The sequence below is a fragment of the Ahaetulla prasina genome, chromosome 2 (genome assembly GCF_028640845.1).
Source record: "Ahaetulla prasina isolate Xishuangbanna chromosome 2, ASM2864084v1, whole genome shotgun sequence".
In the NCBI taxonomy this organism is placed as follows: Eukaryota; Metazoa; Chordata; class Lepidosauria; order Squamata; family Colubridae; genus Ahaetulla; species Ahaetulla prasina.
This window is the reverse complement of record NC_080540.1, coordinates 188,871,932-189,016,110: the sequence shown is the minus strand read 5'-3', so window position 1 is coordinate 189,016,110 and position 144,179 is coordinate 188,871,932. Positions and strand designations below refer to the sequence as shown.

At 41.0% G+C, this 144,179-nt stretch overlaps 1 protein-coding gene across 3 annotated transcripts; it reads left to right on the top strand.

Annotated features, from left to right (window-relative positions):
• The first annotated feature begins 54,945 nt into the window (after positions 1 to 54,945).
• LOC131190259 (calsequestrin-2) lies at positions 54,946 to 143,832 on the top strand. 3 transcript variants are annotated; one of them, XM_058167450.1, is made up of 12 exons: positions 54,946 to 54,990; positions 79,708 to 79,965; positions 102,144 to 102,228; positions 110,268 to 110,368; positions 111,429 to 111,540; positions 114,882 to 114,955; positions 117,931 to 118,061; positions 122,190 to 122,235; positions 129,739 to 129,793; positions 130,943 to 131,043; positions 142,518 to 142,592; positions 143,340 to 143,832. In XM_058167450.1, exons 1-12 carry the CDS (start codon positions 54,961 to 54,963, stop codon positions 143,496 to 143,498), a joined length of 1,227 nt encoding a protein of 408 aa, XP_058023433.1. In that variant the 5' UTR covers positions 54,946 to 54,960; the 3' UTR covers positions 143,499 to 143,832. The 3 variants fall into 3 exon arrangements, with proteins under 3 accessions (XP_058023433.1, XP_058023434.1, XP_058023435.1); XM_058167451.1 differs by lacking the exon at positions 54,946 to 54,990 and adding an exon at positions 55,204 to 55,242; XM_058167452.1 differs by lacking the exon at positions 54,946 to 54,990 and adding an exon at positions 79,382 to 79,510.
• The last annotated feature ends 347 nt before the right edge of the window (positions 143,833 to 144,179 follow it).

Here is a 144,179-nt window from a genome sequence, read left to right as displayed (position 1 = left end):
AAGCCTTTGATCGCCTGCATTGGGAATTTTTATTTAAATTAATATATAAAATGCAATTTGGAGATTGTTTTATGAGATTAATTAGAATGATTTATGGAGAGCAAACAGCACAGATAATAGTTAATGGTAGTTTGACAGAAGTTTTTAAGATTGCGAAAGGAACAAGACAGGGGTGCCCCCTATCACCATTATCATTTATTTTAACTCTGGAGCCACTACTGGATAAAATAAGAGAGGTAAAGGAGATAGAGGGAATTAAAATTAGACAACATGAGTATAAAGTGAGAGCATTTGCTGATGATTTGGTGATTATTTTGTCAAATCCTATAAACTCAAGTGTATGTTTGTTGGAAATAATTGATTAATATGGAAAAGTTTCAGGGTTTAAAGTAAATCAGAATAAAACAAAAGTGATAACAAAAAATATGACTAGACAACAGAAAGAAAAATTAGAGGAAACAACAGGATTTGAAATTGTAAAAAAGGTCAGATACCTAGGAGTTTATATTACTTCTTCAAATGTAAAATTGTATAAGAATAACTTGAGGTATTATAGCAAAAAGTTCAGAAGGAAATGCTCGGTTGGAAAAAATTACAATTATCATTATTGGGGAGAATAGCAGCCATTAAAATGAATGTTTGACCTAGATTTTTATTTTTGTTTCAGATGATACCAATAATTAAGAAAGATAAAAATTTGGAAGAATGGCAGATTGGAATTAATAAATTTATATGGGAAGGTAAAAAAGCGACAGTTAAAATGAAAATAATTCAAGACATATGGGAAAGGGGAGGTTTAAAAATGCCCAATTTTAAATTATATTATGAAGCAGCTGCTCTTTTGGTAATAAGTGATTGGTTTAACGTAATGGAGGAAAGGATTTTGAATATAGAAGGTTATGATTTACTATATGGATGGCATGGATATTTATTGTATGATAAAAAACTGGATAGAGCCTTTAAGAATCATGTCTTAAGAATTGCTCTTTTGCATGTCTGGAAGAAATACTATTACAAGTTGAATTATAAAATTTCTATTTGGGCAAACCCCAGGCATGCAATAGAGAATATAAATATAGAACAGAAAAAGGAAATGATTACTTATAAAGAACTTTTATATTTTGAGAGAGGTAATTTAAAATTAAAATCCTTGCAACAATTAAAAGAAGAAGGGAGAAACTATACTTGGTTCCAATATGGGCAATTACGAGCTAGGTGGAAAGAAGACCAGAAAATTGGTATCATGCAGAATGAAGAAAACTTGGTAAAACAAATTATAAATCAAACTCAGGCGCATATAAAGAGATTGTACAATGTGTTGATAGAAATAGACTCTGAAAGGGATTTAATAAAGGATTGTATGATAAAATGGGCACAAAATATTCAAGAACCAATATTTTTGGAAACTTGGGAGAAAATTTGGGTTAGAAATGTTAAATTTACGCAAGCACAGAATTTGAGGGAAAATTTTTATAAAATGTTTTATAAGTGGCACTTAGACCCTAAGAAATTATCATGTATGTATCCAGATATGCAAGCGAAATGTTGGAGATGTAATTGTGATGATGCTACACATTTTCATATTTGGTGGACTTGTAAGAAGATTAAGGCTTTTTGGATAAGGATCTGGTGGATTATACAAAATTATTTTGTGTTTGTCTGTTTTATTTTTCAGGGTGTGGTTTTTTCTGCAGGGGGGTATGCCTGTCAGCTTTGGAAGCCATATTATTTTATTTATTTATTTATTTTATTTATTTTGTCACAACATCATATAAAAGATTATATAGTATATAAACATATATATGAGTAAAAAAAATTAGGAGGTATAAGGCCGGAAACTTCCATGCTGCCTCCTTCTCATGTGTGGGAAAGTAGGAGGGGGGATTTAGTAGAGGGATTGTCTTTAGACAAAATAGCATTCTTCCTTTCGGTCAAGGTCAGGATGATCCTGCATCTGGAGAAGGAGTGGTTGGAGTGCTGTCTCAAAATGGGACAGATGGTGATTGGAGCATGTGCTTGACTGATGAGTGAGGGGATGGTTTGGGGTTTTTTATTTACTGAGGGGAAAACCCGGAACTCTCAGATTCGGGTTTTCCCAGATTTGCCAGTATATCTACCCTAATAAATAGGACTTTGAGAAAATGCTTGCTTCAGAGTTTTTAATTGGAGTTGAAGGTTTTCTGGAATGGTGACATTGATATTAATACTTGGGAAAATTCTAGAAAAGATAATAAAATGGCAGATTTGTGAGCACCTAGAAATGAACAAGATGATTACTAGAAGGCAGCATGGCTTTGTTAAAAATAGATCATGCCAGATAAATCTTATTGCATTTTTTGAGAAAGTGACTAAATTAGTAGAAATACTAAATTAGGGAAATACTGTGGACATAGTATCTGAGTCCTTCGGGAGAAGGGTGGTATAAAAATCTAAATAAATAAATAAAATAAAAATAAAAATAAATAAATAAATAAATAAATAAAATAAATAAATTGTATACTTGGACTTCAGTAAGACATTTGACAAAGTAGACCACAACCTACTTCCTGATAAGATAGAACAATGTCGTATAGACAGAACCATCACTCAATGAATTGACAGTTGGCTGACCAACTGCACTCAATATGTAGCCCTCACTGGAATTGCATCTAAATGGAAGGAAGCCTGCACTGGGGTACCTCAGTGTTGTGTCTTAGTCCCAGTACTCTTCAACAACTTCATAAATGATTTTGATGTGGAAATAGAAGGGGAACTGATAAAATTTGCAGATGACACCAAGCTGGGGGGAATTGCTAGCACTTTGGAAAACAGACTCGATATTCAGAAAGAACTTCACAGATTGAACATTGGACCCTACCCAGCAAGATACAATTTAGTGGTGGGAAAAAGGCAGGGAAAAAACCAAAAGCATAGATATAGAATAGGTGGTACCTGCCTCAACAGTAGTAACTAGGTGTCCCAGTGGACCACCACTTAAGTATGAGCCAGCAGAGTGCTGAAGCTGCCAAAAAAAGTAAATGCAGTCCTAAGCTACATCAGCAGAGAGATAGCATCAAGACCAAGAGAAATATACCACTTATACCACACTATGCTAAGCAAGCAGAAAATGGACATGGAAGAGTCCATATGGATACAAATGCAAAATCGTGTCAAATGATAAATCATATTCTGCAATTGTACAGTCATCAATCATGAACATAGTGAACATAGACTGTCTAAAGTGAACATAGACTGTCAAAAAGAGTGTATAAAAATGATAAAGACATCATGAAAAACAAAAATAGTGATAAGCTGTTAGAGGAGAAAAGCAATTTTCAAATTAACCTATCAAATTGCTTTGTTCTATTGCAAGATTTGGAAGAGATGAACACTGCGGGCTAAAACAAACAAACAGTTAAAAACATCCTTGAATCTGCTACATCTATAGCACCACTAGAAAACCACTTTGTACAATTAAAAATCTCTGATTAAACTATTGATTTAATGAAAAAATGATGGACAATGAAGAATACTGGAAGTTTCACTAATAAACTGGAGTACGTTGTATTTTCCAAGATTATAAAAAAATGTATCCAAGAAGAAATGCATCAGTTTAACATGAAGCTTGTGAAAAAGGCAATTGAAGAAAACAAAGGATTAATAGAGTAAAATGCAAGCTTAATATGAGAAAGAAGGTTTTTGCATTAAAATGTGAAGATGGTTCTGTTTGTAGAACAAGACAGCAAATGTTAGAACTAATTGGAAAATTATATTCAGAGCTATACAAAGATCAAGATCACTCAAAAATAACAACACCCACAAAAAAAAGGAAATGCCAGATATCCTAGTGGAGGAAGCATCAAATGCCATACAATCAATGAAAAATGGCAAAGTTTCAGGAAATGACTGTGTTACAGTTGAAATGCTGAAAGTTGCTGGTCACAGTTTACATAAGATAGTAACAAAACTATATTTGGATGCCTCAGAGAAAAAAAAATCCTGAAGCATGGAAATATGCTGAAGTGATTCTTATACACAAGAAAGGGGTCCAAGATTATTTAAAGAACTATCACCCAATCACCCTTCTTTCAGTCATCTACAAGTTTTTCATCAACATAATAGCAAAAAGAACATTGAGAACATTAAATGATGTGCAGCCAAGCAGGCAGGGTTCAGAAGTGGCTACAGCACAATGGATCACATCCAGGTTGTTCAGCAAGTCATTGAAAGGTACAATGACTACACCATGCCTCTGTGCATGGCTTTCACTGACTATGAAAAGGTGTTTGACTCAGTATTCCAGTAAGCAATAATTAATGCATTGCTCAACTAAGGTGTAGACACTTCTTACATAAACTTACTACAATCTTCTCTATCTCACTCTCTATATAAAAAAGGATGTATGTATGTATGTATGTTCCAGCATAACTCTGGAACGGCTCAAGCAATTTCAACTAAACTTGGTACACAGATGACTTACCCTCTGGAAACAAATACTGTGGGGTGTACTGTTCACCCCAGTGCAGGGATGAAATGCTACCAGTTGGGACCAGTTCTGCTGTCCAGGTAGGGAAAATTTTGACTGGTTCGGAGAACTGGTAAGGAAAATTTTGATTGGCCCTGCCCACCTGCACACCTGCCCTCCCCCTCCTCTCACCTCTCCTATATTCTGTTGTTTATTAGCCCAGCTGATTTGCATAGCAGAGCAATTGCTGCCTCAGCTGAGCTAAGAAACAGCAAATGAGTCTTAGTCTCATTTGCCCTCAGCTAGAATAATAAAGGGAATTTTTCTGCAGCTTTCCCCCCACCTCACCCCAAGCAGGGAAAAGAATACTAGCTTTAATGAGATGTCTGGGCATTCAGCCAAGAGCAATTATCACCTCCTTACAATGTTGCGAAGCTGCAAACCACTTTGCCTGAATTGAGAAACTGCCTCAAAAGAAACTGCCTTTTGCTTCCTCCGGAGCAAAAACAGAGAGCCTCTTTCAGGGAAGATTTCTCCATCTTCTATTTTTCTTCCACAGCAGAACAAAAAAGCCTCTTCCTGTGAAGGCTTTTCCAGTTCTTTATTCTGATTTTCTTCTGGAGCAAAAGAAAGCCCTTTCTAGTGAAGCAGTTGCACTGGTTAATTGTTCTCACTGTCAGGAAGTTTCTTCTTAGTTTTAGGTTGCTTCTCTGTTTCTTCAGTTTCCATCCATTGCTCGGTGTATGTGTTTGTGTGTGTGTGTGTGTGTATGTGTGTGTTCCAGCATAACTCTGGAATGGCTGGCTCATTAAGGAGAGCAAGTGCAGTGTCCTAGAATGGCAATTGTTTGTGATATCAGTTCCTTTGCAGCTTCCTCTGGAAAGCCAGCAGTGATGTTCGCCCTCCAGTGGACCAATGGGGAAGTGCCTGATGAATTTGGGGCAAAGTGCCAGGATCGTAGCAAGGGCGGGAAAGAGGAGTGCATGGGAGGGAAAAGAAAGGCCCCACACAATGGCTCCCTGTCAGAGGCAGACAGCACCCCCTGGTGGATTTGGGACAAAGCGTCAGGATTGTAGCAAGGGCGGGAAAGACGATTGCATGAGAGGGGGAAGGGAGAGGGGAGGGATGATAGCCATGGAAGTAGGGGGAAGAAAGCCCACTCCCAATGGCTCCCTGTCAGACAAATGCTTCAACGTCTATAATACCCGGGCAAAGATACAGCCTGTTATGCCTTAAAACAGCTTCTACGGGACTGCCTTAAAATGGCTTCTACCAGCATAATTCTGGAATGCCTCGAGAAATTTCAACCAAACTTGGTACACAGATGACTTACTCCCTGGAAGAAAATACTGTGGGGGTAAGACACCCTAACCCTAACACCCCTTGGGATGTGTGTTCTGTCAAGATACAGCCTGTTGTGCCTTAAAATGGCTTCTACTGTGCAGCACAGTGGAGTTGCCATAGTAACGGCACATCCTCCCAGCCCTGCCACAGCCAGCCAGGGGTCATGAGAGGAGAAGGAGGGGCCATCGCATCATAATGGGCTCCAGGAGGAGGAGGGGACCCCATCTCCCCCATTGTGAAGCATGTTAAAGTTCACTGTGCTGTGCAAGATGCTGTGAGAGTGCCTCATGCCTGATATCAGAATCAGAGAAGGAGGGAGAGAGAGACAGAGAGATGGGGGGGCAGAGAGAGAGATACAGGGGGAGATAGGGGGAGAGAGAGAGACACACACACACACAGAGATACAGAGAGGGGGCAGATAGAGACTCAGAGAGGGGAGAGAGAGACACACAAACACAGAGAGAGAGAGATACAGAGAGGAGAGAAGATAGAGCGGGAGAGACAGAGAGATACAAAGAGAGAGGGGGGAGATAGAGTGGGGAGAGAGACAGAGACACAGAGACAGATACAGAGGGGGAAAGAGAGGGGAGAGAGAGAGGCAGAGAGATACAGAGAGGGGGGAGAGAGAGAAGGGGTGAGAGACGGGGGGAGAGGGGGGAGAGAGACACACACATACAGAGAAAGAGATACGGGGGGGGAGATGGGGGGAGAGAAGAGAGAAATACACACAGAGAGAGGGGAGCTGGTGATAAATAAATACCCAGGCAACGCTGGATTATCATCTAGTCAATATATGAAAAAACAATGGTGACAATTTGCCTTAATGATCTTAAAGTGGAAATCAACATTGAACAAAGTGTATGACAAGGCAATACAATATCACCTATCCTTTTCTCACCCTGCCTTGAGGAAGTATTTCCCAAACTAGGTTGGGCAAAAGATGGAATTTGCAGATAATGTTGTCAGATTGGCCACAGCCTGCTCCCTAGGAAAGAATGACCCTTGACTGCATAGGTGTTAAAGAAAAGGTACTTTTACTACAGTGAAAAATGGGGTGATTCATTTCAGATTCTTTGGCAGGTCTAGTTGTACCATGAACTGATTTATAATTTTGCTAATAGGCCTATGTATTTTGAGCTCAATTTTTTTGACTGTTGGGTGGACTGTATGTATTTTGTGGACAGGTATACTCTGTCACCCACTTTAAACTCTTTTGGTTTGGCACATTTTTTTATCAGCCTGCTGTTTGTAATCTTCCCATGCTTCTTCTAATACTTTGCAGGCTACTGGCCATGTATTTTGCAATTGCTGTATTCACTCTAATAAGAGGTTTTGGGGGTTTTGCAGGGATAGCTTGGGGATTGCTATAAAGGCCTGAACTGAAGCTACCTTAAAGAGAGTAAACCCAGTGCTGCTATGCATGGAATTATTATATGCCACCTCTACAAACAGGAGGCGATCAGTCCAATTGTCTTGTTGATAATCGATGTAGTATCTCAGATACTGTTCTAGTACTGAATTATCTATCTTGCATCCCCCATTCGTTTGGGGGTGATTGAAGGAGCTTAAACCCTGAGCGGTTCCCATCAATTTCAAAAATTTGCACCAAAACCATGAAGTGAATTGTATCCACCCACCTACCCTGTCTGAGATGATGCCATCAAGGATGCCATGAAGTTTGCAAATGTGTTACACAAAGAGTTTGGCCAGGTGTGGGTTAATGGGATCTTCGAGCATGGGATGGAATGCATTTGTTTTGAGAACAAGACCGTGGCCATCCAAATCACACTGTTTGCTTCACTCTCGGGTAGTTGCACTGTAAAGTCTATAGAGATCTCTTTTCAAGGTGCATGGAGATTTGCCACTGATTGTAGTAGTCCCATGGTTGTCATTTTGCCATCATAGCTCACGCGGGGGGGGGGGGGCAGAGACATATAATTTCACCCCTACCCAGGCCAATCCATCCCTGAGGATGCATTGTCCTGTGTGGCCATTCATCATCTTTTAAGGCAGTTTTCAGTCTGTCTAGCACTTCCCAGGGAATAACCGGTTCTGCTTTCCCCTGGCCCCTCATGATTATTTTGTTGCCAATTGATTTGATGGAATGACTTGGACAGGTGACTTCAGGTCTGGCACTGTTGTATTGCATAATTGGGACAGGGAATCAGCTAGGCTAGGAAGTCCCCGCCCCCCCTCAGAAAAGACAAGAAAGACCTGTACATTGATTAGAGAACAAATGGAAGTATATCGGGTGAAATGCTCCTGGTTTGGACCAGATCACCCAATCCAGTAGCAATGGTGGCGGGTGGTTCGGAGAACCGGTAGCAAAAATTCCTGACCCCACCCCTCTGCCCCAGCTGAGCTGCATGATCATCAGAGATTGTTTTTCTTCGGCCGAAAAAATGCTTTTAAAAGTAAAAAAAAGCCTTTGATGATCGAGCGGCTCAGCTGGGATCGTCAGAACCCTTTAAAAGGTTTTTTTTAACAACCTCCTTGGCCTAAGAGATTGTAAAAAAAAAGCTTTTAAAGGGTTCCTCTGGCGATCCCAGCTGAGATGCCTGATTGCCAGAACCTTTAAAAAAACATGTTTTCTACAAGCTCTTCAGCCAAAGAGGTTGTTAAAAAAATCCTTTTAAGAGGTTCTGGCGATCAGGCAACTTCAGCTGGGATCTTCAGAGGAGCCTTTTAAAAGCTTTTTTTTCTCTGGCGATCCCAGCTGAGTTGCCTGATCATCACAGGCTTTTAAAATCATTTTTTACAACCTCTTACAACAGCCCCCGCCCATGCCCACGCAATCGCCTGGTCCCCACTTGCCTAATTGCTGCTTCTTTCAGGCTCGCTAAGCCTTGCTTTGGCTGCTGCAAGCAATTGCATCAGCTAGCAACTCAATCTGCCTGCCTCCAATTGGGTAAGTAACTGGGGGGAGAGCTTTAAAAAATAGTTAATTGGGTTTTTTTAAGGGATTTTTTTTAGACAGCAATTTAAAGTTAAGGAGGTTTTAAATTTAGCTGCTTTTATCTAAAAATATAAATAAAATAAAATAATAAAATAAAATATTTGTGCAGGTTTCTGAGATTTGGTGTGTTTCTGTAGTGTTTCACTCTAACTACACAAACACACAAAATCTCACAAAGCTGTATGTGGCATTTTGTGTGTGTGTGAGAGAGAGAGTTAGTTGTGTTGTGTTGTGTGTAAAGTGTGAAAGTTGGTTTTTGAGTTTTTTGTGGCTGTGTGAGGTTCCTGCTTGTTGCAGGGGCCATTTTGGGTGAAGTACAGCTGCTTTTACATTGTGTGTGAGTCAGTTGTATTGTGTTGTGTGTGTGTAAAGTGTGAAAGTTGGTTTTTGAGTTTTTTGTGGCTGTGTGAGGTTCCTGCTTGTTGCAGGGGCCATTTTGGGTGAAGTACAGCTGCTTTTACATTGTGTGTGAGTCAGTTGTATTGTGTTGTGTGTGTGTAAAGTGTGAAAGTTGGTTTTTGAGCTTTTTGTGGCTGTGTGAGATTCCTGCTTGTTGCAGGGGCCATTTTGGGTGAAGTACAGCTGCTTTCACATTGTGTGTGAGTCAGTTGTGTTGTGTTGTGTGTGTGTAAAGTGTGAAAGTTGGTTTTTGGTACCTCATTGTTTTGTGTACTTTGTTTATTATTTTTATTATTTATTGTTATTGGCCACACCCATCCGGTCACCTGACCCCAAGCCACGCCCACCAATTAAGCCACGCCCACAGAACCGGTAGGGAAAATTTTTAGATTTCACCCCTGAAGTATATGATATCATCAAGAGAGTAAAAGAATTGAAATGACAATTGACTGGTCACATAGCAAGAGGAACTGATGGCAGGTTGACCAAGGCAGTCATAGAATGGATCCCACCTGATAAAAAAGTGCCACAAAACAGACTTAAAATAAGATGAATCAATGACATCAGCAAGTATTGAGGGCCCAATTGGCAAAAGAAAGCTCAGGACCATATTGGTTGGAAACATGCGAAAGAGGCCTTCATCCTACAGTGGCTAGACAATGGCTTAAATGATGATAATGCTGCTGCTGCACTATGAGATCTCGCTTGGAATACTGCATCCAGTTCTGATGGCCATGATACAAAAAAGATGTTGAGACCCTAGAAAGTGTGCTGAGAAGAGCAATAAAAATGATAAAGGGTCTGAGGCTAAACTGTAAGATAAATTGTTAAGGGAACTACTGTATGTACAGTATATCTAAGCTATTGAAGAAATGGATTAGGAGTGAAGCTGTCTTCTAGAGCTGCCACAGAAGACAGAGCGAAAATTTCTCTGAAAGCAGGAAAAGAAGCAATGGATGGAAGCGTGTTAAAGAGCGATCCAACCTAGAACAAAGCGGAAATTTTCTGATAGTGAGAACAATTAAACAATGGAACAACAACAGTGGAGTTGTGGGGGCTTAATTGCTGAAGATTTTCAATCATAGATTGGACAAACATTTGTCTGAGATGGTATAAGGTATCCTGCCTTAAGCAGGGGTTGCACTAGGTCCCTCCAAGGTCACTTCCAGCCCTATGATCCTACAAACAGAGACATATAGACACTTCTTAATTTTTGTATTGTGCAGTAGACAAATATGTGTAAATATGACTGGTTTTGCCTAAAACAAAAACCTAGCAAGAGCCAGTTTGGATTAGTGATTAAGGCAGCAGACTAGAAACCATGAGACTGTGAGTTCTGGTCCTGCTTTAGGCATGAAAGCTGGCTAGGTGACTTTAGACCAGTCATTCTCTCTCACTTCAACTAATTTCAGAGTCTTGTTATTGTGAGGGAAAGAGGGAGTTCACCAGCTTGAGTTACTTATAAAAGTAATAAAGGACGGATTTTTAAAATCTAAAAAAAAAAATCTAATCTAAAAATAAAAAACAACTTACCTACCAATACCAAGTCTATGAAATTTCAGCTGACATTTAGTTCCTGAATGTGAGATTAGTGGATATTTATAGCAATGCCTGTTCCTACGATTTGATAGTTTGTGAAAATTAAGATACATTATACAGTATTTACAGTATTTACCCTCAGGAAATTATGCAATAAAAATGAAGTTGATACGGCAGGAAACTCTGATTCTCAGCCCCGCAAAAGTTTATAAACATGGGAGAAGTGTCAAAAATATAAACAATTAAATTGTTACATGGTTATTGACTAAAAAAAAACCTAGAAGAAAGAGATCTCAAATATAAGGTAGATACATTACTGGATGCTATTAGGGAAAACATTCTATTTGTGAGATTTTTTTAATTCTTTGCCATATCTAACTTTGAATCTGTTTGAGAATGTGGGCTGTGAAAAGTCTAATCTCTGTACTGTTACAAAATATATAAAATGGTAGATGGAATTAGATATTCTCCTTTCCCCCATCTTTGAAGATAGGAGGAAACATGGCATAATTTAGATGGAGATATCTTAAGATTAGAGAAGTGACTTCCGTTAGAATATTGTATCCAGTTCCATAAATTGAAAGTTGAGATAGGGAGGGAGAGAGGATGGAAAAGCAGTGATGGGAAGGGAGACAAAGAAAAAACAGAGTGGCAAATTGGCATGTAATCCTGAACATTTTTTGGGCGACAAAACAAAGGAAGTGGTTATCAGTTTTTCTTGAAAAAGCAACTTCTTTTCAGAATTATTTGGCACCAATAAGCTCTATTTACATTAATAAGTGGTGGTTTGGCAGAACAATACCCATTAAATATCATTAAAGATTACTTATTATTTAAATTATTCTCTTCCCACTTTAAGCTTTGGTCATGACCACCAATGATGCACAATCCCTGGAAGATCCAAAAAGCAGACGCAGCTCTTAGTATAGGCTATTATCTAGGAATAACTCCTAATTAATTATAACATTTATTTTAACCAAAAGAAGCTAGATAATTTTGCACTATAAAATTACAGGTAAACCATTATACTAATATCTTCAAGCATCTTTAGAAACATGTACAGCAGTGGTGTGAGGGAAACCAGAAATCAGTTTTGGGGGTCAAATTGTACTTCATAGGTTCTAATCTACATAATCAGTTATGCTATTAAAATCAGCAAGATGGCAGAGCAGTGTTTCTCAATTTTGGCAACTTTAAGATATGATCCAAGATGGCACCGCAAAGGCTGCCTCAGTGAAATGCTCTCTAATGGTTTTTTATTTTTTATTATTCTCTGTGATTCACTACGAATTTCATACTCACAAGGCCATCTGCTAAAAATTAAGCAACATTTCTTTAAGGAGCAGTTTTCTGTGATCTCACCACTCCCCACCCCCCACCCCCATCTTTACAAATGTGGAGGAGATTCTAACACAGGAAGAAGCAATTTCCCCGGAGCCATGGATTACTAAAAAAAACAAACAGAGAAAACAGAGAAGGAGAGGTAAAAGGGTGGGAATTTTAAACAGGTTAAGGAATAGGAGAAATAAAACTCCTCTGCCTTCAGTTTTCCTAACCAACGTACGTTCACTTGCTAATCAGATGGATGAAATACTCCTTTTAAACAGATACTATTCTGATTTTTACAATTCAGCAGCCCTATGCTTCTCTGAAACCTGGTTAAATGAATCAATTGAAAATAGCAGTCTGCATATCCCAGGGTTCCAGATTCAATGATCAGACAGCGTTCCAGAAAACCCCTCCTGCAGAAAAGACTCTGAAGCCAACATCTTTCAAAGTTCTTTTACTAGCATAGGTAAACTGGCACAGTTGGATGAAAACCAAAACTGGGGATTCAGGTTCTTCCCTCAGTAATACAAACTCCAAAATCTCCACCCTCAGGACCCCTCTGCCCATCACATGTTCCAATCCTCAACCGTCCCACGTCGAAGCATCACTCCAGCCACTCCTTCTCCAGATGGGAACCCAGCCTGACCTTGACCAGCAGGAAAAATGTTGTTATGTCTAATAGTCCCTTGTACCCTCACCCCCCCTCCTACTTTCCCACACCAGAGAAAGTGGCAGCGTGTGGAAGCCTTCGGCCTAGTATGGTGTTCTGCTTCCCTCCCCCAATACTCCCAACAAAAAGTCAGTCAAAGGCCTTCTTTTCAAGTTTAATTACATTTGGCTGGATTCCTTCTGGCACAGAGATGTTCTGACCACGTCTACCCACGCTCCTGCCAAGTCTCTTGAGAACTAGGAAATTATAGATAAGGCCAGAGTTACTCACGAATATATTCTTCCCTCCATTGAAACAGTTTGCCCGTACAAATTCACTGCTTTGTCCAAGACAAAAAGCCAGGAAGTTCCGCCTCCTGCTTTATAGTCCCTGTGGATGTCACTCTGTGACTCATCATTCTTTGACTTTGTCCTAATGCCTCCTCTGCTGCACGCGCCGGTCACGTCTGCGCAGTCTTGCATCAAGCCAAGATTGTTCTTGGGGCATTGCCAAATCAGAAGAAGGCCCGAGGGAATCAGGCCTCACCAGCCCCTCCTCCTCCTCCTGGGTGTGTGCCAGGGAGGGAGAGGGCCCAGGGGAAGCAGGCCTTGCCAGTTCCTCCTCCTCACTCTCTGAATCATCCTCCTCCAGGAGTCCAAGTCCGGGAACCTGGGTCACAACATATGGCTTCCAAAGCTGACAGGCATCCCCCCCCCTGCAGAAAAAAAAACACCCTAGAAAAAAAAACAGACAAAAACGATGGGGTTAACGCTCAGTAGACACCTTTTTAACCCCCTCGTCCGCCCCCAGGAGGACTCTTAGGTTTCTCAGGGAATTTATCATGAAATTGCTTGACCAGAGCATCAGCATTTACATCCCAGCTTTTCACCCAAGTAGCTTCAGACAACGGGTACCCTTTCCAGTGGACCAAATATTGTAAGCGACCTCGGTATAGCCTAGAGTCAAGGATTTTCTTAATTTTGTAGTGGGTCTCCCCCTGGATTATCAAAGGAGGGGGGGAGCAGTTGGTAAGGGCCTCAAGCCAGAACCCCTAGCTGTTTTCAATAAGCTACTATGAAACACTGGGTGTACTTTCCCTAATATTCAAGGGAGGCTAAGTTGGGCAGTCACCAGGTTAATTACCTTTACTATGGGGAAAGGCCCTATAAATTTGGGACCAATTTTTTTGCTTGGCAATCTTAATCTTAAGTATTTAGTTGACAAATACACTTTATCTCCACCCAGAAAGGGGGTTGAAGGGATCGGTGTTTGTCTGCTTGGGCTTTATATTTTTCTGCCAATTCAACCAAAGCTTTCTTAGTGTTCTCCCACCCTTTTTTCAATGAATCCACCCATTCCGTCAGGGACATGGAAGTGGGAGGTTCTATAGGGAGCTTGGTTATTTGAAAAGGAGTTAATCCTGTGCTACTGTGTACTGCATTATTATATGCCACTTCTGCAAACAGTAATAACTCCGCCCAGTTCTCTTTTTGGTAGTTTACATAACACTTAATGTACTGTTCTACCATTGCATTCAATTTTTCAGCAGCTCCATTAGTGGGGGGATGGAAGGTGGAGCTAAGTCCCTGGGATCACCCAATGGACCGTAAGAACTCCCTTCAGAACTTAGCAGTAAACTGGACTCCACGATTGGATATTATTCTTTTTGGAACCCATGGAGTCTGTAAATGTGCCTCACAGTTTTGCCAATTTCCTTGCCGACGGTAACCCGCTGCAGGCGGTGAAGTGAGACTGTTTGGAAAATAAATCAACCACTGTCCAAATCACTCTATTCCCTCCACTGACAGGGAGCTTGATGATGAAATCCACAGCAATCTCCTCCCAGGGCCCCGTGGGTTCGGCCACGGTTTGCAGAAGCCCAGGGACCTTTCCTGGTCTGGATTTCATGGTGGCGCAGGTGGCGCAGGTGGCGCAGCTCTTTACATAGTGTTCTACATCTGCTTTCATCTTTGGCCACAGAATTGTCTCCTAGTCCCAAAGTGGCCTCCAAGCCAAGAGTCATGACTTTTCTGTAGTACCCTGAGTTGCATGCTGGCTGGTACATAAATCTTACTCCCCTTCCAAGCCAATCCTTCTCTTAGGGTCAAGTTCATTAGGTTGTCTTTGAGCCAGGCATCTGCTGTGAGGGCTGATTTTAGCTCTGTCAATAATCTGCCCTCTGGGAGGTTGGAACCATGGTGTGGCAGGGCCCAAGCATGAGCTTGGCCTGCTGGTTGGGTTTTGGAGATCATGGCGTGAACTATTTCCTCCCACCGGCTGTCAAATTGAGGCTTTCTCGATAGGATATCCACCAGTAGGTTTTCCCCCCCTGGGATGTATTTGAGGTTGAAGTTAAACCGTTTGAAGTACTGAGGCCATCGAACCTGTCAATGGGAAAGTTTTCGAGGGGTTTTTAGAGCCTCGAGGTTCTTGTGGTCTGTCTACACTTCAAACGGTTCTTTCACTCCCTCCAGGAAGTGTCTCCAGGATAGGAGAGCCTATCGTATGGCAAAAGCTTCTTTTTCCCAGACCGCCCACCTGCGTTTGGCGTCCGTCAATTTCTTTGAGATGTAAGCGCACGGCATTAGTTCGTTTTGGGTATGTTTTTGCATTAGAACAGCCGCTACCGCCACATCACTCACATCTGTCTGGACCACAAACAGTTTATTTGGGTCTGGGTGCTGGAGAATCGGTTCCATTGCAAATAGGCATTTAGCTGTTCAAAGGATTTCTGACAGTTCATTGTCCAAACTGGTGATTTTGCAGGCTCGATGAACCTTCTGGCTAGGTTGTTGTTGATGTACCTCCTTAATTCAGTAATTTCAGCAGGTGTCATTGAATACATTCTGGGTTTTGGTAGTTTAGCCCCAGGTTCTAACTCAATAGCACAGTCACTGGGTCGATGGGGGGGTGGGGGGTGGAAGAAGGTTACATTCCTTTTCGCTAAAGGCTTCTGGCAAATCCACATATGCCTTAGGAATGCGTGGTTCACCTGGAGGTGAGTCTGACCCAGTGGCTGCTGGCTCCCCCTGGTGGTTTTCATGGATTGGTTGTTTCTCTGGAGGGGGGATAGGGACCAAGGGGTTGATATCCAATATAATTTTACAGAACCCATCTTCCCATTTGATTGTTGGGGCCCATTTGTCCAGCCAGGCCAGGCCTAGTATAATGGATTCTGACATTTTTGGAATTACTATGAATCTTATAAGTTCATGATGTTTTTCAATTTCTAGGCCAATCAATTCTGTAATTTGGGTGGCTGGAACTCTGCCAATTAATGTTCCATCCACTTGGTGGAATTTTATTGGGTGTTTTAAGGTTAGTGTTTTGATACCTACAATTGACATTTCAATTAGACATCTGGTACAGCTGGTATCTATAATGGCTGGCACCTCTTTCCTCTCCCCCCTCAGTGGAATTACTAAGTTCACTTTGATAGTAAAGGGGGGAATGGGTGAACTCACCATCAGGTCATGTTCTCTGGTAGGGTCGTCGGAAGAGGTTTCAGCAGACGGAGGTACCTCGCTTTCTTCAGTGGGGAGGAGAACGTCTACGGCTTGCCTTGCAAATCGACTGGTGTCTGGGTTTCTTCTTGGAGGCTTTTTTCCCCGGGCAGCAGTTGCTGGACGCTGTTGTGGGATGGGTGCTGGAGCCAGGCAGTCCATAGCTCGGTGTCCTAAGTTGCAGCACCGGTAGCATTTTATAATTCTTGTTGATTGAGAGGTTGAGAGTGTTGCAGGTCGTGAGAGGGGCTGTCTGGCCAATAGCCCTTAGGGAGGCTTTTCAGTTGGTAGTTGGGGGCAGGGGTTGATTTTTCTGTCCAGGGCTATGGACATGTTGTACTAGTCTTGTAGTCGTTCAGGCACACCCCATATGCCTTAGGCTTTTCTGACTTCTTGATTGATTGCCTCTTTGAAATAGTGGAGAAGTATGCAGTCTGGCCAATGCCTGAGGTTTCCTGCTACTCGTCTAAAGTCCCATACAAAGTCTTTTAAGGGTTTGTTACCTTGTTTCATTGGGTTTTTTTTAAAATAATTTTTTATTTCCATTTTTCAACATCATATTTATGTACAAACTATTATCCATCATTGGGGGGCGTGGCCATGACCGTGGTGGGGTAAGGACCTTTCCTTCACTTCACAGGGCTTATTAATGAAGATTTATGAGGATTTATGCTGTTTGGAACACACCGTTTTGGATGAAAGTTAATAAATCATGAAGTGAAAGTGTTAATAGCCCAGCAGACTGAATTTAAAACTGGTAGGTCATCTGAAACTGCTTGAATTAAGGAGTTTTTACAGCGTGGGGGTGACCGAGCCGACTGGCAGACACGATAAGTTTGGAATATATTGTTGTCTTTTGCTTTTCCTATTATAACTATCGTGTTCTGTGTTAAAAAAAATTTTTTTATTGCTGAGGCTAAGGAGTGAATATTAAAGACTGAATTTGTTGTTCAAAAAGTTTTTATTGGTCAAAAAAGGTTTATACAAATACATATCAGGTATGGTAAATTTTCATTTTTCTTATTCAAAATAAGAATTTTACTCAAATTTTTTAACACATACAACAGCCATATGGCAAGCAGGTGACACGAAGTAGGTAAGTTTACAAATCTTACATACGCAATAAAGAAGGGTCAAGAATAAACAGAATATCGTACAAAAGAGAATAAGGAAAACCAACACAATACCAAATATCTTTATCACTTCCTAGTTTTGGATCTCAGAACTCTGGGTTCAGCCTGACCCAACTCCAGGGCCGCAACAGCGGCAGCCGCCTCCGCCCCATGGTCTATAACCTCCCCTTCTTCAATTCCTGGGTCCTCTGATTCCAGGAGGGCTTTGTGTTCCTCCACGTAGGCCGTAGCCTCCAATTGTACTAATTTTTTCGTAATGCCCTCCCGGAAAATCATCAATCCTCTGGCATCAGCCATCTGAAGCCTACTCCTTCTGGTACAATTTGCTTGACAAAAGTAATATTTCTTTCTCATTTCACGTACCTGTCTGGGAATCTGCCTCAGAATGGCTATCTCCTGCCCCTGTAAGTCAGTGCCCCACTCCTATGTTTTCTAAGAATTTCATCTCGTCTCTCTTCTCACAAATTTGACATGAACCTCTCTGGGAACTGCATGCGTGCGTGCATATTGTGAATTAACTCTATAAACTCGATCCACATCCCAATTCATAAAATCAACACCTCTCCCAAGAAATTCTCCCAACAATTTAGTCACAACATCTCTCAAATCTTCTTGGTCCACTTCTTCCAAATTTTGAAACCTAAGGAAATAAGACATTTTATCCATCTGTAGTCTAAGCACAGCATTGCCTGTCGTCTCCTCTCTTTCTGCACTGCCCGCATCTCACCCTCCAGACCTTCCACTTTCTGTTTGTTTTCTGCTGAGACTTGTTGAGTATCCTTTAAATCCTTTTGGATAGTCACAATTTCTGCTCTTATTTCCGTTTGGCCTCTTTGCAAATCATCCAGTTTCTTGTCCATATTGGATAACTTTTCCAGAATTCTCTCCATCTCTCCAGCAGTTGGTCTCTGACCTTTTGCCATTTAAAAAAAAAAAAAAATTCAAAATCCTCAGGCAAGCACAGTATCCTTGTAATTTCCTCCGGATCCACCAGGGGGCACTCACAGGGGCAACGAGTCCAGAGTACAGTTAGTCAACCAGGAAGTCAAGGAAGTGATGTCATCAAAATTCTCATAGTGAAGGCGGAAGCTGGACGCCACCACTGTTCCCCAGAGGGAGGGGGGGCCACAAACCCTCCCTCCTAAATTTCTCCATCACCTCTTCTCTCCAGAGCTCCACAAAACCGGTAATCTTCTTATTTTAAGTTCTCCTCTCTCCAGAATGACTCGTGCTCCTTCCAGCCGCAGGGGAGAAAAACCCCCCCGCACTCCGGAGCACTCCACTCGCGTTTACCAATATCCCCTTCCCTTCTCCATTCCTCAATTCTTCTCCGTTCCCTGTTCACCACCAGGCTGCTGCAGTTATAAATCCAAAGCCCCGGTGTCACCGGGCACAGCGGCCCAGGCGACGACCAAAGTAATGGCCGTGGCCCGTGGCCTCCAAACCCCGCCGAGCCTAGGACGCGCCAGCATCGGTCCCCCCAGTCCTGTATGTCGGCTGGGAGACCCCTGGCGAGCCGTCCGTGCGGCAGGTGTCCTTTTCGGAACACCTGGCCCCTGGGGGCCTCGGCGGCGGCCGGATTCGGGCGCTGGGGGCAGGAGAAGCCTCCAGACGACCGTTGCCTCTGGACACCGGAAGTCGTCTCAAAGACTGAATTTGTTAATGAGAAGAATTTAACTGAAGAGAAACCGATCTTTTGTGTTGGACTGACTGGCAGCAATAGGATTTCACTGGGCGGATAATTTTTTTTTATTTTTTTTTATTTTGAGAGGAAATTAATAGCTTGTTTATATCACAGAAAACAAAAAAAGGACTTTGTTTTGAAGTTTAAGTTGGTCTTTTTTTTTCTTTCTCCTTTGCTGACGTGGAGAAAAAATGGCGCTGATTATTGTTTAAAAGCTGGGAGGTATCTGTGTTTCTTTGTGGAGTGACTATGAGTCACAAGCTACTGAGAGATAACGAGTGCAAATAAGCCGCTTTGCTTCAATTAAAAGACTGCCGTCCCTTGATCTTCATTAAGACCCTCTGTAAAATTGGTTTGAAATACTAGCTTGGAAAAAAGTTTTTTAAGATTATTTAAAATGACTCAACAACTTTCAGAAATGCAGCAACTTGCTGCAGCTTTAAATAAAATTGGGGAAAAAATAGCAGGACTATCAGAGCGTATGGACAATATGAGACTGGAAATGACATCGGAAATGAAAAATATGAAACAAGAGATGAATGAAAATTTTGCAAAGCAAAGAGAGGAAATGACAATTATTAAAGATGAAATGGAGCAGATCCATGTACATGAGGTAAAAGTAGATCGGCAAATTGGTGAAATATATTATAAAAATGAGCAGCAAGATAAGAGAATTTGTCTCTTGGAAGAAGAGATGAGGAAATATAATTTGGTTATCCGCAGGATTTCAGAAGAAAAGGAGGATAAATTGAAACAGCGGGTTTTGAAATGGATTAATGATTTGGATACGCAACTTACGTTCACAATAGCAGATCTGGCAAGTGTTTTTAGAATTGGATATAGAAGGCAAAATGGTTTTAACAGGAATGTGCTTGTCAGGTTTGCAAATCTTGGTGATAAGCTGGAAGTTATGGCCAAGGTGAGAGATGGAGATGCTTTAAAGTTTGAAGGAAGACTATTCAAGTCTTCCCGGATATATCAAGAGAAGAAAGGGCATGGAGATTTTTTTTAAAACCAATTACAAAAGTTTTGAGAGATAATGGAATTAAATATAATTGGAGGCCACCACAACAATTGAAATTTTTTTATAAAGGAAGGATGCGATAATCACCCCAGATATAGATGCACTATTATATTTACGGAACTTGGACTGATTGAGATGGAGGATTTAATGGAGATAAAAGACAAATGCTTAAGATGGGTGGAACACACGTGGAAACATCAACCCCAGAAGAAGAAAAAGGGGCTATTGGAGGGCAAGACCCCAAAGGGTTAAAGAGGAAAGAAATATCACCTGTGTTGGTTGAACAGAAGAAAAGTCATGAGGATACAGTAGGAGAAGAAGCAGATAAGAGTCTTGGAAAATATGAAGTTGAATGCGGGAGAGAGCCATCATTATCTTTTTTTTGAGTGATGAATTTAAATAGACAGCCCGAAAGAAGTGGCCCGGACATTGGCACGTCCCCTCTCCCCCATTCTCTTTATGGAGGCGAAATCGATGAGGATGTGGGGGAAGAAGATTGTTTGTATTTTGTTGTTTGTCTTGTTTTTTGTTTTTTTTTGTTTTCTTGTTGTTTTTTATATGTTAAATGTTGGTTATGTGGGAGTTTGGTGTTGGGTTTGGGCACAGAAAGGAAGATGCGGGATAGGATTGAAAGTTTTATATTTTGAAGGGGAGTTATAAAGATAATGTCATGGAATGTGAAGGGTACAGGGAATCAGATAAAAAGAAGAAGATTGGAATTTAAGATTAAAAGAGATTTACCAGATATTTTATTTCTACAAGAAACCCATCAGAAATCTGAAGATTCAAATAGAATGTATATAAAAGGTATGCAAATATATGAAAAGCATTTGGAACTTCAAAAGCCAGAGGAGTTGCAACACTGATATCAGATAGGTGTATTTTGAAAACATCAGGTAATTTTGGATGAGGATGGAAGATATGTAATAATTGTTGGAAATCTTAATGAGGAAAAAGTGACACTTGTTAATTTATATTTACCGAATGAAAACAAAGAGAATTTCTTGAAAAATAACAAAATTTTGGAGAAGGAAAGTGTAGGAAAGTAATTGTATGGGATTTTAATTTAATCAGAGATAAAATAGAGTACTAACCCCAACCGCTGTGGAGGAGCAAATAAAATGGGGATTTTAAATATGTGATGCTTCAAACGGCGTGGTGGATGTGGAGAGAGGTCAAAGGAATTGAAAGAGTATATACTTTTTCTCTAAGATATATAATACATATTTTAGAATTGATTATATTTTTCTTTCTAAAGATTTGTTGAATAATGTGACAAGGTAGATGTGGGAATTTTTAAAGATTCTGATCATGTGAAGTTATGGTGGATTTAGATTTTAATTTTGAGAAAAAGAAGCTATTGGAGATATGAGGAGAAATTGTATAAAAATGAAAAGGATAAAAATGGATACTTAAAAATTGGAGGAAAGTTGAGATTAAATGATAACGGGAGGTTAAATTTGAAATTGTTTGGGACGCGATGAAAGGTGTTTAGAGAGAGTATTAATTTATCAAGTAGGAAATATAAAAATTATAAAATTAAAATGGAAAGAGATATTAGTTAAATAAGGAATTCAGATCTTATTCTTTATATTTATAGAAGGAGATGGTTTAGAATTGGTACAGATGTGAATTTGATTCCATCATGAGAATTTGTTGTGATTAGAGAGAGTCTGAGCTGAGGGAGACCACTGTACCTCAGATTGCCGGGTGAATTTTGTGAAGTATAGATGTCAGATGGGCTTGCTGGGCACTGGCTCCTTACGTGACAGCTGCCCTGCCCGAGCTCCTGGAGGTGCTTGCTGGGTGAGTTGAGACCCCAGACTTAGTCATGGGGACTTTAACTGATCTTCCGATCAACAGCAGTAGTTCACGGATGACGGCCTTGGACCTGACTCAAGTAGTTGATAGCTACAGGGGGTGGTACCGATCTGATTTTTGTCTCTGGTCAGTGGTGAGATCTGGACTTAAAGGAAATAGTCATCGAACCTTTGTCATGGTCAGATATTCTCCTTCGCCTGGACTTTCTGACCGCCATACCGCAAGATGGAGAATTGGTTCCATCCCAGGCGCCTGATGGAAGAGAGGTTCGACGGAGCTCCATTTCCTGAGGGTCTGGCTCACGGCATGTCTGAGGAACTTGTTATGCCTAACAAATTAGATCATGTCGTGCCTTGCTCTGAAGGTCCCAATGCTCCTTGGTTCTCCGAGGAGCTGAGGGGATGAAGCGCCGGAGAAGACGCCTAGAGAGCTCCTGGAGGTCTGTTCAGAGGCTGATCGACACTAGAAGTATACTAGACATAGTGGCATTGAAAGCGATTACGCCTCCTCATTGTCAGAAATGTTTGGGTGATGCCTCCTTCACCAGGGGAGCGGGATGACCCGCTGCAGGACGCTGAGGAGTTTAATTTATCTATACGATAAAATCGCTCAGCTTCGGACGGTTGGACCAAAATTACTCAGGTGAGGCGCGAGGTGGTCTTGGTGACATTGTCTGGGATGAGTTTGACCCTGTGGCTGAGGACATGGACAGGTTGGGGTAGGCTGAATGCCACATGTATGGATGCCTCCTGGCTGGTGCTGGCCACTCAGGAGGTGACACGAGGCTGGCTCCATTAAATCGCTTTGGTGGAGGGTGTCTTCCGCCGCCTTGAAAGAGGCGGTGAGACCTAAGCCTTCCTGACCCGGCTGTTTTAGGTAATTATCGTTAGTCTCCAACCTGCTTGCAAGGTTGTAGAGAGTATGGTGGCATATCAGTTTACACCTGGATGAAGCATCTAGAGCTCCAGTCCGGTTTTGCCCGTAAGGAGACGGCTTTGGTCGCAGGATGATCTCTGGAGGCCAGGATATTGTTCCTCTGCCCTGGTCCTATTAGACCTCTCAGCGCTTTGATACCATCGACCATGGTATCCTGCTGCCGGCTGGAGGGATTGGGAGTGAGGCACCGTATCGGTGGTTCTCCTCCTATCTGACCGAGTCGGTGTGACAGGGGGCAGAGGTGAGGCGCCTCACTTGTGGGTGCCGCAGGTCGATCCTCGCCTTCTGTTCAACATCTACATGAAGCCGCTGGTGAGATCATCAGTGGTTTGAGGTACCAGCTGTATGCTGATGACACCCAGCTGTATTTTGACCACCCCAACGGCTATCAAGTGCTGTCTGGGTAGGGTCTGGATGGGGAGAAACAGGCTCAAGCTCAATTCCAAGACAGAGTGGCTGTGATGCCATCCCGCACAGTCAGCTAATGCTGACCATCGGTGGCGAGTCATTGAGTGCGCAAATTTAGCGCCTCCTGACGAACGGCTGTCTAGAAGATCATTTGACTCCAGGAGATTAAGGTTCGCCTGGTGCGCCAGTTTTTTTGGACCGGGATGTATGCACAGTCACGCACTTGGGCTCGCCTGGATTACTGCAATGTCTACATGGTTGAAGGGCATCCGAGGCTACAGTTAGTCCAGAATGTTGCTTGGTAAAGAGGGAGTCGTGTTGATAACAATCCTCGCAGACTGCACTGGCTAAGGTTTGCGCTTCATTTGTGACCACTAAAGCGCCCATGGCATAGAATTATCTACGGAGATTGCTAGAATATTAAAATTACAGAGAGGGATTCAGTGAAGGCAATGTGTGGCACCAGGAAGTCTTCTGTCATGGAATAATAGGACTGTGGTTGATTACCTTATGAGCTTAAAACATATTATTTAATTGGAGGACTGAGCTAGATTTTAATTTACGGGTTTTAAATTGGGTTTTATTCTTATATTTTTAATTATTAGGCTTTTAGAATAAGTTTTTTAATTGTTTTTAGACTGTATTTATCTGTTTTTAAATACCTGTAAACCGCCCTGAGTCCTTTGGGAGATAGGGCGGTATATAAATATGAATAATAAATAAATAAATAAAAATAAAAACCAGATTAAAGAATTGGAAAATCAATTTTTGCTTACTAAAGAAAAAAAAATTCTTCAGGAGCTTAATATGTTAAGAAATAAAATGATAGAAGAGGATACAGAGTTGGTAAAAAGAAATTTGAGATATTTAAATAGGAATTTTTTTGAATTTAGTAACAGAAATTCTAAGTTATTGGCAAAGATGGCGAAAAATAAAAGAGAGAAGAGAGAAATTGGAGTTTTGATAGATGACAGAGGTATAAGATGTTATAAAAATTAGAGAAATGTGAAGTGGTTAGAAATTTTTCAGAATCTATATTCAAAGAAACAGTTAATCGGGAAAATTGCAAAGCTATTTAGAAAAATATGTGAAAATTGATCAAACATATAAGGAATTGATGGAAGAAGATATAACACAAGATGAGATTAATGGATTATACAAAAATAAAATTAGGAAAGCTCCAGGTGAAATGGATTACCTGTTGAGTTCTATAAAGAATTTAAAGAATTAATAATACCAAGATTGCAAAAATTATTTAATGGAATATTACATGGTGGAGAAGTACTTCATGGAATAGAACGGTGATATCCCTAATTCCTAAGCCAGATAAAGATTTAGAAAGGATTGAGTCCTATCGCCCATTTCTTTAATTAATCAGGATGCAAAGATATTTACTGCTATTATAAGTAATAGATTAAATAGATTTATAGATAGATATAAGTTACAACCAAGTATTTGTGAAGGGTAGATATATGAGTGATATTGTTAGAAGAGTATTAAATATTATAGATGTAGCTGAACATAATGGTGATAAAATTGGTATAGTATCATTGGATATTTTTAAAGCTTTTGATTCTGTAATGGGAAACTATTAAAGTAATTGTGGAGGCTTTAGGCTTGTAATAAGTTTATACATGTTATTTCAAAATTGTATCAAAAAGCAGTGCAAGAGTGAAGGTGAATGGAATATTAACTGAAGAGATAAAATTAGAAGAGGTACGAGACAAGGATGTCCTGTCCCCAACATTATTTTTATTATTATGGAAATTTTGACAAAATGATAGAAAAGATGAAGAATTAGAAGGATATAAGGGTATAAGATAAATACGCGGATGATACTTTAATTATTTTGAAAATGTAGAGAAAGACCTGAAAAGATATATAAGCATTTGAAAGAATTTGAGGAAATGACAGGTCTGAAAGTAAATTGGTCAAAGTCAGAATTATTGATGGATAGTAATGGAAAATGAGTGTGAGAATATGCAAGAGCAATTTGGGATAAGGATTAAAATACATTGAAATATTTGGGTATAGTGCTTTCACCAAGGTTAAAGAATTGAAAAACTTAATTATGATGTGGTGATTAATGAAATTGAGAAGAAGATAGACAAATATAAAATGTTAAAGTTGTCTTGGTTTGGTAGAATTGCAATGTAAGATGATGTTGCTGCCCAAGTTTAACTTTTATTCGAGATGCTTCCTAAATTTGACAGAGAAAGATATTGAAGGATATCAGAAAAACTGGATAAATAATGGTGAAAGACCTAGATTAGTGAAGAAAATGTGGTATCAAAATCAAAAGGAAGGTGGATTGGGAATCCCCAAATTATTTAATTATTACTGTGCGTATGGTATCCCGATAGTGGTAAAAATATTTAAAGGTGAAGAGAACTATTGGAGACTTAGAGTTAAGGATATAGAGAAATTTGGATCAAGGTGGTTTTAGATAAAGCAAATTCAAAATGTGTAATTAGAAGTTATTGGTTAAAGGATTAAGTAAAATGTGGAATAAATTTGTTAAAATTTTAATTCGGATATAATCTTTTGGGGAGACAATTGAATTGGCATTAAAAATAATATAAACGAATGAAGTGATTAAAGAGGAAAATATAGAAATTATTAGAGATTGGATAAAAGTTATGGAAAATGAAAGGAGGAATAAAGAAATTATTGAAAAGTTAGGGTTAAGTTGGTTTGAAAAAATACAGATAGAAAAATGGATAAAAAAATTAAGGGAAAATTATTTGATAAATAGATGTGAAACTGAATTTGAATATTTAGTATCTCGGATTATGAAAGATGAAATTGGGCTAAAGGGACTCGTTAGTAAGATTTATAAGATTATAAATTTGATGAAAAATTACAAAGAGTGATGAGGGCAAATTGGGAAAAAGATCTTAATATTGAAATACCAGAGTCAGATTGGAATGTGAATTGAATAGTAGAATTATGAGAACTTTATCTATAAGGATTAAAGAGCATAATTATAAAGTTGTTTGAAATGGTATTTGACTCCAGTAAGATTGTCACAAATGGATAAAAAAATTAGTAAAAAATGTTGGAGATGTGAGATGGAATTGGGGACTTATGAACATATGTGGTATAAATGTGATAAGGTTAAAAGTTTTTGGCAACAGTTGGAGAAAAGGATATTTGAAACGATGGGGAAAGTAACAATATTAAATCCAGAAACTATATTATTATTGATAATTAAGGAAACCGAATTAACAAAATATGAAAAGGAATTGATTAGAATTATGATTATAATAGGTAGAATTATAATAGCTAGATATTGGAAATTAGATGTGATTTTTAGAATAGAAGAGTGGAATTCTGAAATGTGGAAATTAGCCTTAAATGATAAACTGACATGTGATATTAAAATTAGAAGTGGTGTGTATAAAGAAGATATTTTCTGGAAGACTTGGAAACCATTTGTGGACTATGCGCTTGGAAAATTGGACGCTTCAGTACCTGTACCTCGAGAACGTGGATTTTGGCAATCATGAGGATATATCCAAAGACCCAAATCTTCCTTTTATGTATAGCACAAGGGTGTAATAATGTATTTTCTTTTTTGTTTGTTGAAAAAAATTTAAAAATAAAAATAATAATAAAAAAACAAACTATTATCCATCATTAATCATTAATTTTTATTTATTACTGATTCAGGCCTGCCCGACTGCCACTTCCTTACTACACAACCTCCCTCTCTACCCTCTACTACTTTCCCATCCTTCATCTCCTTCACTTTACTACTTCCTCTCCTCCTTCTCCACTCCTCCCTTCTTCCACTATCTAACCTCTTATTCCCTCCTCCTTCTCTACACTTTCCTACCTACTTTCTTCCTCCTTCTACTCTCTCCTTTTCTTCCTGAAATGGCAGTTGAGCATCCCAATATCATTTTAAATTTTAATTCATATCTTCAAAATTACTGTACATTAATAATCAATCCATGTATCACTTGTTGATTCATTTCTTCCTCCTTTCCCCCAGACTTCCCAGAGCAAATACCGGGTATTATGACCAACAATCACAAGCTAAAGTATACAAAATATACATAACCTCCCACCTTAAAACTATAGATCCCCTCACAATAAAAATAAAAAGATAGGAAAGAATAATAAAAGAAAAGAAAAGAAAAGAAACAATACCAACTTCACATATTACTCCTTCTTACAGTCCATTTTTAAAATTAATCCATCTTCTCAAATTCAATTTTTTCCCCCACTTGTATATTCCTTCAAATTTCATAAGTCCATTTCTCAAATTACAGTCCATCTTCTCGAACTCAAATTTTTATCACTTATATATTTCTTCAATTGCCATAACATTTAATGTCCATTCTTCTTACAGTCCATTTTAAAAATTAGTCCATCTTCTAAAGTTCAAATTTTTTTTTCTGCCCACTTGTATATCCCTTCAAATTTCATAAGTCCATTTCTTAAATTACAATCCAGCTTCTCAAATTCAAATTTTCATCACTTATATATTTCTTCAATTGTCATAAGATTTAATATTCAGTCTTCCAATACTACTCCATCAATCAAATATCAAGCAAATAATCATTTAGACTACATCCACATTATAACAGTAAACAGTTAAAATCATTACATCCACATTATCTAAATTCATAAATTTCACTTTCCATCCTTCACAATTGAGTAATATCATCCCATAGATTTATACCATACAAATAGCAAATATCAAAAATCCTATAATTTATATCCTAAACAAATCAATTCCAAAAATTAATCATAATCATCCTATTCACATCTTAAACATTCCTCCCCTCTCCCATTCTATTTTCCATCATTTCCAAACCAATTAACTTAGCATCTAACAACAAAGGATTCCCACTCTTTAAAACATTAATATAAAAATGTCTCGCTTTCATAACTGAATTAAGAAAATACTTTCTACCTCTAAAATTCACTGACAAACCCATTGGGACTTCCCATCTAAAATATATCTGATATTTCTTAAACTCATCCACCAAAAAAACAAATTCTCTTCTGTTTCTTAACATTTTAGGAGGAATTTCCTTCATCATTTTTATATCTTGTCCCAATATCTGAAATTTATTTTTATAAAAGGCTTGCAAAATTTCATACCTAACCTTTTTAGTTGTAAAATAAATAACCACATCCCTAGGTACTCTATTTTGTCTTGCCCCCCAAGAATTAACACGATAAATTCTTTCAATATTAGTCTCAAAATCTTCTGGCTCCACACCTTTTATCAGAGCAAAGGCTTGCGTAAAAATCTCCTTTAAATTTTCCTTCCTATTTTGTTTCAACCCCCTCACCCTTATAGCATATTCCATTAATCTATATTGTAATATTACTCTTTCTTCATCTGCCCTATCTACCTTTGCCTTTATATCTTCCATCTTATTATCTAAGTTCCAATTGTTTTGATTTTTTTGAATTTCTTCTATTTTCCTTTGCAACTCTAAATTAGCTTTATTAATTTCTGCAAGATCATCCTCCATCTGAATACAAGAGCTTAATATTTGCGCAATTACCATTTTCATTTCCCTCTTCTGCTCTTCCACCACTTCCTTGAAATCCAACATCTCTTTCTCTATTTCGTCAAATTTTTGATTTATTTCTAAAAAGTGACTCTCCAAAAACTCCTGTAAAGAATTTCTTACTTCCTTTTTGATTTCTTCTTTTAATTTTTGAATCTGAGCTGAAGAAATTTCAAAGTTTTTAATGACTTTTGGCACTATTTGCTTAAAAGCCATTAAAAAAAAAAAAAAGGATAGCTTAATAATAGACCAAGAAAAAGAAAGAAAAAAAAATTAGAAAAGAAAGTTTCAAAAAAACTTATCTTCTAAATCCCAAAGAAGAAGAAAAAATATAAATCATAAGATTCTCATTTCTTCCATTTAGTCAGTATCTTTCTATGTATCTTCTATTTCGACACACTTTTGGCACTATTTGCTTAAAAGCCATTTTTTAAAAAAAATATAATTTAATAACAGACTAAGAGAAAAAAAAATATTTAGAAAAAAAAATTCAAAAAACTTTTCTTCTAAATCACTATAATCCCAAAGAAAAAGAAAAGATATAAATCATAAAATTCTCATGTCTTCCGTTTAGTCAGTATGTTTCTATGTATCTTCTTTCTTCTATTTCAACACTAGCCGTTAGTAAACATTTCTACTTTCGTTTATTTATTTACTTATTTATTTATTTATTTATTTATTTATTTGATTTCTATACCGCCCTTCTCCCGAAGGACTCAGGGCGGTGTACAGGCAAGAATAAAACAGACGGTACAATATACAAATTTAAAATGCAGTTAAAAACTTATTTTAAAATTGGCCTGAGAAGTAAAATATATAATAAGCTAAAACCCATTTAAAATTAATTTCTAAGAATTTAAAATTTGTTAAAATCAATTTAAGCCAGCCCCGCGAATAAAAGATGTGTCTTCAGTTCGCGACGGAATGTCCGAAGGTCAGGTATTTGGCGTAAACCCGGGGGAAGTTCATTCCAGAGGGTGGGAGCCCCCACAGAGAAGGACCTTCCCCTGGGGGCCCCCAGCCGACATTGCTTGGCGGACGGCACCCTGAGAAGTCCCTCTCTGTGAGAGCGTACGGGTCGGTGGGAGGCATGTGGTAACAGCAGGCGGTCCCGTAAGTACCCAGGCCCTAAGCCATGGAGCGCTTTAAAGGTAGTAACCAACACCTTAAAGTGCACTCGAAAGGCCACAGGTAGCCAGTGCAGTCTGTGCAGGAGCGGTGTTATATGGGAGCTACGCGGAGCTCCTTCTATCACCCGCGCAGCTGCATTCTGGACTAACTGAAGCCTCCGAGTGCACTTCAAGGGGAGCCCCATGTAGAGAGCATTACAATAATCCAAGCGAGAGGTAACGAACGCATGAGTGACCGTGCACAAGGCATCCCGATCAAGGAAGGGGCGCAACTGCCGAACCAGGCGAACCTGGTGGAAGGCCCCCCTGGAGACGGCCGTCAAATGATCTTCAAACGACAGCCGTTCATCCAGGAGGACACCTAAGTTGTGCACCCTATCCTTTGGGGCCAATAACTCGCCTCCAACAGTCAGCCGCGGCTGCAGCTGACTGAATCGGGTGCCGCATCCACAGCCACTCCATCTTGGAGGATTAAGCTTGAGCCTGTTTCTCCCCATCCAGACCCGTCGGCTTCCACACACCGGACAGCACTTCAACAGCTTCATTGGGGTGGCCTGGGTGGAGAAGCAGCTGGGTGTCATCAGCGTACAGCTGGTATCTCACCCAAAGCCACTGATGATCTCACCCAACGGTTTAATATAGATGTTGAACAGAAGGGCGAGAGAATCGACCCCGCGGCACCCCACAAGTGAGGTCCTCGCACCTCTGCCCCCTGTCAACACCGCCTGCAACCGGTCAGAGAGATAGGAGGAGAACCACCGATACACGGTGCCTCCCACTCCCAATCCCCCAACGGCGCAGCAGGATACCATGGTCGATGGTATCAAAAGCCGCTGAGAGATCTAATAGGACCAGGGCAGAGGAATAGCCCCTGTCCCTGGCCTCCAGAGATCATCCACCAATGCGACCAAAGCTGTCTCCGTGCTGTACCGGTCGGAAGCCGGACTGGAACGGGTCTAGATAGACGGCTTCATCCAGGTATTGGGGTAGCTGTCGCCACAGCACTCTACAACCTTCAACAAAGCGAAGGTTGAGACTGGACGATAATTACCCAAAATAGCTGGGTCCAGGGAGGGCTTCTTGAGGAGGGGTCTCACCACCGCCTCTTTCAAGGTGGCAGGGAAAACCCCTTCCAACAAAGAAGCGTTGATGATCCCCTGGAGCCAGCCTCGTGTCACTTCCTGAGTGGCCAGAACCAGCCAGGGAGGACATGGGTCCAGTAAACATGTAGTGGCGTGAAGTCTCCCAACAACCTGTCCACGCCCCTCGGAGCCACAGGTTCAAACTCATCCCAAATGGACTCAACAAGACGAGGCTCCTCTCCCTCGCTTGGATCATCCCAATTTCGGTCCAGACCATCCCGGAGCTGAGCGATTTTATCGTATAGATAACCACTAAACTCCTCAGCATGTCCCTGCAACGGGTCATCCCGCACCTCCTGATGAAGGAGGGAGCGGGTCACCCGAAACAGGGTGGCCGGGCGGTTATCTGCCGACGCAATGAGGGTGGAGGCATATGAGCGCCTCACCTCCCTCATTGCCACTAGGTAGGTCCTAGAATAGGACCTAACTAGTGTCCGATCAGCTTCGGAACGGCTGGACCTCCAGGTGCTCTCTAGACGTCTTCTCTGGCGTTTCATCTCCCTCAGCCCCTCGGAGAACCAAGGGGCCAAACGAGATCTGCGCCGGGTCAGAGGTCGCAAAGGCACGACACGGTCCAAGGCCCCAGCCGCGGCCGCTCCCAGGCCGCAACTAGTTCCTCAGTCGTGCCGTGGGCCAGATCCTCAGGGAATGGCCCAAGCTCCGTCCGGAACCTCTCAGGGTCCATCAGGTGCCTGGGACGGAACCACCGTATAGGTTCCGTCTCCCTGCGATGGTGGATGGCGGTTCGGAAGTCTAGTCAAGGAGAAATGATCGACCATGACATCGGTTCTGTTACTAAATCATCTAATTCCAGATCATTTAACCACTGACCAGAGATATAAATCAGGTCCAGTGTGCCTCCATGTGCGTAAATAATCATTTACCCGAATCAGGTCCAAGGCCGTCATGGAAGTTTGAACTCCCGAGCTGCAGTCGATAGCAAGCCAGCCGATGGCAGTTGAAACTCCCCATGACTATAAGTCTGGGGGTCTCAACCGCCACAGAGGCAAGTACCTCCAACAGCTCGGGCAGGGCTGTGGTCACGCAGCAAGGAGCCAGGTACGCGATCAACAAGCCCAACTGATTCCTATGGCCCCACCTCACATAGAGGGATTCACAACCGGCAATCTGAGGAACAATGGCCTCCCTCGGTTCTAGATCTTCCTTCAGTACACACATTCCACAAAACCGCCATTTGCTTTCTTCTCTCCTATCTTCGCAGCAAATAAATCCTCAGGGGCTTACAGTCTTCTTACAAACAAGTGCTAGAACTCCAGTTTCTGCTCCGTCCACGTTACAATCCATCATAAATCAATTCCTGCCGTGGAAATTGACGCCGCTTGTTTGCCATAAAGGCAAATGCCTCACCCAGCCAGGAGCTTATCAGGTTATAGAAGGAGAACTTCCCGCAAGCTTTAAAAGCTTATTAGGGCATCTCAACCTCAACCTAATTGCTCATCTTTCCTTCTTTGCCCGAAGGAAAGCATTCCAAGCTGTCGGACCCAGATTTATGATGTCCTGACAGCTTTACAGACTAGGGAGTTAGCAGCTAAATCATAGCTGCTTCTGCACGAAGCGGAGCCAAACTGGAAGTCATCCTTGTTTCATTGTTTTTATGGTGGCTTCACTGTTTGCGATACGATCTTCATCTTCAAATCTGGCTCTGAGCAGTGCAACGAACCTGCAATGTCATTCAATTCTGCAACATGTTCATTGTGGAGCTGGGCAATCCACTCAGAGGTTTCTCCTTCATTCATTCCATCAGAGATAGCTGTTATTAAGTCAAGTTCCAATTAGTATTGGTCTCCAAATTGATCTACATGAGCCCAGATTCTGCTGAGAAAGTAAGCTAGTTTGTGTGGAGTGCCATCAAAAGTTGTTCTGAAGTGAGGGTGGGTGGGTCAGGGGTGGCGGCTCGGCTGCCGGCAGTTGGGGAGGAATTTGAGGCACAGCCACTGCGGGTTGCTGGAAAGGCCCCTGTTGAGGGGGAAGGGCTGTTGACGCCGGAGTTGCTTGCTGGGCTGTAGAAGGGTGGAATTCTGGCCAGCTGCTGGATCAAACCCCTTTGTGCTGCTTGGATAGATGGACCATACAGGGCCCAGGGAGATCCATGGAAGAATGGAGCAGAAGAAGCTGGCTGCCACTGGCATTGGATCCATCCTTGTCCGAGTAGAATGCCCAGCCTGGGGGGATGGAAGCAGCAAGGGGGAGCTCAGGGCCTGGCAGGGGGAAGGGTTCCTTAAGGGGGGGTTGCCTTCCCCAAGCCATTTGCGTTGGATGCATTCCAGCCATGTAAATTCCCTGCTGCGCCTGGGAGGTGATCGGATTGTCTCTGGACTCATCGGAATGGGCTTGAGCCCCCCAATTCCCCCCTCCTTCCAAGGGGGAAAGGTGAATCTAGGCTGGGCTAAGTTCCATTTCTCTTGAGGGAGGTGGGAGGGGGTACAAAGCTCCCCATTTCCAAGCGTTCAAACCTTTCCAGGAGCCCGGTAAGGGATTGTGATCTTATGGGGGTTGGCAAACTCCATTCCCTTGAATCCCCAGATCTCCCAGGTTTTCCGTCTCTCCACTCTGCCCGGAAGGTAGGAAGGGGAGACTTCGCTTGGCTGGGAATGCCACGCTCCTCTGGAGATCTCACCTATGGTCCCCTTTCAGGAGTCGGGTCAGACTGGCAACTTCTCCAGGAATCAGATCTCTTGGATCGCGATCCTAGGTCTTGAGCAGTTTCTGCAGCCTCGAGGCCCCACACCACCTCTTCCAATGGGGAGAATCCAGTATCAATAAGTTCTTGAGACTCTGGGCCCACTGCCCCCTCCAGGACTTCTTCTTTTCTTTCCATTTTCACTGGGTCTTTGCACCACCAAAAGGTTTTGGTGGATGCTGGGGCACACATCCCTGACGGCCCCACGGGGGTGGGTAGGGTGTGCCGCTATGCTAAAAAGGAGTTTCAGTTTAATGTCAGCATTCCAAAAACGTACGTTCACTTGCTAATCAGATGGATGAAATACTCCTTTTAAACAGATACTATTCTGATTTTTACAATTCAGCAGCCCTATGCTTCTCTGAAACCTGGTTAAATGAATCAATTGAAAATAGCAGTCTGCATATCCCAGGGTTCCAGATTCAATGATCAGACAGCGTTCCAGAAAACCCCTCCTGCAGAAAAGACTCTGAAGCCAACATCTTTCAAAGTTCTTTTACTAGCATAGGTAAACTGGCATAGTTGGATGAAAACCAAAACTGGGGATTCAGGTTCTTGCCTCAGTAATACAAACTCCAAAATCTCCACCCTCAGGACCCCTCTGCCAGTCACATGCTCCAATCCTCAACCGTCCCATGTCGAAGCATCACTCCGGCCACTCCTTCTCCAGATGGGAACCCAGCCTGACCTTGACCGGCAGGAAAAATGTTGTTATGTCTAATTGCCCCTTGTACCCTCACCCCCCCTACTTTCCCACATTGGAGAAAGTGGCAGCGTGTGGAAGCCTTCGGCCTAATATGGCTTCCAAAGCTGACAATTGCAGAAACATCTGGTAAAAAGAAGGGAGGAAGCTTATGCTTATATATCAACAGCTGGTCTCAGGATATAACTATAATATATAAATTCTATGACAAAAACTTGGAGACATTAATTATCAACTGCAAACCATACTATTCACCTCATGAATTTTCCTCATTTTTTCTAATTCCTGTTTATGTCCCACCACAAGCCTGTGTAAACAAGGCATTATGAACTCTAGCTGCCCAAATTATGGAGACTGAAGCCAAATACCCCGATTCACTGGCCATTATTTTGGGAGATCTAAGCAAGGCAAACTTAAGGAAAGAGCTACCAAAATACTTTCAGCATGTCAATTGTCCCACTAGAGGCAAGAATACTTTAGACCATTGCTATACAACACTAAAAGATGTTTATTGGTCTTTACCATGAGCAGCTGTAGGACACTCTGATCATGATTCACCTTGTACTTGTTTACGAGCAAAGACTTAAAACCACAAAACCAACAATTAAATCAGTGAAGACTTGGACTGAGGAGGCAAAGTTAAAGTACAGGCTTGCTTTGACTGCACTGAATGGAATATTTTTGAAGATACCTCTGTAGACCTGAATGAATTCACAGATACTGTAACATCATATGTCAGCTTCTGTGAAGACCTATGTGTACCAACCAGGAACTTGCAAATATACAGTAACAACACACCTTGCTTCACAGCTAAATGTAAGCAGCTACTTCATTCCAAAGAGGAAGCCTACAGAAAAGGTGATAAAATGCTGTACAATCAGGCCAGAAATGTATTAACAAGGGAGATCAGAGCAGCAAAAAGCAGCTACTCTGACAAGCTAAAGAATCAGTTCTCAACAAATGAGGCAGCAAACATGTGGAAAACTCTTAAAAATATCATCAGCTACAGCAAACCTCCTTCCCAGGCTGAAGGAAATCAGCAACTGGCAGATGACCTGAACGTGTTTTACTGCAGGTTTGAAAGGAAACTACAGCCACCTATCTCCACAACCCCCATCTCAGACACACCAACAACAGCTAAGCCTCCTACAACTGACCCCATCCCATTGGGTTCACAACCCCTAGTGATCACAGAAAAGGAAGTGCAAGACCTATTTCACAGACAAAAGCCAGGAAAAGCTCCAGGCACAGACAAGATAACTCCTTCTTGCTTAAAAGTTTGTGCTGACCAATTGGCCCCCATCTTCACCCAAATCTTCAATAAATCGCTAGAGATGTGCTATGTTCCTTCTTGCTTCAAACACTCTACTATCATTCCAGTACCAAAGAAGCTCATCATCAAGGAACTGAATGACTACAGACCAGTTGCTCTACACTTGTAGTCATGAAAACCTTTGAAAGGCTAGTGCTTTCCTACTTGAAAACCATCACGGATCCGCTGTTAAACCCCTTGCAATTTGCATACTGAGCAAATAGATCAACAGATGATGCTGTTAATATGGCTCTGCGCTACATCCCACAACATCTTGAATCTCCAAAGACCTACGCAAGGTCCTCTTTGTAGACTTTAGTTCAGCATTCAATACCATCATTCCACACACTCTTCTAACTAAGCTAAACCAGCTACAGGTACCTGAACACACTTGTAAATGGATCATAAGTTTCCTAACAAACAGGAAGCAGCAAGTGAAGCTAAGCAGAATCACATCAGATACCTGTATAATTAGCACAGGGGGCCCCCAAGACTGTGTGCTCTCACCACTTCTCTTCTCTCTGTATAGCAATGTCTGCATCTCTAACAATCCATCTGTTAAACTACTGAAGTTCGTAGATGACACAACAGTGATCGGTTTCATTCAAGACAATGATGAATCCGCATACAGACAGATGGTTGAACAACTAGCCTCATGGTGCGACTGAAACAATCTGGAACTGAACACACTCAAAACCATAGAAATGGTGGTAAACTTTAGGAGAAACCCTTCCATACCTCTCACAATACTAGACAACGCAGTATCAACAGTCAAGACCTTCAAATTTCTAGGTTCTACTATATCGCAAGATCTAAAATGGATAGCTAACATCAAAAACATCATCAAAAAAGCACAACAAAGAATATTCTATCTGTGCCAACTCAGAAAGCTCAAACTGCCCAAGGAGCTGCTGATCCAATTCTACAGAGGAATTTTTGAGTCTGTCATCTGCACTTCTATAACTGTCTGGTTTGGTTCTGCAACCCAACAAGACAGACACAGACTTCAGAGAATAATTAGAACTTCAGGAAAAACAATTGCTACCAATCTGCCTTCCATTGACGACCTATATACTGCACGAATCAAAAAGAGGGCTGTGAAAATATTTACAGACCCCTCACATCCTGGACATAAACTGTTTCAACTCCTACCCCCAAAACAACACTATAGAACACTGCATACCAGAACAACTAGACACAAGAAGTTTTTTCCCAAACGCCATCACTCTGCTAAACAAATAATTCCCTCAACACTGTCAAACTATTTACTAAGTCTGCACTACTATGAATCTTCTCATCATTCCCATCACCCATCTCCTTCCACTTAGGACTGTACGACTGCAACTTTGTTGCTTGTATCCTTACGATTTATATTGATATTGTTTCCTGATTGCTTATTTGTACCTTATGACTATCATTAAGTGTTGTACCTTATGATTCTTGATGAACGTATCTTTTCTTTTTTGTACATTGAGATCATATGCACCAAGACAAATTCCTTGTGTGGCCAATCACATTTGGGCAATAAAAAATTCTATTCTATTCTATTCTATATGTGGACTTCAATTCCCAGACTTCCCCAGTTTGTAATGATAAGAGACTTTGCAAGTTTATTCCTTGCAAAGGAATAAAAAAAAATCCTTGTAGATATTTGAGACTACAGTATTTTTTAATTCCACATTGTATACATTCTTACTATTCCTTTAATATATTTTACATATCTTTGGTCTTTTTCTTACTGTTTCTCTATTCATATAATTCTGGTACCCAATCATATGGACCGTTTATTACATAATTTGTTTTTTAGCCTTCCTTCCTTCCTTCCTTCCCTCCCTTCCTCCCTCCCTAGAAAAATCTCTCTGTAACCTCTCACTGGGTTTCAGATTTGTCTTTGGCTCTTCCTTAGCTTGGGATGAACCCCTCTGCTTCCCTTGGGATGGAGGCAGGTGTTGCTTCAGTCGAGCGCATGCAACCAAATTACAGGACCGTCTGTCATCTCTTATGGGAAATGAAGAAGAGAGGGAGGCGAGAGGGGGGAGGAGGAGGGAGGCTGGAAGCCACTTCTTCAGAAAGAAAAGCAGATTGGTACTGATAGCAGAATGAAAACACAAATCTCTTTAGTCCACAATCAGCTCCACCCCAAAATATTTCCTGAAATAGAAACATCATTGATCGACAGATGAAAACTGAGAAGAGGAATTGACTCAAGGAAAACATAGCTGGTGTTAGAGACTGTATCCTGCGTTCCTTTCCATATATGTGTGAAAGCAAAGCCTGACCTTTGTCATCATTCTTTTATGCTCTCTCATAGGCTTAAAATATCAAAAGAAAACCAATTTCAATCTATGCTTCTGTAAGAGCAATATTATTAACATATTATGCACCTAGATTTGGTCTGATAATTCAGAGAAAAGTTCCCTTTTTGTGTGTGTGGATTTCTTCATAAACATTAGCCAATCCCTTCTTAATAAAATATGTCTTCAATTTCAAACTCAGCCTATCTTCTAATAAAAAAAAATCCATTTTTCCCAAGTCCAACCTTACCAGTGAAAAAGGGTAAAAATGAGTGCAAATATAATGAGTAGACTAGTGCTTGATCACTTTATTCTCAATAAACTTGGGAAAATGTGCAAACAACCTTATTACTCTTGGTAGGAGTTGATTTTACAGATCACACATACAGGTGCAAAGTACTGCCAGACTCACGTTAGTAGGGAAAAAAGAAAGGGAGGAATAGCATTTCCACATTGCTTTCCTTCTTGGTTGTTATTCATTTATTTCATATTGCTCAAAGCAATGAGGAGGAAGTAATCCATTCTAGCCTATACTGGTAACTGTTTTGTGATTGTGATGAAGGACCAAGAAATCTGTAGCTCATATTAGGGTTTTCCCAGCAACTCAGAACCCAGCCCAACACACTTTGTGTTCATTTGAGATGTACCCCAAATCCATAGTCTGAATGGGTTAAAAAAAGGCACCCACTAATTATTTAGTATAGGAAAGACATATACAAATTGCCACATTATTTTTATTTTCATCAGGATGAGATTAATGTTTTATGACAATTTAGAACTATCATAACTTCTCAAATACAGAGGATTACTAGATGACAAAAAAGCTAAGAATTTTTTGCATGGCTATGCAATTACCATCAACATCAGAAAAAATCCAACATCAGGAATTTTGCAGCTGATATGTCAGAATATTTTAAGTAAAGGGACTATATTGAATGTTATGCAATTCATATAGCTTTGTAATATTATGAATGTATATATCAGGAGGAAATATCACAAATCTTGAAAATAAAATTACAGCACAAAAAAATGGAAACGCAGCTGATCAAAATCTATTCCCAATCCAACAAACATTGCCTTTTACACAAACTAAACCACAAACATCTGCCAATCATCCAAACAATGTAGCAATATTAGTAAAAGATACCATTGAGAGAGAACAAAAATGCCAAAATGCTATATTATTTGGATTAGAAAATACAAATGAGCTAGATATCGACAAAATACGTAACATCATTTTAAATTACAATCCATCCTCCACCTTCAACCCTAATGAAATAACTGAAGTCTCCAGAGATGGACCTGAATTCAAAAACAGCGATGGCTTGGTGGCACCTAAATTCTGTAGAGTCATCTGCATAAATGAGTCCAGCAAACGTAATTTCATTCATATTATAAACACAATTGCCAGAACCAACCTCAGCCTCAACAAACTAAGAGCAAGACCTGACCTATCATTTATGCAACAAATTCGATCCCGTGAACTTCGCACAGAACTCAAAAGATGGCAAGAAGAAGGTGAAACCAACCTTTACATTGACTACCATGCTGACTGCATAAAAAGAAAAAACTATAATCATTTAGCCAACACCCAACCCCACTTCAATCAAAGCATCCAAACATCCGTCAATCAAAACATCCAACCATCCTTCTCATTAAACTTCAAAACATCCGTTGTACAGAACCCTCAACCAACCAATGTTCAACCATCCAACCTCCAAACACCCGTCTTACAGAATCACCAACCATCCACTGTGCAACCAACCTTTGTTCAACCAACCAATTTTCAACCAACCTTTGTTCAACCAACCGATATTCAACCAACCAACCTCCAACCACCTGTGCAAAATCTCCAACCATCCATTGTTCTACCAAATATTGAACAACCATCCAACCTCCAACCACCCGTCGTACATAACCCTCAACCAACTATCATTCAAAACTAGGTACGCACGCCCCTTACTTCTTCTACACCAAACACTGCAGATCTTAAATGCAAATTGATAAATGCAAGAAGCATTGTAAATAAATTGCCTGAATTTATCCTCTTGTTAAACATTGGTACATTTGATACTATATTTGTTTGCGAAACATGGCTGAACTCATCACTCCCTGACTCCATTATTTCAAACAAAGAGGATCATGTTTTTCAGTCAGATCGCGAAACCCGCAGAGGAGGTGGAGTGGCTATCTTTTACAAAAAGTCACTGAATCTAAAAAATATTCAAGTTACACATAAACTTTCTCTTCCTGAGACTATTGTATGCGACCTGTCCCTTAACATCACACTTCGATTCTTACTATGGTACAGAGCCCCTGACTATGACATCGCTCATGCAAAAAGTTAATCACACTGCTACTGCTAACATGGGCTACCTCTTGCCCATATCCTCTCATCTTCCTGGGTGAGCTTAATCTACCTTCTATTAACTGGATAACAAATGAATGTACAACTGAACCGATCCATACTACCCTATACAATGCTGTTACAAACCTTGGTCTAGAACAACTAGTAACTAACAATATAAGACTCAACAATTGTCTTGACCTCATCTTCTGCAACAACACAAACTCAATAAAGACTACAAATAAAAGAACCCTTTTCCAACAGCGACCACAGCATGATAGACTTTTGTCTCAATATACGCCCTTACATAAATCGTCATAATAATGGTATTCCAAACTAGAACTTCAAAAAAGCCAACTATGACCTTATAAACTACGACCTCTCATTTCTTGACTGGCAAAATCTGTTCTCAACCTGTATCACTGCAGAAGACCACTATAAAGTTTTCCTACTTGAAGCCAATAGAGTCATTAATCTTTACATACTACAAACCACCACCAAAACCAGAAAAAACAAATTACCCATATCAATAAAAAAGCTTCAATCCAAAAAAAAATCCCTCTGGAGAAGAAACAAAAAGGGCTATGTAGCAAATTTCAAAAACTGCTACAGACATATATGCAATCAAATAAAAACTGAATGCACCAATTACCACACCAAGCAAGAAGGCACAAATTCCAATCGTGCTTTTTATAATTTTATGAACAACAAACTTAAAGACTCAAGATCCATCCCACCACTAAAAGATTCTAACAACAAAAAATATAATGATGAAACAGTTAAAGCAAACCTATTCAACACATTCTTTAGGTGAATTAGGTGCATATATACCAATCAAGAGTGTCTTTTTTCCTTCTAACACAAGTTCAATAGTGATATATCTCCCTTGGATATCTGCTTCAATTAATTTTTTTTAATTTGCATTTATATCCCGCCCTTCTCCGAAGACTCAGGGCGGCTTACACTATATCAAGCAATAGTCTTCATCCATTTGTATATTATATACAAAGTCAAAGTTATTGTCCCCAAAAATCTGGGTCCTCATTTTACCTACCTTATAAAGGATGGAAGGCTGAGTCAGCCTTGGGCCTGGTGGGACTTGAACCTGCAGTAATTGCAAGCAGCTGCTGTTAATAACAGACTGTCTTAGCAGTCTGAGCCACCAGAGGCCCTGGTATATCTTTTCTCAAATATACCACTATACCATTTTTCTTATCCAAAGCTGAAGCAACAAAGTGTTTACCTAATTTTGAGTTTATTAGGTATTTTTGATCTGATAGTAATATGTGTCTCTTGTAAACAAATTATATCATTTTTAAATTGTCTCAAATAATGAAATATTTTTCTTCTTTTCTGCGCTGAATTCAAACCATTAACATTCCAAGTCAAGAATTTATTTGCCATCTGTGGCCTCGCAAAGGTTTTGAGCAATCAGCTGAAGATCCTCACTCCCCTTTGTCTTCGGCCTTGCTCCTCCCACTGCTTCTGCTTCTGTAGTGGAATCTTGACTTTTACTTTGAAGTTGATCCTCCTTTTCTTTACGCTTAGTAGCCGCCCTTGTCATCCTTTGTTCTTGTGGCTGTTCTTGGGATAATAACATCAAAGGGGCCACGTCAGCTTCCATACTCATTTGCCTCTTTTGTGGGCTTTTATCTGTTGCTTTGGGATCAACTTTCAGCACACTAAAAAGGAAATCTTTCACTTTCAATACAGTTTCAATACGATATCTCCTTCCCTGAAAAAACACTGTGAGACCAGCTGGAACCTCCCATCTAAATTGAATCTGACGATTCTTGAGCTCTTGTGTAAAAAATATAAACTCTTTTCTGTCTTTTAACATCTTAAGGGGAATCTCTTTCAGAACCATCACCTCTTGTTCTGCTATTTGCAACTTTTTCTGATACGTGGCTTGCAGAATTTGATTTCCCATTGTTCTTGTCAAGAAATAAACCACAATGTCTCTTGGCAATTTTTTTTGTCTAGCAATCCATGAGTTAACCCTATATACTTTGTCAATTTGAAAAGCAACCTCTTGTGGATCAAGTCCTAACCTTTCAGTCAAAGCCTCTGAAAAAATTTTTTTAAGGTCCTCATCTTTTTCCTCCTGCAAACCTCTGATTCTCAAAGCCCCTTCCATCGCCCTGTATTGTAACACCACCACCTGATCTTCATTTTTGTCGACTTTTATTTGCAATTGTTCTGTTTTATTTTCCAAATACTGATTAGATTGATTAATTTCTTCCACTTTCTCTTCCAAAACCTCCAAATTTTTTTCCAAACCTTGAAAAGCCATCAAAATATCTTCTCTTATTTTTTTTATTATTTTCTTTCATTTCCTCTCTAGTCATTTCAATATGATTCATAACTTCTTTAAACCTTTCTTCAAATATTTTTGTCTGTTCTTTAAACATATCTTCCATACCCACTTCAGATCCCCTTCTTATTGTAGGTTTAGGTGGTTTAGAAGCCATTTCAAATTCCAAATTAAAGTTCAGTTATAAAGTCAGAATCAAGGATGTAAAATAAAAAAAAACTTTTTCTATCTTCTATCTTCCTTTCAGTATAGGAGAGCTACCACTTTAACAGTTCACAAATACACTCTCCACTTGATTACACAAACAATTTCCAACTTTCACTTTCTCTCAGATGCCATTTTCAGCAATCTTAATTGAAACAATAGAAAATTTATTTTCTTAAAGGATAGAAGTCAGGTTCATTACTTGCAATCCCAATGATCGATCATTTGTGTTTGTTCTGTCTGCATCCAGAAATCCAAAGAAAAATCACTTGAGCAGAGGTGGACACTTTCTTCTTTTCCTGCTACTGCAGGAGCATGCTTGATTTGGAGCTCAGCGGAATTATGCAGGACTCGACCCTCTGAGGTTTCACTTTGACAAAGCAAAACCTCTGGGGAGTTCTACTGCTTTTCCGCTGCTCTTTCCCTTCCTTTTCTCCCAGGGAGGGTACTTCAAGGCGGCGAGCACTGATTTTAACTGTTTTCGCCGGCTTTTACGATACCTCAGCATGGAGCGCATTTACAGGCGTCCAGCAAAGAGAGCAGCGCCACCGGAAGTCCCACAGAAGATAATGTTGAAAAAGTTCTTTGCAAACTTAAACCATCCCTATCTATTGGACCTGATGGACTATGTGCATACTTCTTAAAAAAGATTTCCACTAATGTAGCAGAACCCCTAAGCATAATTTTTGAAAAAGCTTTCACGACCAGTTCCCTTCCCAAACTTTGGTCACTTGCCACAGTCATCCCTATCTTCAAAAAAGGAGACCCCAGCCTAGTTGAAAATTACAGATCTATCTCTCTTTTCTGTGTCACCTGCAAAGTAATGGAATCTATCATCAACCAATCCATTACCCTCCATCTAGAAACAAACAACCTACTCTCTAATAAACAATTTGGTTTCAGAAAAAAATTATCATGTAACTTACAACTTCTTCACTGCAGAAACATATGGACTACAAATCTTGATCAGGGCAAAGCAATAGATGCAATCTACATAGACTTCTGTAAAGCTTTCGACTCAGTAGTACATGATAAACTTCTCCTAAAACTAAAATCCTACAGCATCTCAGGACCCCTCCATAATTGGATAACAGCTTTTCTATCAAACAGACAACAAGTGGTCAAAATTGGCAATGCTCTATCAAATCCTGTTCCTGTTAAAAGTGGCGTTCCCCAAGGCAGTGTTCTTGGACCAACACTCTTCATATTATACATTAATGATCTCTTGCTTTCTTCCTCAATATTGTAAAGTCAGATATAAAAAGATTTATTTTATCAGAAATCATTATATTGTCCAAACTATTGACCTCTGATTAAAAACAAAATGATAAATCTTATCCATTCTATGTTGGTAAGAACACACTTAAAGTACAGTATTGCGTCCTGCATCAGGGACATAGAGAACTAACAAAAATAAAAACTGTATAATGCAGATATACTGTATTTTTCAGAGTATAAGGCGCACCTTTTTTCCCACTAAAAGGGGGTGAAAATTTGGGTGCGTCTTATAAACCGAATATAGCCCTGCCCACACACTGGCCCCCACCCTATGGCTTCTACCTCCCAGCAATTTACCTCCTTGCAGGAAGCAGAATCAGCCCATTTCAGCTTCAGCACAGCCTAATTAACACAAGTTGATTGTCTGTTGGATCGGCCTCCTGACTCTCAGCTATTTCAGGCTGCAGGAATTCCCATTGCCTATTGCTGCACGGGCCTCTGCTGCTTGCTGCAAGGAGGTAAATTGCTGGGAGCAGATTTTTTTTCTTGTGCTAATCAAGCTGAAAACGAAAATGAAAGTAAAGCAGGCTGTTTGCTGTAACGAGGCAAAATTGCTGGGAGGCAGAGGCAGATTTCTTTTTCTCGTTTTCCTCACCAAAAACTTTATAGTGTCTTATAGTCCAGAGTGTCTTATACTCCAAAAAATACAGTAGATTACTTTGCATAGATTTCAAAAATTCCTTACTATTTTCCAAATTTTCTAGCTTTCTTATTTAAATCTTTTTTTCATGAATGGTAATTGGTAATATAGCTACAAATATGTCTTAAAAGCACCCAAACATTAAATTCACCAAGCAATGAATAAGTTAGGCTGGGATCAAATGAAACAAAGAAGTAGAAATCTTTTTAATTATATTTAATATTTAAATATTTTTAGGGCGATAGCATGGGGGAAATTTCTTTATTATAACTTTAATATGTCCCTTGTCAGCTTTGGAAGCCATACTAGGCCCTTTGGAACCCTGACATCCCTTTTCTATCCTTATGATCCATCCTTCCTTCCTTCCTTCCTTCCTTCCTTCCTTCCTTCCTTCCTTCCTTCCTTCCGTCGCATTTGTACTTTCTTTTCTTCAAATTCTTTATTTTTAATAATATCCTTTCTTCTTTTTGTATTCATGCTTATGTTTTTACAATTTGTTTTTTAATTTTATCCCGTTAATGTAACATTTTCATTCAAATTCAGGTGCTGGCTGGGGTGGCAGTTGAGACCCCCAGACTTTTAGTCATGGGGGACTTTAACTTGCCATCTTCCGGCTCGTCATCGACGGCAGCTCGGGAGTTCATGGCTTCCATGACGGCCTTGGACCTGACCCAAGTAGTTGATGGCCCTACTCACATTGGGGGTGGCACTCTGGACTTGATTTTCGTCTCTGGTCAGTGGTTGAGAGATCTGGACTTGAAGGAAATAGTCACTGAACCTCTGTCATGGTCAGATCACTCTCTTCTTCGCCTGGACTTTCTGACCGCTATTCACCACCGCAGGGAGACGGAGCCGATACGTTGGTTCCGTCCCAGGCGCCTGATGGACCCGGATGGGTTTCGGACGGAGCTTGGGCCATTTCCTGAGGGTCTGGCTCGCGGCTCGGCTGAGGAACTTGTTGCGGCCTGGGAACGGGCCGCGGCGGGGGCCTTAGACCGAGTCGTGCCTTTGCGGCCTCTGACCCAGCACAGGTCCCAACCGGCTCCTTGGTTCTCTGAGGAGCTGAGAGGGATGAAGCGCCAGAGAAGACGCCTAGAGAGTTCTTGGAGGTCTAGCCGTTCGGAAGCTGATCGGACACTAGTGAAGTCCTATACTAGGACTTACCTAGTGGCATTGAGGGAAGCGAGGCGTAGCTATGCCTCCTCCCTCATTGCATCGGCAGATAACCGCCCGGCCGCCCTGTTTCGGGTGACTCGCTCCCTCCTTCATCAGGGGGAGTGGGACGACCCGTTGCAGGGACGTGCTGAGGAGTTTAACGGTTATCTATACGATAAAATCGTTCAGCTTCGGGATGGTCTGGACCAAAATTGTGGTGACGCGGGTGAGACGGCGGAGGGTGGTCTTGGTGACATTTTATGGGATGAGTTTGACCCTGTGGCTCCCGAGGACATGGACAGGTTGTTGGGTAGGTTGAATGCCACCACGTGTTTACTGGACCCGTGCCCCTCCTGGTTGGTGCTGGCCACTCAGGAGGTGACACGAGGCTGGCTCCAGGCAATTACGAGTGCTTCCTTGGTGGAGGGAGTCTTCCCGGCCGCCTTGAAAGAGGCGGTGGTGAGACCCCTCCTCAAGAAGCCTTCCCTGGACCCGGCTGTTTTAGGTAATTATCGTCCGGTCTCCAACCTTCGCTTTGCGGCGAAGGTTGTAGAGAGTATGGTGGCATATCAGTTTCCCTTACACCTGGATGAAACTGTCTATCTAGACCCGTTCCAGTCCGGCTTCTGGCCCGGTTACAGCACTGAGACGGCTTTGGTCGCGTTGGTGGATGATCTCTGGAGGGCCAGGGATAGGGGATGTTCCTCTGCCCTGGTCCTATTAGACCTCTCAGCGGCTTTCGATACCATCGACCATGGTATCCTGCTGCGCCGGTTGGGGAGATTGGGAGTGGGAGGCACCGTTTATCGGTGGTTCTCCTCCTATGATCGGTCACAGACGGTGTTGACAGGGGGGCAGAGGTCGGCTCCGAGGCGCCTCACTTGTGGGGTGCCGCAGGGGTCGATCCTCTCGCCCCTTTTCTTCAACATCTATATGAAGCCGCTGGGTGAGATCATCAGTGGCTTCGGTGTGAGGTACCAGCTGTACGCTGATGACACCCAGCTGTACTTTTCCACACCGGGCCACCCCAACGAAGCTATCGAAGTGTTGTCCCGGTGCTTGGAGGCCGTACGGGTCTGGATGGGGAGAAACAGGCTCAAGCTCAATCCCTCCAAGACAGAGTGGCTGTGGATGCCGGCATCCCGGTACAGTCAGCTGAGTCCTCAGCTGACTGTTGGGGGCGAGTCATTGGCCCCGATGGAAAGGGTGCGCAACTTGGGCGTTCTCCTGGATGAACGGCTGTCTTTTGAAGATCATTTGACGGCCGTCTCCAGGAGAGCTTTTTACCAGGTTCGCCTGGTGCGCCAGTTGCGCCCCTTCCTAGACCGGGATGCCCTATGCACGGTCACTCACGCCCTCGTGACATCTCACCTGGATTACTGCAATGCTCTCTACATGGGGCTCCCCTTGAAGGGCATCCGGAGGCTACAGTTAGTTCAGAATGCGGCTGCGCGGGTTATAGAGGGAGCCCCGCGTGGCTCCCGTATGACACCTATCCTGCGCAGACTGCACTGGCTACCTGTGGCCTTCCGGGTGCGCTTCAAGGTGTTGGTAACCACCTTTAAAGCGCTCCATGGCATAGGGCCGGGTTATCTACGGGACCGCCTACTGCTACCAAATACCTCTCACCGACCCGTGCGCTCTCACAGAGAGGGACTCCTCAGGGTGCCGTCAGCGAGGCAGTGTCGTCTGGCGACGCCCAGGAGAAGGGCCTTCTCTGTGGGGGCTCCCACCCTCTGGAACGAACTCCCCCCAGGACTCCGTCAACTTCCGGACCTCCGAACCTTCCGTCGCGAGCTCAAGACATATTTATTCATCTGCGCAGGACTGGCTTAGATTTTAAATTTATAGGGGTTTTAAATTGGTTTTAAGATTTGTATTTATAATTTTAACAATTTGGCATTAGAATAAGTTTTTTAATAGCTATTTTAATTGTATATATAATGTTTTTATGTGCCTGTGAACCGCCCTGAGTCCTTCGGGAGATAGGGCGGTATACAAATTTGAATAATAAATAAATAAATAAATAAATAAATAAATAAATTGTCTTTAGTTGCAACCTGGACAGTAAAAGGTCGCAGTTATTCTTATTGTACAGGTATTGATTAAACTGAAGCATTTCAAATTGGAACTTTTTATAATGAACTCATTATTCTAGATAGGAAGGATATTTTATGTAGAAGATGGGTAGGTCATATGTATATTACGGATACTTCAAAATTTACTAGAGGCATTTTAACTTTGACTAATAAGTCTTAAAAACTGTTGTAGAACAAATACTTCTAAAATATTCATGATAAAATGTACTGGTAATTGCATGGCACTAATTAATTAATATGGCATTACTAAGGATTAGCCAGATGTTATATACAGGTGTTTTGAGTATCTTTCTAGTATAGCAAGCAGATCAGATAAATGTCACTAGAGATTTTAATCAAGTTTTGGATGCTTTGTTAGATCATAATTTTGTTCCAGCTGATTTAATTCTTTTAAATCAAAAACTTTACAAGCTTATTTGCAGGACTTTAATTTAATGGATACATAGGAACATCTTAGTTTTTCTCAGCAAGAATATTTTTTTCTCTCATTTTCACATTAGGCTTGCACTTGGTTTGTTTATTTTTTAGTGTCTCAATCATGTTGTAATATTGATAGTGTTTCAATAGCCAATCATAGCAACATTATAAATTGCTAAATCTTCAGTTTTAAAAAAATGAAACAAGACCTTGGATTCTTCATCTCAGCAACATGAATGTAAAATCCTTCAATCTTGAATGGCAGAAAATATGGCAACATCAGTTACACTGTCCCAATGGTTGAGACTTATTTTGCCTCACTGACAAGCTTACGAATAGCACTGAGCATTGAATTTTAATGCAGGAAAGTACAAGGATGGATCTCCTGTCTGCATTTTTCCTACTACACATTATCATGTCCCAGCTGCAAAAACATCAGTTGCTATCCTTTTAACATTTGGTGGGATGGACTTAGGTGACTATAGGCTGGTGCCTGGGGTGATAGGTTTAGCTACCTTTCAAGCTGCCCAAATGACAGATAAATAATCTGGATGTTTCCCACAGTGCTAACCCATTACTCAGGTTATTTCTGAATTTGTGATGAGAAGTGTGTCTGTTTAAACACATGTCCAAAATGTAGCCAGATTTAATGCCACTGTGTTTACTGTGGTATCAGCAGCATTCCTTTCAACAACTAAAGTCCATAATCTGAAGGGCTTTTCCCTCACCACAATGCTCAGGTAGTAATGTCATCCATCCATTATGAAAGTAAATCAGAAATAGAAGAATACATAAGTAAATTACAGGTTATACAATTGTTTATACGTCAAAAATGAGTTTGAGCTTTAAGTACAGGCAGACATGTCTGATTTAATTGGTATTATGGAAACTTGAGAGCATGATTACCCCAAAGTAATTCCACAAACAGGAGAGAAACAACAGAAAAGTAGAATGAGCTACATTTCATGTTAATGGTAGTATACTTAGGAATCTAAAGGAATGAAAGTAATACAATTATAAAGAGCATCTGGATTAAAATTTATAAAAGCATCTATCTAGTCAAGAAGACAAGGGTAGTTAATTTCCAAAAAGTAAACTCTCAGTTTGCGGAAGCATTACTGTCCTTAAGCTTTGTTGTTCTTGATTTGTCTCAAACTCTCTCTTTCATGGTGTAGATATTATATCTTGTTTTTATCAAAGTGTTTGTCAAAATATCTAAACAATATTCTGATTAGCAAGTTTGTTAAATGTGAGCTGGAAGGTATGGTAATTAAGTGGATACACAGCTGGCTTAAAGAATGATGTGTCAAGTAAGATGCCCCAAGTCTTAGGCCTGTAGTACTTCCACTCGGATTTTGATAACGAGCAGCACAGATCTTTTTATCCGTTAAAAACAAACCCTATCACCAGGGATGAAATGCTACCGGATCAGACTGGATCACGTGATCCAGTAGCGGTCACGGCCGGTAGTTCGGCGATCCGGTAGCAATGGAGGAGCAAAGTTCTGCCTACCGCCCGGGTTTTAACCAGGAAGTAATGAGTTTTTTACCTTCTGTGCATGCACAGGTTTTGCACATGCGCAGGTCTGTGTGCATACGGTCTGTGCGCACATGTGACACACACGTTACACACGGCACATGTACTTCCGAGCTGGTAAGGAAGATAAGTAGATTTCACCCCTGCCTATCACCCTTCGCGTATTTAACTGGAGTGGATGGGGGATGATTTTCATGGGGGCAGACGAGGGACTTGGCACTGAAGGCTCCACTCTTGAGATGCCCCCACCTTCCTACCTATTGCCATAGGCATTGAAAGCCTGGCTTTCTCACAGCAAAGCTGATAGAGACGCAACACTTCAGTCCTCCTGGATGCTGCCATCTCGTAAACACGGTTCTGGGCTTCCCAGCAAGCCCCCTGTACCTTTGTTGTCTCAGTCAGAGCCTGATTCCTGAAGTGGCCAAGGGAAGTGTGGAGGTCGGGAATCGGTTGGCAAAGCGGGTGCTCTGCAGGGGGCGTAAGGCAAGGTTCTGCCACCTGAAAACTGTTGCCGCAATCTCTGCCGCCTGGAACTGCCTGAAAATGCGATGTTCTTTTTTTTTTTGTCTCCGCACGCCTCATTTTTGGAATCAGGGAGGAAAAAGAGCATCACGGTTTCGGGCGCTGCGCAGGAGGTGTAAGGCAAGGTGCTGCCACCCGAAAACACTGTTGCTGTGATTTCCACCTTGCTTTACGCCCCCTGCACTGCTGTGCGAAAACACTTTCCTCCCTGATTCCAAAAACGGGGTGTTTGGAGGCAAAAAAAGAGCATCGTGTTTCAGGCGGCGGGCGGTTCCCAATGGTGCTGCTGCCTAAAAACACTTTCCTCCCCATTCCAAAAACAGGGTGAGCAGAGGCAAAAAAAGAGCATCATGTTTTTGGGCGGTTCCAGGCAGCGGAGATCGCAGTCTGTCTCCTTCCTTTCCAGCTTTGTGCACATTATAAAGGCAGAAAGAGATGACATATTGGCTAAGTCTGATGCATCTTTTTATTTTTAATTTTTGGAAGGTGCTTTATAGAGCAGTTGTTCTTTCTCTTGCCTGAATAAAAGCCTTAGAGGAGTATGAAAGGGTTGCATGTGTTGCAATGTAGCCCAAGGATATGTGTTATTATTCTTCGCCTCTTGACCAGCAGGGTCTCAGATCTCTCTTCCTCTCAGGCTTTTGTTTGAACAGATGGGATTGGGGAACAGAAAGAAAGAATAGCAGTCTCTTCTCATTAACTCTCCCAGTACACAAATACAGGGCTTAGCACTGGGGACACAGAAAACAGGCCAGCTTTCACTCCATACCAATTGAGGCCAGATGCACGGGTGCACAAAAGAATGGAACATGATGCAGAAAAACATGGACATTTACCTAAGAGGGTTTCTCTATTTTGATATCAAGTGGTAACCATTAATTTATTTCATTTTAGTCAGTCATCTAGCTCTGAAATCAAAATAAGTTCCATGTATAAGACCATCTAACTGATTATTCCTGGGCTGAATGAGGCGGCCAACCTTGGGCTTGAAGGATTTCTGCATGGGTAATTTGCATATTTAAAGCCAAGAGTTGTACCAGGATAATGTACCCTTATGAATGAACAGTTGGAAGGGACCTTTGAGGTCATCTAGTCCAATCCCCTGCTCACGCAGGAGATCTGTACTAGGGATTTGAACTGCCGACCTTTCTGATTGACAAGCTCAGTGTCTTAGCCACTGAGCCACCTAGGATGGATCATCTAGTCAGCAGGCCATTTGTCTATGTGAGATAATGGATTTCCATATAGATGCTGGAATTCATGAAATAATGGAGGCCTGTTCTAGGGCCTTTGTATCGTCTCATGATTGCATTTGTTTATTGTTTGATCTTTGAGCAACATGTGAATGTGAGAAAGGATTTTTATTTGTTAATTTTGAGAAAATATCTTTTAATATATTCACTCTAGTAAATAGGTTTGAATTATTTTTATCCCATCTGTATTATTTTCATAAATTAACTATAGGTGGAGAACATACCTAATACTCCTACCTCCTCCAAAAACCCTGTGAGGTGGGTTGGGTGAGTGAATGATTGGCCTAAAGCAGTGGTTCTCAACCTTTATAGTGCTGCGACCCCTTTAATACAATTCCCCACGATGTGGTGACCCCTTTAATACAATTCCCCACAATGTGGAGACCCCAACCATAAAATTATTTTCGTTTTGAATTTATCATGCCTGAAGCCGTATTGGCTAGCGATCTGAACTGCTTGCGATTGCCTTGAGGACGGAGGCATTAAAGCGGAGACTCCTCCCCTATTAAGTTTATCGCGCCTGAAGCCATATTAGGCTAGCGATTGGGAGTGATTGCAGCTGGCTTGAGAGGGAGACATCAGAGCAAAGATTTCTCTCTTTTTCAATTCATCACGCCTGAAGCCGAATTTGGCTAGCGATTTGAAAAGCCTGCAGCTGGCTTGTGGAGTCAACCATTGGAGTGCGATTCTTTGACTCGCAAGTATACTTCCCATATTTCCGATTGTCTTAGGCAACCCCTGGCAAATCGTCATTCGACCCCCAACGGGGTCCCGACCCACAGGTTGAGAACCGCTGGCCTAAAGTCACCCAGCCAGCTTTCATAATAATAAAATGTTAACTGAAACTGGAAATCAAGAATAAAACATAATCTCTGAAGCAGGGCTGGACCTATCTATATAGATCTGTTACAACAGAATAAAAATACAATATAAATGCAATACAAAGTAAGTTATCTATAAACATTAAAATAGAATGTAAATAAACCAGCAGGTATTGCAAAGGCAGTAATTATGACTAAAACTACTTAAAACATTTCAGAAAAGAAAAAAAAATCTTTGCTGACAATTTATGTATCAAGAAACTCGGGTGAAGGATGTTCCATAAATTGGATGTCATTACTAAAAGCTTTCTCACCTGATCTCACTATATATTGGAACCTGGAAAATGGCCTCTCACGAAGGCCTCAGTAAAGGCAATTCAGATAACCTGAATTTCAGTTAAATACTTAACAGAATAGTAAAGGTAAGTTAAATAGCAAAAACTGAGCCTGAAACTTTTTCCAATGATTGAGAGGTTTATGCAATGACAGCTTATTTTGCTAAATTGTCCACTATGTCAGTTGGAAGGAGACTGATGTAACCAACTGAAATTCAGGACTAATGTGAGGCTGAAGTGGCTGCAATCCTCTGGACACCCTCTAGGGGCAAAGTTAGAATGATGTGGTATATATGTGGGAAATTAATAGTCTAAATCAGGGATGTCCAAACTTGGCCCCTTGAAGAGTGGTGGACTTCAACTCCCAGAATTCCCCAGCCAGCATGAGCTATAAATATGTGCAAGTTCCTGGTTGGGGAATTCTGGGAGTTGAAGTCCACCACTCTTCAAGGGGCCAAGTTTGGACACCCCTAGTCTAAATGAAAGGAATTAGAGCAGTTTTTCAGCTTTGGCAAATTTCAGATATATAGACTTCAAATTCCAGATTTCCCCAGTCAGCATCCATACAGTTCATACATCTTAAAGGTTGAGAAACCCTAAATTAGAATATGCATGATGGGATTAAAGGGAAAATATATGCAGGAGTGTTGGGATGGATGGGATATGGAAGTGCAAATGAAGGAGGGATTCTAAAGTTGCTTAACACAGTGTAAGCCGCCCTGAGTCTTCGGAGAGGGGCGGGATATAAATTCAAATTTAAAAAAAGCAGTGCAATAAATGTCTCTTAATTTGTGGAAATTGCATGTATCATCTGCAAGAGTGGCTTTCTATCTGGGGATATGTGGGTGGATGTAAACCATAATTTTTTTTAAAAAAAACTGTTCACAAGGTATTGATTATCATTAGGTGCCATGATCTTGCTTTTCTCCACTACCCTTCCACCCCCATTGGCTTACTGTGAAGCAAAGAAATACAGATTCAACATTGCAATCATTTGTTAAAGAACCATCTTTTGTTTGCCCAGATGATCCTTCAATTAATTTGTGCGCCAAACATATTTGCAGTATACCTCTTGTGCACCAGTTGGATTTCTGCTGGATTGGAAGAAATATTAGCCCAGCATCACTAAGTATCAACTGTCATTGGAAACCATTGTTTACAGCATGCCCTTAATAAAGAAATACCTACAACCGTTCCTTTCACTGAAATTGCAGATGTATAATATGCAAAGGACATTAAATGGCCTTTTGCTAGCTATATCTTCTAAATAGGTGAGGAAAATACAGTAGGGAAAGACTTTCCCATACAAGCTAAAGCATTTAAATCAATGGCAACATTGTACCACTGCACTTCAATGTTCCCAAAAGATCGCCTGGGCGATGAACTCGGCTGGGCTGCTACCTTAATAAGGAGAAAGTATCCAGGTGACATGGCGGTTTAGCAAACTGCTCCTGACCGGACTTTTTGCCATTAAAAAGAGATGCGGCTCCCGTTTGAATTAGGGTTATAATGCTGCGAAGCGTTAGCTTTCAGGTTTTTAAAAATCAGATCTCACCCAAATTGCTAGTGATCACAGGAAATTAAAAAATAAAAAACAAAGATCGGAGTGAGACTTCAGTTTTTCTGTTCTTTAGCTTTTGATATAGGGGATGGGATGGGATGAGATGTTAGAAATTGCGAAAGAAAGCATTTCTGAAAGCAGGAATCTGATGTCGGCAAATAAATAGCAAAGCAGGGTTTATGTCAGAAAAGAGATTTAAAGAACATTAACCACAGAGACCAACAAACCCTCTACCTCCGTTCAAAGACCACGTGCTCTATGCACGTGCCCAAGAAGAAAGGAAGAAGGAAGTGACCTCTGATTAGGAATTTCATAGAGAAAGAGCGCACAGAGAGATTGACGAAGAAGGGACACAAAGTACTGTAAATCCTTAGCTCTCTATCTACACCCTACTGCCCTCTTGTGGTCAGGGAATCTGACCGCCAAAAGTTTGAAGAGAACATTTGGAAGAACAGTACCTCTAAAAATCTAATCCAAATCTCTCCGCATTCCCATGGAAAATAATATCAAATCCTCCTTTGAGGTAAAACGATTTTCTCTTACAGTTTTGTACACTATTCAGAGAAACAAGAGCCTAACGTGGGGAAAAGGGTAAGAGGAGAACAACATATGGATTTGTCCCACAGGCACCCAAAGTTAACAGGGAGTTGCTGCACAGAATTAACAATTGCACAACCAAGGAACTACTTTGATATAAGCTTCCTGGAAGCATCTGCCTGGGTACTTTGGAAAGGCATACTGGATTCCACAGATGTTTGGACTGATCCAGCTAAAGGTGAATTATTGAAAAGTGTTTATGTGTACAACTTGTTCCCAGAGTCTAACCTCAACTCTATAAATTCAAGCAGTTTCTGGCCCATTTCAAGGTCCATTCAACATGATAGTCCTCATCTAAAAACTTCTTCATGAATCTGTAGAATCATTTCTAATTGTGTGTGCTTGTTCTATTAGATTTAGTCAAGTGGGTATGCTGTAGGTTGGATAAAAATTCAAACATACTGTAGGTCTACAAAGCTCTGTCTTATCTGGGGCTGCCTTTGCCCTGTGATATAGTATTCCCCTCCACTGAAATCACATGACCCAAGCTTAGATGTCATTTAGTAAGAGAGAGAGAAAGAGATTGTTTATTAAAATAAAATTCATTTGTGAGCACCCAGAAATGAGCAAGATGTTTACTAGAAGTCAGACCTATTGCCTTTGTAGGAAGAGAAATCCATCTGGTTTAGTTCCGAGCTGGGAAAAGGGTGCTGGAAATAAAATGGAGGCTGCTTGGAAAGAAGGATTATGTTTATTGATGAGCAGAACCAGCATGTGGTTCTGGGACAGCTGACAAATTAGTTTGATGAGTGGAAGGATTTTTATAGTCTTGAAATGCTACAGGGGTTGTGCAATGTAGTGAGCCCTGAGATGGGATTCACTTACCTTCCCTACTGGTTCACAAATGTGAGCACGCACACGCTCACTTCACTTGCATGCACCACCTCTGCACATGGGCATGGCCTTCTGCGCATGCGCAGTAGTCCCACATTGCATCCAGGCAGGTGGGGGGAGCCTCCCACAGTTGCTGCTACCAGTTCACGCGATTTGCACAGAACTAGCTGAATCTCACCACTGAGTGAGCCTGGTAACTTTTGCTATTCTAATGGTGGTGAGTTAATCTTATTATGTCCTAAAGGTCATGTCCTGTTCTTAAAATTCGGGTGGAGGGGGATATAAGTTTAAATCCCATCACTGGAGGTGAAGGTGTTTTGTTTGTGAATAGGCTGGCCTGATCTTTTTTAATGGGCACAAAACATCCATCTCTAAAGACTTCAGGCATCTGCTGGAGACTATTAAGAAAGACTGGAGCTGCTTTCTGCCTTTAAGAATATGTTTCTTCATTTCTCCTTTGGGGAAATATAATATTTTGCTTCTTAATATTCCCCAAAATATTTGATTTTTCGGGGGGGGGGGGGCTTCCCACACCTTCTTTGACAAAGTGACTAAATGAGTGGACCATTGAAATTCTGTGATATAGTATACTTGGACTTCAGTAAGACATTGGACAAAGTAAACCACACCCTACTTCTTGGTAAGACTGAAAAATGTGGAATAGACAACATCACCACCAAATGTTAAATTTATATTTACCGACAAAGAAATAAAGGGAGACTAGTATAGATCTATTTCAAGCTGTTCAACTCTCATCTCATCAGGATTTGTACCTGGGCTACTTGCGTAGACCACGATGCCCTGATAGACTGGTCTCATCGGAAAACACTTAATCTCTCTTCTGGTACAGCCAACAAAATGAGGAGAGCCCATGGCTTAGAGGTTAATACATCTACCTAATATGTAAGTAGGAACGCGGTGGCTCAGGGGCTAGGACGTTGAGCTTGTCGATCGGCAGTTCGGCGGTTCGAATCCCTAGTGCTACCATGTAATGGGGTGAGCTCCTGTTACTTGACCCAGCTTCTGCCAACCTAGCAGTTTCTAAAGCACGTAAAAATGCAAGTAGAAAAAATAGGGACCACCTTTGGTGGGAAGGTAACAGCGTTCCGTGTGCCTTTGGCATTGAATCATGCTGGCCACATGACCACGGAGATGTCTTCGGACAGCGCTGGCTCTTCAGCTTTGAAACGGAGATGAGGACCGCTCCCTAGAGTCGGCAACGACTAGCACGTATGTGCGAGGGGAACCTTTACCTTTAATATGTAAGTAGCCCAGGTTTGAATCCCAGAAGGGTTAGAGTAGAGTTTTTAAATCTTCCTATCATGTTACTGCAGGTTTGCTGTCAGCATTGTTGAATAGATAGGATGTGCATCAACAACAGCAAAGTAAAAGTTTTGTATAATAATGGTCATTCATTTCAGTCTTCTAACTTAGTTCTGTTGATAAAAATGTATCTTGTTATGCTCAAATGGATAACAGCAATGCTGAATATGGCCACTAGATGGGAGCTTAATTTCTGGAAACAAGAAAAAGAGTTCTGTGTCAAGAAATAACATGCTTGGATATGAAAAGGTGGAAAATGCAGCAGATACATTTAATGCATGTATTGAATATATTAAGACCTACGTCCCCCATATCCTCCCATTATATATTGTTCTATAAAGTCAGTAACTTTTAGGAATATACTGCAACTAGTATCCTATTTCAAGGAGAGCAAGTATAAGCCACGCTTGAAAGTTCTTTCTAGAGGTGCTGCTGCTGCAGTTTTTCTAAACATGCTTAAGTAATATTGAGAGGAAGACATATAATTAAAATAGATGCAATAAAGAGTATTATAGCATCTTGAAAATGAACACATCTTATTATTGCTTTGGCTGGCTCCTCAGTCTCTGACCTTGATGACTTTTCTCACTCCAGAATGTTTAACTGAACTTACATTTTCTGTGGCAATATTCTGTCTTTATAACAGAATAATATTTGCTGCTTTACTATCTAGATAACCACACAAGAAGGCAAAAAATATTTTGAGAGTATTAACTGGCAGATATGGTGAGTGAAAGTCCTTTCACACTGAAGGCCCCCTGCAGCAGCACAGTGCAGTCTGCGCAGGAGTGGTGTCACATGGGAGCCACGAGGGGCTCCCTCTATCACCCGCGCAGCTGCATTCTGAACCAACTGAAGCCTCCGGATGCTCTTCAAGGGGAGCCATATGTAGAGAGCATTGCAGTAATCCAAGCGAGATGTCACGAGCGCATGAGTGACCGTGCATAGGGCATCCCGGTCTAGGAAGGGGCACAACTGGCGGACCAGGCGAACCTGGTAAAAAGCTCTCCTGGAGACGGCCGTCAAATGATCTTCAAAAGACAGCCGTCCATCCAGGAGAACGCCCAAGTTGCACACCCTTTCCATCGGGGCCAATAACTCGCCCCCAACAGTCAGCCACAACTGCAACTGACTGTACCGGGGTGCCGGCATCCACAGTCACTCCATCTTGGAGGGATTGAGCTTGAGCTTGTTTCTCCCCATCCAGACCCGTACGGCTTCCAGACACCGGGACAGCACTTCGATAGCTTCGTTGGTGTGGCCCGGGGTGGAAAAGTACAGCTGAGTGTCATTGGCCCCAATGGAAAGGGTGCGCAACTTGGGTGTCCTCCTGGATGGGCGGCTGTCGTTCGATGATCATCTGGCGGCCATCTCCAGGAGGGCCTTTTACCAAGTACATTGGTCCACCAGTTGCGCCCCGTCCTTGACCGGGATGCCTTATGCACGGTCACTCATGCTCTGGTTACATCTCATTTGGACTATTGCAATGCTCTCTACATGGGGCTGCCCTTGAAGTGCACCCAGAGGCTGCAGCTAGTCCAGAATGCAGCTGCGCGAGTAGTAATGGGAGCCACTCGTTGCTCCCATGTAACACCACATCTAGGCAGTCTGCACTGGCTTCCTGTGGTCTTTCGGGTGCGCTTTAAGATTTTGGTTACCACCTTTAAAACGCTCCATGGCTTAGGGCCCGGGTACTTACGGGACCGCCTGCTGTTACCTCATGCCTCCCACCGACCCGTACGCTCACACAGAGAGGGTCTTCTCAGGGTGCCGTCCGCCAAACAATGTTGGCTGGCGGCCCCCAGGGGTAGGGCTTTCTCTGTGGGAGCTCCTACGCTTTGGAACGAACTTCCCCCTGGTTTACGCCAAGTGCCTGATCTTCGGACTTTTCGCCGTGAGCTGAAAACGCATTTATTTATCCAAGCAGGACTGGATTAAAAGTTTTACTTAATTTTAACTGGGGTTAGTTGTTAATTTTTAGGTAATGGGGTTTTATCATTTTAATTGTAATTTTAAATTTTGGCCTATTTAAATAAGTTTTTTAATTAGTTTTTATTGTGTATGATTTCTGTATTTTTATCTGGCTGAGTCCTTCGGGAGATAGGGCGGTATAAAAATTTGATTAAATAAATAAATAAATAAATAAATCAGCATACAGATGGTACCTTACCCCAAAGCCACTGATGATCTCACCCAGTGGCTTCATATAGATGTTGAACAGGAGGGGCGAGAGAATCAACCCTTGCGGCACCCCACAAGTGAGGTGCCTCGGGGCCGACCTCTGCCCCCCTGCCAACACCGTCTGCGACCAATCAGAGAGATAGGAGGAGAACCACCGATAAACGGTGCCTCCCACTCCCAATCCCTCCAATCGGTGCAGCAGGATACCATGGTCGATGGTATCAAAAGCCACTGAGAGGTCTAATAGGACCAGGGCAGAGGAATAACCCCTATCCCTGGCCCTCCAGAGATCATCAGCCAACGCGACCAAAGCCGTCTCCATGCTATATCCGGGCCGAAAGCCGGACTGGAATGGGTCTAGATAGACAGTTTCCTCCAGGTACCAGGGTAATTGACATGCCACCACACTCTCTACAACCTTCGCCACAAAGCAAAGGTTGGAGACCGGATGATAATTTCCTAAAACAGTCAGATCCAGGGAAGGCTTCTTGAGAAGGGGTCTCACTACCGCCTCTTTCAAGGTGGCAGGGCGACCCCCTCCAATGAAGCATTTATAATCCCCCGGAGCCAGCCTCGTGTCACCTCCTGTGTGGCCAGCACCAACCAGGAGGGACACGGGTCCAGTAAACATGTGGTGGCATTCAACCTCCCCAGCAACCTGTCCATGTCCTCGGGAGCCACAGGATCAAATCCTTCCCAAACAGACTCAACAAGACGGGTCTCCGACATTTCACCTGGATCCACCCAATTTTGATCCAAACCATCCCAAGGCTGAGCGATTTTATCGTATAGATAACCACTAAACTCCTCGGCACGCCCTTGTAACGGGTCATCCCGCACCCCCTGTTGAAGAAGGGAGCGGGTCACCCGAAACAGGGCGGCCGGGTGGTTATCTGCCGATGCAATGAGGGAGGAGACGTAAAAACGCCTCGCTTCCCTCAGTGCCACTAGGTAGGTCCTACTAAAAGACCTAACTAGTGTCCGATCAGCTTCCGAACGGCTGGATCTCCAGACACTCTCTAGGCGTCTTCTCCGGCGTTTCATCTCCCTCAGCTCCTCAGAAAACCAAGGAGCTGGTTGAGACCTACGCCGGGTCAGAGGCCTCAAAGGCACAACACGGTCCAGAGCCCCAGCCGCGGCCAGTTCCCAAACCGCGACTAGTTCTTCAGCCATGCCGTGGGCAAGATCATCAGGGAATGGCCCAAGCTCCGTCAGGAACCTCTCTGGGTCCATCAGCCGCCTGGGACGGAACCACTACATCTCCCAAAACCAGATCACTCATCCACTGTCCAGAGATGAAAATCAAATCCAGTGTGCCTCCCCCGATGTGGGTAGGGCCATCCACTACTTGCGTCAGGTCCAAGGCCGTCATGGAGGCCATGAACTCCCGAGCCGACGTTGATGACATGCCGGTAGATGGCAGGTTAAAGTCCCCCATGACCATAAGTCTAGGGGTCTCAACCGCCACCCCAGCAAGTACCTCCAGCAACTCGGGCAGGGCTGTTGTCACGCAGCAAGGAGTCAGGTACGTGACCAACAAGCCCAACTGACCCCTATGGCCCCACTTCACAAGGAGGGATTCACAACCGGCAATCTGAGGAACAGTGGTCTCCCTCGGCTCTAGACTCTCTTTTATAACAACCGCCACCCCCCCACCTTGGGCCCTCAGTTGATGGAATGCTCGGAAACCCGGTGGGCACATTTCCCCAAGGGGCACCCCCCCTTCTGTGCCCAACCAGGTTTCTGTAATGCCCATAAGGTTCACGGAGCCCCCCTGTATAAGATCACAGACGAGGGGGGCTTTGTTCACCACGGACCATGCATTGCACAGCATCAGCCGAAGGCCCAAGCTCTGAGGATCCTGACCATCCGGGGAACAGGAGAAGTCTGAGGGGTCGGAGCGTGTGATCGCTTTCAAACTTCGAGCACGTGCTCCCGAAAATCGATATGACCCCTCATTTCCGCCATACCTGCCCCTCCCACTTACCGTATCAATAAAACCACCCTCACAAATAGGAACATCATCCTCCCCCGTAACCTCCGAACCTAATAAAGAACTGTCGTGAGCACATGTAGGGACTGGCCCCCCACCCGACGGGTTACCCCCATTACCCGACCTTACCCTCCCTTCCCTTAAAAATTCCCTCTCTAAAAAACCCCACAAGTTCTTTTTTTTCACATGCCACCTCTGTGGGTCCCAAAACCCATCATTGAGGCCGGCCCTCGATAATGTGGAGGGCCATTCCTGCGAGGCGGGGGCACCTTGCAGGTGCAAGAGTTCACAGAAAGAATAGCTCATAACAAATGAAGATAAAATCGGCGATAAAAAGGCTCCATCTCTGAATGGCAAGGATGATAACAAATGATGGTAGTTCAGAATGAGGACGGGCATAGAATGGAAAACAACGAAAGGACAGTCTAGATGATAATCTGTCACATGTCTAGTCCAAACATCCTGGAACTGGGGGTGGGGGTGCTCCGGTCACAAACAATGTCTTCCTCTGTCCCCAAGCGAGTCTCCTGCCTACTCCAAAAAAGTCCCAGTAGGACCAACAACGGCCACAATGATCCCAAAAGGCCAGGGAGAGGCATAAATGATACTATAAAAGTCAAAGGATGGCTACACGGGGGCAAATCGGGAAACCTCCGTCGTCTCCCCGCAGTCCTCCAACAACCACCTCCAAACATGGCCGGAAATACCGTCCAAGGGGACCCCTCCATCTCCGTCGCCCCTCTAGTAGATCTTAACCATTCCGGGGGCTAGATCTCTCCAAACCTCTCCCTCCAAGAGGCCAGGCCTATCCTGAACCTCTCCAAGAGGCTGGAGGATGTGAAGGATGCCAAGTTCGCAATCTGGCAGCAGGGAAAGCCGGAAGAACCGGGACAATGAGGCAGATGGAATAGATGAACCGGGACAACGAGGCAGATGGAATAGATGTAACATCTCCGCTGTCGTTAGATTGTTCCAGATCGCAGCGGAGAAAACCCGGACAACATAGCCCAGAAGCAAACCGGGGACCAAACCACGAGAACCGGCTGAAAAATCGGCCGAAAAATGGACGAAGAGAAACGCCGACTCATCACCCCACCTCCAGGCCTGGAAACATGGCCGCCGGAATCCACCGCTTGTTCGCCTGGCCTCGTTCTCAGCAGCCGTGGGTACGAAAAAGTCCGGAGACCTCTCCCACGGCTGCCGGAGAGATGGTCAACCAGACCAGGGGCAACAAGCAGCTAGGCGGGTGGTCCAGGCGTCGCCATCCTCGGGGGATGGTGAATCTTTAGCGCCGCGCCATCTTGCGCATGCACAGAACCATCTTCAGATTATCTAACCATGGAATGATCTCCTTATAAAAGAATGCATCCTCTTGCTACTCTTCTCCTTTCCAGGACAGAAAATCCATGTGAAGAGTCTGTCAATGTATTTAGGCCCACATCTGAAAAAAGCTGTATGTTGTAACAGTCATGAAATCCGGAATAAAACCCAATGTCAGTGTTCCAGAAAAAAACTCAACTCCAAGTAAAAACTCTGAAGCAAGCATTTTTCAAAGTTATATTTACTAGAATAGGTAAACTGGCACATCTGGGAAAACCCAAATCTGAAAGGTCTGTATTTTCCCTCAGTAAATCAAAACCCCACAAACCATCCCCTCATCTTCAGTCAATCACATGCTCCAATCACCATCCGTCCCATCTCGAGACAGCACTCCAACCACTCCTTCTCCAAATGCAGGATCAGCCTGACCTTGACCAGCAGGAAGAATGTTATTATGTCTAAAGACAACCCCTATACTAAATACCCCCTCCTACTTTGCCACACATGAGAAGATGGCAACATGGAAGCTTCCGGCCTAATATGGCTTCCAAAGCTGACACCCACTAGTGAAGCATGTTTACATTTAGTTAGTTAGTTAGTTAGTTAGTTAGTTCCAAGTTTTCTAAACCCAGAATATCAAGTCTGGTGGAATAAGGTATTTTATTGGTTACGGAGGAGTGGAGAACTCTTCTCGTAAAATACCTCTGAACACGCTCAACTGTATTGATGTCAGAAATATGGTATGGATTCCAGACAGGTGAGCAGTAATCAAGAATTGGCCTAGCAAATGTTTTATATGCTCTGGTCAGTAGTGTGTTTTTGGAAAAGAAGCTACGTAGAATTAAGTTAACAAATCTTAGAGCCTTTTTTGCTATGTAGTTGCAGTGGGCTTTGGCACTTAGATCATTAGATATAAAAACTCCAAGGTCTTTGACAGGGTGGGGGTCATCTGTGAGGTAATGTCCATCAAGCATTTACTTAGTGATTGGGTTGTTTTTTCCAATATGTAAGACTGAGCATTTGCTAGTTGAGATTTGTAGTTGCCAAATTTTAGACCAAGCGGTTTTTTGATCAAAGTCTTTTTGAATTGTAGATGTATTGTCAGTGGTGTTAAAAAGTTTGACATCGTCAGGAAAGAGAACACAGTTACTTGAGATATGGTCACAAAGATCATTTATGTATATTATAAAGAGAGTTGGTCCAAGAACGCTACCTTGAGGAACACCACTCTTGACAGGAACAGGATTTGATAGAGCATTACCAATTTTAACTACTTGTCTGTTTGACAGAAAAGCAGATATACAATTGAGTAGGGGTCCTGAAATGCCATAGGATTTTAATTTTAGGAGAAGTTTATCATGTACTACTGAGTCAAAAGCTTTACAGAAATCTATGTATATTGCATCTAATGTTTTACCTAGATCAAGATTTGTAGTCCATAGGTTTTTACAGTGGAGAAGTTGTAAGTTGCATGATAATTTTTTTCTGAAGCCAAATTGTTTATTTGAGAGTAGGTTGTGTATTTCTAAGTGGAAGGTAATGGATTGGTTGATGATGGATTCCATTACTTTGCAGGCGACGCAGCATAGGGAGATTGGTCTATAATTTTCAACTAAGCTGGGGTCACCTTTTTTGAAGATTGGAATGACTGGGGCTAGTGACCAAAGATTGGGAAGGGAACTGGTTGTGAAAGTTTTATTAAAGATTATACTTAGGGGTTCTGGTAAATTAGTAGAAAGTTTTTTTAAGAAGTAAGCACATAGTCCATCAGGTCCAATGGATAGAGATGGTTTCAAGTTGCGAAGAGCTTTTCCAAGCTTATTGGAAAAGCTTATCTTCTGTGAAATCTATATGTGTTAATTCGTCATACTCATTGCTTGAACAATTTGGGAATGTCGGATATGTGTCGTCATTGTTGACAAAAACTGAGCCAAAGACTGTGTTAAAGAGGTTTGCTTTAGTTGTTTCGTCATTGTATTCTTTGCCATTAGAATCTTTTAGTGGTGGAATGGATCTAGAGTCTTTAAGCTTATTGTTCACAAAATTATAGAAGGCATGATTGGAATTTGTGCACAGAAGATTGTGTGCTTGGTGTGGTAATTTGTGCATTCAGTTTTTATTTGGTTGCATATAATTCTGTAGCGATTTTTAAAATTTGCTACATAGCCCTTTTTGTTTCTTCTCCGGAGGGATTTTTTTTTAGATTAAAGCTTTTTTATTGATATGGGTAGTTTGCTTTTCCTGATCTTAGTGGTAGTTTGTGGTACGTATGGTTTAATGACTCTATTGATTTCAAGTAGGAAAACTCTATAGTGGTCTTCAGCAGTTATACAGGTTGAGAACAGATTTTGCCAGTCCAGAGATGAAAGATCGTTGTTTATAAGATCATAGCTGCCTTTCTTGAAGTTGTAATTAGGAATGCTATTGATATGACGATTTAAGTAATGACGTATATTAAGACAAAAGTCAATCATGCAGTGATCACTGTTGGAAAAGGGTTCTTTTATTTGTAGTCCATAAATGGTATTGGTGTTGTTGCAGAAAATGAGGTCAAGGCAGTTGTTGAGTCTTGTACTGTTAGTTACTGTTAGTTACAAGTCATTCAAGACCTAGGTTTGTAACAGCATTGTATATTGTAGTATGGATTGGATCAGTTGTACATTCATTTGTCATCCAGTTAATGAGAGGTAGATTTAGGTCACCAAGGAAGATGAGGGGATATGGGCAAGAGGTAGCCCATGTTAGTAGTGAGGTTAAAATGTTAGCATGAGTAATGTCGTAGTCAGGGGCTCTGTAGCATAGTATGACTCAAAGTGTGGTGTTAGATGACAGGTTGCATACAATAGATTCAGGAAGAGAAAGTTTGTGTGCAACTTGAATGTTTTTTAGATTCAGTGACTTTTTGTAAAAAATAGCCACTCCATTACCTCTTCGGTTTTCACGATCTGATTGGTGAACTTGATATTCTTTGTTTGAAATGATGGAGTCAGGGACGGATGAATTCAGCCATGTTTCACAAACAAATATAATATCAAATGTACCACTGTTTAGGAGGAGGATAAATTCAGGTAATTTGTTAACAATACTTCTTGCATTCATCAATTTACATTTAAAATCTGTAGAGAGTGGTGTTGAAGAGGTAAGGGGCGTGCATACTAGTTTTGGATGTTAGTTGGTTGAGGGATATGTATAACTGGTGGTTGGATGGGTGGTGGGTGTTTGGATGTTGGGTACTTGACTGTTTATTGATATGGTTGGTTGGATGGATGGTTGAAATGCTGGTTGGATGATTGTTTGGAAGGTTGGTTGGATGGATGTTCGGATGGCTGGCTGGCTGGTTTGTTGGATAGCTGTTTGGATGGCTGGTTGAATGGTTTGCTGGATGGTTGATTGGATGGCAGTTTGCATGGATGATTGGGTGATGGGTACTTGATTGAACATTGGGATGGCTGGTTGGATGTTTTGGGTGATGGCGGGTTTGGTGGTGAGTTTTTGATTGTAGGATTTATTTTTAATGCAATTAGCACAATAGTCAATATATAGGTTTGATTCACCATTGTCTTGTCTTCGTTTAAGTTCAGTGCGGAGTTCACGAGAACGTATCCGTTGCAAGAAAGATAGATCAGGGCGTGATCTAAGTTTACTGTAGGCAGGGTTTGTTTTAGCAATTGAGTTGATGGTATATATGAACTTACGTTTGCTGTTCTCATTTATGCAGATGACTCTGCAGAATCTTGGTGCTATTGATCCATCACTGTTTTTATATTCTGGTCCATCTCTGGAGACTGCAATTATTTCATTTGGGGATGATGAATTAAAATTTCCAATTATGTTGTGAATTTTGGTGATATCTGGTTCATTAGTGTTTTCTAGTCCAAATAAAATTGCATTCAGTTTTATTTGGTTGCATATAGTTCTGTAGCGATTTTAAAATTTGCTACATAGCCCTTTTGTTTCTTTTCCAGAGGATTTTTTTAGATTGAAGCTTTTTATTGATATGGTTGGTTGGATGGATGTTCGGATGGCTGGCTGGTTTGTTGGATGGCTGGTTGAATGGTTTGTTGGATGGCTGATTGGATGGCAGTTTGCATGGATGATTGGGTGATGGGTACTTGACTGTTTGTTGATATGGTTGGTTGGATGGATGGTTGATTGGATGGCAGTTTGCATGGATGATTGGGTGATGGGTACTTGATTGAACATTGGGATGGCTGGTTGGATGTTTTGGGTGATGGGTACTTGATTGAACATTGGGATGGCTGGTTGAATGGTTTGCTGGATGGTTGAAATGCTGGTTGGATGGATGTTCGGATGGCTGGCTGGTTTGTTGGATAGCTGTTTGGATGGCTGGTTGGATGATTGTTTGGAAGGTTGGTTGGATGGATGGTTGATTGGATGGCAGTTTGCATGGATGATTGGGTGATGGGTACTTGACTGTTTGTTGATATGGTTGGTTGGATGGATGGTTGATTGGATGGCAGTTTGCATGGATGATTGGGTGATGGGTACTTGATTGAACATTGGGATGGCTGGTTGGATGTTTTGGGTGATGGGTACTTGATTGAACATTGGGATGGCTGGTTGAATGGTTTGCTGGATGGTTGATTGGATGGCTGGCTGGTTTGTTGGATAGCTGTTTGGATGGCTGGTTGGATGGATGGTTGAAAGGCTGGTTGGATGGTTGAAATGCTGGTTGGATGTTTTGGGTGATGGGTACTTGACTGTTTGTTGATATGGTTGGTTGGATGGATGGTTGAAAGGCTGGTTGGATGGATGGTTGAAAGGCTGGTTGGATGTTTTGGGTGATGGGTACTTGATTGAACATTGGGATGGCTGGTTGGATGGATGGTTGGGTGATGGGTACTTGATTGAACATTGGGATGGCTGGTTGGATGGTTGAAAGGCTGGTTGGATGGATGGTTGAAATGCTGGTTGGATGGATGGTTGAAATGCTGGTTGGATGGTTGTTTGGAAGGTTGGTTGGATGGATGTTTTGGGTGATGGGTACTTGATTGAACATTGGGATGGCTGGTTGAATGGTTTGTTGGATAGCTGTTTGGATGGCTGGTTGAATGGTTTGTTGGATAGCTGTTTGGATGGCTGGTTGGATGGATGGTTGAAATGCTGGTTGGATGGATGGTTGAAAGGCTGGTTGGATGGTTGTTTGGAAGGTTGGTTGGATGGTTGTTTGGAAGGTTGGTTGGATGGATGGTTGAAATGCTGGTTGGATGTTTTGGGTGATGGGTACTTGATTGAACATTGGGATGGCTGGTTGGATGTTTTGGGTGATGGGTACTTGACTGTTTGTTGATATGGTTGGTTGGATGGTTGTTTGGAAGGTTGGTTGGATGGATGGTTGAAAGGCTGGTTGGATGTTTTGGGTGATGGGTACTTGACTGTTTGTTGATATGGTTGGTTGGATGGATGGTTGAAATGCTGGTTGGATGGTTGTTTGGAAGGTTGGTTGGATGGTTGGGTGATGGGTACTTGACTGTTTGTTGATATGGTTGGTTGGATGGATGGTTGAAATGCTGGTTGGATGGATGGTTGAAAGGCTGGTTGGATGGATGGTTGAAAGGCTGGTTGGATGTTTTGGGTGATGGGTACTTGATTGAACATTGGGATGGCTGGTTGAATGGTTTGTTGGATGGCTGGTTGGATGGATGGTTGAAAGGCTGGTTGGATGTTTTGGGTGATGGGTACTTGATTGAACATTGGGATGGCTGGTTGGATGGATGGTTGAAAGGCTGGTTGGATGTTTTGGGTGATGGGTACTTGACTGTTTGTTGATATGGTTGGTTGGATGGATGTTTTGGGTGATGGGTACTTGACTGTTTGTTGATATGGTTGGTTGGATGGATGGTTGAAATGCTGGTTGGATGGTTGAAATGCTGGTTGGATGGATGGTTGAAAGGCTGGTTGGATGGTTGAAAGGCTGGTTGGATGGATGGTTGAAATGCTGGTTGGATGGATGGTTGAAATGCTGGTTGGATGGATGGTTGAAATGCTGGTTGGATGGATGGTTGAAATGCTGGTTGGATGGTTGAAATGCTGGTTGGATGGATGGTTGAAAGGCTGGTTGGATGTTTTGGGTGATGGGTACTTGACTGTTTGTTGATATGGTTGGTTGGATGGTTGTTTGGAAGGTTGGTTGGATGGTTGTTTGGAAGGTTGGTTGGATGGTGGATGGATGTTTTGGGTGATGGGTACTTGACTGTTTGTTGATATGGTTGGTTGGATGGATGGTTGAAATGCTGGTTGGATGGTTGTTTGGAAGGTTGGTTGGATGGATGTTCGGATGGCTGGCTGGCTGGTTTGTTGGATAGCTGTTTGGATGGCTGGTTGAATGGTTTGTTGGATGGCTGATTGGATGGCAGTTTGATGGATGGTTGGGTGATGGGTACTTGATTGAACATTGGGATGGCTGGTTGGATGTTTTGGGTGATGGCGGGTTTGGTGGTGAGTTTTTGATTGTAGGATTTATTTTTAATGCAATTAGCACAATAGTCAATATATAGGTTTGATTCACCATTGTCTTGTCTTCGTTTAAGTTCAGTGCGGAGTTCACGAGAACGTATCCGTTGCAAGAAAGATAGATCAGGGCGTGATCTAAGTTTACTGTAGGCAGGGTTTGTTTTAGCAATTGAGTTGATGGTATATATGAACTTACGTTTGCTGTTCTCATTTATGCAGATGACTCTGCAGAATCTTGGTGCTATTGATCCATCACTGTTTTTATATTCTGGTCCATCTCTGGAGACTGCAATTATTTCATTTGGGGATGATGAATTAAAATTTCCAATTATGTTGTGAATTTTGGTGATATCTGGTTCATTAGTGTTTTCTAGTCCAAATAAAATTGCATTATTTATTTTTTGACCTCTCTCCATGGCATCTCTAATTAGTTGGTCAGTAGTTATTTGTTGTTTAGGTTGAGTTGAAGGATGAGTATTATGTAATGTTAGATGAGTTGGGAAGAGATTTAGATCAGTCGAGTATTCATTTTTTTGTGTTGTAATTTGTTTTATCAGATTGGTGAAACTTTGTTCAATAACTGTTAGGATTTTTTTTTCTAAGTTTTGTTCAGTAACTAGTATTCTTTTTTCTAGGTTTTGTTCAATATCTAGAATTCTTTTTTCTAAGTTTTGTTCAATAGCTGCTATTATTCTTGTTTCTAAGTTTTTATCAGCGTCAATGGTTGATCTGTTGGATTTTTTGGCTGGCATAGTGAATTTTTTTTATTTGAATTTATTATGTAATTAGTATTGAAGCAGTATCTTTCTTATTTCTTTTAATTTATTTAATTTCTTTTTAATTTATTTTTAGAAGTATCTTTCTCTTAAATCAATCTTCCTTAACTTCTATCTCTCAGTGATAGTGAGGAATCCTCGGTAACAAGCTTCGGTGGTAGGGGAAGCCCGATGTCAGTCTCAGCGTTGGGAATTCCCGGCAGCAAGTTTCAGCGGTGGGGAAAGCCCGGTGTCGGTCACGGCGGTGGGAATCCCCAGCAGCAAGTCCTGGCGGTGGGGGAAGCCCTCCTCAGCGTTGGGAATCCCTGGCAGCGAGTTTCGGCAGTGGGAAAAGCCCGGTGCTGGTCACGGCAGTGGGAATCCCCAGCAGCAAGTACTGGCAGTGGGGGAAGCCCTCCCCAGCGTGGTCACAATGGCGGGAAATCCAAATTCATGCTTAAACATAACAGAAGTTTTGAATATCACCCTAAATCCCTCTCTGTTGGATACAATAATCAGAGTAGTTGACAAACCAAAGACTCCATACAGTCACTGCCCTTCTTGTCAGACCTGCCTGATCCCCTAGCCCCCATTTCCTTCCCATTGAGAACACCCATCTCTTTAAATTTTGATACTGTCATAGGATTTACAATCCTTTAATTAAGATTTTGGAGAGATCATTTCAAATTTTTCTACAGATGTCATCTTTCCAGGATTGTCAGCTTTTGGAAATGTTAGAAGTAGCTGATATTATTTCTAGAATGAAATGTAAAAATATGGGATCCTTGGTGCTCTCTGAGCTTGGCTGTTTTCTGACAGACATTATTAAGTGCTAGTAGGGAATGGGATTTGCTCTCACTTTATATACTAGTGGCTTGCCCTATCAGTTTTGATGGGAGTAGTTTTGGAGGTTCTTTGACTGGGCTGTTAGTCTTTCTAATCCCCATACCTTTTACCTTAAACTGTCTACTTTGGACCTTTCATGTTTCTTAAGAGGTCCTTAAGGGGACGTGCATAAGTGCGCCAGCGTGCTTACCATCCCTGTCCTACTGTTCCCAATTATATGTAATCATTCTATGTGTTTATGGCTATGTTTTGCCTATTTATATCTTTTTGTGTGTGCCAATTTTTTTCATGTGTCCATGTCTATGTCTATACTATTACTTGTTTCCTTGTTCTTGTTGACAAATAAATACTACTACTACTACTACTACTACTACTACTACTACTACTACTACTATACAATTTATTGACATCACAGTACCAGGAGATTGCCAGAGTCGAAGAAAAAGAACTGGAAAAAATCATGAAATATCGTGACCTGGCCATCGAAACTACACGGCTATGGATGAAACATGTAACAGTGATACCCATTGTCATCGGTGCACTTGGTAACATGTCCACGAATTTTATAAGATACATCAACAAATTGCAACTTCCTGCAATAACACCAGCGGAACTGCAAAAATCTGTGCTATTTGGAACGTTGTACATCTTAAGAAGGTACTTGGTTGATACCTAGGATGCTAGCCGTATCAACCATTAGCACCAGTCAATGATATTTGTGATGCATTTTTGAATGACTGAGTTTCATATTTAATGAATAAAGTAAATAATAATCATAATCACAATAGTTTGTTTAGCAGTTCCTTGATTTGACTTCTTGATTGTTGGGCTAATGTTAATATTGGTAATAATTGTTAGATATTGACAGTGTGAAGGTTTTCTATCAGGTCCAGTGTTTGAGCGGGAAGAATACTCAAACGTGATTGGTTCAGCTCTCTATATAAGGACAAGCTGTCAGAGAAGCAAGCTGCTGGATTGTAGATAGTTATCGAATAAAGAGCTGCTGTCTGAAGTCTGTTTCCAGTTTCTTCACTCATCCAATTTAACACTGGTGATGAGGATGGGATTTGTGAAGAACTGAGGTAAAAAGAGCTGACAATAAAACATCCAGCCAGGCAGACAAAAAGGAACGGTGGCCATTTTGCATGCCAAATTCAAATGGGCGAAAAGCAGCAAGAATGTCTGCGTTCCACCTACCTACGCCTTTCGATCCATCAAAAGAACATTGGGACACTTATATGACCCGGTTTGAATGCTTCATGGAAGTAAATGATCTCCTCGGTTTATCAGACAACTGGAAAAGGGCATTATTTCTCAGCCATTGCAGCCACAACATATTCAACACGGCAGAATCCCTGTCTGAACCAACTCCGGTGCAATCCGTACCATGGCAAGTGCTTCAGAATGCACTGAAGACTCACTACGCTCCGGCCCCATCCAAGATAGTGAGACACTATGGATTCCGGCACCGAATGCAGAAAGATGGCGAGTCCATCAACCAATATATTGCAGTGCTTCGAAAGGCCGCTGCCCACTGTGAGTTTAGAGACTTAAATGATATCCTTTTAGATCAACTCATCTGCAGGGTACAAGACCTCTGCCAACATGAAGGCTTCTAGCCAAAACAAATCTGATTCTGCAGGCTGCCTTAAATCAAGGGCTACCGAGTTGTCTAACAGAGTGGCTGAATCACTCCAAAAGCTCGCTACAGCCCCGGCGGCAATAAAACCTACAGCCACCATGCACAAAGGATACTACCCGGATGAATAATCCAAGGATAGCGAGGACGAAGTCTATCACACAGAAAGGAGGAGGCCCATGGAGCAAGAAAGCAAACAGCAATCATGTGCCAGCTGTGGGGGCCAACACCCAAGAGCATCCTGCCGCTATCGGGATGCCATCTGCCGAAGATGTGAATGGAAGGGGCACTTGGCAAGAGTATGCCGGGCAACTCTGCCCATCATTCGCACAGCTACCCCAGAAGCAGCCCTGTCTGAAGCACCAAAGCAACACAAGCAGGAAACATGAAAACCGAGGCGCACAAATAATGCAGGGGCTCCTGAAACCAACCAGACAAGAATTGGCCAAACAAGCACCCCCTCCCAAAAGAAACTAAACATGACAATACAGATCGAGGTGTCCCTTTGTGAGATGGAGACTGACACCGGGTCTTCGGTGACCATCATATCCTGACAAGCATTAAAGAAAGTTGTTCCGAGATTCCAGAAGTGGCAGTTGAATTGCCAGCAGCTAAAACTAAGCAACTACCAAGGGAATCAGATTCCTGTGCTGGGCTGCAGAACGTTCAACGTGAAATACAACAAGTTCCATGGGAAACTGTAACTGTGGTCAGTGGTGACCTCGTGAACCTGCTCGGTTTCGATTGGTTTGGTTCCCTCAGATTGGGAATAACTGGCATCAACGCTATCACCAGTGCTGCTGCAGACGACCTGATCCGGGAATTCCAGGACGTTTTCAGCCCAGAGCTTGGCAAGTATGTGGGCACCCCTATTTCTTTTAGTATGGACCCCAGGGTTGCGCCTATACGAATGAAACCACGGAGGGTTCCCTTCACCTTAAAACCCAAAATACACTTAGAATTAGATAAGTTAATTTGGCAAGGCATTCTCAACTGGTCGATCATGCCAAGTGGGAGACCCCCATCATGACTCCCATTAAAGGGGACAGGTCAGTGCGCATCTGTGCAGACTATAAGTGCACAATAAACAAAGCACTTCAACAGAGTGCCTACCAAGTGCCAATCGTCCAACATTTATTACACTGTCTGGGCCTGGAAATATATTGCAAACTCAACCTCATGCAGGCGTATCAGCAACTGCCTGTAGATGGCGCTACTGCTGAGTCTCAAACCATTGTAACACATAGAGGGGAGTTCAGATGTCACTGTTTGCAGTTTGGGGTTAGTGTTGCCCCAGGAATTTTTTAGAGTATAATGGAAAGGCTGTTACATAAAATCCCCGGGATAGTGCCATACTTCAACAACGTGCTAATAACTGCTAGCGATGAACAGCAGCTCTACTCTAAGCTAAGGGAAGTGCTGACCTGCGGGACTCCGTGCAAAAAGCAGCAAATGCCAAATTGGAGTCTGTGAGGTCAAATTCCTGGGGTACAGGATCACCGTGGAGGGTATGCACCCTACCAAAAGTAAAATCCAAGCAATCCAGGAGGCCCCCACCCAGGGGTGAAATCTAAAAATTTTCCCTACCGGTTCTGTGAGCATGGCTTAATTTGTGGTCGGATGACTGGGTGGGCGTGGCCAATAACAATAAATAATAAAAATAATAAACAAAGTATAGAAAATAATAAAAGGTACCAAAAACCAACTTTCACACTTTACACACACAACACAACACAACTGACTCACACACAATGTAAAAACAGCTGCACTTCACCCAAAATGGCCCCTGCAACAAGCAGGAACCTCACACAGCCACAAAAAGCTCAAAAAGCAACTTTCACACTTTACACACACACAACCCAACCCAACTGACTCACATACACACACAAAATGCCACATACAGCTTTGTGAGATTTTGTGTGTTTGTGTAGTTAGAGTGAAACATATCTCAGAAAGCTGCACAAATATTTTATTTTATTTTATTTTATTATTTTATTAATATTTTTTAGATCAGGGGTCTCCAACCTTAGTAACTTTAAGGTTTCCTCAGCCAGGAAAGCAGGCAGATTAAGTTGCTGACTGAGGAGATGGATTGCAGGTAGGCAGATTCAGTTGCTAGCATGGTTTTTCCAGCCGGAAAGGAGCAGTAATAAGGTAAGTGCTTCATTGCAGCCCAGAACCTCTAAAAAGGAGGTTTTCTACAAGCTCTTCAGCTGGGATCACCAGAGGAGCCTTTTAAAACCTTTTTTTTACAACCTCTTCGGCCAAAAAGGTTGTTAAAAAAACTTTTAAAGGGTTCTGACTATCTCAAATGAGCCACAGGATCATCAAAGGCTTTTTTTTTTACTTTTAAAGGCATGTTTTCAGCTGAAGAAAAACTGCTTTTAAAAGTAAAAAAAACCAAACCTCTGATGATGGTGTGGCTCAGCAGGGGCAGGGGGTGGGGCCAAGAATTTTTGCTACCGGTTCTCCGAACCACTCACCGCCATTGCTACTGGATTGGGCGAGCCAGTCTGAACCGGGAGCATTTCACCCCACCCCCACCCCAAAGAATCAGACTGAATTGAAAGCATTTCTGGGCTTGCTGAACTTTTAGTGTTTTCTTCAAAAACAAAGCAACGGTTGCAAAACCCCTCCATAAACTACTGGCTAAAAGGTGCCCTTGGGTCTGGGGCACAAGGAAGCTGTCACTTTTCAGGCAGTTAAACGGCTGCTCTCCACTGACAGTTTTCTGATTCAATACAATGACACTCTACCCCTTGTATTGGTTTGTGACACCTCCCCTTTTGGCATGGGGGCAGTTCTCAGCCATCGATTCCCAAATTGGAATGAGGCCCCGGTAGCCTAATTTTCCAGGACTCTGTCAAGCACAGAGAGGAACTATAGCCAGCTGGACAATGAAGTGCTGGCTGCAGTGGCCGGGGTCAAGAGGCTCTATGAGTACTTTTTTGGGAGGGATTTTGAATTGGTGACTAACCACAAGCTGCTGTTGGGGCTATTGGCGGGGGATCGTCCCACGCCGGCTGCATTGTCCCCCCAATTCATGAGATGGGCCATCTTCCTTTCAGCCTACAGCTACAAACTCCTCCACAGACCTGGAAAGACATTGGGGCATGCTGATGCCCTCAGCCACTGCCCACTGCCCAAACTGCTGGACGATTCTACCATGGGCAACCCCATTCTTCTTACTGACTGCCTTGATTCTGGATTTGTGACTTCTGCTGAAGTGGCGAAGCAGTCAGCTAAAAATGCCACATTCAAGACTGTTTTGAACTGGGTGTGGAGGGGATGACCGAAAGGCCCAGTTGGTGCAGAGTTTACACTGTTAATGGCTAAACAGCATGAAATGTCTGCTCAAGGGGGGTGTTTATTGTGGGGGATCGAGTAATCATACTCTGTACCCAAACTTACAAACACCTATTCTGGGGGCATTACATGAGGGCCATTTGGGGATTATCCGGATGAAAGCCCTAGCAAGAAGCTATGTTTGGTGGTCCGAAATGGACCAGGAAATACAAGAATGGGTGGCTACATGTAAGCCGTGCTAAGAGTCATGACCGGCACCCCCAAAGGCACCAGTACAGGAGTGGGAATGACTCTGAACCCCAGGGTCAAGGGTCCACATTGATTTTGTTGAGCCCTTCCAGGGCCAAACATTCCTAGTGGTCGTGGATGTGTACTCCAAATGGCTGGACATCATCCTGATGGGCACGACCACTGCAGATGCTGTAATTAGGGTATTAAGGAAGCTATTTGCTACTCACGGCCTACCCGATGTCATTGTGTCAGATAATGGTCCACAATTTACAGCCACCCAGTTTGAGAGTTTCCTGGCAGACCACGGCATACAACATGCCCTCACCGTGCCTTTTCATCTGGCCAGCAATGGCATGGCTGAAAGGATGGTGAAGTCTGCCAAGGAAGCCTTGGGAAGATTAGGACCTGGGGATTGGCAAGCCCGGTAAACAAATTCCTCCTGTACCAGCACATAATGCCCAGCGTGACAACAGGGAGAAGCCCAGCCGAACTACTAATGGATCGCTGGCTTCAGTCGGTCTTAGACCGGCTTCACCCAAACTAGGCCCCAGAAACAGTAAAAGAACCAACCAGCCGCACCAGGTCCTTTAGCATCGGAGACCTGGTGTTCACAAAACTTTTTGCCAAAGGATCCTTATGGCTACCAGGGAAAATAGAAACGGTAACAGGCCCCAGGTTGTACATTGTTAAATTAGATGATGGGCGCCAATGGAGGTGGCACATAGACCAACTATGCAGCTGCCTCTGCCCTATCACAGAAACCCAAGAACTAGACTATACTAAGCTAAAATATACTCCCTCCTTAGCAGACTCAAGCCTGATGGAGATGGAGTACGCATCTGAAGAACCAGGAATCCAACAACGTTGTTGTGTCTCGTCCGATCTCACCACAGCCGGGGCCTTCTTATCTGCTTCCGAACACGGAGGAATGTCCTAGTATGCCTCCCGGCCCCAGCCCTGGCTCCATGCCCAGACAGGCTGAAGAGGAGGAAGTATCTCCAGCCCCCAGCTCTGGCTCCATGCCCAGGCAAACGGAGCAACTAGACCCCTCCCCCTCCTCCACAGCATGTGAGCCTGAGGGAGATCAATTGCCAACAGCTGCAGACTGGAGTGACCCTCGCGTCAGAAGACTTGATAGACGGAGGCAACAGAAGGAAGGGAGGGGCAGGCCAGGATAAGTGCTGAGTCATGGAGCCACACCCCATGGCCTATATAAAGGACCTGCTTTCTGGCATTCTCTGAGTCAGGCAAAGTCTAAACATATCTTGCTGAAGTCACTTTCTGGTCTCCTGCCTGCCCTGAGGACTTTGCTAGGACTTTGGCAGAGCTGCAGAGGCACGCCTGATTCGGATTTCCCTGACCCGGCCGTCAGCGGAGGAGTGGGACACGACAAACGTGAACCGGATCCAGCCAAACTCGAGGTCCCACCTGAAAAGTTCCAGGAGTTTCCATGGGTGGACCAGGAGGCAGCAGCAGGCACTACCTCTCAAACCGCTGCTGCCACACCTACTGACCTGCGCAAATCTAGAAGGACCTGTAAATGTCCCACCTACTTGTGTGACTACATACGCAGAGTTGGTTGTTCTAACTAAGAGGGGAGGGGTGTTAGATACTGACAGCCTGAAAGTTTTCTATCAGGTCCAGTGTTTCAGTGGGAAAAATACTCAAACATGATTGGTTACTCCCTGACAGCTCTCTATATAAGGGCAAGCTGTCAGAAAGGCAAGCTGCTGAATTGTAGATAGTTGTCAGACGTGCCTCCTTTCAAAACTCATGAAAGAAAAAACCTCACTCCGTTGTTTGTAGAGAAAGGTATCTTTTACTGAGAATGAACTGAATGCAACGAAGTAAAGCAAGTTCTGAATAATAGGCGTGTCTTACACATGCATGTCCCCACATAAATCCCACCTCCCTCCAAAGGTCAGACCATTGGGTCCAATCCACTTCTCCCTCAAGCGTCACGTGGAGGTCATCTTCAGATGATGTCATTTCTCTGCTATGCATAAACCGTTGGCTGCGAGGGTTATCAGCCCGCTTCTTAGGTTTTGAATTTATCAGTTTCGATTCTGGATTAGTCTCCTCCCCCTCCTACCTATGGCAGCCGATGCAGCTGGCCCATAATTAAAGATACAGTACCCCTTTCCAATGCCTAGCACTAAAGACAGCAATAAAACAATTAGCTGAGCAATAAAACAATAAAAGCAGCATGCGGAGGCTGACAATAGTTATCAAATAAAGAGCTCTTGTCTGAAGCCTGTTTCTAGTCTCCTCACCCAATTTAACAATAATCCCAGTTCATTTGGGTATTCATTGCTGGTGTTTTGGTTTTTGGGTTTCTCTTTTGGCTTTTTGATTGTCTCTTTTGAATGATATGTAGATGTTTGTGTCTATGTGCCCATTGTTGGTGATTTGTCTGAGTGTTAGACTTCTGGGAATTCTCTTAGCATTTTTTAGATTTGGCTTGGTTCTGGATGTTCACAGCTTCTCAGTTGAAACTATGGTTATATCTGACCATGTCTTATGATATTAAGGAGTTTTCATCATGTCTCCTGTAATGTAAAACTGATATAAAGCAAATGTAAAATTGATATAAAGACTATTTGAGAAATAATCCAGCAGTCGACTCTGTTTTCAGTAGAGAAGGATGATAATTCCTTGAAATAACCCTAATGCTTTCTCGATGTGAGGGCCCAGCCCTAAATGAAAGCAGCAATATCAGTAGTTCTTATGTACAAAGACATGCCTACTATTAAATTAATAACATTAATATAAATTGGTGAGGTAGACAGTAATGAATAGATGACATGAGGAGGGATCAGTTTTCCTTTCCAGGAGAACAGGAGCTAAAAATAATGGTTCACTATAAGAAAGGAGTTCATCTTCCTTTGCTTATGCTGCATTTAAACCTCCTTTTGATTTATAAGGAATCGAGAGCAACCTGACTGTCTCCCAAGTTTCCTCCAGCTTTTTTAAAAACTATCTGATAAATCAAAACAGGAATGACTAAATTTCAATCTGAACAATGGCTCACAGAAGATAAATGCAGAACATTTGTTTACATTTTTTTTAACTGCAAGCCATCGGACAAGTTTTATGGCCTGGAAATGACTTATAATTAGGTGGTACATCTGAAGCAAATGGAATTCCCCTCAAATCCCACAAAAAAGAAAATCCCAGAAGCATTTTATTGAGTTTTTCCTTCATAAAATGAATGATAATTAAAGCATCTCATTTAAAACACTCTTTAATTGTTTTTAGTAAAATAAATAATACAATAAAGTATTTGCAAGGGAAATTGCCATAAACCTGTGCATTCTGGTTGATGATTGCCAGTTTTCTGCACAAGGAAGAACGTAAATCTCCCTTGACTTCTTCCCCACCCTCTGCTTTTCCTTTCTCTCATTCAGAGGCAGAGTGCCAGCAGTCTCTCAATCGTGTCATATCTTTCCTTTTTATTCATTGTAGGATCTATTAATAGCTTTAAACAACTGCTTCCTAAAAATGGAGTTCTGAATGACACAGAAGCTGGCCTGAGCTATGTAAGGTATCCAGGGTTTGATCTCTCAGCTTCTCCTATTTTTTTGCCTTTGTCTTCAAACAAGGGTTACTTGCTGCAGATGCTTCCTGGTGACCTAAATCCATCTAGATCAATTTACTGGAAAAACGGGGGATCAAAACAGTGCACAGAGATTGCTGAATTCCTCCAGGCTTTTCCCCTAAAATTTCCTTTTCTTCTCCCAGATACACTCCCAGAAGTACAGCAGTATGAAGGCAGCTTGCTGGTTCCTGGTACTTTTTTATGTGCTTGCCTGCTACAGGGCTGAAGAAGGACTGAACTTCCCTACCTATGATGGGAAAGATCGTGTGGTTGACTTGAGTGAGAAAAACTACAAGCAGGCCTTAAAGAAGTATGATATGTTTGGTGTGCTGCTCCATGAACCAGTGACTTCTGACAAAAGCTCTCAAAGACGGTTTCAAATGACTGAGATGGTGCTTGAGGTATGTGTAACTACAGGTTTATGTAATTGTTCATGGAATAATTTGGAGTCTAAATTGGAGTAGAATACGATCTTCAAATGGGCATTTGAGAGAAATATCAATGCAGACTTATATTATCTTTGACAATTAATTTCTAAATCTTAACAATGCTTTAAAAGTAAAACTCTGCTTCTCAAACTTTACTGTTTCACTTATTTTAAGCAAAAAGTTTCTTTCATCCATATATTGGATTCAGTTATTCTCTTTCCCGTTAGGAACTAAACAAGAAAGCATTTAGTAAGACAAGCTGAAACAACTTCAGGTTCCATGTTCTTTGCAGGTTATCAGTCTTGGTTAAGTATTATTTCTTTTTTTAAAAAAAACAAAATAAAACAGAAAAAAAAACCTGATTAATATTCTAGAAATGAAATAGTTCCAATATTAATAAAGCTAATGTAATAAAATGGAATACTATAACTGCCAGAAATATTCTAGAAGAAGCAGCTAACTACAATTGAGAGAGAAATATTTTTTACAGACTGTTAATGGGAAACAATAGCTACTTTATAGAAATAGGGCAGATTCAAGGTCATATTACTGGCTATTGAAATTAGTCTTTTTTTTTTTTGTCTATAGTAACTTGTGTTTTCAGAATAAGCAAGTACCTAGAACCACCCCATACTATTGTCTTGTTAGCATCTTTTCGGAATCCTATACTATATAGCTAAAACTCATAGTTGGGTCTCATTTGAGCACAATGCCTTCTAGATTTTTTAAGAGTCTTATATGATTAGATAATTTTATGCAGTTATTCACAGAATCTAAAGCTAACGATATATGAGATGGTTACTATGCAGAAAGAAAGCCAGCTTATGGTTCACTATCACTTGTATGAGAGAAGTACCTATTGACAATATCTGTGTCAGTGCCTAGCTACCCAAAAGCTTCATTCTCACAATTATTCACCTTTAAAGGTTAGATTCTGGCAGCAGAGGAACAAATATACAGCAGCTTTTTCCTATATTGCTAAGACAGTGTGAGAAATCACAATGCATATGGAAGAAGTCACTTCTTCACTTCACTTCTTTTTATCAGCAATAATAACCAGAGAAAATACCACAGTGAAAGAATATGCAGCATCTGTGATCTATCTCTGTGATTTGGTGCTTTCTTTATCACCTGAGAAGGAGTGATACTGTGATCAGCCCTTTGCCAGTAAGGCAATATAAAACCAAAACCAAAAGATACCTGGGTTGGGAACACCTTTCATGATCATGACCAGTATGTGGCAAAATTCTCAGAAATTACAATATATTGGTGGCACACCTTAAATTGTCACAATTTGTCTCTGATCTTTGTCTGACCCATCAAAAAAGGGAGCAAGAAAACAAAATGCAAAGTTTTGCATAATTATTTACTTTACAGCTATTGATCAAAGAGAATTTGCTAATCTGCTGATAGATACTATCTGCTCTTGGCTTCTCTTGGCTTCTCAGATCTGGATAACCTCCAATGTGTCACTATTGATAATAGGGGCACACTTATAGCAATCCTGTTTTAAGCATTTAAAAAAAGGTAAAGGTTTCCTCTGTCCAATCATGTCCTGCTCTGGGGGATGGTGCTCATTTGTTTCCTAGCTGAGGGAGCCATCATTATCTGAAGATGCTTCTGTGTCATTGGCTGACATGACTTTCTTCATCATCATTGCATTTTGCTACAATCTTACCCCCATCTGTGATATGTTCTATTACTTTCTCATTGAAATGATCTGTCCGCCACTGAGCATGTTTTGAGGTTTGGATTACAAAAACTACAAACCAAACCTTGCAGTTGCCCATTTCTTAAATTGTATCTTGGAGTTTTTCTATGCGCATAAAATATGTACCATTCCGCTCAGAATTATAATAACTAGAAACTCAGAAACTCTTGGTGCTCATGGTCACTTCCACTTGAGATTTCTGTGGCAATGAAAAAAAAATTCCTAACTATTATGTTCCCATAAGAGCCTCTTGATCCTGTCATTAAAGATTTAGCATTGTTTTTGCATATCCTCATCCTGCCATGCCACTTCCAGAGTTCTTTATCAGCTAAACCAATGAACTTTTGAAATTAATCAACACAAGTGCTGCTCCTCCATAGCTGGACTGGACATTTCCCAATGGGTGGAATTCCTGTCTTGTTCTTTGGCTCCTGGACCCTCCCTCTCTCCCTCTCCCCTCTCTCCCCCCCTCTCTCTACCCCTTCTGAAATAACTTTTACTGATCATTACTATCATTCATCACTTGCTGGGTACTCTAAGTGGTTGCTTTATCAGCACAGTGCTGGGGATGGGGTTGACCATTTGCCTTTTTCAGCTCACTTTTTTCTCCTTTATTACTAAGAATAAATTTGGCAAAGGAAGAACAAGGAAGGGGCAGCATACCAGCTAATTGCCATTTAACCTCCCATTTGCCCCCATTGGACAGCTTCAGAGAGTTTTGGCCAATGGAAGGGCAGAAGGAGGTGAGGAATGCCCGACAGTGGCACAGAACTGGTGCAGGTTATTTGTCATGCAGTTGTGTGTTCAGCTGCATTATATAGTTGAAATTATTGAGAAGCTAGAGGTTTTTTTTGTTTTGTTGTTTAAATAATATTGTCCCATTGGGAGGAATGTTTGCCTTACCCTTCTTTCTGGCTCCTGAGATTTAGGTCCTTTAAGAACTAAACCTGTGTAGGTTCCTCGAGCAATCCAGGTGAAATGAAAACAACTGAAACAAAACTCACATTTTGTTTCATTTCTTACTTTTCTTCAGCAACAAATATATAGAATCAGCCTACTGAGTACTATTTTTTCTTCTTTTCCCTTTTCTTTTGTGCATAGTGAGAGTGAAAGATTTTGCTCCTGAAGAATCTGCAGAAACTTAATCCACAATGATATTCTTTATTTCTTGTTCTTGACTTTTCCAGTTCTTAGAGATGACGGTATGGGGACTGAAAATGATAGTAGTACCTCACGTTAATAAAACCTTGTATAGGCATGTGTGTTTGTATCCAAATGCAATCTCATTCATTTTGAGCTTTTTGGATGTTCCTCCAAGTGGTTCTGTTTTTTTCCCCCTTATCAAGGAAGATGCTAGGGAGAATAGAACAAAATAACTGCCTATCCATAGTTCCCTGAGTCTTCCAAATTAATGCATTTAATTCATCTGTTAATTAAATGCATTAATTAACAGATAAAAAATAATGGAGCAGTAAAATACACAAAATCATTATGCCTAAGAGATATAATAATGTTAGTGATAAAGGCTGTTTTCATTCCTTGTGGCAAGTCACTATATTTTCTGTACAGTGGACTGGTGGAGCAACACATTTCATTTTTTAATTGTTGTTCATTGGGAAGCAGCCATGACTGCTAGTTTTCCATAGGACACCTACATCTTATCTGGTTACTTCATCAACAGGAGAAAGATTTTTCAACTCATGCTGTAGGAATGTGACATATACAGTGGTGGACTGATTTGAATGCTGATTGTCTCTTGGAGTATCACACAAAAGGTTTCATATGACCTGTCTGGATCATATTTTTATTTGGACAGAGTGTTCCTAATTTTAGTGACCTTAAGCAAAGTGTATCAGCTTTCTAAATTTAAAGGGGATCATGGTGAACTTTGGACTTCTTTGTTAACCTTTATTGCCAATGCCTGTTATGGAAATACTAAAAGAAAGTAAAATCAGAGATTTTTCAGTGGCATACATAATAACTGTAAGAAAATTTATCCATCTAGAAAATACTACTAATAAAAATATTTACATTGGAATAGGTTCCAAGATCCATAGCTCATGTTATTCATATGAACTTTTTATTGTGCAACAACTAACACTTCTTCATGAAATGTTATGGAGATCTACTTGATAATTGACTCTTATTTGCAATAGTATATTTTTAATAGCATTTTTTAAATTAGGAAAATAGTATACCTGAGACATAGTGGGGAGGCATTGTCCTGCAGAAAGATAGAATTTTGAAAGTATTCTCTTTTACATATTGTCCTCTCCACCTTTGTTATTATCTAACCAAATGGAAGCACTGGAGAGATTTCCCCCCTCCTCTCTATTAATATAAAAAGGATGTTTTGTGCTCAGGCTCAGGGAGATAAATGATGAAAGTGTCTGTTAAAATAGTAGTTTAAGCTATCCATTTTTCAGTCATCAAATATAAAATGAAAAAACAGCACCTTTGTTTATTTTATCGTGCAAATAATGGAGATGAAGAAAACTGTACAAGGCCACAATTCATGTGTGGATTTTTTTCACACAGTACATTTATATTGAAATTTAAAATAATCATATGCAAAGGTGCACATTTGCATATGCAAGTGAAGAACACCAAGCTGGCAATTTTCTCAGAATTTGTGAATTTCCTGCAGTTAGGCAGGAAAAACCAAATGCACACATATAGGCAGTAGTTGGCTCAACAACAACTGTGAGAGGAATTTAGGTGTCCTAGCGGACCAACACTTAGGCATGTGCCAGCAGTGTGCTGCAGATGCCAAAAAAAAAAAAGTCAATGCAGTCCTAGGCTGTGCAATAGAGGGATAACATCAAGATCATGAGTAGTGATAGTATTGCTCTGTACTGCACTAGTGAGGCCACACTTGGTCCAATTGTGTCCAATTCTAGTTACCATAATACAGAAAAGATGCTAAGGCCTTAGAAAGAGTGCAGAGAATAGCAACAAAGATAATAAGGGGCCTGGAGGCTAAACTGTATGAAGAAGAACAGTTAAGGATTAGATTTAACTATGTATCAGTACTTGAGGGGCTGTCACAGAGAAAAGGGGGTCAAATTGTTCTCCATTGCACCCGAGGGTAGGACGCAGTGGGTGGAAGCTCATTAAAAAGATAGCCAATCTGGAACTAAGGAGAAATTTCCTGACAATAAGAATAATTAATAAAGGAACAGCTTGTCTCCCAGAGTTCTGGATTCTCCATTGCTGGAGGTCTTCAAGAAAAGATTGAAACAAGTATAATAATATTGGTAGAGTATTTTAATGGTAGCTATTCCTCCTAGTAGTGATAACTGCAAGTTTTTCCACTTTTCCAAGTCAAGTTTAATTTGCTGTATCAATTTAGCATAATTATCTTCTTTTATAGTTACACATCTCACTGATAAATGAATACCCAGATATTTTACTTTCTTCACTATCTTCTCCATTAACTCTTTTTTCTGTTTATTTGTGAGGTTTTTGACTATAATTTTCTCTTTGTTTACTTTTAATCCTGCAGCTTGCCCATAGTCATCTATTTTCTTAATTAATTTGGGTCCAGTTGTTTGCGGTTCCTTTATGATAAATACCAGGTCATCTGCAAATGCCTGTAGTTTGTATTTTTCTTTTTTTATCTCCATCCCTTTTATTTCTGTGTCCTGCCGAATGTTTCTATTTAATACTTCCAATGTCAAAATGAATAGTAAAGGGGACAGTGGACATCCCTGTCTTGTGCCTTTTTTAATATTAACATTCTCTGTTATGTCCCCATTTACAATCACTTTTGCAGTCTGTTTAGTATATATTGCCTTGATCATATTAGTAAATTTTTCACCAAATTCCATATATTTTAATTGCCATATCATAAATTGCCAATTTACATTATCAAATGCATTCTCTGTGTCTAAAAAGATCAGCGCCATTTGTTTTTCAGGATGTGCTTTATAATATTCCAACGTATTCAAGATTATTCTCATGTTGTTTTTAATTTGTCTCTTAAGCAAAAATCCGTTTTGATCTGAGCGTATAAATTCATTCAAGAATCTCTTTAATTTTACCAGATCAGGTGAACCAGTAGTGGCGGTGGTGGGAGGCTCCGCCCACCTGCCCGATGCACGTGCAGAAGCGCACATGCACATAAGCAAACCAGTAGCAAACTAAATTGAAGCCTACTACTGATATAAGTATAATATTTGCTTCCATCCAGGATTTTGGTATCTTAGCTTCTAACAAGACTTCATTATAGACTTACATGAACAGTCCTAGGGTATCTTGTAATTGTTTGTAAACTTCCGTCAGTAGGTGTCTGGTCCTGGCATTTTATTGTTCTTCTGTGTCTTAATCATCTCAGTTAGTTCAAACTTTGTTATTTTTTTCATTTAACAGAGTTCTTACTGCTTCAAGCACTTTAGGCAGCCTGGCTTCTTCCAAATATTGATTTATTTTATCCTCTGATAGTGCCTCTTGATCATACAAATTTCCATAATAGTTCTGAATTATTTTCTTTTTTAAAAAATCTTTTTGGTGCTGAAGCATACCCCTCTTATCTATCAGATTTTGTATCTGTTTCTTTTCTTTCTCCTTTTTTAATTTATATGCCAGCCACCTCCCTGGTTTGTTAGCATTTTCAAAGAAATTTTGTTTTACACTTTTAATTTTTTGTGCCAATTCCTCTTTTTCAATTAAACTCAATTTATGTTTTATTAATTCATTTGATTTTTAAACTTTTTTTGTGGTTCTTTCTGTAGCTCTGATTCTAATCTTTTATACTCTTCTTTCAATGTCTTTTGATGTTGTTTCTTTTTCTTATTTTTCCTTCCTTTATAGGTTATGACTAATCCTTGAAAGTATGCCTTGGCTGTATCCCATACATTTTGCAGTGGGGTCTCTTCCTTTCTATTCTCTTTAAAAAAAGAACTTTATTTCTTTTTCAATTATTTGTATAAATTCTTTGTCCTTTAATATAGATTGATTCCACATTTGTATCCTTTCCACTTAATCCTAACTGGATTATGATCTGCCCATATATTCCAAACAATTCCAATAAAGCTGGAAAAGAAATACTTTGAGGAATTAAATAGATTAGTATCAAAATTTATTTGGCAAGGTAAAAAAGCAAGAATAAGTCTGAAACTGTTACAAGACTCTAAAAATAGAGGAGGCTTTGGGCTGCCAGATTAGGAATTATATTATCAGGCATCTGCATTTATGTGGCTAAAAGAATGGATAGCCTTGAGACATAGACGATAATTAACTTTGGAGGGTCACGACTTGCAGTTGGGATGGCACGCCTTTCTATGGTATGGAAAAAATAAAATACACAGTTATTTTCAACGACATTATATTAGAAATGCTGTTTTCAGTATGTGACATGGGCGCACAAGCAAAGTGAGCGCGTTTGGCCCATGTACTTCCAAGCCGGTAAGGAAGGTAAGTAGATTTCACCTCTGGATAAATGACAAAAGTTGTGGGATCAAAATTATAAATCAACAATGTCTACTGCGTACTAAGAAAATGTATATAAAATGTTTTACAGATGGCACTTCCCACCAGCAAGACTAGCCAAGATGATTAAAGATATGTCAGTTAAACGTTGGAAATGTAATCAGACTCTGGGTTCATACTAACACATGTGGTGGACGTGCCCAAAAGCAAAAACATTTTGGACAAAAATACACACTTGGATAGAAAAAATGATAAAGGAACCTATAGATTTAAAACCAGAAATATTTCTGTTGGGTATCATACCAGAAAAATATAATAAAGAGACTATGTATTTAATATTACATGTGTTAATAGTGGCCACAATTGTATTTGCACAACATTGGAAAAGTGTAAAGATCCCTACAGAAGAGAAGATAATAATAAAAAAATCTCTTTCAGCCCTATGATTCTATGATTCTGTGTCCTCTTTCTGTGGAGGGTTCCAATTCACATTGCATGAGGCTAGCAAGTCAAATTAAAGCTATTACATGATATTTCTATTAAATCTCTTTACTTTGATATTAATAGTATATTGACTTCTTTTGATTGCTGATCATTAAGTGGTCAAATTTACTGGATAGTTTGGTTTGAACTTTTACTGGCTATTTTTTTGTTATTATTATTTATTATTATTTTATTTGATTTTTATACCGCCCTTCTCCCGAAGGACTCGGGGCGGTGTACAGGCAAAATAAAACCAACAATACAAATATACACAATTTAAATACCCTTAAAAAACTTATTCAAAATTAGCCTGATGTTAAAAATCATCGTCAATTAAAACCCCATTTAAAATTGGTAAAATTCACTTTTAAAATCCAATTAAGCCAGCCCCGCGCGAATAAAAAGATGTGTCTTCAGTTCGCGACGGAATGTCCGAAGGTCAGGTATTTGACGTAAACCCGGGGGAAGCTCGTTCCAGAGAGTGGGAGCCCCCACAGAGAAGGCCCTTCCCCTGGGGGCCGCCAGCCGACATTGTTTGGCGGACGGCACCCTGAGAAGTCCCTCTCTATGGGAGCGTACGGGTCGGTGGGAGGCATGTGGTAACAGCAGGCGGTCCCGTAAGTACCCAGGTCCTAAGCCATGGAGCGCTTTAAAGGTCGTAACCAACACCTTAAAGTGCACTCGAAAGGCCACAGGCAGCCAGTGCAGTCTGCGCAGGAGCGGTGTTACATGGGAGCTACGCGTAGCTCCCTCTATCACCCGCGCAGCTGCATTCTGGACTAACTGAAGCCTCCGAGCGCACCTCAAGGGGAGCCCCATGTAGAGAGCATTACAGTAATCCAAGCGAGAGGTAACGAGGGCATGAGTGACTGTGCATAAGGCATCCCGATCAAGGAAGGGGCGCAACTGCCGGACCAGGCGAACCTGGTAGAAGGCCCTCCTGGAGACGGCCGTCAAATGATCTTCAAACGACAGCCGATCGTCCAGGAGGACGCCTAAGTTGCGCACCCTATCCTTTGGGGCCAATAACTCGCCTCCGACAGCCAGCTTGCTATATTTTTGGAGGGATTCCCTATCAATTCATTTCCAATCCAGTTTGGTAATGACTGGAGTGCTGATCTAACTTAATCTTGGGTTGTTGTAAATAGGGATTTTTTTTCTAGGTATCTGAGATATAGAGTTGTACATAATTTTGGTATAGACTTACAACTTTGTTTGATCTTTTAATTACTATCTGTCCATTGCCATCCTTTATCAGTTTGAGTTTGGAAACCTCAGTTCTGAGTTTGGAGATCTTTTTGAAAATTTTCATTGTTTTTCTATGTCATTTTTCATCTATGACAGGGGTGTCAAGGCCTGTGGGCTGGATCTGGCCTGTGGGGTGCTTAGTTCTGGCCTGCAGACCCGCCCTAGAAACAGCAAAGGACTGCCCCACAATGCCTCTGCCAGAGAAAACAGAGCTTGGGAGGGCCCTTCCCCTCCTGAGCTCTATTTTTCCTGGCAGAGGGTTGCAAGAAGTTGTTGCAGCCAAAAATGGAGCTCAGGTCACGCATTGATATGGCATGGATGAGTGGAAAGCTAGTAGAAGAAGTGACAGAAGTAGAAATCTTACTGAATTCATGGGCAGATCACAACCCGCTTAGAATTAGCTGGAAGGGTAAAAAAAAACCAAGGAGAAGATGGACACTAAATACCCAATTATTGAAAGATGAGTAATTTACTAAGAAAATCAAGGAAGAACTAAATTTTTATTTTAAAGAAAATAATAATCAATATACATCGACCCAAAACCTATGGGATACCATGAAAGCTGTGATATGGGGAATTATAATATCCTTTGCTGCAAAAAAGAACAAAGAAAAATATGCCCAACAAAATAATCTACTTCAAACAATCAAAAAATTAGAGACTAATCTACAGAATAACCCATTAAACTCCCAACTACAAGAACAACTGATTCTCTATAAACATAAACTCAATTTAGTTGAGCAGGAAGAACTGGTCAGAAACTTGAAAGCAACCAAACAAATACACTTTGAACAAGCAAATAAACCAGGAAGATGGCTCTCTTATAAACTCAAAAAAGAGAGAGAGAAAAGAACCATCTATCAATTACAAGATGAAAATGGAGAAAACCAACATACAATAGAAAAGAAAAAAGAGATTGCACATAAATATTTTGAAGATCTCTATAAGAAAGAAAAAATAGATGAGGATCAGATTAGGGACTATCTAAGGGAAAAAAGAACTCGAGAAATAAAAGACGAATTGAAAGAAATGCTGACTAAGGATATAACTATGATGGAACTAAATCAAGCAATTAGATCCCAGAAAAGTAATAAAACACCAGGCCCCAATGGTTTTCCATCAGAATTCTATAAGGCAATAGAAGAACAAATAGGACCAATAATGGTTGATTTATTTAAGGAGGTATTAACATCAGCTAAAATGCCAAATACGTGGAGGGAAACACTAATTTCGCTAATCCCGAAGGGGGATATGGATCCCAGACTGATACAAAACTATAGACCATCATTCCTAACTATTAAACACAACCCAGCAGAAAGCCTAAAGAAAAATCTAATTCTGTTAATCTAATCTTGCTTTATCTGATTAAGAGGAAGAAAGAAGTTATTAGCACTTTTCTGACCTTACACTATTTATTTATTTATTTTATTTTATTTATTAAATTTTTATACCGCCCTTCTCCCAAAGGACTCAGGGCGGTGTACAGCCAAAAGATAAAAAACACAAAAATGTACAATAGAACTCTGTTGCCATAAATTGGATTTCATTGTTAAACATCAGGCATGCTACACAAAATAATTTCTGAATTGTGCAATAGCTTTATTAAAATAATTTCAGGCAGAAAAAATATAGAATAGGTACATTGTCCTCTCAACACAAATTAACTGCTAATGTTTATCAAAAAGGCTGTTGTAATTAAAGGTTAGGTTCATTGTGTTAGTTTTGTTGATCACAATGTTGAATGTAATGTCTCTTTAATGTGCTCACAGTAGTTGACTAGATTATTCATAATCATAGTGAATAAAGTCTAGGATTTCTTTTTATATAAAGTCTGCTTCAACACTGTGATTCCCTTTCCCATTGACTTGGAGTTCTTCTTTCTGGACATGTTAATGTGGTATTCTGCCTCAGGAGCAGTGCAGAAGCCTAGTGCTGTCTTTGTACATTTAATATGGGACAAATTAAGGGATGTGTTTGATATATTTGTCTAATTTTGTTAGGAATAACCCAGGCTTCTGCCTCATTCTCAAGGAAAATAGGGTTACCCAACAAAGCATTTCAAATTACATTGGCATGCTTTCATGCAGACTCAAGAATTGGAAGAATATTCAATAATGTAGTCATGAGGAAGAGACTCTAGAAATCAGATTATTTACAGATTAACAGAGTTGGAAGGGATCTTGTAGGTGATCTAGTCCAACCCCCAGCCCAAGCAGGAAACCCTACACCATTCCTGACAAATGGCAGTCCAATATCTTCTTGAAAGTCTCAAGTGATGAAGCTCCTACAACTTCCAAAGGCAAGCTGTTCCACTGGTTGATTGTTCTCATTGTCAGAAAATTTCTCCTTATTTCCAGGTTAAAACTCTCCTTGTTCAGTTTCCATCCATTATTCCTTGTCTGGCCTTCAGGTGCCTTCGAAAATAGCTTGACCCCTTCGTCTCTGTGGCATCCCCTCAAATATTGGAACACTGCTATCATGTCTACCCTGGTCCTTCTCTTCACTATAATAATAAATAATAATATTTTAATTTGTATACCGCCCTTCTCCCAAAGGACTCAGGGCGGTGAACAGCCAAATAAAACAACAATCAAATACACACAATACAGATAAAACAGTAGCTAAAAAACTTATTCAAATTTGGCCCAAATTTAAAATACATTTAAAATCCCCAAAAACTGATTAAAAATTAAAAACCCATAAAAACATCTAAAAATTCTATGCCAGTCCCGCGTGGAAAAATAGGTACGTCTTAAGCTCGCGGCGAAAGGTCCGAAGGTCAGGAAGTTGTAGAAGTCCAGGGGGGAGTTCGTTCCATAGAGTAGGAGCCCCCACAGAGAAGGCCCTTCCCCTGGGGCCCGCCAGCCGATATTACTTGGCTGACGGCACCCTAAGGAGTCCCTCTCTGTGAGAGCGCACGGGTCAGTGGGAGGCAAACGGTGGCAGTAGGCGGTCCCGTAAGTAACCCGGTCCTAAGCCATGGAGTGCTTTAAAGGTGGTAACCAACACCTTGAAGTGCACCCGGAAGACCACAGGCAGCCAGTGCAGCTTGCACAGGATTGGTGTTATATGGGAGCTCCAAACAGCTCCCTCTATCACCCGCGCAGCTGCATTCTGGACTAACTGGAGTCTCCGGGTGCTCTTCAAGGGGAGCCCCATGTAGAGAGCATTGCAGTAGTCCAGGCGAGAGGTAACAAGAGCATGAGTGACTGTGCATAAGGAATCCCGGTCAAGAAAGAGGCGCAACTGGCGGATCAGGCGTACCTGATAAAAACCTCTCCTGGAGACGGTCGTCAAATGTTCTTTGAAGGACAACCGTCCATCCAGGAGAACGCCTAAGTTGCGCACCCTCTCCATCGGGGCCAATGACTCGCCCCCAAAAGTCAGCCGTGGTTGCAGCTGACTGTACCAGGATGCCGGCATCCACAGCCACTCCGTCTTGGAGGGGTTGAGTTTGAGCCTGTTTCTCCCCATCCAGACCTGTACAGCTTCCAGACACCGGGACAGCACTGGGGTGGGGTGGAGAAGTACAGCTGCCTGTCATCAGCGTACAGTTGGTAACTCACCCCAAAGCCACTGATGATCTCACCCAGTGGCTTCATATAGATGTTGAACAGGAGGGGCGAGAGGATCGACCCCTGTGGCACCCCATACATGAGGCACCTCATAGTCGATCTCTGCCCTCCTGCCACCACCGTCTGCAACCGGTGAGAGAGATAGGAGGAGAACCACCGAAAAACGGTGCCTCCCACTCCCAAACTCTCCAGTCGGCACAGCAGGATACCATGGTCGATGGTATCAAAAGCCGCTGAGAGATCTAAAAGGACCAGGGCAGAGGAATAACCCCTGTCCCGAGCCCTCCAGAGATCATCAACCAACGCGACCAAAGCTGTCTCCGTGCTGTATCCAGGCCGAAAACCGGACTGGAACGGGTCTAGATAGACCATTTCATCCAGGAACTGGGGTAGCTGGCGTGCCACCACATTCTCTACAACCTTCGCCACAAAGCGAAGGTTGGAGACAGGACAGTAATTACCTAAAATGCCTGGGTCCAGGGAAGGCTTCTTGAGGAGGGGTCTCGCCGCCGCCTCTTTCAAGGTGGAAGGGACAACCCCCTCCAACAAAGAAGCATTAATAATTCCCTGGAGCCAGCCCCGTGTCACCTCTTGTGTGGCCAGCACCAACCAGAAGGGACACAGTAAACATGTAGTGGCATTAAGCCTTCCCAGCAACCTGTCCACCTCCTCGGGAGTCACAGGATAAAACTCATCCCAAACAGTCTCAACAAGACGAGGCTCTGACGTCTCACCTGAATCTACCCAATTTTGGTCTAAACCGTCCCGAAGCTGAGCGATTTTATCGTGCAGATACACACTAAAATCCTCGGCACATCCCTGCAGGAGATCATCCCGCACCCCCTGCTACAGGAGAGAGCGGGTCACCTGAAACAGGGCGGCCGGGCGGTTATCTGCCAATGCAATAAGGGAGGAAATGTACGTACGCTTAGCCTCCCACAATGCCACTAGGTAGGTCTGAATATATGACCTAACCAGTGTTCGGTCAGCTTCCGAACGGCTGGACCTCCAGGCACTCTCTAGCGTCTTTTCCGGTGCTTCATCTCCCTCAGCTCCTCAGAAAACCAAGGAGCTGATTGAGACCTGCGCCGGGTCAGAGGCCGCAAAGGCATGACACGGTCCAAAGCCCCGCCGCGGCCTGTTCCCAGACTGCGACTAGTTCTTCGGCTGTGCTGCAGGCCAGATCCTCAGGAAACGGCCCAAGCTCTGTCAGGAACCTCTCCGGGTCCATCAGGCACCTGGGACAGAACCAACGCATTGGCTCCGTCTCCCTGCGGTGTTGAGTAGCGGTCTGAAAGTCCAGACGAAGGAGAGAATGATCCGACCATGACAAAGGCTCAACGGCTAAATCACCTAGTTCCAGATCATTCAGCCACTGACCTGAGACAAAAATCTGATCTAGTGTGCCTCCCCCGATGTGAGTAGGGCCGTCAACTACTTGAGTCAGGTCCATGGCCGTCATGGAGGCCATGAACTCCCGAGCCGCTGAAGATGCCACGCCGGTTGATGGCAAGTTGAAATCCCCCATGACCATCAGTCTAGGGGTCTCAACTGCCAACCCGGCAAGCACCTCATGCCCATAAGGTCCGCGGCCCCTGCCTGAATAAGATCAGAAATCAGGGGGGCTTTATTCACCACGGATCTCGCATTGCATAATATCAGCTGAAGGTCCAAGCTCTGAGGAATCTGGTCACTCGGGGAACGGGAGAAGTCTGAGGGGCCAGAGCACGCGATCACTCTTAAACAGCAAGCGCACACTCCCGAAACACGATATGGCCCCCTGCTTCCGCCATATCTGCCCCTCCCACTTACCGTGCCAATGGAACAACCCTGGTGAACTGGAACGTAATCCTCCCCCGTCACCTCCGGACCTATTACAGTAGCGCCGCGAGCACCCGCAGGAACTGGCCCCCTCCCCCACGGGTTTTCCCTCCCACCCCCCACCCCAAACCCATCAGTTCCCCCCCCTTAAAACTCCTTTTAAAACTCCCCTTAAAAATTCCCTTAAAACAATTAATTAAAAAACCCCTAAGCCTCCTATTTTTGGCATGCTAGACTAGACTAGCCATGCCCAGTTCCTGTAAACATTCTTCATATGTTTTAGTCTCCAGTCCCCTAATCATCCTGGTTACTCTTTTCTGCACTTTTTCTAGAGTCTCAACATCTTTTCTATAGTGTGGTTACTAAAACTGGATGCAGTACTCTAGGTGTGGTCTTACTAAGGCTTTACAGAGTGGTATTAGTACCTCACTTGATCTTGATTGTATCCCTCTGTTAATGCAATTTAGGATTGCATTGGCTCTTTTGGCTGCCGCTGCACACTGCTGGCTCATATTTAGCTGGTTGTCCACTAAGACTCCAAGATCCCTCTCACAGTTATTGCTATTAAGCCTGGTTTCATCCAGTCTATATTTGTACTCTTGGTTTTTCTTGCCTAAGTGTTGGACTTTTCTTTTCTCTACATTGTATTACAATTATATTACGTCTCCATTCACAATAGATCCAGTAAACCTTTTTTCAAGAAATTTTATTCTTAAAAGTTGAGAACGGAGAATTTATAAAATTTATCTTAATGTGCAAATAGACCTTGTATTAAACTTTGTTTTCATCCACAGTTCTAAAGGGTGTTTCACAAGTTAATTTTCCAAACACTGTCTTTAAAACCCACACTAAAAATACATGGAAACTGGGATGCCAAGGTTTCAGGTACTCAATGCAGGTAGGCAGAAAATGAAGAAAGGAGAAAAGTGCCATGACTGTTTTCAGTGGTTTTGTCATGAGATGGGGGATCCCCCACAGAGTGGATAAAAATCTTTAATATATGGTTTATTCATCTCATGGCAAAACTAAGGCAGCAAATCAGAATGGCATTTGACCTTCAAATGGTTTGAATAGATATTTATATCTGTGGTACAGAGTTCTTTCCATTCTAAAAATATAGACCATTATATGGCAGTAACCTCACAATACTTTCATAACCTTTCGTACATACTTTTAACACAAAGCCTAAAACATAATAGGTCATACATTCTCTCACACATTCCATTTTATATGGTATAATTGAGGGCATGCAGTTCTCTAGGCAATGCAATTCACTACTTACAACAGTATGTCTTTCTGGAATAATATAATTTTAAAAAAGTGTTCTCTTCCCAAGTGTATTACTAACATTTTAACAAAAGTTTGGATTCCTGCCTATGAAAGCAATACTCTAGACCAATTCAATAGCAGTAGAGAGAAATTAAGTGATATTTCTTACGCCCTTTAATCTCCTGGTACTTTCCTGGGTTCAGGTTATTTATAGCATAGTAAAACTAAGCAACAGCACTTCAACAGGAGCTAAGCTGCTGTATGACATTTCAATAATTCTAAAGAGATATGCATGGGAAAGGACTTTGTACTGCTAGAGTTTTCATTGTTACCAAAGTGGCCTTCAGGATCAGTTTTCTTCTGATTTAGGTCACCCTAAAATGGAAATGCTGGGTCTGCAGGGTCACTGTTTCCCAAAGGTTTTGTGCCCTATTTTTGTTGAGAGGAAGACTCTGAGCTCAGATATTATGACACAATTCAATGCAAGAACAAGGGAAAGTACCACTGTTTCCAGATAAACCTTTTACGGTGCTTGTGTTAAGTACTTATGGTAGTTTTGTGGATGGTGTCTTTGTTTAGATGTTTCTTATACATTTCCCCCCATTTTATGGCATTTCTAAACTGAAGGCTTTGTTTTATGCTGTAAAATAATTGAATTACAAAATAGCCTTTAAAAGGGAGAAATGTAAGGTATTCATTCAAGGAGAAAAGAATTAGTATATATGTGTAAGATACAGCAGTCATTGCTTGCAAACACTACATATTTGCTGTGAACATTGACACAAACTGAGCATAAATCAGCAATGTAAGACAGCTACCAGAACAGCTCAATCAATTTTTTATTATGGTCACAGACCAGAATTAAAAACTAAAACATTAAAATAAAATAAAAATAAATAAAAAATAGAGCAGAACAAGACTTAATAGTACATTATAGTTAGTGGTGAGATCATTGATAGATGGCCTAATTTTACAGACAGTAGAGCAGAATTTAGCTACATTCAAAAAACCTATATCATACTGATCTGATAGTAACAGTTGTAAATAAAAGAGAACAGAACTTCCTGCATATTTTACCAGTTAAGAAGTTATAAAATGAGAACATGAATCTTTATAAAGGGAACAATATCATAGGATATGAGCTGTGGTTTCAATGGACCCTTGTCCAAAGAGCCACAATGGGACTTTTTTGTATCAGCCCTCCAGAACTGCTGTGAGGAGAGCATTACAATGTGCTAGAATAAGTGCCATTCAAAATTTAGAGACAGTTATATAATATAGATGTCAGGGCTGCCTCCGATCAATTCCTAGGAAAGAAAACTTTTGACTCCATAGATTCAGAGAAAAGATACTTTTACTAAGAAAGAACTGAATGCAGCAAAAGTCAGGCAAGGTCCAAAGCAAAGATGCATGAAAAAGATAAATTGAAAATCACCCCAGAGCCCACCTACCAAGTAGTCAGGCAGACAAAGTCCAATCATTGGCCAGGAAGATGTTTTGGGAACATCTCTGGCCTTGGTGCTCTGCACTCCCCTCATGCATGTCATTCCCGGAACGGCTGGCCTTGAAGATTTTAAACAACCCAAGCTGGCCTCTCTGAATCCAATCCTCCCCATCGGTTCTCTGCAGTTCCACTTTCACCCCCCCCACAGCTACCTCACTAGCATCTGCCTGAATTACAAAAGAAGTGTTTGGCTCAGGGTGCTTTAGCAGGGCTCCCCCACAAACAGCTGTTTGAGTCTTTTGAATGCTGCTTGGCATTCCATAGTCCACTTAAGTGGCTTACTTGGCTTTGGCTTGTCCTCACCCCCAGTTTTTAAAAGGTTGGTGATTAGCAGCACAATTTTGGTGAAATGAAAGGATGAATTGCTACTAGAAATTGGCAAAGAAACTTTGTAATTGCTTCCTGGTGCAGGGTGGGGCCCACTCGAACACTGCTTGCACCTTTTCTGAGTCTGTATCTACTCTTTCATGGGATATGTGGTCACCCACATTAATCTTATCTTGGTGAAATTCACATTTAGAGAACTTTGCATACAATTCAGCTGCTCGGAGTCTCTTTAGGACCGTTCACACCAACTTCACATGTTTCTCCATAGTCTCAGCATATATTAAAATATAGTTCAAGTACACCAACTCCCCTTTATATAAGTAACACCTCATTGATCAGTTGCTGAAAACAGCTGAGGCCCTGTAACCCAAAGGGGAGCACTCAGAACTGAAAGCATTCCAGAGGGCAGTTAAATGCAGTTTTCCATTCATTGCCCTCCTTGATTTGAACCCGGTAATAAAGCTCCTGCAAGTCTAATTTAGTAAAGATGTTGACTTGGCTAAAGGTGCATGTCTTTCATCAGAGGCAATATAGCCCGCTGAAGCCATTAATCCAGCTCACATGAGACCACAAGGCTGCCCCACCCACTTCACCACACCCACCCACTGGTCCCCACCCTTTGGCTGAGTGCAAGACTTACCTTCGTGAGCCCCATGGGCTGGAACTGGAAGGTAAGGCCAATGTTTTTCGCTGGCAGAGTGCTACTGAAGGCCACGGGAGGCCAAAAACAGGGCATGCAGAAGCCCCAGGAGGACAAAAATGGGCCCGTTTTTGGCTGGCATAGTGCTACTGGATGCTGGGAAAGCCAAAAATGGGGTGCATGGAGTGCTGCAAGAGGACTGGCTTGGAGGAGGAGGGCCGCCCACTCGCCCACCCTCCGACCGGACTTGTCTTCAGCTTTCAAGCAAAAGAGATGTGTTACTTTTGGGGAGACTGTGGGATTGCCCCACCGTTTGTTAGCCTCTGGACATCAGATTCCCACCACCCAGCACCAGTTCAGGGGTTCCTTTCCCACCCCAGGGGACAGACAGAGAGACACAGAGAGAGAGATAGACACAAAGAGAGAGAGGGGGGGAGAGGGAGAGGGAGGGAGAGAGAGAGACTTGTTGATTGTAAGCTCCTTGGGGCTGAGAAGAATTGCTTCAAAACTGAGTTTTCTGAAGTGGGCCACCAGACTCCTAAACAACTTAAAAAACAATCTAGTTAAAAGAAAAGTCAACCAAAAGAGCAACATGCAAACAAAGCAAATAAAACAGGAACAAAACAAACTAAAGTTTAATTTGTGTGTATTGTTTAATGGACTGCTAAATTGGCCATGCCCACCCAGTCACATGACCCCCTAGCCATGCCCACCCAGCCAATCCAGCCCCCCAACAGTCTGAGGGATCATGAACTGGCCCCCTGTTTAAAAAGTTTGAGGACCCCAGCAATAGATGAACATTTTCCACACACACAGCATTTAGTCCTCTGTAGTCAATGGATAAACGAAGGGTTCCATCTTTTCTCTTCCGGAACAACACTGGAGTTGCCATTCGTGGTCTAGCCAGTTGCATATGTCCACATTTTAAGTTTTTGTCTATGAACACACAAAGCTCTTCTAGCTCTCACCGAGTCATCAAATAGAGTTTAGGTTTGGGGAGTTTAGCCCCAGGAAGGATTTCAATACCACAGTCAGTGGGGTGATGAGGCGGGAGTGCATCAGAGCCCTTCTCATTAAACACATGCCACAGATCTCAGTACTCCTTGGGAATTCTGGACTCGCTTTTCAGCTGCCCCTGACTCCTTCTTTTCTTTGCTTTCTTGTTTCTGGGTGTTGGAACCCCTTCTCCTTTTTTGGCCACCTTCCACCGGATTTTTAAGAGCCCTCTCCTCCAGTTTACACAAGGATTCCACTTTTTGAGCCATGACTGTCCAAACAGAAGGGGTCTTTCCATCCCCAGCACCACTATAAAATTCAAAGTCTCCTTGAGCTTTCCCATTCTCTTTTCCATTGGCTCTTTTATATGATTAGCTGCACCCCCCCAGCTACTCTCCCATCCAGTTGGCAAAAAGCTATTGGCACCTTCAGCTGCTTAAGTCTTAGTCCCAATTTTTCCACCACCTCAAGGCTGACCACACACCTGGTGCAGCCTGAGTCAAGTAGACCCAACATCCTCCTCTGGGTCCCTGATGAGAGCACCACTAGTTCCACAGGAATGGTCATGAGGATTACATGGGTGTCATCATCAGAATTGGTCTCATTCTTGTCCGGGCCGGTCGAAGCTCCCAGCCTCTCATAGTCCTAGCCAGGAGGAGCAAACTCAAACGACCTCCACCCTTTTCAACACTATCTCATAGGACCTCGGAGCTTTCTTCCTGGAGCCACTACACCTTTGGGGCTGGTTTTGGTGGATCAGCATTCTGCAGCTCAGTGTCCCCCATTTCTGCACACATGCCATGCATGGCTCGCTGTCTGGGCCCAGACTCACGTCTAGCTGACTTCCTTTCATCCAGTGGGGGAGGACTTGTGATTACCCCAGTGGTGGTCTCTGGCCAGGTCAATCTCTACTTAATCTGCCAGCACATACCAGTGTTGAAGTAAGGGCCCAAGCAAGATGCAGGTGTGATAAACATTGTCATTGAGGCCATCTTTGAAGAAACAGGATGTCTTCAGGCCATGTGCCTACTTGACACAATAACTCTTGGAACTCGTGGATGTATGCGACCATTGACTGTCAACCTTGGGTGATGGTCTTCATCCATGTCTAAGCCTTGTGGTCTGCCAGTGGATCTTCGAACTGTTGATGGAGAGCTGCCATGAAGTAGTTGTAGTTCTGCAGCTGGGGGAGGGCGTTATCATTATGGAGAGAGACCATCCACTCAGCTGCTGCACCAAGAGCCATGTCACACATTCAGGCTGTCTCCACCCCCAATTTAGCTCCATAATCCTGTGTGTAGTTCCAGACTTGTACCAGGAAACACCCCAGTTGCTTGGGGTCTCTCCCACATGTCACTCCCAAAGCTGAAACCTTCGGGGCCCAGCATCTCCCAGGAGTGTCTCCTGCAAGTTGAGGGGCTGGCACAGCAGCAGCAGCTGCTGCTTAGTGGTACAATTGGTCCAAGCAGAGCAGGTATGACTTGCGCCATGGCCATTGGTGTGGCAGCTCCATCTGCAGCTTAACAATAAAGGGCCGGTTTAGCTCACGCTGGTAAAGCCTGTTATTAAGAACACAGTAGCCTGCAATTACTGCAGGTTCGAGCCCGGCCCAAGGTTGACTCAGCCTTCCATCCTTTATAAGGTAGGTAAAATGAGGACCCAGATTGTTGGGGGGGCAATAAGTTGACTTTGTAAAAATATACAAATAGAATGAGACTATTGCCTTATACACTGTAAGCCGCCCTGAGTCTTCGGAGAAGGGCGGGGTATAAATGTAAACAAAAATAAATAAATAAATAAATAAATAATAGTAAAGTTATTCTAAGTCTTAGTTGCGGTGGCTTGAGAAGCCTGAGTGGTCATCTGAGCAAGAGATCCCCAGATTCTCTGATTCTTGATCGCTTCATGCAACAGGTACAAGGCATGGCTCAGTATGGCATCCTCTGGGTCCAAATCAGGAGGGGGGACTTCACTTCTATCCCATATGTGCCATTCCCACCTGTAGGGACCTCTGACCCTAAAAGGGTCAGTCCTCTGGTTCTTTTTTTTTTTTGCCCCATGCCCAATTACTATCTGGGCTTGACAGGTTCCTCATCGATGTCCAGTTTCTCTAGGCATTCTGCTTTGTCTCAGACGTGATATGATCTCAGAGGGAACTCCCCCAGAGCCCTGGTCTCCTTCAGTTTGCTCTCATTGCTGGACTTTTAGATGCTCAATCCCCACTGCAGTCTCCGGGTTGACTGTTAAAGCAGACCTTGTCTAACATCAGGGTTGCCTCCAATCAAATCCTAGGAAAGAAAACCCCTAATTCAGAGAAAAGGTTAGGGTGTTTTTTTTTTACTAAGTAAGAACTCATTGCATTGCAGGTAAGGTGTGAAGCAAATAAGCACGAAAAAGACAAATTGAAAATCACCCCAGACCCCAGTAGTCAAGCAGACAGAGTCCAATCATCAGCCAGGAAGTTTTGGGAATGTCTCTGGTCCAGATGCTCCACACTGCCCTCATGCATGGTATTCCCAGGAGGGCTGGCCGTGAAGATGTTAAAAACTCAAGTTGACCTCTCTGAGTCCAACCGTCCCCATCAGTTCTCAGCAGTTCCACTCTCACACCATCTGCACACTTCCTCCCAAATACCCATTGTTCCCTGCCTCCCTGTTACATGATTGTGGACACTCACATAAAACATTGCTTTCCAGACTCAAATTTTATAGCATGCTGGATTCCCATTTAATATTTCTAAATTAAAAAATGCTAATTGTTCTTTTAAAAAATGAAATAGTTGATTATTTCTAATAGCAGGTCAGGTGGTCTCTGAACATCACACTGAGTACTCCTAATCTTAGTTCTTCCTCTGAAAACTCTCAAAACTGGTATAGAATAGTCTTGGGAAAAGACAAAGAAGGAAATGAATTAATATAGAACTGGAAACAAAGACTTTCCAAAAATACTCAAACAACCTAAGTCTATGTGTTTATATTTATGGGTTAAGAGGCTCAACACTGGGAGAGTGTAATTCTGGAGTGAGAATTCTTATAGAGTGGAATGGAGGTTGGGACTGCATTCGTTTGAATCATACCTCTACTTCTTATTGTTCTAGACTCTTTCACAGTCCTTTTGGCCTTATGATTTTTCTGGCTCTTTCTTTAGCTTACTGCACAAGTCCTAGAGGAGAAAGGCATTGGTTTTGGATTATTGGATTCTAAGAAAGATGCAAAGCTTGCAAAAAAACTAGGTAAGTATAATCCATTTTTCATTCTTCAAGGGGGTGAGAAATTCCAGCACCATGTTTTCATGACCCAAACTAACCCAGCGTTTGCAGGATAGCCAGCTTGTACTTACTATATTTTATGCATTTCTGTTAACTTCCAGGCTTAAAAATATAAATGTACCAGTGAAGCCAGTGTGTTGCGGCACAAGTTTTTGCTTTAAGTCACTGGTTGAATTCAAGCGATTACGATCGCTTCTTTGGTGGAGGGTGTCTTTCCGGCCGCTTTGAAAGAGGCGGTTGTGAGACCCCTCCTTAAGAAGCCTTCCCTGGACCCGGCTGTTTTAGGTAATTATCGTCCAGTCTCCAACCTTCGCTTCGCAGCGAAGGTTGTAGAGAGTATGGTGGCATATCAGTTTCCCCTGCACCTGGATGAAACCGTCTATCTAGACCCGTTCCAGTCCGGTTTCCGGCCCGGTTACAGCACAGAGACGGCTTTGGTCGCGTTGGTGGATGATCTCTGGAGGGCCAGGGATAGGGGTTGTTCCTCTGCCCTGGTCCTATTAGACCTCTCAGCGGCTTTCGATACCATCGACCATGGTATCCTGCTGCGCCGGCTGGAGGGATTGGGAGTGGGAGGCACCGTTTATCGGTGGTTCTCCTCCTATCTCTCCGACCGGTCGCAGTCGGTGTTGACAGGGGGGCAGAGGTCGACCCCGAGGCGCCTCACTTGTGGGGTGCCGCAGGGTCGATCCTCTCGCCTTCTGTTTAACATCTACATGAAGCCGCTGGGTGAGATCATCAGTGGTTTCGCGTGAGGTATCAGCTGTATGCGGATGACACCCAGCTGTACCTTTCACGCGGACCACCCCAACGGCTATCAAGTGCTGTCCCGGTGTCTGGAGGCTGTACGGGTCTGGATGGGGAGAAACAGGCTCAAGCTCAATCCCTCCAAGACAGAGTGGCTGTGGATGCGGCATCCCGGTACAGTCAGCTAAATCCGCGGCTGACCATCGGTGGCGAGTCATTGGCCCCGATGGAGGGGTGCGCAACAGGCGTCCTCCTGGATGAGCGGCTGTCTTTGGAAGATCATTTGACGGCCGCTCCAGGAGAGCGTTTACCAGGTTCGCCTGGTGCGCCAGTTGCGCCTTTCTGGACCGGGATGCCCTGTGCACAGTCACCCATGCACTCGTGACGTCTCGCCTGGATTACTGCAATGCTCTCTACATGGGGCTCCCCTTGAAGGGCATCCGGAGGCTGCAGTTAGTCCAGAATGCGGCTGCGCGGGTGATAGAGGGAGCCCCTCGTGGCTCCCGTATAACACCCATCCTGCGCAGACTGCACTGGCTGCCTGTGGCCTTCCGGGTGCGCTTCAAGGTTTTGGTGACCACCTTTAAAGCGCTCCATGGCATAGGGCCGGGTTATTTACGGGACCGCCTGCTGCTACCGAATACCTCTCACCGACCCGTGCGCTCTCACAGAGCGGGACTCCTCAGGGTGTCGTCAGCGAGGCAATGTCGTCTGGCGACGCCCAGGGCAAGGGCCTTCTCTGTGGGGGCTCCCACCCTCTGGAATGAACTGCCCCCAGGACTTCGTCAGCTTCCGGACCTTCGGACCTTCCGCCGCGAGCTTAAAACATATCTATTTAACTGCGCAGGACTGAGTTAGATTTTAGTTTATGGGTTTTATCTTGGGTTTTAATTTTTATATTTTTAATTAAGGCTTTTGAATAAGTTTTTTAATTGTTTTTAGAATTGTATTTATTGTATTTTTTGCTTTTAAATGCCTGTAAACCGCCCTGAGTCCTTTGGGAGATAGGGCGGTATATAAATATAAACAATAAATAAATAAATAAATAAATAAACTTACTTATGCAAAAAATTAGTTCTGATTATACAGCAGCAATAAATCTACTTTTTCACTGCAACAATTTAGATGGCCACTAGATGTCAGCAAAGAGATGTTTTCTTATTTAACTGCTTCTTTCTAATGGCCATCTAGATTTGCACTCCAGATCTTACTTTTATGAGTAAGTTTCTTCAGAACCAGTGGTGGGATTCAACCGCTTTGCACCGGTTCATTAGAGCCAGTAGATAACTGTTTGCTCAGTTCGGCAAACCAGCTGTAGCCTCGTCTCTCCCTCTCAGTCTCTCTTTGCCGGGCAGCTCGTCTCACCAGAGCTTCCTAGAGCTGCTTTGCGCCATGATGTCACTCGAGGGGAGGGTAGTGGGAGTAGGGAGGCTCTCTCTCCCTTTTTCTGCACCTGCACTATTTGGCCTTTCCTTTTCCTTTTCGGCATCTGAGCCACGTGACTGCCGTCATAGGCCACCAGCAGCTGTACTGGAGCCACTCCAGGAAGTTTGGGCAGGGCTCATGCTCCTGGTAGTGGCCCTCCCCAACTCCCTCTTTTTGGCCTCTGCAACCAGGCCTGGCACCAGCAGGGAACACGGGATCGCCCGGCAGTGGCAGGATTGCTGTGAATCAAACCTTAACATGGTATATTTATGCACCTATACTTCCCTTCATTTATCCATTTATCTTCCTTCATTCCTTAATTATTTGTAGCACAAATGTCAGCTCACCTGAACAAAATTGCCAAAGCATACTTCTCAACTGATTCTGAATGAAAACATTTTTTCATTTTTTTCTTTAGCTTTTTTAAATATATATATTGCAGATTAGTCCATGCCTATTGGAGCACATGCAGTGGCAAGAGGAAAAGAGGCTGGCTGAGCCGGACCCAGACACTTCCCAGCTCCCATTATCCCAGAAACACCAACCTTGCCCTCTCCCCTCTCTGCTAGCAGCTGCCTCCTTCTTCACTTGGGATCGCCTGGCAGTGGGGAGGGAGAGGGAGATGTGGGTGGCTGCTAGCAGAGAGGGGAGAGGGTGAAGTTGGTGCTTTGGGGATGAGGGGAGGAGTTGGGAAGTGTCTGGGTCCAGCTCAGCTAGCCTCTCTTCCTCTCGGCTTGCCTCCCTTCCCCCCCCCCCCCCCGCTTGCACATGCACAATCCTGGTGAGAGAGCCTGGACATGGGAGACGCGCTGTGGAAAGAGGCAGGACGGGTGAGCGTGTCAAACCTGAGGCATTGGGGATCCCAGAGGAGCCCATGGATGCTGCCGCACAAGTGCCCCAAAGAGAAAGGGGAAAGACGTGGATGCTCCTACCCCCAGAAGTGGAATCAGTGGGTCTGGATTGGGGGAACGAGTGTTCTCCTCAAATTTCAGAATTGAGAGTAGCCAGCAATGCGGAAGGACCAATGAGAATTCTCCCTTCTGCCGCATCATAGATCTCTGGGCAGAGTATCTCTTGACTTCACCCGCTAGAGGAGAGAGTTTGGCACAGAGAGAGAAGTGGGGAAAGTGGGAAGGGGATCCCTTCAGTCTTTTGGGTGGGTGCAGCTCAAGGGGGGTTCATGGCAGGGGTGAAATCTAAAAATTTTCCCTACCGGTTCTATGGGTGTGGCTTAATTGGTGGGCGTGGCTTGGTAGTCAGATGACTGGGTGGGCGTGGCCAATAGCAATATATAATAAAAATAATAAATAAAGTATACAAAACGATAAGAGGTATCAAAAACCAATTTTCACACTTTACATACACACAACACAACACAACTGACTCACACACAATGTAAAAGCAGCTGCACCTCACCCAAAATGGCCCCTGCAACAAGCAGGAACCTCACACAGCCACAAAAAGCTCAAAAACCAACTTTCACACTTTACACACACACAACACAACACAACTGACTCTCTCTCTCACACACACAAAATGCCACATACAGCTTTGTGAGATTTTGTGTATTTGTGTAGTTAGAGTGAAACACTACAGAAACACCAAATCTTAGAAAGCTGCACAAATATTTTATTTTATTATTTTATTTTATTAATATTTTTTAGATCAGGGGTCTCCAACCTTAGTAACTTTAAGGTTTGTGGACTTCAACTCCCAGAATTCCTCAGCCAGGAAAGCTGGCTGAGGAACTCTGGGAATTTAAGTCCACAAGCCTTAAAGTTACTAAAGTTGAAGACCCCTATTTTAGATAAAAGCAGCTAAATTTAAAACTTCCTTAACTTTAAATTGCTGTCTAAAAAAAAAACTCCTTAAAAAAACCCAATTAACTATTTTTTAAAGCTCCCCCCCCCATTTACTTACCCAATTGGAGGCAGGCAGATTGAGTTGCTCACTCAGGAGATGGATTGCAGGCAGGCAGATTCAGTTGCTAACTGATGCAACTGATTGCAGCAGCTGAAGCAAAGCAAGGCTTAGCAAGCCCAAAATAAGCAGCAATTAGATAAGTGGGGACGGGGCGATTAGGTGGGCATGGGCGGGGCTGTTGTAAGAGGTTGTTAAAAAAAAACTTTTAAAGGGTTCTGATGATCCCAGCTGAGCCGTGCAATCATCAAAGCCTTTTTTTTAACTTTTAAAAGCATTTTTTTGGCTGAAGAAAAATTGGTTTTAAAAGTAAAAAAACAAACCATTGATGATGGTGTGGCTTAGCAGGGGCAGGGGGCGGGGCCAGGGATTTTTGCTACCAGTTCTCCAAACCACCAGTCGCCATCGCTACTGGATCGGACAATCCGGTCCAAACCCGGGAGCATTTCACCCCGGTTCATGGCAGTCCTGGAGGAGAGTGTGGACTTCTTTTTGCCTCCCCCCTGGATCCTACCTGGAGATGGGACTGCAATGAATGAACAAAGTGGAGGCATAGCCCCACAACCCGTGAGGATTTGGGGGGGGGGTCTCTGAGTCAGCTGACTGGGGAATCCTTCTGCACCTTCACACACACACAAAAATCTCGATGGGAGTGCCCCTCTCCTAATCACGTGGAGTTACTGTCCTGCCCACCCCTCCTGAAAGCTTCTGTCTTTTGAACCCTTCCTGGCAAAAAGGCTGCCAGAGAGCTGGTTTTACCCACCACTGTGGGGTTTTCTGACTCACCACAAATAGCAGGTTGGGTTTCATTCAAGAAGCACTGTTGTGAATCTCAGTGTGGGGCAAATCAGGTGAGGAAGCAGGAATCCCTTCCTTCTTCCCTCCCTCCTTCCCAGAGACAATCCTTAGGATACTCAAGACTATGAAAAACTAGATTTCCCCCTGAGGAATATTTGAAAAAGAGCCTTTCCTTGATTCAGCCTCTTTTAGCTACAGTCCAGGGGTGAAATCTAACATTTTTCCTTACCGGTTCTGTGGGCGTGGCTTAATTGGTGGGTGTGGCTTGGTGGTCAGATGACTGGATGGGCGTGGCCAATAAAAATAAATAATAAAATAATAAACAAAGTATAAAATACAATAAGAGGTACCAAAAACCAACTTTCACACTTTACACACACACAACACAACACAACTGACTCACACACAATGTAAAAGCAGCTGCACTTCACCCAAAATGGCCCCTGCAACATGCAGGAATCTCACACAGCCACAAAAAGTTCAAAAAACAACTTTCACACTTTACACACACACACACACAACACAACACAACACAACACAACTGACTCTCTCTCTCACACACACACACAAAATGCCACATACAGCTTTGTGAGATTTTGTGTGTTTGTGTAGTTAAAGTGAAACACTACAGAAACACACCAAATATCAGAAAGCTGCACAAATATTTTATTTTATTTTATTATTTTATTAATATTGTTTAGATCAGGGCTCTCGAACATTAGTAACTTTAAAGTTTGTGGACTTCAATTCCCAGAGTTCCTCAGCCAGGAAAGCAGGCAGATTAAGTTGCTGACTAAGGAGATGGATTTCAGGCAGGCAGATTCAGTTGCTAGCTGAATGGGTTTTCAGACTGCTTTACAAATTTGATCTTCCTTGTTGAAAATGAGGATACTGGATGCTATTTTAGCAGCTCCAGAGTGTTAAGCTCATTTCCCATGCCAAACCCAGTATATTACTTCAAAAAGAGAGAGGTGGAAGTATCCTGACTCACTTTTGCCTCACTCAGATAAAAGCATTTTCCCTTCAAGTTAACCAGCACTTTGAAGCAGCATCAGTGATGAAGTGACTGGACTGAGGACTACTTAAGTTGCACATAAAGAAAAGAAGCTATCCTATTTTTCTATTTGAAGATAGCAGAAATCTATTCAGGACTGAAATTTGGATGCAAATCAAATACACATCTTTGCCAGAAAGGCCACCACAATTTAAAAAGCAAATACAGTATATGTGTAGTGTGCGCAAAAGGATTTTCTATCATACTATCATCTTCTTGTTCTGTTTCTCTTGTGTATTTTTGTTTTTTCAGTGGTTTGATTATTCCGAGATATAATGATAAAAAGGCAAATTATAAAAGAAAGTTTATAAAGCTAGTATGATCTTGATGGGCTGTTTGCTAAAATAAAGCAAGGTCATGGCACACAGTTGAACATAAATCAGGAAGCCTGTAATTGTGGAGTCTGTCTGGCAAGAACAGAGGATGCTTATTCACAGGAAATATGCACATGTAAAGCTTGTAACAATTCTGGGTAGTTAGAAAGCTGATAAAAGTAACCAAGAGTTAGGCATCTTGCAGACCTCAGCTAGCAGTTAGGAATAGAGATGGCCTGGAGCAAATAGAATGTGTATTAGATAACTGCTGGAGCAGTGGTGGGTTTTACTTACCTTTGCTACTGGTTCGCGCGCGCAAAGCTTCTGCACATGCACAGAGCGTATTTGATGACTTCCGAGTGGGTGAGTGGAGCCTCCTGCCGCCTTTACTACCGGTTCTCCTGAACCGGTGCGAACCGGGAGCAACTCACCACTGTCCTGGAGCATTCATTAGCCAAGGTTTAGGAATATGGACAGCTAGAAACCAATAGAACAAATCATAGAATTATTACTAAAATGTTTATTAGATGATATTTCTTATTATCCTGCCTTGTCCTGCCTTCTCCTTTAGTGAAAATGTATAAAGCTTTCTTAATCCTTTGATCTTGGCATTTTGGCCAAGAGCCCTTTTCCTTGGGGTACTCCAATAAAAATCAATCAAAACCTGTCCCTCATTGGCCTTGGCACCAGGCTCAGACCCACATTGGGGACAACGTCTAGTTTAGAGATTAAGGCATCCGGTTAGAAGCCAGGAGATCAGTTCTAGTCCCGGCTTAGGTACAAAGCCAGTGGGTGGCTCTCTCAGCCTAGCCCACCTCAAAGAGTTGTTGTAGGGAAAACAGGAGGAGGATGACATATTAGATATGTTGACTGTCTTGAATTATTTGTAAGAATAATAAAGCAGGATTAAGAAATTGAAAAGAGAACGAATGCATAACATAAACAGAATTCTGTTTTCTCTACTGACTCTGCATGTAGATGCAGGACTATTTGCAAATTAAGTGGAAATGAGTGCATGTTAATTTTATAGTCTGTCAGAAACTAAAGCCAGCAGTTATACAGAACTGCCTGCAATGTATAGTCTTTATTTGTAAAGCTTAAACAACTTTCAGATTACACCTTAATTTCCCCTCCACATTACTAGCCCAACTTTAACAAAAAATTAGCATAAGGGAGTTCACAAAAAGCTTGTAAATATTTGCTAAACTCCTTCGTCCTTGATGAGCACTCTCAGAGTTCCTATCTTCCATTGAATTGCATTCAATTCCCTTCCCTCACAAACTTAATGCCGTTTTAGGTAAAAGATTCTAAATTATTCTTATATTGCTTCTGTTTAGTTTTGCCTGGATTAAAATACAGATTTATCATTGCGGCAGGTACTAGCTTTGACTTCAAGAAGCCTAAGAGTAAGTATCTGGCAAGCGAGTTAAGAAGTGGCTTGCAGGGGCAGGGCAAGGAAAGGCCAGGCAAGGAGAGGCACTCCTCGACGTGAGTGATGTTGAGTTGGCCACGCCCATCCAGTCACATGGACACCCAGCCACGCCTACCCAGCCAGTCATTAGAGCAGAGAACCGGTTGTTAAATTATTTGAATTCCACCACTGTTTAGAACCCATAGTGAGCTAAAATAATAAATAAATAAATAAACATTTTAAAAAATTATGTAGGAAACGTGAGTTGTCTTATCCTTCACTCACACTGCAGCACTGATCCATGTGTTTATTTGCATTTTTGTCTTTTTTCTAGGTTTGGATGAAGAAGGAAGCCTATATATCTTTAAGGAGGATCATGTAATAGAGTTTGATGGACAAATATCAGCAGATGTCTTGGTTGAATTCCTATTGGATGTAGGTTCATCCTGTTTTCCAATGGAAATAATGCTAGTTACAGGGATGTTCTTTTGCCAAGGAAAACAAATAATATAGTGGAATGCAAATCATCTATTTTAAGTTAAGGAAACAAACATTATTTCCATTCAAAACTAATGGTATCTATTATAAAGAATAATTCTCAAAAGACGACTTTTAGATGGGCCCAAACTAATAGTAATAAATAAATTATTCTCAATAAATTCATGAGGAAGATCAAACTCGGCCACTTGATTTCACATGTTTAAAACAAGTTCTAGTATTTCAGTTTGTCAGGAATTCAGTATTTCAAGGGTTTTCCATTCCAGTACAGTCTATTTTTATAGATCCCCAAATTGATAGTCAAGCCCACTTTTTAAATGGCAAAACTACCTTCTGGCATAAATTGCCTCCTCTTTAAAGCATACAAAAATGTTGAGGGGCAACTTAGTCACAGGTGGATTTATTTGTGAATATTTAAGGTAAAAGTGATGCGGTGGCTCAGTGGCTAAGACACTGAGCTTGTCGATTGAAAGGTCGGCAGTTCAGCGGTTCAAATTCCTAGTGCTGCATAATGGGGTGAGCTCCCATTACTTGTCCCAGCTTCTGCCAACCTAGCAGTTCGAAAACACATTAAAAATGCAAGTAGAAAAATAGGGACCACCTTTGGTGGGAAGGTAACAGCTTTCTGTGTGCCTTTGGCATTTAGTCATGCCGGCCACATGACCACAGAGACATCTTCAGACAGCGCTGGCTCTTCGGCTTTGAAACGGAGATGAGCACCGCCCCCTAGAGTCAGGAACGACTAGCACATATGTGCGAGGGGAATCTTTACCTTTATATAAGGTAAATGTACAAGCTATCTGAGCCACTGACCCTCAAAAAACTGTGATAGTCACTTTTTTAAAGTTTCTGTTCATGTTCTCTGTGGTGACAAACAGTAATGTGACATAGACACCGAGACTACAACTTTCCATGATTATTTTTGGATTCAGCATGAAGTTTTCCATCACTGCCTTTGTGTTAAGTTATTCCTGTCGAAATGCTTTCTTCCTAACAGCTGATGGAAGATCCTGTAGAAATCATTAACAACAAACTGGAACTTCAAGCCTTTGACCACATGGAGGAGGAGATCAAACTTATTGGCTACTTCAAAGGAGAAGATTCAGAACGTGCGTTCTAAGTCATGATGAAGGGGAGCTGGAAAGCAGTATTTTTTTTTCTTTGGTTGAAATGAATTGATATGTTTCTTAAAACATTTGTACATTCTTTACAACATGCACTGTGTGTATCCCTGCGTAGAATAGTATAGATGTTCAAAGTAGGTATATATTTTCTGTCCTTGCCCAATCCTCAACACACTCATCCAAGGTTTGAACAGCTCCTTGCATCACAAGGTAATGTGCTCTGTTACATCTACAGGTAGTCCTTGACTTCCAACTGTTCGTTTAGTGACTGTTCAAAGTTACAATGGCACTGAAAAATGTGACTTATGCGTGTTTTTCACAGTTATGACCTTTGCAGCATCCCCATGATCATGTGATCAAAGTTCAGATACTTGGCATCTAGTTCATATTTATGACGGTTGCACAATTTTTGGCTCAATTGTGGTAATAAGTCGAGGACTACCTGTACTCCAATCTTATTTAGGTCTCTGAGACTATGATTCTGTATACACTGAATTAGAAATGAGGTACTTTCTGTGTGGCGATATTAAAACAAACAAACTGAAGTGTGATTCTCTCCACTAGATTGGAAATGCAGTACAGATAAATACAGATAAAATACAGATACAGATATAAATACAGATAAATAAAAATTGGAACCCAAAGTAGAATGACTTAGGGGTCAGAGCAAAGTGGGCATGCACCCACTAGATTTATTTATTTATTTATTATTTTGATTTATATACCACCCTTCTCCCGATAAGATAAAAGATACTGACTGATCAGGAGCTTTTTTTTGGTTGTTGTTTACATTTATACCCCGCCTTTCTCCGAAGACTCAGGGCGGCTTACAATGTATAAGGCAATAGTCTCATTCTATTTGTATATTTTTACAAAGTCAACTTATTGCCCCCCCCCAACAATCTGGGTCCTCATTTTACCTACCTTATAAAGGATGGAAGGCTGAGTCAACCTTGGGCCGGGCTTGAACCTGCAGTAATTGCAGGCTTTGTGTTCTTAATAACAGGCTTTACCAGCCTGCGCTATTCACCGGCCCTTTGGAGAATAAGTCAACCCCCCACTTCTCAGTGGCAGCCTCCTATGTATCGGAAGACAACTATCATGTCACCCCTAAATCTTCTCTTCATTAGGCTAGAGTCGTGATGGCGAACCTATGGCACACATGCCAGAGGTGGCACACAGAGTCCTCTCTGTGGGCACGCATGCTGTTGCCAGCTGCTCTTCTGGTTTCTGGCATGCACATGTGCACTGACCAGCTGGTCTTTGCGGATGCTGGAGTGCCAGAAAATGGCCTGAAAACAACCTGAAAAACGGCCCAAAATGCCCCAAAAACGCCATTTTTTCGGGCTGTTTTGAGGCAGTTTTCAGGCAGTTTTTGGGCAGTTTTAGCTCCAAAAAAACAGCCCCAAAAATGCCCCGAAAGCGGCCAAAAAAAATGGCCAAAAAACAGGCATGTGTGCGCCAGCCAGTTGATCTTTAGGTTTCCAGCGCTCCGGCTCGTGCACATGCACACACATTCAGGTTTGGTCACTCGGTGCTGAAAAGCTTCACCATCACTGGGCTAGAGTGACATATCTAGTTCCCTTAGCTGTTCCTAGAGGAATTTATCCTGCAATCCCTTATCATCTTAGTTGCTCTTCCCTGCACTTTCCCCCTGGTCTCAGCATCTTTCTTGTATCATGGTAACCAGAATTAGATGCAGTATTCCAAGTGTGGCCTCACTAGTGCAGTATAACTTCATTCAATAAAATCCTTGAACTAAGAGATTAGTCATAGAAATTTATAGCAGAGAACCTATAATGATATTACTGTAATTTATTTTTCCTACCTTTTATTTAAATTTAGAATGCTTTTTCACAACATAAAGTATGTTTATGAGATTGTTTGGTCTAGTGCAGGGGTCTGCAACCTTAACACTCAAAGAGCCATTTGGACCCGTTTTCCCACAGAAAAAAAACACAACAGGAGCCACAAAACCTGGGTGGGCATGGTCAACAATGTCACTCACTCCCACCCAGTCACATGACCCCCCTAGCCACGCCTACCCAGCCACAAAACCATTCTCTCTCCCCCTCTATCTCTCTCCCCCTCCCCTTCTGTATCACTCTGTATCTCTCTGTCCCTCTCCTTATCTTCCCATCTATCCTCCCTCTATCTCCCCCCCTTTCCTCTCTCCCCATGTTTCTCTCTCTCACTCTGTATCTCTCTCTCCCCCTCTCCCTATCTTCCCTCCTCTCCCCATCTCTGTGTATCACTCTCTCTTCTCTGTGTATCACTCTCCCCTCTCTGTGTATCACTCTGTATCGGGGGTGAAATTCTCCCAGTTCGGACCGGATCACCTGATCCGGTAGCGATGGTGGCAGGTGGTTCAGAGAACCAGTATGGCGTGAAGGCAGGCACAGGGCAGCTTCACTCCTGCAGTCTCCGGCGAACCTCCTCCCCCTCCTCCTCTTGTGACCCCCCCTGGTGGGCTGTAGCTGAGCCACGAGCATGGGCATGTGTGGGGAGACCCTTCTTAAGTGAGCAGCTGCCTGCCCCATCTATGCCTTTCCTGCACTTTGGTGCTTGCTTGAGGAGGGTCTCCCCACATGTGCACATGCTCCTGGCTAAAGTCACAGCCCACTAGGGGGGTCACAAGAGGAGGAGGGGGAGTAGGGTTGCCCGAAGGGAAGCCTCCACCATGGCTGGCGATCATTCCTCAGCCAGCCCGGATTTCCAAAAATATCTAAAAAAAAATAAAACGGGTGAGGGGCGGGGTCCACCAGTGATGGGACAGGGAGCCACAGCAGAGGGTCCAAAGAGCTGCATGTGGCTCCGGAGCCGCAGGTTGCCGACACTTGATCTAGTGGTTAAGGCACCAAGCTTGAAACCAGGAGACCATGAGTTCTAGTCCCATCTTAGCCATGAAAGCCAGCTGTGTGACTTGGGCCAGTCTCTCTCTTTCAACCGAACTCATCTCATAGGGCTATTGCAGAGAAAATAGGAGATGGAAGATGTGTTGGATATGTTTGCTGCCTTGGGTTAGTTGTAAAAAATAGTAAAATCAAGATGCAAATAAATAAATAAATTTAGTATCCTAACTTGAGCCACTATAGTCCTGATGTATGAAAAATTTTCCCAAAGTTCCATTAATTATTCACCCAAATATTTTTCTGAGGTCTGTATTGCTTATAATAAGCCATATTTATATAATTTATCTGTACATAATATTTTTGACAATATTTCACAGTGAGTGATGGCTAGTATATGGGCTACAGTGATACCAAATATTGTATTGATCTTCATTTAAACAAATGTGATTCTTTTTCCATTTTCCTCCTTCTCAGATTACAAAGCATTTGAAGAGGCAGCTGAACACTTCCAGCCTTATGTCAGGTTCTTTGCCACATTTGACAAAGGGGTAAGGACACATGCTGATCTGGTGATTGAGAAAGTGGTAATCTTGAAGCTCTAGGTGCATTTTATGATTCTGATTATCTGGATTTATTATAGCTAGAATAAGGTACTGTTTGGGTTGTTTTGATAGATGGGCTATGTCAGAAATTGAATTATGGTGAGGAGAAAGAACATGACCATTCTGGTCCTATTGGACCCCTTGGCATGTTTTGTATGTGTCCTTTTCTGTTCTCAGATTTTTATTAAGGTTTTTGTGCAGTCATACCGACTTTGTCTGCTATCTTCTTCTTTCCCTCATTGGAATTATTTACAGCTGTTTTTAGTATTTCTTTCTCTAGGAAGTCTTACCCATTTCTTTTTTCCTCTGAAACTCTCTTTCATGAAATACTTCTTATTGTTGAGTTCATTAAAACTAAGGGGAGGGGAGCTTAACTCCAAGGGTTGTGTTTGACTATAAATTCAGCTATACATGATTACTTCCCCAAATCTGCTTCCTACTGACTAAATCAAGACTAGCTGGTTCTCTTGTGCAATCCCTCCATTGTCTACAGGAGAAAATTGTCAGCATGACAGGTCAGAAAAATCATGCTTGCAAGAGTTTGTATTTGAATCAATGTTAAGCCAATTAATGTCCCCCATAAGTATGACTTTATTTTTATCCCACCTTTATTTTTGTATGAATAATTCAAAGCAGCAAACATACCCAATGCACTTTCTTCCTGCTATTTTCTCTAGTACAACTTTGTCTGGTGGGCTGAGCTGAGAGTGACTGGGCCAAAGTCACTTGCTGGCTTTCATGCCTTAAGATCAGACTAGAATTCACAGTCTACTGGCTTCTTTTGTGCCTTAACCACAAAACAAAACTGGATCGCCTTTTTTTTAAAATTTGCATTTATATCCCGCCCTTCTCCGAAGACTCAGGGCGGCTTACACTATGTTATCAATAGTCTTCATCCTATTTGTATATTTATATACAAAGTCAACTTATTGCCCCCAACAATCTGGGTCCTCATTTTACCTACCTTATAAAGGATGGAAGGCTGAGTCAACCTTGGGCCTGGTGGGACTCAAGCCTGCAGTAATTGCAAGCAGCTGTGTTAATAACAGACTGTCTTACCAGTCTGAGCCACAGAGGCCCTTGTTTTGGAAGATATAGTGCATGCCTTATGTTTGGTTCAGCAGCAGTAGTAGATATCAACAATGATACTCTTTTCATTTATTTCTTTATTTTGTGCAGCATTGTTAAGTTAATTTGTTTGGATTTTTGAGCAAGAAAAGGTATTTTTAACATATAATGCAATCCTTCATTTTCTGTGTCTTCTGTTCTTTTTACTCAGTTAGTATATTTCAACTACTATAATCTTGCTGTCAGATCACCTTCCCAGGTCTCTATTAGACCTATTTATAATATTTGCTTTCTGTCCTAAAAGCATAAATTCATAACATTTATGCACAATATTCTGAATGTATAGACAATGAAGGCTATTAAATTATGAGCCAATATTTTAACTTTTTTTATTTAAGAGAGCCTATTTCAACAATATTTTCATTTTCTACAACACGTACGTTCTTGATTCATGATTCTCATTTTAGTGAAGGAAAATTCCAAAATGTCCTTTATAACGACACCTGCAAGTCAAATACAGAAGAATTCTTAAGTCCTCTGTATATAGGCAGAGGTAGAAATATGGTAGAAATATTGCACCTGTTTTAGTGGACTCCTCAGGATGTAGAGATTATTTTTACAAACACATTACTATTGTTGGCTGATCAATATGACTGTACATTGGTGCTGGTCTAAAAACCAAGAGACTGTGAGTTCTAGCTCCACCTTAGGCATGAAAGCTACTCTAGCTGGGTGACCATTTTCTTTCAGCCCAACCTACCTCATAAGTATTATGTGTTTTTGTTGTGGAGAAAACTGAAGAAAAGTATATTATGTATGTTCACCACTGAGTTTATTTCATGCATTTAAGCTGCTATTGTAGCATCATGCCTTTAGAAATACTATTTCTAGTGTCATAACATATGAAGTTTCATAACAAAAAATATAAAAAATCTTGTGCTTTTTTTATTTATAAAATAAAATTATATGCTGAGCATTAATATGCTAGTGCAACTATACTTTTGCTTTCTAACTTTCAAAACATGCTGATGACATGGAGTTTAAACTGAAAAATCAGATGGAATAGAATAGAATAGAATTTTTTATTGGCCAATTGTGATTGGACACACAAGGAATTTGTCTTGGTGCATATGCTCTCAGTGTACATAAAAGAAAAGATACGTTCATCAAGGTACAACATTTACAACACAATTGATGGTCAATATATCAATATAAATCATAAGGATTGCCAGCAACAAAGTTACAGTCATACAGTCATATGTGGAAAGAGATTGGTGATGGGAACTATGAGAAGATTAATAGTAGTGCAGATTTAGTAAATAGTTTGACAGTGTTGAGGGAATTATTTGTTTAGCAGAGGGATGGCCTTCAGGGAAAAACTGTTCTTGTGTCTTTTAACTTTTAACTTTTACTTTTAACATTTGAAAAATATTCATATAATATTGATCAATAATATCAATAATCAATATTGTCAAGACAAGAAACAATGGATGGAAACTAAGCAAGGAGAGAATCAATCTAGAAATAAGGAGAAATTTCCTGACAGTGACAACAATTATTCAGTGGAAACCTTCAAAACTTATGGGTGCTCCATCATTGGAGGTTTTTTAATAAGAGACTGGACAGCCCTTTGTCTGAAGTGATATAGGGTCTCCTGTTTGAGTAGGGGGTTGGACTAGAAGACCTCCACGGTCCCTTCTAACACTATTATTCTATGTTTTATGATATATCCTAAACATTTAAACTGTATTTTTCAGAAATAGAAATTACTATTGTACGTCTACAATATACCATACTTTTCAGCAAAATTAATTACAATAATTTATCAATGTAACATTTCCCATTTTTTATAGGTGGCCAAGAAATTGGGCCTAAAGCTAAATGAGGTGGATTTTTATGAACCATTTATGGATGATCCCATTCGTGTTCCTGACAAGCCATATACTGAAGAAGAATTGGTTGAGTTTGTGAATGAGCACAAAAGGTACAGAGAATGGCATAAGGATCATTTCACCTACATTTCTATCTATCTATCTAATTTATATACAATAGCTGCCTATTTACTGACAGCGACTCTAGGTGGCTTACAAGCAATAAAACACAAAATAGAAAAAAACAAACAAACAAAAAACAATAACCTCCTGCCTGATGACAACACACAGTCAAATAAGTCATTTGATGGGCTCCATCCCACTCTGGTTCCCCAGGTCCACTGGCAAAACCAAATCTTCAGGGCCTTACAAAAGAGTGTCAAAGTGGATGCCAGTCTAATTTCTGAAGGGACAGTGGAGCCATCTTTGTGAAGGTACTTTTTCTGGATTTCACCAGATGTACCTCTTTAAAAGATGGGATCCGCAACAGTCTTTGGCTGCCTACTCTAGTGGGTTGGGTAGATATGACTGGCAAGAGTTAGTCCCTGAGATAACCTGGACTCAAGCTGGTTGGGCTTTAAAGGTGATAACCAGCACCTGGAAGCAAATCGGCACTCGGAAGCAAATCGGCAACCAATGCAGCTCCTGCAGGAGAGGCGACACATGTGCACACCAAAGTCTGCACAAAACCATGCATGTTGAATTCAAATGTCAATCACTGAAAAATAATGAATTTATATTTTTTCTGTCCTGAGTGTGATAGAGTTATTGTATCTAGAGTTGATTAATGGCTAGTGTTTTGTTGTCATGTTCTTCCTAAAACCTGGAGAAAGTTAGCATACATTTTGGTAACAGGTGAAATTTAAAAATTTCCCCTACCATTTCTGTGGCTTGTTTGGGGGGGAGGTTATGTGACTGGGTTGGCGTGGACAACCTGACATCACTCACATAAAGGGGCTCCTCACCGGCCCCTCCCCTCCCAGCCACTCCTTCTCACGAATGGCAGGAAAATGGGTAGGGGAATATTCCTGCCTACCATCCTTCCCTCAGTCTGTGTGATGAGATTGAGGAATGGATGACAGGCAGGAAAATCTCCTTCCCCATTTTCCTGCCTTTCACAAAAACGGTTCCATTCCAGCTGCTTCCCACCCCCCGTACCCCTCCCTCCTAGGGACTACCTTACATGGGACATGCTGCAGCAGCTCCATTGTGAATGGTGGGAGACAAGTTAGCATTCTCTCTGCTGCATTTAACATTGAATTCTGTGGCAGAAAGAATGCTAACTTTTTTCCCTCCATTCAGAATGGAGCTGCTGCTCCCTTTATGGTTCCCTCCTGGCCCTCTCCCTCCTGGGGACTACCTTAAAGGAACAGGCTACAGCAGCTCCGTTCTGAATGGAGAGAGAAAAGTTAGCATTCTCTCTGCTGCATTTAACTTTGAATTCTGCGGAATATCAAGCGGCCGGAAGAGGTGAGTGGCGACCTGCCGGGTGTGGGTGGGGCCAAGGAGGGGTAATTACTACCGTTCGGCGAACTGATGCCCATAATCCCTAGTGGTTCGCCCGAATCTGGTCCAAACCAGTAGGATTTCACCTCTGATTTGGTAACTGAAAAGGAGGATCTAATGGCTGGATGCTTTCAAGGTTTCTATTGTGAAAAGTACTCTATCTGTATTCTATCTGTGAAAAGTACAAAGGTCTATTAAGCCTTCCCCTCACAATCCTGTAATCCATAGGGCTTTGTCTACATTTGCTACCCTATTCATTTCAATGCTTACAGTATTTGAATATCCAATTCCAAGATTTTGCTCTTCAACTTTCTTTTCAGGAAAAGAATCTGTTCTACCTACATGGGTAGCAGAGGAAACAAGGAGAGAAAATATAATACCTTGAGCCTGATAGAATCAGTCCTGCACACTGCTGTTGTTCACGTTAATACCATCTGCTGATGCTTTTCTCTGAACATCCTCCAGTCCAGGGGTGAAATGCTATCAGTTTGGACCAGTTCGCCCAAACCGGTAGTAACAAATGCTACTGGTTCACCCAAACCGGTAGTAAAAAAATGCCAAAAAAAGTTTTTAAAAAAGTTCCAACGATCACGCGGCACAGCTGATTGTTGCACAGCTGATTGTCGGAACTTTTTTTTTTACTTTTTTTGGGATTTTTTTTTTAATTTTTTTGAAACAAAACACATACAGTATACTTTTTGAACAAAAATATCAGCCAAGTACATAGTCAAACCCAATTCAATTTTCCAACACCCTCTTGTATACTTTTTAAAATGTATTTCTCTTGCTCCCTTTTTAATTTCATTATTTGCATATCTCTAATACAAAGTTCAATCTAACCCTCTGTCCTGAATTTAACTCTTTAATCAAATCTAGCCCCCACTTTTTTTGCCCCTCTTCTTGCTTCTCCCATCTAAATTAAAATCCTATATTCCCAATTACAAGTTTCTTTCTTTTCAATCTTTATATCATCTATAATTCCATTACGTTTCCATAAACACATTTTTTTAAAAAAACCATTAATCTTGATTTTATCAGAAGAAAAAGAAAAAACAAAAAAACAAAATAATACTAGCTAACATTCATTGTTTCAAAAGATATCTTGTTTATTTAATTCTCATCCCTTTAATATTTCCAAAAAATCTCTTATACATTTAATTCTCATCTCTTTAGTATTTCAATCTTAACCTATATTAGTTCCCTTCTTGTTTTTCTTTAAAGTTCCTTGCTTTAACAGAATATATCTTATATTTCAGTAAATTCTGCCTATTTCCATAGCTTCAATATCAGTCATTTCTTTATCAATGAAGATTTTAAAGTTTATCATTCTCAAGCTTGTATATAAAAAAGCAAAAGTAAAAAGGAGCAAACATTTCTCTTATTTCAAAAAGTTTCATGCTTATACTTGTATATTCTCATCTCTTAGAAGTTTTAATCTTAAACTATTTCAATTCAACTTTTATTCGCTTAAAATTCCATATTTTCTTAGCTCATTCTATATTCCTATTAAATCTCCTTTTTTTCCTCTTCCCCCCTTCTTTATATCTCTCTAACAACCTCTGTATAGTCATTTAAATTTAGATTTTAACATCATAAATTCTTTATTCACTGTCACTGCTAAAAATAGCTCTAGTTTATTCTAAATCATTATTTTCCATCCAGTCTTATTGTTATTTCTTATATTCCTTGCTTGAAGATCACTTGTGTGTTTCTCTTGTTTTCAGTTGTTCTCTGCTTCATTCTTTGAAGTTGTAGCTCTTATTCTTGTGAAGGTCAGAAAAGCTTGTTGATAGAAAGTTCCTTTGAAATTCTCACCATTCTTATCTCAGTCATAAAAGGTTTTCAACAATGACCAAGTGCTTATAATTCCTCTTCCACCTTTAGATGTCGCTTTGTAGTCCACAAATCCAATCCACAATTAGCAAAAGTATCGATTTTGTTTCCTTTAGTTAGAGCCGCACCTTGTTTTCTTTTAGCTTATTTTTCCCTTTTTCCAATTTATTCCGTTTAAAATCCATGATTTCAATTTAATAATTTGCTTAGTTCAAATCCATAAAGGGTAGAGGAAATCGGAGATGTTCCATCCAAGTCCAATTTTAAATCCTCAATTTCCCCCCCTTTTTTTCGTTTATATTCATTAGTCAATTATTAAATTTATTTTAATTTAATTTTTTTTTTTACTTTTTAAGCATTTTTTAATGCTAAAGTAAAAAAAATGCTTTAAAAGTTTTTTAAAAGTTCCGACGACCAGCTGTGCAACAATCAGCTGTGCTGTGCAGTTGTCGGAACTTTTTTTTTCTTTTTAAGCATTTTTTTACTACTAGTTCACTGGAACTGGTAGTAAAAAATGCTAAAATAAGTTTTTAAAAAGTTCCGACGATCAGCTGTGCGACAATCAGCTGTGCTGTGCGATTTATATTCGCTAGAAAGCAGGAAATCCTGCTTTCTAGCAAATCTAAATCATGAGGCACAGCTGTTTCCCCCCTCACTGTTCTACTTACTTTTGCAGATTCAGAAAAGGCTTCTTAGCACCTGTGGTGCACAAGCAAACTTCAGAGCATTTCACCCCTGGTCCAGTCCTTCTGTGTTTGTGTTTATTGAAGAGTGACTATAATGTTTTAGGGAACTGGTTTCTGATCTGCCAGTCATGCTTTCTGAATCTACCTTCCCTACACATATTCCTATGAATTGAAATAGATTTGAATGGAACTGAAAATCATTTATTTCCCTTTCAGAGCCACACTGCGCAAGTTGCAGCCTGAAGACATGTTTGAGATCTGGGTAAGGGATGGAAGTTGTAAACCTAATGGAATATTCATATGAAAAAGGCCCCGGATTGGTTAGAAAAGTTAAAATAGGGTCCTGCAGGCCTTTGTAGGTTGGATGTATTATTCATGCAATAACCATTCATGCTTATCCAAACTGATGTTTCAACTGTTACAATGTCTTTATAGATGAGTAGTCTCAAAAATGATCGAGAAATTTCATTTGGTTCAAATAATGCCAGCAGTTAATGAGATCATATTATGCTAGTGTTTTGCCATTTCAAGGCAAAATTCAAAGCAATAGTCCAAGTCTATGAAGCCATAGGGAACCAGGTGCAGGATATCAAAAAGGTATCTGCTCCTGCCTATCTTATCCTTGGTTTGCTGAAATGGGGCATGAGAATAACCTTGAAGAATGGGAATAAAGAGCTATAGCTAAAGCAAGGGTCAGATAGAAAAATCTAAGTCCAAAGGAGGAATGGAATTTGAGAAAGTGTCTCAGACTTGACCCTTTCTAATTCTTTTCAGGATAAAGGCAGAAACGGGACTGCAAGATTCTGTTATTGTAGCAGTAGTAGAATATTTTAGTATTCACAATTTAGGTGTTCAAGTCGGTCTACCCAGAAGTTGCTTTCTGAAGTCTTTCTCTGGCCAAATGAGTTAAGAAGGATGGCCAGCAGAAAAAGGGTCTTTTCAGTTGGGCCACCTTGCTTCACCTGATATTTTATATTTTTTATATTTATATGTAAAATATCATTTCACTATTTTCCTAGTATATTATTGCTAGTTTTATTATTGAAATTTTAATCCCATAGCAATTGCTGTCTTATTGTTGCTTAATATTTTATTTTATTGTGCTGTTTTCCATAATAGTTTTAATTTTTAAATCTTTTCCTGTATTTATATCCTGCTCAAAAGTTAAACAAACAAATAAATATGCATTCAGGCTAGGATTCCTCCTCTTTTAATCCACAAAACTCAATTCAAGGCACTTTGTAAATGTCTGAGCTAATTTCTGGCAGCAGCAGGAATTGTGTACAAATGAAAAGACCGATTAAAATGAGCCATCACTGCTAAGAAACCTCCTTCTAAGAGAAGCAATATCTAGTTTATCCATACAAAGATAGACATGCATGTACTATGTTATGTTTAAATAATTTTAGAGAATACCTGTTCCATTCTTTTACTATAGTACATCCATGAATAGCTCAAGATCAGTGATTCCATAGTATTTTAAATAAAAGCAATGATCAAGTCAAAATGACCTTGTTTTGTCATCAAGCAATTAAGGATAACAACTTCTTCTAGGCTGCACACATACAGTACTGTGTACTTCTATAGAGGAATCTCTTTTTCTTATAGCAAAAGTGAATTTTGAAACCTGGAGAGAAAAAGGCCTTGAAGTACTGAATGCTTTATCATTAAACATCTGCTATTCTTTGCCTCTTCCACAGAAGGAAACACCAACAGCTTGACTCAGTGCAATATTTGGAAGGGTTTTAAATCTAAAAACAGCTAAGCATGGCACTTTTAAATTTTATTTATTTTGATGTTGGCTATAATGCAATTAAAAGAGAACATAGAAAGCTGTTCTGTACCCATATTCTTCCTGCCCTTCACTTCTCACCCCATTCAGGTGTTAGCAGTAAATATCATTAGATCTGTTAGCCTTGTGTGCCTTGCCCAAACAGAACCCAAGTCGGAAAGATAGATTAAAATCTCTTTATTTATGTACACAAATAAGGAGAGGCACCTTACCCAAGAGAGGAGAGGAGCAGCTTGGAAAGGTAGAAAATCAAATATATACATATTAAGTTTGGAATGGTTCTTTCATTTGTTAACATTATTTAACAGATTCTGATAGAGCATGCATGCTCAGTAAGTCTAGTATGTAATATGTAGCATTCCATAGCATCCCATTAACTTAGTATGATCTTGTTAATCATACTCTCATCTTCATATTCAGGAACATTATAATGTTCAAGCCAGGTGTGTCCTTGACAGGTTTAAACCAGTTTTCATATCAGGCAGTACATAGCTTTCATTGCTTCTTCAAGAAGTAGAAAGAAGTTTTTAATCAAAAAACATAAATTAATCAAGTGTTTAGTTACTAAGCTAGTTACTAAAAACATTAATCAAAGAGGTTTCCCTCCATCATCACAGGTATAACTCCTAGCAGTGGGATCTTAAGGAAGTAGGAAGAGTTCAGCAGCGATAAACATCTAAGCACAACACTTCAGACCTGAGATAGAATAGAATAGAGCTGGAAAGATTCCTCCTTTTCCAAACCCAGCATTTTTCATCTCATAAAATACATGCTTTGCCTATAGAAATCCCCAGGTCAACCGTTTATATTTCTAATTAAAACTCTGTTTGAGACGTAAACCATTTTAACAGGCAGCACTGAATTCAGGCCCTGATCTTCTGTATCTCTTAGTTCCTAAAAGCTGAGGAAAAAAAGCTGTTTCAAGGCCAAACAAGCTTTTAGCCTATTCTATGTGAGTCAGTTAGTTGCAGAGAGAGTCAGTCTGATGCTTCAGCCACATGTCTGATTTGTGCTGTTTAGGAACTGCCTCTATGCTCTTGTGTTGTTCCCAGAATGCCATGATCATCATCATTTTGCATTTCTTCCCAAGCTCACATCTACTTGCTCTTCAACTGTCTCCTAGGAGGATGTGGCTAGACTAGTGCTAGGCTTTGCCTATTCCTGAAATGCCTTGTAACTTCTATATAAGAGATAAATGTCTATGGAGATTCTGTTATCTAGCTCATGGTTGTCCCAAAGGTGCTTTTTCAAAAGGCAATTGGACTTTGTTTTTCTTTGTAAATGTTTTGAAGCTTCTTGGATGAGAAACTTCTTTAAGGAAAAACAAAGTCCAGCTGCCTCTTGAAAAAGCACCTTTGGGACAAAAAATAGATATAACCTCCGTCTTTATTATAGCTACAAAACTGCTTCCCTCCCTCCAGAATGCTCCCCCTCACACACACAGAATATTTCCACTTCCCACAATAAATTGCACATCCCTGGCTCCTTAGTTTTCTTGTCTCCTTGTTGAAGTTAAGGCTCAGTAGCTCCTGTCTTCATTGCATCAGATTTCTTAGAATTTCTTTTATGATGCTTCATTTTCCCTCTTTCATTGTCCCTCCTGTGGCTATTGCAAAGATTCATCTGAGCTGGTCAGTAAGGGAATATCCTCAAAGACTTATCCCTGAGCCTTTGCTCTGCTGCGCCTGCATTGGGGAGAGGCAAAATAAAAAAAAATAAAACATTGCTGGCTATCACCCAGAAATCTGGGGTCCTGAGATGGCTTAATGGTTAATGGTGAGGAAGGGATAGGATAGTGTCTTGTCTACAAGCTCCAAGTTGCTCTGGCATCTTAGATCAAAAATTGAGAATTGGGACAATTGATCCAGAAGCTTGGGAATTCCAGCTGATTCTCTTCTGGATCAATGGAACAAAGGACTGCATGAAAGTGCCTTTGAACTACGATGCCTTGATACCGTTTTGCCAGGCTTCTTAAACTAGACAAGGACGTGCTTGTTCTCCCACCACCAGACATCTTCAACAATGGAGAGAAGGAAAGACATGAACTGAGCACTGGTTTCTTGCCAGCTTTTATTCTTCCTCTGTTAGTTAAATCACTGGTTAGTTTTTGGGAAATACTTTGCATTGCTTCTGCAATGAGGAGGATGTTACCATGGGCTGTCTGGAAGGGTCTGGTACCTTCTGTTAATTGCATTGATGGAAGGTAAAAAATCCATACACAGAGAGGGAAAAACTTGAATGGGAAAGAATAGTAGCACATTTTTTCTTAATACAAATAGCAGCTAGAAGTTTCATTCAAAATCATAGACGGAGATGCTTAATTTACCTCCTCACTTGTATCTAGAAGAAAATGGAAAGGAGGAGATGGATCCTAGAATGTGAACATATTCTGTTATACCATTCACATAAGGTGTAATTTGAGCTCACTGGCAAAGTATTTCTGTTTTGCTATACTGAAGATCTGAGGTGCAAACTTTACCATTTCCAGTTAAGTGATTTTGGCTTGGTAGGACTTGTGCCTCAAAACGTCTGGAATGGTTGTCAATCAGCATAGATCACATAGGTATTAGAATGGATGGATTGACTCACTAGAACATCATTTCAATTGCAACTGTGCATATCAGTGTGTTAGATAGAACTTTGCTTTGTTGCCACTGAATTGAACAGCAGTTTATAGTCTCTGGTAGATAATTATATACACTCTACAAGAACCTGGAGAAAAACTTCTTCCACTGCACTGGAGAGACAAGCAGGGTCTTTTGTTTAATGAGTTATCGACTCTGGCATTGTGCTTGTGTTAAGACAGCTGGAGATTGAGTGGGGGAGTATGGGGAAAACAAGAAAGAAGCACAGAAGGCCACACTACCTTGGACTACTTTTGCTCCAATTTTAGTCATAAATCTACTCTAAACATCCCTCTCAGACTCTAATTCCCCTGCTGAAGCCTTGATCTTACGTTCTCTCTCTCCCACCCCTCCACCAGTGTTTTCCACTTATTCTTTTAATTCTTCATTTTATGGGGTTCTGTCACTTTTGGACTCAGAGGGGAAAGACATTAGCATTTAGATGGATTTTTTTCCTCTTGCATTAATACCAATTGAAATTGAAAGCTGGGATTGGCGGGACACAAGGAACATGAGGGTTTTCCATGGTATAATTCCAAGATGACGTTTGTAGCAGGTGCACAATAAACATCCTCCCTGCCAACTCCGGGGGCTTTTGCCAATATAATTTTCACTGAACCCAGCTGCCCAAGGTTTGGATGCTACTTTTGTGGAAGAAAATCTGTCCCAGACTTGATTTCTAATATCAATTTTTCATAAGTCGCCTTTACAGAATACAGAAAAGAGAATAACAGAATTGGAAAGGGCTTTGGAAGTTTTCTAGTCCAAACCCCTGTTGGAGCAGGAGACCCTGCACCATTCTAGACAAATAGCTGACTAATCTCTTGTTAAAAACCTCCAGGGATGGAGCATCCACAGTCAAGGGAGGTAAGCCGTTCCATTGATTAATTCTTCTGACTGTCAGAAAATTTCTTTTTTCTCCTTTTATTATTTTTTCTCCTTTTATTATTATTATTTAACTCCAAATCTCTTATATGACAAAATCATGTTTAATACAAAATAACATTAATCCAGAATCATTTGATTCCTGTAATCACCAGGTTGCAATGATTTAAGTAAACATAGAACCTCCAGCTCAAAGAAATGGTAATTTAGCTTCTGCTGAGCCTCTGAGCCATAGTGGCACAATGGTTAGAATGCAGTATTGCAGGCTAGTTCTGCCGATTGCCAGCACTTCAATTCTCACAGGCTCAACTTAGCTTTCCATCCTTCCTAGGTCAGTAAAATGAGGACCCAGATTGTTGGGGGCAATATGAGGACTCTGTAAACCACTTAGATAGGGCTATGAAGCACTGTGAAGTGGTATATAAGTCTAATTAATAAGAATAAGTTTTTTAATTGCTTTTATATTGTATTTATGTGTTTTTAAGTGCCGGTAAACCGCCCTGAGTCCTTCGGGAGATAGGGCGGTATATAAATATGATCAAATAATCAAATAAATAATAAGTACTATTGCTAAATGCTATTGCTATTGTTTAAAAAACTTCCAGTGAAGAGAATTCACTCGAGAAAATATTCCATTGTAAAACAGCTCTCACTGCTGGGAATAATTTTTTAATATCCAATTGAAATGGACTTCTGTCTAATTTAAATTAAATATCCATGGTTTCTTGCCCCGTCTTCTGGCAATTGCTTAATGTCATACAAGACAGCCCTTCTGATATTCAAAGACTTCAATAATGCATTTGACAAAGTAGACACAGCCTAAATCTTGGTAAGATAGAAAAATGTGGGAGAGACAGCATCATCACCACATGGATTCACAACTGGGAGACCAACTGCACTCAATGTGTAGTCCTTTAAATGCAGGGAAGCATACAGTGGGGTATCTCAAGGTTCCAAATAGGTTGTAAAAAATGCTTTTAAAAGGGAAAAAAAAGGCTCTGACGATCACAGCTCAGCTTTTGGTGATCACAGCCTCCTTTTGGCATGCATGCAGCGCGTATGCACAGCCAGCGACCCGGTAGTAAACCGGTTCAGATTTCACCACTGGCCTGAGTGTGCTGCAGCTGCCAAAAAGCCAATGCAGTCCTAGGCTGAACCAACAGAGAGATAGTATCAAGATCATATGAAATGCTATTGCTGCTTTATATTGCACTGGTAAGTTCACATTTGGGATACTGTATCCAGTTTTGATTACCATGATACAAAAAAGATATTGAAACTCTACAAAAAGTACATAGAAGAGCAACAAGGATAAGGGGTCTGAAGATTAAATTGTACAAGGAACAGTTGCAGGAACTTGGTATATCTAGTTTAGCGAAGAGAAGGAGTAGGAGTGACATGAAAGCAGTCTTCTAATATTTAAGAACCGGGGTTGATCTATTCTCTAAAGCACCTGAGGGCAGAGCAAGAAATAATGAAAGTAAGTAATGGCAGATATTAATAATAACCTTTATTGTCACTGCACAACATACGTACAATGAGATTGGTTGAGCTCCCCCCCGCAATACAATATAATTCACAGTGAAGACAGAAAATCCCTAACCCAATAAATCATATTAACTAATTGTAATTGATTAATCATATTGAAGAGAGATCCAACCTAAAATTAAAAAGTTTTTTTGACAGTGAAAACAATGGAATGTTTTGCCTCCAGAACTTGTGGTGTTCCTTCACTGGAGATATTTAAGAAGAGATTGGACAAACATTTATCTAGATCCCTAAAAGTGATACTGCCATTCAATTGGGAGAAGGGGGAGACTTGGATTCGATTTATTAGCATTGCCTGTGTCAACAGATATTTTACAACCTATATCCTGGTGCCAAAGCGCCCTGAGATCTCCTTATCTTTGGGGAATGTTTATGACAGCCATATGGGCTGTTTTACTTTAAAGGATAATGGAGGATAGCAATAGGAATGCATGCTTATCCAGTTCTCAGGGCAGCTGGTAAAGAAAACATCTTCACACTTGTGTATTGGTTAAAATCTGCATTTTTGTTTAAGGGAGGGGTCTCTACTGTTTTAATTTTACTTGTCTTGCCTAAGGGTATTCAGATGTTGCTTTGAATCCATTGCTGTCACTAAAAGGTTCCTTTTGAAATACTACGTTTCAAGAGTTTTTACTTTCTTAAGTTGGAAGGAGAAGCAATCCTTACAGGTATAGGATCCCCTGCTTGAACAGGAGGCTGGACTAGAAGACTTCAAAGGTTCCTTCCAACTCTCCCTATTCTCATTTTCAGGATAAACATAACCAATACCTCTACCTTTTCTTCCTAAGTTTATCTGCCTCTATCTTGTAAAGCCAATATAGAACTATCGAATAGCAGTGTGTGATGTATGTATATTTTGGTGATATTGTATACTTCACAATTAATGGACTCATCAGAACGTGTTTCTTGCATATAGGAGGATGATCTAGATGGAATTCACATTGTAGCCTTTGCTGAAGAAGACGATCCAGGTACAAAACACATAGGCTTGTTGCAGGTCTTGGTGTAAAAAACATAAAGCATTGCTGTCAGGGAATGACTTTCTGTCTGTCATCTGTCTATTACAAGAAAGTGTCCTATGGCATCAAAATGTATGCTAATTATAGGTATTCACCACCATGAACTATGTTCCATTCTTCAGATATTTTTTTTATTTCTTTTTGTCACAACAGTATACACAAACAATTGTCATAGATAAAACAACATATCTTGAAGAAAATATATATATATATATATAAGTAAAAAATATGCATCAACTATATTAATTTGATATAACGAAGGGAACAATAGGACAGGAACGGTAGGCACTTTTGTGCTCTTATGCACGCCCCTTATAGTCCTCTTAGGAATGGGGTGAGGTCAATAGTAGAGAGTTTTTGGTTGAAGATTTTGGGATTTTGAATAGAGACTATGGAGTCAGGTAATGAGTTCCAAGCATTAACAACTGTGTTTCAGAAGTCATATTTTCTGCAATCAAGTTTGAAGCGGTTGACATTTAGCTTGAATCTATTTTTTGCTGTTGTAATATTGCGATTGAAGCTGAAGTAGAAGTTAGCTTGAAGGAGAAGTTAGCTTGAAAGAGAGGCATATATAGTATACTCCCATTCTTTTAAGGAGGAAGGTGGCTGAATGCATTTTTACTTTTTTCCTTTTGCAAATAAAAGCTAAAAGCAATTTAATTAGGGAATCAGCTTTGAAATAAAAACATTTATCTGAGCATTTCCAGGTTAATCTCTGAAATGTTTCATTTGCTTTAATCGCTGATTGCCAACTCTTCTACTTTGTGTTTCATATGTAACTGGAACCATCTTCAGTCTCATTCTGGGGACATTTACTGCCCTGTTATACAATATGTGTAACATTAAAAATAGGGGGGGGGGAAGTTCTCCACAAGAAAGTCTTCCAGGACTTGGTAGGTACCACCCAAATTTGAAAGCAGATAGTGAGTGAACCACTAGTGAAATGGTGGGACTGAGAAATAGTGCATTGAAATAATCTTCTCTCACATGATTGTAGTTGCTTGGAATATGCTGTTCTTGTCTGATTACTATAAACACCCAAGTATTCTTCTGCAGAGCAATCCAATCCACAAGGTAATCGCTTAACTGTTATATTTTCAGATGGCTTTGAATTCCTGGAAATCGTCAAGCAGGTTGCCAAAGACAACACAGATAATCCTGATCTAAGCATTGTCTGGATTGATCCTGATGATTTTCCTCTGGTAAGTAGCCATATCTCCCAGCTGGTCCCTTCTCATTTTTTACATACTTACATTCATGTACATGTAGAAGTACATAGACATTCCATGTATAATAGAGAGCAAAGAATTGTAATCAATTGAATCTATTGTGTATGAACATCAAAAAAATGCAAAATGAATTTAATGTGACTTTCAGATTTGTATTAATATCAGGGGTGGGTTCTAAAAAATTTAGTACCAGTTCTATGGGCGTGGCTTATTTTGTGGGCATGGCTTGATGGTCATGTGACTGGGTAGGTATGGCCAACTCAATGTCACTCACATCAAGGGGTGCCTCATCTGGCCCCTCCCCTCCCAGCCATTCCTTGTCACACCCAGCCTTAACGTAGCTATAGTTCTGTAAAAATGTTGTTCACCTTTTTTCAACTTTATTATCTACATACTATAGATGCACTTTCATGGACCACTGAAAGGAGGAAATGACTCATGCTTTGCCCAAGAGTATGATAGGCAACAGGCTTTTAAGGGGCTGCCAGAAAGAAGGGGAGCAAAGTATTTTCCAAAGCACCAGAAGGCAAAACAAGAAGCAATGGATGGAAACTGGACAAAGAGAGAAGCAACCTAAAACTAAGGAGAAACTTCTTGACAGTGTGAACCAATATAGCTGCAGAAATATTTCAGTCATAATTTCACATATAAAATAGCCATTTGTGTAATACAACCTGCATATTGTTCAAAACAGCCATTAGTATTATGGCTGATGTTTGATAGCAAGCCTAAAAGTCAAAGATTACAAGAGTGCTTCTTTCTCTGTATGTATGCAAAACATCATATACCAGGAATAACATATTAAGATGGACTTATGCAGTGGTGGGTTTCAAAAATTTTTACTACTGGTTCTGTGGATGTGGCTTGGTGGGCATGGAGTGGTGGGCATGACAGGGGAAGGATGCTGCAAATCCCCATTCCCTCCCCACTCCAAAGGAAGGTTACTTCAAAATCCCCATTCCCTTCCCAACCCCACTTCCTGCTCTGGGAAGGAATCAAACTCCCCCCTCTTCATTTCCCCAAATAAAATATTACTCATAAGAAAAGGGTCCCAGAAAAGCAAGGAAAAATCAAGCTGCTAACAAGGAACCTGCCTGATACTCATTCCACATTCCTGACAGCTGCATAAAGGAAATTTTGTAAGAAGAAAACAGCTACTGGTGCTTAGAGATAATAGAAAGTGGAAGCTGAAGTTCGGCTCCATTTTCAAGGAGGCAGAAAATTCATTCAAGACAGGATATTTCACAATGGAAATTGCCCAAATCTTTTTAGAAACACAAACCCCAAAACTTCAAAAATATAGAACCATATAAGAATCCCTCCTCTTATCCAGTATGTTGTTCAGCTGACCGAGAAACGAACTGCTGAATGCCACTTCGCTTCTGCAAGTAAAAACCTCCTTCCAGCAGCTGCTTCTTGGCTTGTCAATTTAAAGCAACGGTGTCTTTTCTTTTTCCCCTTCTTTTTTGCCAAGTGATCTCCTGGCTGAGAAGTGAGTCCTGATTTTTTCATTCTAGTCAATCAGTTGGGAGGCTTCTTGGCTTCTCAATTTAAAGCAACAGTGTCTTGCTTTTTCCCCCTCTTCCTTGTCAAGTGAGCTCTGATTTTTTCCTTTTAGCTAATCAGGTGGGAGTCAGGAGGCAGCGAATAGATTGGGGGTGGGGCCAGGCAGAGGTGGTATTTACCGGTTCTCCGAACTACTCAAAATTTCCACTACCGGTTCGCAAGAACTGGGGAGAACTGGTAGCAACCCACCACTGATTAATATGAATGCCTATATTCTAGTATTCCTTTTTATATTAGTATTAAAGAATTTTACATATATAAAAGGTAACAAGAAATTATATAATAGAAGATTAAGAAAAGAAAAAATATAAGAAACAATGCAGATAGAAAAAAGGAAAATATATAAAGAAGTGACTTCTGATCTTCCTTACAGCAGTTACAAACTTATTGTCTTTCCTCCCTCTTTAAAATTATATGATTCCTTTCTACCCATATTCATCCTTTTTTAATCAACTAATCCATAAATGACCAATTCATTTTTCCAGCCTTTCATAAAAGTAATTATTGTCTTACTTCTGATCAAACAGATCATTTTTGCCATTTCCAAAAGTTCCACCATCTTCACAACCTACTCCTCCATTGTGGATATTGCAGTATTTTTCCAACTTTGTGCATAATAGTCTTGCTACAGTTACCATATATAAAATCAATGTTCCATAGGTCTTTTCTAAGTTGTTACCCATAAATCCCAATTTAAAAAATTCTGGTTTCATCTAAATATTTTGTTTTTAAAAATTGTTAGTATCATCATATGTATTTGTATCCATCTGTTTTTGTTTTTTGCAAGTTCATCATAGTACTAGCAATAGCACTTAGACTTACAGTATGTACCACTTCATAGTGCTTTGCAGCCCTCTGTAAGCGATTTATAGAGTCAGCATATTGCCCCCAACAATCTGGCTCCTCATTTTATTAATCTTGAAAGGATGGAAAGCTGAGTCAACCTTGAGGCAGTGAGGATTGAACTCCTGGCAGTGAGCTGAATTAGCCTGCATTACTGCATTCTAACCACTATGCCACCACTGCTCTTCAGTTTACCCATGCATGGTAAACTGTCCCGTCATGTTTTTCTCTCCCATTGGCCCATGTGATATAGCACATTGTATTGGTCTACATTATAACCCAAATTTCTAACCCACTTTATCATGCACTTAATGCTTTTAACTATCACATTAAATTCAAACAACGCTTATTCCCATGAAAGAATTCAAACAACCCTTATTTCAATTCAAACAACCCTTATTCCCATGAATAAATAATGATTTATTAAATTAATCCAAAAGTACTTTAGAATAAACAATATTAATTTCAGCTCCTCCCTTAATCTGTTTTAAACTTTCTTAGTTCAAGTTCTTGGTAAGCTTTTTTGCTTTTAATTATTTTTATATCCTTATAGTTATTTCTTTACCTTTTACATTAAGCCAGGTCAAAGGATACTCACCATGTGGTTTAATTGCTCTGTTGCTTGAAGTCTCTGTAATTCATATCTTTGCAAATTTTAAAATGTAATCCAAACATTAGAAAGTATAACTTTGGATAAGTTGTTGAAAAGCAGGCTCTGCATGAGGCTATACACTTGATGTTTTTCCCCCTGTGGCTCCTGGCACAAGTCATCAACAGGAGCCCTCTCAATCCTGCAGATTTCCTCACAAGGAGTTGTCCTCTGAAGCACAAGTTGGCAATCTCCTGGCTTCCTCTTGTCCAAGAAGCTCTGCTCACTAAGGTTTGCCTCCTGGCCACCAGTCTCCACTATTGTAGTGACTTTGCTATAAGGTGTGTGTTAGTCCTCCATTTTCTCCATCCAGAAGTCCCCAATATTCTGTTGTTTCTTACAATTTAAGAAACATATATAAAACATTTTTCTCCTAATGTTTTTCAATACCAGAAAGTTTCTGAATTTTACAAAAGGAATACAAGGGTCAGTTGATTTTACATAATTCTACTTTATAATGTAGAAATCTGTGATTTTCTATTAGAAAAGTTTTACAAAAATTTTGACAAACATTTTCCCCCCTCCTCCATCCATCCTCTCCCTTCCCCCCTTCCCATTCACCCTTCCCCCCACCCCACCCCGGAACTTCCCAGAGCAAAATACAGGGTATTACATCTAACAATAATAAGCTAGAATACAGTAATTAATCATAAACTCCCATCCCCCCTTTGGAACCTTAACTCCCCTTTTCCATAAAAAAACAACAAAAAATTTACTAATACAATACATTCCCTCCATCATTCATAGACTATTTGATACTTCTCGATCCGATATTTGTTTTGAATATAGTCAATCCACCTTCTCCATTCCAATATATATCTTTCTTGTGAATAGTCTTTCAAATATGCTGAGATTTTTGTCATTTCTGCTAAGTTTGATACTTTTAATGTCCATTCTTCAATTGTAGGCAAATATTCCTTCTTCCAATATTGCGCGACCAGTAGTCTTGCTGCTGATATTAAGTTTAAAATCAATTTAGTCTCTATTACTGTACAGTCCGTAATTATACCCAATAGAAATAACTGTGGAGTAAACTTTATCTTCTTTTTCAAAATATTTTGCATAATCCACCAAATTTTTATCCAAAATGCTTTGATTTTTTTACAAGTCCACCATATATGATAATAAGTAGCATCATCACAATCACATCTCCAACATTTAGCTTGCATATTCGGATACATACATGCCAATATTTTAGGATCTAAATACCATCTATAAAACATCTTATAAAAATTTTCTCTTAAACTCTGTGCTTGTGTAAATTTAACATTTCTAACCCAAATTTTTTCCCACGTTTCCATCATTATAGGTTGCTGGATGTTTTGTGCCCATTTTATCATACAATCTTTAACTAATTCCGTTTCTGAATCTATTTCTATCAGTGAATTATATAACCTCTTGATATGGAATTGACCTTGATCTCTAATTTGTTTTACCAAGTTTTCCTCATTTTGCATAATACCAATTTTCTGGTCTTCTCTCCATCTAGCTTGCAGCTGTCCATACTGAAACCAAGTATAATTTATCCCTTCTTCTCTCATTATGTTTAAATATTTCAATTGTAATTTACCCTTTTCTACAAAAAGAAGCTCTTTATGAGTAACCACCTCCTGTTTTTGTTCTATATTTATATTCTCTACCGCATGTCTAGGAATTACCCATATAGGTATTTTATAATCTAGTTTATATTGGTACTTCTTCCAAACCCTCAACAAAGCATTTCTAAGTATATGACTTTTAAAAATCTTATCCACTTTCTTATCATATAATAATTAGGCATGCCATCCGTATAACAAATCATAACCTTCTATATTCAATATTCTTTCCTCTGTTAAATTAAACCAGTCACTGATTAATGACAAAGCAGTTGCTTTGTAATATAATTTCAAATTAGACATTTTTAGACCCCCTCTTTCATGTGTATCCTGTAATATTTTTAACTTTATTCTAGGTCTTTTATCCATCCAAATAAAATTACTAATCCCTTTCTGCCACTCCTGCAAATTTGCATCTTTTTTAAGTACTGGTATCATTTGAAACAAAAATAACCTAGGTAAAACATTCATTTTTATTGCTGCTATTCTTCCCAGCAAAGATAATTGTAACTTCTTCCAATTCTTCATTTTCTTTTGTACTTTCTGCCACAACACTTCATAATTATTTTTATATAGTTTCACATTTGAGGGTGTAATATTTACTCCTAAATACTTAACCTTTTTTACTATTTTTATTATTTCATATCCAGTTACTCTTTCTAATTCTTCTTTTTGATGTATAGTCATATTTTTAGTTATTATCTTTGTCTTTTGTTGATTCACTTTAAATCCAGATACCTTCCCATATTGATCAATTATATTCTTTAAATGTATAACTGATTGTATTGGTTGAGATAAGATAACAACCAAATCATCTGCAAACACTCTTAACCTATAATCTTAGTACCTAATTTTTATTACCTTTATTTGATTTGAACCACGTATTTTAATCAATAAAGTTTCTAAAGTTAAAATAAACAATAATGGAGACAAAGGGCATCCTTGCCTTGTCCCTTTTTCAATTCTAAAAGCTTCTGTTAGACTACCATTAACTATTATTTGTGCTGTTTGTCTCTGATTTATTGCTTTAATTGCTTGCATAAAATAATCCCCAAACTGCATCTGTTCTATTATTTTAAATAGAAATTGCCAATTCAATCTGTCAAATGCTTTCTCAGCATCTAGAAAGAAGAGTGCTGCCAGGATTTGGTTATTTCTTTCCAGATATTCCAATAAATTTACAATTTGTCTCATGTTATTTCTCATATGTTTCCCTCTTATAATTCCTGATTGATCACTATGGATCATTTGCCTCATAACTGGCATTAATCTGTTTGCTAATATCTTGGCAAAAATCTTATAATCAGTATTTAAGAGTGATATTGGTCTATAATTTTCTGGTTTACCACAATCTTGCTCCTCCTTTGGTATCAATGAGATAAAAACCGTTCTCCACGAAGGAGGCACTTCTCCTCCAGATTGAATTCTATTAAATAATTCCTTAAGTGGGTCTACCATTTCAGATTGTAGGTTTTTATAATAAACAGCCATTAATCCATCTGTTCCTGGGGATTTACCTGTTTTCAACTGTTTAATTGCTAAGATAATTTCCTTTGAAGTAATGAGTTTATTCAACTCTTCCCTTTGCTCTAATGTAAGTTCAGAAATACCTTCCTCCTGTAAATATCTATATATATCTATGACTGTAATTAGGTTTCTAGCATATAACTTTGTATAAAATTCTAAAAAGGCTTTTTTGATCAAATTCTGTTGATATACTTCTTTTCCTCTATATTCTATCTTGCCAATGGTACGTGATTTCTGTTTCTTCCTTATTACATAGGCTAACCACCTACCAGGTTTATTAGCATTACTAAATGTATTATGCTTAACATATTGCAGATTGGTTGCCACCTGATCTGCCATCAACATATTAAACTGCCCTCGTAATATATTTATTGATTCTTTTGCTTTCTTATCTCCTGGATTAGTTATAAGTAATTGCTCTTTCTTTTTTATTTCCTCCTCTAGTTCCATTTGCTTTTTCTGCAGTCTATTTCTATGTTTATTATTCATATGTATTAAAACTCCTCTCATATAAGCTTTGCTTGCATCCCAAACCATCTCTATTGATTTGCCCCTATGCATATTCATAACAAAAAATTCTTTCATTTGTTTTTTACATTCTTTTACATTTTCTTCATATCTAAACAAATTTTCATTCAATCTCCACGATCTCCGAACTCCCTTTTCCTGATCGAATTCTATCCAGACTGGGTTATGGTCAGTCAAGGTTCTTGGGCATATCTTAGTCTTTTTCACCTTAGAAAGAAAATCATTAGTAATTAATATAAAATCAATCCTAGAAAAAGATTGATGTCAATCAGAAAAGAAAGTAAAATCTTTTTCTTCAGTATTCTGCTCTCGCCAAATGTCTCTTAATTCTAGGTCTTCCATCATATCAAAAAAAGCTTTAGGCAATTTCGCACGACATGAAATATTTTGAGATAAGCCTTTTTTATCTTTTCGAGTATCCAATACTTCATTCCAGTCACCATTAATATAGATGATTTATAATTCCAATGTATTATTTTATTATGCAAAAACTTAAAAAAAATTTCTTGTTGGTTGGGCGCATATGCTCCAATTAAAAGTATCTTCTTCCCCTCCATTAACAGTTTGATCGCAATATATCTTCCTTGAGTATCAGTCTCAATTAATTTAGCTACTAGTTCTTTCTTTAAATATATAACTATACCATTCTTGAAATCTGTGATTTTCAAAACTTCTAATAACTGTTCTGTGAGTGAGGAAAGGAAGCCCCACTTCTTTTTCTTTTTTTCTGCAGTGGTTAATTTTTTTTATTTTATTTATTTAACTTGTTAAATTTATTTGCTATTTATCTTACTGTGGGGCTAGTCTAGGCAGCTTTTATAAGGCATTCATAAGGCATATTTATAAGGGAGTCCAATTTAAACAGTGTGATTCTAGGCTGCATCTATTTCTTCATTTAAAGCAAACTGCTGCAAATATTGAATAAGATTGCCATTGCTTTAGCAATGTCATTTATAATTATGTTTTAAAAATTAAGGGCAGTTTTACTATATATATTCACAACCAGTTTTCTGAGTCATATATTAAAATTCAAATAGGATTAGACTTTAAATCATTTATGCAATAGCTTTCTTTTTTTTGATCAACGTATCTTCCTATTTGGAAATATTCAAGTAACTCAATCTAGAAACATTTTCTCATGTGTTCCACATGAGAACACATAACTTTTTAAAATTCCATTTGAATTTTTCTCACTGTATCTTGAAATTTAATGAAATAGAAAGGAAGATAAACATGATTAAAATACATACATTAAAATATTTGATATATAACACAATTTATTAGAGTTGTTATATAAATATTTAATATTTAAATGCTATTCAATATTTAAAATGTAAGAATCCGTCATAAAATGGTTGTATCCAGAAGGGTTTTTTTTAAACCAGTCAAACTGCCATGAACATGGGGGAGAAGTATCTTAAAAGTGCATTGCCAATATATCCCGTGTGTGCTTTTAGTATGAGATTGCATAAAAAGTTAAGTCCGATTTTGTTTTTATTCAAAGAGTGTTGAACAAGCTATCAGTACTGCTAAATTACAGTTGCTGGCATACAAAGTTTCAGCATTTATGTGTGCCCTGGGCCATAATCTTGCACAGCATAAACTACAGCATGGTGTTGCAGCTAAGTCTTTTCACCAGGAAATGGCCTAGATGTCTGCTATCCAGCATTCCCCTGCCCTTGAAAAGCTTACTTGTCACTGTTGAAATGGAGCCCCTATACAGTGATGGACAGTCAGGCCAGAACCATATCCCAGAGGAAACTTGCTGCATTGTCTCTTGCTTCTGTCTCTTAGCTTCTTGTTGCTTGTATCAGGAGACAGTCAAGAGCTTTACTTCCCATCGAGATTGATTCTGTTCCTGTTGATGTCTTCAGCTTCCAACTCTTATTGTTTCTTGTATAGTTCAAAATCCCCCCAACCAAATTTTCTCCACATATCCTTCAAACCACAGGTAATTTAAAATTGTATTTGAGGCCAACTTTAAACTGAAAATTGACTGGTCTGCCCCTATATCTTGGTTGCAAATGGTTAGTTGATCATTAGGTAGAAATGAAGCCTTACCTCAAACTTTTTGACCCAAACATGCTTTTTCAAGAGGCAACTGCACTTTTTTGGTTTTTCTTTGAAGATGTTTCACTTCTCATCCAAGAAGCTTCTTCAGCTCTGACTGGATGGCAGGGAATGGAAAGATTTATACTCCTTGCAGAGAGCTGGTCATTTGCATTCTTTTAACAAGTCATTAAAGTCACATGGAGGTTTATCTGTGTCATCAGGGTCACCTGAGTGGTGCAAATGGGTGTGGAGCCTTCTTGGAACTGTTGAAAGGACTGTGTTGTAGATTGGAGATAAATGATGTCATACTCCTCCCCTTTTGTTGAGAGAGGGCTGTTCAATTTTGACATAGATGGCCTCTTTCAAACCAGTGGTCCTCTCTGTCCAAAGTGTGGACTTTGCTGTCTTCAAAAGAATGGACTTTGTCTTTTAAATGCAGATGGACTGCTGAATCTTGTCCTGATAGGTTTGTTCTCCTACGTTGTGCCATGTGTTTATGAAGTGGTTGTTTTGTTTCCCCAATGTACGAATCTGCATATGGCTCACTGCATTCTGCTGCATATACCATGTTGCTCAGTTTGTGTCTGGGTGTTTTATCCTTGGGTTGGACAAGCTTCTGCCTTAGTGTATTCTCGGGTTTGAAGTGTGCACATCAGTGGTAGGTTTCAAAATTTTTTACTACCAGTTCTGTGGGTGTGGCTTGATGGCCGTGGCATGGCTTGGTGGGCCTGGCAGGGGAAGGATACTATAAAATCTCCATTCCCACCCCATTCCAGGGGAAGGATACTGCAAAATCTCCATTCCTTCCCCAATCCAGGGAAAGTTACTGCAAAATCCCCATTTCCTCCCTATCAGCTGGGACTTGGGAGGCAGAGAATAGATGGGGGCAAGGCCAGTCACAATTTTTACTACCGGTTCTCTGAGCTACTCAAAATTTCTGCTACCGGTTCTCCAGAACTGGTCAGAACCTGCTGAAACCCACCTCTAATGCACATATGTTACGTTCGCTGAAGATCCTTGTAATGTATTTTGAACTTTGAGAGGGAATTTTGGGCGGGAAAATTGCACGTTGCTGATTGGTTGAAGCCTCAACCAAAAGAGTATTTAAAGAGGGGTTTTTGCCGGTTGTGCTTGCTGGGGTCACAATAAACTAAAGAGCTGTTGTCACTCACTGGTCTCCTGCCCGAACATTGCCCGAACTTAACAATCCTCCTGAGCTTTTCTGATATTCCTTTAATTTACTGTATGGAATGACAGTGTTGCTTCATTTATTGTTCTCTTCGTTCTCCTGTGGAGCTCCTGTGGGGTCTTTTTTGAGATTTGATATAGGTCCATGGGATAACCACACATTCTGAAGGCTTCTTTGATGTGTTTTCATTTTTTTTCTTCCCATTTTTGCTGGTAGGCTGGCCTTCAGCTCGGTGGTGTAGGGTTCTGATGGCTCCCATTTAGTGCTTCAGTGGGTGGTGGAAATCAAAATGAAAATATTGATCTGTGTGAGTGGGTTTTCTGTAAACCTCAATGTTAAGGCTTCTGTCTTCCTTAATATGAACTGCACAATCCAGGAAGGCTCGACTATTTTCCTTAACATTTTGTCAAGTAAACTTAATGTAGCTGTCCACACAGTTGATATGTTTGGTGAATGCTTCCAGTTCTTGTGTTTTGATCTTGATCCAAGTATTGTCCACATACCTATACCAGTGAGTGGATGGAATTCCTGTGAAGGAATCTAGGGCTTTGGTTTCTACTTCTTCCATGTAGAGATTGACTACAATGGGATACACAGATGAATCCATAGCACAGCTGTGTTTTTGTCTGTAGAAACCTTCATCGTATCTAAAATAGGTAGCGTTCAAGCAGAGGTCCAGCATGCCACACATGTGGTCTTGGCTGAGGTTCTATCACCTAAGGTGCTGGTTTGTACCAGTCATCTTTTCAATACCATGACAGCTTCGGTAGTTGGAATGCAGGTAAAGATGGAAGTCACATCATAGGAAACAATGGTCTCATTGGGATCCAGTTTTAGTTTCCAAACTTTGCTAGTGAAGTCCTGTGAATTGTTGATATGATGGGTGGTGTTGCTAACTAGAAGAGCTAATAAAGTGTTTAGATGTTTTGCAATGTTGTAGGTGACAGAGTTGGTGCTGCTGACAATTGGACTGAGTGGAGTTCCTTCTTTGTAGATTTTGGGGAGTCCATATATGCATGGGGTGACTTCCCCAGGGTAAACATAGATGGGTCAAAGAAGCCATCTATGTCAAAATTGAACAGCCCTTGCTCAACAGAGGGGGAGGGATATGACATCATCTATCTTCAGTCTACAACACAGTCCTTTCAAAAGTTCCAAAAAGGCTCTGCACCCATTTGCACCACTCAGGTGACCCTGATGACACAGATAAACCTCCATGTGACTTTAATGACTTGTTAAAAGAATGCAAATGACCAGCTCTCTGCAAGGAGTATAAATCTTTCCATTCCCTGCCATCCAGTCAGAGCTGAAGAAGCTTCTTGGATGAGAAGTGAAACGTCTTCAAAGAAAAACCAAAAAAGTCCAGTTGCCTCTTGAAAAAGCACCTTTGGGACAACCATGACCTGGATGACTGAGAATCTCCATAGACATCAAACTTTTTGAGTTCACAATAAGAATACAAGCATAAGTAAGTTTTTCCTTTCTTTTGCTTCTACAGCTGATCACATACTGGGAAAAGACATTCAAGATTGACTTGTTCAAGCCACAAATTGGCGTGGTCAATGTCACCGATGTGAGTATCAGTTGGCTCATAGTTTCAGTGGCCTTAGCATCAAGGGTACTGGATCTGGCTTTGTGTGTCATTATAAGTTTGAATGGTACCTAAATGAAAGTTATTAAGTCGAGGACTACCTGTATTTTGCTGTGACAGTCAGCTCCTCAGTGATGGATGCCTGTCAAAGACGTATCTATTCATCTAAACATGGATAGGCAATTTGTAATCCTTGGCTTAATTTTAAAAGCCACTCGTCTGAAGATCTGTTTTGAAACTTCTGGGAACATTATCTTCCCTCTGTGTAGTGTTCTGGAAAAAAATGTCAAAATAGTAAGAGTGAGAAACAAAAAAAGAGGTGCAGGGAAAGGGAAAGGATGTCTCCGAGAGCAATTGGGCAACATATCCTCTATTCTTGTTCTAGTTAGTATTTATCAACAATTGTGATTATCCTAAACTTCTGGAATAATTAAAATGAATTTTATCATGTGTATCTTAACAATATTATAATTTAAAAAATGATTATTTGCAATTTTTATTTGTTAACATACATCATATGGTCATGTAGTATTATTCCTTTGTTTGAAAGCTTTTGTATTCAGTTTATTGGGAGGAAGTGTAGGATGAAATCCACACATGATTTTTCCTTTTTTTCCAGTTTCCTAAACTCCCATTTTATAAGTAATTGGAGAAGATTTAAGATTTAAACATATTTTGCTCCAAAAACTCCCAGTATTTTGTGAAGAAAATGTTTATCCTTCCTTTCAGGCGGACAGTGTCTGGATGGACATCAGGGATGATGATGAACTCCCTACAGTTGAGGAATTAGAAGATTGGATAGAAGATGTGCTTTCTGGCAAAGTAAACACAGAAGATGATGATATTGATGATGATGATGATGATGATGACGACGATGATGATGATTAGTTTATAGCTCATTGAATACTGGACACCAAAATCTGTGTGCCTCAAAATATTATGCATAACAGTATTTTTCTTCTAAAGGGAAAATACTGTTCTTTTTGACTTCTAAGGGTCATTGAAAAATCATAGTCTTGATCCCTTTTATTTGTCCCTCTTCCCAAATACCATCTTCACCCTTCTGGCTTCCATAATGTGTACTCTATATCTACAGTAATTCAGAAATCATTATTTTTTAAATTGTGTAAGCTCAGTGTTTATGCTCCCCACAGGAAACTTTAAATCTATGAATATGTTCATTCATAAGAATATGAGAAAATAAAGAATTTACCTAATAGTTCATGAGTTAGCAAAGTCATTTTTGCCCTACACTACTCCCAACAGAATGGCTTGCCAAATCAATAGAAAATGGAAATAGTGGAGAACAATAGGCCTTTTCTCCCTGTTCTTCTATCCCTTGGGATTATGGGCTCATGTTTTCTCCACATGCCATGTGTGGAGGACATGTCTTCTACAATGGAATTTCAGACTTTGAGTCAAACTGCTGCTGAAGTTTGTTGTTTTCCCCTTTCCTGCTACTTGCTTCTCTGACAGCAGCAGGAGAAATGATCCCCCAATCTTGATGGCCTCATTTCTGAGATTCAGTAAGAAGAACCCTGTGTGGTAGCACTTTTCCAAATGGCATAC

What these genes read in the sequence shown, in the direction of transcription:
- LOC131190259 (XM_058167450.1), top strand. Translation starts at nt 54,961, where the DNA reads ATGGAAAATAATATCAAATCCTCCTTTGAG. An exon ending in TGACTGAGATGGTGCTTGAG is followed by an intron (nt 79,966 to 102,143) that starts GTATGTGTAACT and finishes CTCTTTCTTTAG; the next exon opens with CTTACTGCACAAGTCCTAGA. An exon ending in AAAGCTTGCAAAAAAACTAG is followed by an intron (nt 102,229 to 110,267) that starts GTAAGTATAATC and finishes TCTTTTTTCTAG; the next exon opens with GTTTGGATGAAGAAGGAAGC.